The sequence below is a fragment of the Mus musculus genome, chromosome 3, assembly GCF_000001635.26.
Source record: "Mus musculus strain C57BL/6J chromosome 3, GRCm38.p6 C57BL/6J".
Lineage (NCBI taxonomy): Eukaryota > Metazoa > Chordata > Mammalia > Rodentia > Muridae > Mus > Mus musculus.
The window spans coordinates 125,856,788-126,000,966 of record NC_000069.6 but is presented as its reverse complement, the minus strand read 5'-3'; the positions used below and the strand labels follow the sequence as shown (position 1 = coordinate 126,000,966).

The following is a 144,179-nucleotide window of genomic DNA, read 5'->3' as shown; positions in this document are numbered from 1 at the left end:
AAGTTTAGGTGTATAATCTCCATTGATAATATAAAACAAGCCAACAGTAATTAAGTCTTGCCTTCTTGAGTACAGTGTGCTCTACAAAAGCAGAAGCACGCTACTTAGAAGTAATATTAATAGCAACAGATTTAGGCCCTTTTCATGAAAATGAGAAAGTATCATTGGTTATTATGAAGGACTTAGTCATTCAGGTGTAGGTAATATTAGACTTTCAGTGTTTTCCATTCTGGTTAACTTAACATGAGTTCAAAATACCATAAGTTGAAAATGAATTTTAAACCCACCCAATCATCGAAGCTTACCAACTAGTACACCATGGAGCACTGGTTATTAATGCCTGTAAACGCTGGCTGACTGATTAGCATCTTCTGGAAAGAACATCATATTGTACTTTGTTAGCCCATGGAAGGCTGAAGTTCAGAATCAGAAGCAGTGTTTCTATTGAATGAAAATGCCTCCTGCAGCATCATATAATTAGAAACAAAGTTAAAAGATGATTACATTTTTCTGCCTGACTACTATTTTTTCCTGACAAACCATAAATTTATGGTAGTAAGTCACAATTGAAGAACATTGCTACTTAGTTTTAGAAAAGTATGAGTGCCATTAGTGTGAAACATTGAGATGTCATATGACTCCTCTCTACTTAGATCCATCACTTTTGGGCACAGCACTTCTAAATTCCAGGGATCTCCGAAGTGAAAAATGTCTTTTGTTTGTATGACTGTTGGCTTCTCTGTGCAGGTATGTCTCAGATGGGTGCCTGCCTCTTGTCCTCATACATACGATCTCAGTGTCTTCAATGTCACCTGCCTCCCAGCTCCTTAACATTATCTAAAGATAACAGACAATGGCTAAAGATTCGCTTAATCATCAATGAATAGTAGTATAATTGTTTTTGCTCCTATAATATGTTTTGTCAATTATTTCAAGTGTGTAACTTTTAAAAAATCGCTTTACATTTCAATTTCCACTTTTATAACTTCCTTAAATAAAGTATTCCACTGTTCCCATTTTCATTAATTTATTTACTTCTTCACTGTACACACCAAGTGTAGCTCCCATCCCTCCTCTTGTTCCATTTCCCCCCTCTCTTTCTCCAAAGAAATGGAGTCTCCCCTCCCCCTTGGTACCAACCTTCCCTGGCCCATCAAGTAGAGTAAGCACCATTCCCTCCCACTGAGGCAGACAAGGCAGTCCAGCTAGGAGAAAGAGATTCAAAGGCAGCCTCCATTCCAATTATTAGGGAAAACACATGAAAAAAAAAAAAAAAGGAAAAAAATGCTTCCAAGTACCTGCAGACTGGGAATGAGAGACATGAATGGCTCTCTTTTGTCTTAATGACTTTTTTAAATTATATGTAATTATTTTTTTAATTTATACATTAATTATATATTTTTTCAATTATATGTATAATGTTTGCATCTGAGTCTTTGTGTACACATCTTCAGTGACCACAGGCTCCCGAAGACAGTGTTAGATACTCTTGAATTGGAGTAGTAGAGGGTTGTGAGCAAAGCTGCCCAATATAGGTGTTGGAAACCTAAAGTAAGTCCTCTGCAGGGCCAGTATGTGCTTTTTTACCAATGAGCTATCTCTCCAGCCATGTGCGTGCAGCTTCCTAAATTTTATTGTGCATATGAGGGCGTTGCCATGCTCTCAGTGCCTGGCAGAACTTACTGTTCTGCTTTCTTCCTAGGTGATATGTACATCATTTTGTTCATATGATACTTTGCCCCATGCAGCATCAAACTGTATTATTTGCCCTGTAACAGTTTCTATAAGTATCTTCTCAAAAGGCATTTTTCTATTTTTGACCACTCAGAACTGTTTGCCAAGCACTAGCAGCTAATTCTGATGGTTTATCTGTGGGTTGTTTTGTTTTGATTTGCTTGTTGTTATTGTTGTTGTTGTTGTTTTGTTCTGATTCTTTGGCAGGGGTGGGACTTACTGTAGTGGAGAGAGGACCTATTATTGTTGTGAATTTCACTTCATTTTGGGCTCTTTCTATTGAAAGTGAGTGACCATCGGTTACTCTAGCTATTCTGGAGGTATGCCTTGATTCGGGTGCAGTCTACATTCCAGTGCACCAGTCAGGTGGGAAAAAAAGGAGGAAGTGAAACTAATATGTGGGATTAGAGAAAATGTGTTGTTTTCATACTTCATTCAGGTAGCTTACAACATCAACCCAGCAGAAGGAAGCCTTGGGGCAACATGAAGCCCAGCCTTCCACAGAGAGTGTGATGAAGATGGGGAGGGACATGGGAGACTGTTCCTTTATTGCAGACTGTGCAGAGCATCCCTTAGGCTTTCTGAAGAGACTGTGGATTGGCTCATTCTAAGAAAATGATGACCATTTATCTGAATTTGGTATTGAGTGTTGGTACACATCAGGGCCAGCAGCAATGAACTGTATAAGGGTTAGAGTTGTGAGGGGAAGGAACGTGGGAAGTGTTACTCAAGAGTTTGGGGAAGGTGTGATTTTTAAAAAGACAAGGTTAGGGTCTGCCTGGGTTCAAATACTTTAGTCAGGCTTAAAAATGAATGCTGAGGCTTCAACTGTGTTAAATTCTTGACAAAGGGCATCTCAGTTACCTACACAGTGTGGGTAATGATTATAGGTAAAACTTCTTTTTAAAATGTACTGGGTTTTGTGTAGACATAAGGTTTCCACTCCTTTGTACAAGTGCCAAGTGCTATAATCTTGAGATTAAATAATTAGTGTATGTGTTTGTGTGTGTGAAATAGGCACACTGACTTGAAAAGTGTCTTTGCTATTTTATAATCCCCAACCATTGTGAGCAGTAGTTTCTCTAATGTCACATCATTCCCCGTGTTTAATGTGACTTGGGTTTTTGCTATTTAGTACCTGTGTGCTCGAGGTTGTTTGAATTTATGTGTTCTTTTGCCAAAAGTACACTACTATGAGTATTCAGACTGTAGTAATTCTTGAAGTTGTAGTGTCAGTGTTTTGCCTCCAAACTTGTTCTACTTCAGACGTATATTGGCTATTTTGGTTCTCCTGCCTCTGCTGATGAACCTTAGAATCGATTTGTTAATACCTACCAAGTAACAGTGAGAATGTTGCTTAGATTGTGTGTGACCCATAGATGAAGTTGAAAAGAAGGCAGAGTAAGACAATAGTCAATCTTCTGATCCATGCAGTGGGTAGGGTTTGCCTGGTGCAGTGGTTGGGCAGGTATTTCCAAAGTGAAGTAATGACAAACCAAAGCAGAGAGGCAGAGGAAACAACCAGCATTTTCAGAACCTAGAATGAACTCAGTATAGGTATTGTTCTAGATTGCCTTCTGTTGCCATATTAAACGCCATCACCCAAAGTGACAGGCAGAAAACAGGTTCTTTTACCTTGCAACCAGTCCATCATCTGGAAGCCAGGGAAGCAGCTTAAGGCTGAAACCCGGAAGTGGAATCTGAAGCAGTAGCCACAGAGGAATGCTGCTTACTGGCTTCCTTCCCCTTCCTGTTCCCTACTTTTCTTAACCAGCCCAGGTCCACCTGCTTGGGATGGTATTGCCAACATTGGGCTGAGCCCTATGACATTAAATAGCGTTTAGGAAAATGTATCACAAATATGTTCCCAACCCAATCTGATAGAGGTAATTTCTAACTTGAGGCATCCTCTTTGCAGATAGCTCTAGTTTGTGTCAAAGTGACAAAAGCCAGCCACTACAAGGCTCTCTGATGTATATTCACAATTTCTTCACTTTCCTAGAGTTACTAAGGTTAAGACAATGTAGAAGTCCATTAGCTCTTGCCACACGAGGTCCTTTTATAGCAGACTAAACTCCCTCTCTCCTATCAAGCAGATTATATTTCTTTATCTTCATCTGGAATGCATAGAATAAATAAGGATATCTAAAACTTTTGCTTTTTAATAAAATTAATACACATCTTTTTTTTTGGCAGACAGTAGTGTGGTAAAGATGTGATTCCTGATAATACTAAGTCTTGAAAACATATTAATAAAGTAACCTGCACATTTAAAGACAAATACTGCATAATCCCACTCATGTGAGCTCTAAGAAAAATTGAACTTATAAACAACAACAACAACAAAAAGATATCTAAGGGAGAGGGAGAAGGAGGACCAGACGGATGTTGTTCAAAAGAGGCAAAAATTTAATTATATAAGAGGAATAAGTTCAAGAGATTTGTTGTTCAACATGGTGACTATTGAAAATAAGTTCTTAAGAGGTTTAAATATTTTTATTACAAAACAGGATGTAAGGCGACTAGTGTCCTCAAGCTTTGCTGACCCACTTTCTGCATGTGTAACTCACTGGCAGAGGAAAAGACTTTCTGAATAGGACTGTGGTTGCACAGACATTAAGACTGACAGTAAATGGGTCCTCATGAAACAAAAACATTCTGTACTGCAAAGACACCATTATTCCGGGGAAGAAGCCGCCTACAAATGAGAAAAATCTTTATCAGCTATAAAGATGACAGACAGTATCTAAAACAGGTAAAGAACACACACACACACAAAGTGTGTGTGTGTGTGTGTGTGTGTGTGTGTGAGAGAGAGAGAGAGAGAGAGAGAGAGGAGAGAGAGAGAGAGAGAGAAAGAGAGAGAGAACTATACAATTATAAAACTGGGGCAGGGAACTAGTTTTCAAAAGATGAAAAACACAAGGCTGAGAGGCATTTTTTTTTTAAAGTCTAGCATCATTAGCCCTTGGAAAGAAAAGCAACTTTCTGAGTATATTTAGTGTTGCTCACGTGTATATCTTATTAGCCTTTAAAATGAAACATAACACTCAGTATTAGATAACCAATTAGGAGGTCTCTCCTGAGGAAAGAGGACTCAGAATCCTTTAGTTGCCTGGAATTCGTTATCTTTCAGTGGGGCTCAGTAAGATTTCCCTCATTGCACGTTAGCATGTATCTGGATGTATTGTTTAGATAACTGTGTTGTTGTGGTCTCATAGGTGAGGGTTCTTTGTCATTTCTAGAAGTCACCGTCTCACAGCAGCTTTTCTGGTCCTCTGGCTCTCACAATCCTTAAATGCAAGAGTTGTGTTACAGATGCATCCATTGGGATGGGGCATTCTAGGAATAATTTTCTTTGCATTTGACCAGATGTGGCTCTCTCTCTCTCTCTCTCTCTCTCTCTCTCTCTCTCTCTCTCTCTCTCTCTCTCTCTGTATTGCAATCCTTCTGTTACAATAGAAGCTTGTTCAACAGAACTACCCTTATCTGTGGGCATAAGGATAGGTATTTAGAATTCAGTTAGGAATTATACTGATTTAGTAAAGTATTAATAGTAGGTTCTTATCTAAGAACCATAACTGATAAATGACTAGATTTCTACTACTAGGCAAGTTTCCCATCTGTTGAGCAGACTTTATGTCTAATTAGAGAGCTCTTAGTTACCACCAAGATATGAGTGCCACTACTGGGCTCCATGAACTCTTGCAGCATTCGCTGTTGTCATGGTTCACAGGCTTTGCATATGGTTATAACTACTGGTTGCTTTCCTGCCTTGGCAGCTTAAATAGCATATTATGGGACTATGAAAGTTTGTCCCGAGGAAGCGGGCTTCCAGATCACATCCAGTTTGTATCCCTTGAGACCTATGTCCCAAAAGCATGCCGTCTTCAGTAACAAAGCCTTACCTTCAACCTCTGGGAAGCAATCAAGAGCAATGGCTCTAGCTTAAATTATTTTGGGAATCTCTTAGACTCTCCTGACCAAAAACTCAAGAGGAACATTTTTTTCATTAGAGTAGTTTATGTGTCCTGGGGTGAGCATTCTCAACCCAAGTGGCTTAGCTTGTTAAATGTGTATGTGTGATATGTATGACCTATATGTACATGCACATATGTATGCATATGCATACATGCAAACACATATATAATTCAAATGAAGTTTACTACATATTGATTTTATATAATGAATATATACTTTAAATACACATATAGAAAATTATATTTATTGTATATAATATTGAATAAGTGAGAAATAACATTTTTTACAGATTTTTCAAATATCTTTTGTGATTGTTTTCTTCCAGTTTCCTTTTGCTTCTGTATTGACTCCCTTGTCCCACCCAATTATTCTTTCATGTAACTTGTATCCTGATATTCTCCTCTAATGCTTCCCTCTCCATCAGATCCATGGTAGCTTTTGACTCTCCTGGTCTCTGTGGTTTCTCCAGGTCATATACACGCACATGAAAATTTAGAGCTAGGGAAACACGGGTGAGATGAAATAAGCCATTTGTCTTTCTGTGTCATTTTACCTTACTCAATATGATCTTTTCTAGTTCTATCTATTTACATGAAAATTTCACACTTTAGTTTTTTTTTTTAACAGCTGAATAGTATTCTGATGTGTATACATACATTATTTATTCACCAGTAGAAACTTGTTTAGGTGACTTTCATTTTCTAGATATTGTGAATTTAAATAGAAAAATAATAAACATATTTGAAAGACTAAGATGTTGGGTCCTTTGAACATATGCTACTGAGTGGGTGAAATGGTGAATTTCTTTTCAGCTGTTTGAGGATTCTCGAGACTGATTTCTAGATTGTCTATACCAATGCCACCAACAGTAACCAATGGTTACAATCCTCACACCCTCCTTAGCATTTACAGTGGGTTGCTTTTCTTTCTTTATTTCTTTTTTATTTTTTTTAAGACAGGGTTTCTCTATATAACCCTGGCTGTCCTGATAGGTGGTTGTTTTGTTGATCTTAGTTGAAATGAAATCTCAAAGTTGTTCAGTTTGCATTTCACTTATGTCGAGGGATGTTTAACATTTTTTGAGTTATCTATTTTCTTTTTTAAAATATTTTTTATTATTACATATTTTCCTCAATTACATTTCCAATGCTATCCCAAAAGTCCCCCATACCCTCCCCCCCCCACTTCCCTACCCACCCATTCCCATTTTTTGGCCCTGGCGTTCCCCTGTACTGGGGCATATAAAGTTTGTGTGTCCAATGGGCCTCTCTTTCCAGTGATGGCTGACTAGGCCATCCATTTCTTCTTTTGAGAACTCTATGATCTAATTCATAGCTCATTTTTTTTGAATGGGTCATTTGTGGCTTTTTATTTTTGTTCTAGAGTCTCTGACTTTTTTATTCTTCATATATTCTGGACATTAATCTACTCTCAGATGTGTAGTGCGTCAAGATTCTCTTTGATTATCTGGGCTTCCTCTTCACTCAGTTGATTGTTTCTTTAGCTGTGCAGAAGCTTTTCCGTTTTCTGAAGTCCCTGTTCTTAACTGGTGGCCTTAATTCCTGGACACATGGAGTCCTAGTCCATAAGTCCTTTCCTACACCTATATCTTGTAAGGCATTGTGTATGTTGTTTTTTTGAGCAGCTTCAGGATTGACATGTTTGTTCCATTTGGAGTTAGTATTTTTTCAGGATGATACATACATGTTTAATGCCACTCCTTTACAATTGGATCTCCAGTTTTTCCACTGTCATTTATTAAAGATGCTACTGTATCATCAGTATATGGTTTTGGCATCTTTGTCATATATCAGATAGCTACAGTTATGTGTACTCATCTGTCGATCTTTAATTTTGTTCCATTAATCAATAGGTCTATTTTTGTGTCAGTATCATATTGTTTCTGTTACATTGTCTCTTGTAACATGTCTCAAACTCTGCAATGGTAAACTCCAGGGTTGTTTTGGTTATCTAGGTTCTTTTGTGTTTCCAAATTAATTTTAGTATATTTTTTGTTTCTATTTCTGTGAAGAATGGGATAAAGTATTTTGATTCTGTTGAACTGGTTCTGTTAATAGCTTATGGTAAAATGCTCATCTTTACAACACTAACTCTACCAATCCATAATCATGGGATAGATTTTCACTTTTTAGAGTTTGTTTAATTTTTTTTTCTGGGTGTAGTTTTTACCATAAAGGTTTTTCTTCCTTTTTAGTAGGTTGATTCCTAGATAATTGTGTGAGGGTTTTTTGTCTGTTTGTTTGTTTGTTTGTTTGTTGTTTTTGTTTTGGGGTTTTTTTTTTCTTTAGGCGGTCATGAATGAGACTGTGTCCATGACCTCTTTCTCTGTTTGGATCTTATTGGTGTATATAAAAATGTTGTATCAATATTTTATAAATCAATGTGGTATCCTGTTACTTTGCTGAAATTCTTGATCATTTTTAGAGATTTTCTGGCATAATTTTAAGGACATCATTGTATTAAATATCATTTTCAAATAAGGATAGGTTTGACTGCTTTGCCTATTTGTATACTTTTAATTTTCTCCTTTTGCCTGTTGATGCAGCTAGTATATCCCATCCTACATAAGGCAATCTATATTCAATGCAATCTCCATAAAAATTCAAACACAATTTTTCAAAGACATGGAAAAAGCAATTCTCAAATTCATCTGGAAAGGCAAAAAAAAAAAAAAAAAAAAAAAAAAAAAAAAAAAAAAAACAACAAAAAACAAACAAAACCCAAAACAAAAAAACCAACCAACCAACCAAACAAACAAACAAAAAAACAGAATAGGGAAATCAATTCTTAACAATAAAAGAACAGCTGAGGGAAATACCATCCCTGACCTCAATCCATACTACAGAGCAATAGTGATTAAAAACTGCAAGGTATTGGTACACAGACAGACACATTGATCAATGAAATAGAATTTAAGACCCAGAAATAAAACCACACACCTATGTTCACTAGATCTTTGACAAAGAAGCCAAAAATATACAATGGAAAAAAGGAAAGCATCTCAATAAAGGGTGCTGGTTTAACTGGCTGTCTGTATGTAGAAAAAATGAAAATAGACCCATATTTGTCACCTTGCACAAAGCTCAAGTCCAAGTGGATCAAGGACCTCAATATAAAACCAGATACACTGAATCTAATAAAATAGAAAGAGGAAAAGAACCTTGAATTCTTTGGCATATGGGGAAATTTCTCAAACAGAACTCTAATGGCTCATGCGCTAAGATCGGGAATTGATAAATAGGACCTCATGAAACTGGAAAGCTTCAGTAAGGCAAAGGACATAGCCAATAACACAAATTGGCAACCTGCAGATTTGGAAAAAATCTACATTAACCCCACGTTCAATAGAGGGCTAATATCCAAAATATGTAAAGAACTCAAGAAGCTAACCACCAAAAAAAAAAAAAAAAAAAAAAAAAAACAACCCAATCAAAAAATGGGGTATAGAACTAAACTGAGACTTCACAACAGAGGAATCTCGAATGGCCGAGAAGCACCTAAAGAAATGTGCACAGTCTTTAGTGATCAGAGAAACGCAAGTCAAAACGACTGTGAGATTCCACCATATGCCAATCAGAATGGCTAAGATCAAAACCTCAGGTGACAGCACATGTTGGTGAGGATGTGAAAGAAGAGGGACAGTCCTCCATTGATGTTGGGATGGCAAATTGGTATAACCACTCTGGAACTCAATCTGCAGGTCCCTTAAAACATCAGTTTTCTGTGAAAATGTTACCATTGTTGCACGCTTGCAAATTTACTAATACAATATCTTGTTATTATTTTTCATTTTTATCCCAAAGTCACAAAGCAAGGACTTCTAGTGTGTCTGACTAACACCTGTGAAAAAACTAACAAACCATCAACAGCCTTTTGACAGTGGTATACAAAAACCATTGAGATGTGACATTCAGAGAGGTCTAGTGGACTAGTGAATTCACCATGTAATATGCTGGTCATTTAAGACATTTTTTTCCATTGATAGAAAAATCCCAGTTACTTACAGAAAGAAGTGAACTGGTATGAACATGAGCCCAGGTCATCTTCTTCCTATTGGAGTGAATGAGGTACAGATGGTAAGGTATAGGTTTGGTATATTTTTTTTTTTGGACTCACTTGGAAGAAACTTTAGAAGGTACCAGCCTATGCTTCCTTTTTCTCTAAAATTTAACATATGCAACTTCATAACTGGCTTATTTTTCAATCTTTATTGTGTGCACAGGCACACAAGCAAGTTGGTATGGGTATTGTGGAGGCTAGAAGCGGGCATCAGATCCTGTGGAGCTGGAATTAAAGGCAGGTTTGAGCTGTCAGCTATGGGTTTTGAAATCTGAACTCTGAACTTTTATAAGAACAGCAAATGCTCTTAACTGCTGAGTCATCTTTTCAAGCCTTGGAAATGGATTTAGCTTCAGTCTTATACTTATTCATTAGTCATGTGATGCACGTTAAATACTGATTCAAAATATATAAGATGATTTTGTAACCATTATTTCTGTATATAAATTGCTAAATACATGGCAAAAATAAAAGTATTTAGACCATACATAACATTCAATAAATACTAGCAAACAAGAGCTAGTAACCATAATAGCAGCAAAAGAAAAATAGCATGTGTACTTCTGAATCTATTTATATTAGGGAATTCATTAATACTCTCATCAATACTTGTTTTACTCATTTGTACTTACAGATCTTTAAGGAAATTATTAATTTACTTGTACTGGCTTCTACACAATATTATTCAGACAATGAATTCAAGATAGAAATGTTGGTGAAAGTGAATTTGCTGAGCATATTACAAATATTTAGGGAAGAATTTAAATGCAGCTCAACCAACTAAATTCCAGTGATAACTAAATAACAATGCGAAGCAAACTCAGAGCCATATAGAAGTATTTATGTGGAAATACACTCTAACGAAGTGAAAACAAAAGCAAAATATTAACAGAAAATATGGGCAAGGATTATAGTTTTCAAATGTAGGGATTATAAAAAGCTTTAACACATCTCATTTAAGCATCTATCTCAAAATCTAAATTGCTCTGTGTAAAACATAGACACAATTATAAGTCACGTCATATATCAGATGAGTCAACTACAATTACAAAGTCAAAAACTGTTGTTGAATACAAAAGAAGCTTTCATGCACTAGTTAAGATTTCTAATTGTCTTATATTTTATATAAAGAAATGTAAAAATAAAATGCTATGTGCTAAGCTAACTGAATTTTTATTTGTAATCAGGTTTTTAAAAAATAAATAAAACATGTATTATGCAAACATTAGAAAAACTAATATTTATGTCTATACCTTGATCTAGATTTAACTCTATATCATCTATCTTTATGTATGCATTTATGTAGCTCACATGTATATACATATATACATACACATACATACACACACACACACATATATATATATACATATATATATATATATATATTCTACATGTTAAGAAGTAAAACAGTAAGAACACAATAAACAAATGACTAACATAAATGTAAAAATATAATTGGTAAATAAAAGCATAACTTTTCCTCTTTCTAACAAATAATTTGGGAATGCGGTATTGTCTTTGCTTATTAAAAAATAACATAAGCTTCTATTATAAACATGGTATCCTGGGGTATTACAAAATAATTAAGCTTTGTTGGATTTAAGCCCTGGGCCTTTCAGTTATATGTTGTTCTTATATAAACTATTAGCCTGCCTCACCCTATTTTTGCAAACATAGCCATGAAACTTTTCTTTCTGGGATTATGATAAGAAGTTCACAACCTAAGTTTTGTCTTTTCTTATTAGTAACTGCCAGAATTTGGTGCATAGCCAACACTCATACATTGTTTTTCTTAAATGAATAGTAAACAGATGCTGTATATGTTGAATCTTAGTCCAGTCAAAAGGCATTGTATCAGAACCTATGCTTTCTGTAAACTAGCCAGTCTACAACTCCATGGGAAAATCAATGGACTACTGCCTATGGACTTAAAGAAATGGAATAATGCCTATGTCCTTAATGAAGTCATGATCTCAGAGTGCCCTATTATTAGCCCTCATCAGCCAGCTGAGCCTCCTGGTATCTCTAGATTCCCTATGGAGGCTCCACTTAGTATCCCTAACGTATGTGCAGGAGTCATGCTTAATACATTTCTCCTGCTTCACGGTGTATTTCTTCCTTGTGACTTACCTTTGCCACATTTATCTCTGCCAAGACTTTCCTGGGTAATGGATGGCTATCTTGGTTTATTGCCACTTTCAAAGCCAAATTTAAAACAGAGAAAGCATAATTAAAGTTACAGCATTTGCTGTGGTGAACATTCCTGAACAAGAAACTTTGCTCAAGCATATGTTCATATATGTAGGGTAAATTCCTAAGGTGGGAGGTTTAATGAATACAAACTGTTCCTACCCAGCCCAAGGACCAACCCCTGGAACCCACAGGCAGAAAGGAAAATCAGCCCCTTCAGGTTAGCCTCTGATTTTCACATATGCACCATGTACATACAAAAACATAAATAAACAACAAATAAATGTAGTAAAATTATCTTAACTATAAAAATTACAATATTAATATTTTGTTACAGCAGCCTGAATGGAACAAGACTAGTTATAAATGTATCCACAACCATGATAAATATAAGATCAGTAAGCAAAAATATACTTCACCAGTAGCTATCCACTTAATTTTTATAAATATTGAAAAATAAAACATTGTTGAAAATGTTTTACCCTAATTTCTCAACTTTTAATTTGTTATTAAAAATAATGTTTCAAATCCAGCAACACCTCCTTTAAAATTTTGACTTAAATTTTATACTAAATAGGTTGCTCTTTATATAAAAGCATGTTCAATATAGAACTATGTAGCACAGAAAAAAAAATCTAGGCAACATACATATACATCAGCTGAGAACTTACTAAGTGCTGTTATATGCAACTACTCGAACTTTTCATCGAAAATTTGAAAAATATTTATGAATGGGATACATACACACACACACACACAATATTTAGGTTTATTCTTATTTGTCCACTTTGCTAGCATTTTGGGCAACTTATTACAAACCATTTTTATTTAAAAAAATAAAAAAATGTAAAATACAGACATGGACATAGCCATAATCCAATAAAAACAAAATCTGAAATGTATAATTGATTACCTCTTCATTGCCATACATACCACCTTCTCCCAAGGGTTAGCAGCTCAAGAAGTTGATAGGAATCATTGGAGTAAAATATTACTTCTTGTTATGTTTAAATACATAACAGTTGATACAGCTTTGTGTGCATGTATGGGCATATTCAAATGAATCAAACTTTTGGAATGACTTGATTATGACAACTTCCAAACTTTCTTCAATAAAAGTTACAATGGTTCCATGAAAGATGAGTAGCACACAAAGAAGAAATGGCCATGCAAACTTAGATTAAATTTGATAAAGTAATTAAAGTAACATCAAATAATCAGAAGGTCTTCTTAATTGTTAAGAAATCAAAGTAAAAACAAAACCTGCTTAATTTTTGTTACTGTATTCTTTGACAATTTCATACACATATTATATAATACAATAACTACTGGTGAAAGATTTAGTCTTAATCTCTATAGCAAATTTGTGTTACTCCAGGTTAACCCTCACATTTAAATTTACATAGTATGATAAACTTGTATGACATGAGGTCATCTTTTCTCTTGTGGTGACTTGAATAATTTTAACTGAGATGCAATGTTCCAAGAGAGGAAAAGTCTGACTGTGGAAGATAGTAGCAGACAGATAAAATAAAACATAATAATAATAAAGGGAGGTTTATCACTTCGGATGTCAGACAACACACATCAAAGTGGTAAAAGCTGTTCATGAATGACACTAACAAACACCATGAACCCAACTCTTAGAAAATTTGTTATGTGTCGTAGTTGGTAAACTGTTGCTCATTACATGTCACATGGTTAACCCACACTTCCATGCCAACTGTATCTATGAATAACAGTAGCAACTGAAGATATTAAGATACATGTTTGCTCACAGTGGGTGTAAGAAAAGGTTCCTTTTCATTCTTCTCACTGGGCTGAAAGTATTTGGATCAAGATTCTGAATATTCCCAATGCCTGTGTCTGATGGAAACACTAAAATTTGCAGTGGGATTAGTATGAGAAGTCCTGCTCCTGCTCCTGGCACTTTCTGTAAGGCACTTTTGTAACATAGCTGAGATATCAGGAGAGAGAAGAGAATGGGCATTGTTTAGTGAACACACTTGTTATAGTATCTTCAACATGAAAGGCTTATGTGGTAATGTCAGTGCACACATGAGGGAAATAAAGAGTTCTATCCAAAGGTCACTTCCTAGTTTCATAGTTTAGTGTCAGAAGTTGTTGCCAGAGAGTACATGCTTTAAATAGCTTAAATCTCTGCTCATAAATCAGGACTTATAGGTGAAAACCTCAGCAGTTCAGTGAGGACACTGTGAGCTGCTTTATTATCTAAGCTACCTTTACCCTTTTTCTCTATGTGGTTCCTGAACACTTTCACTGAGCAAAATTCTCCATCTGATCTGAATACTCTCAAACTTAAGTGATTGATGTAGGGGTTGGCCTGGTAATGTTGTATATTAAAATGCTATATACTGGCCCCAGAGATCTAGTTGAGCCAGATGAGAATATCCTCAGGAATGAGATACTTCTGCTGTGTAAACATTACACCCCAAGTTTTCCATGATTGGTAAATAAAAATGCTTACATCCTGGGATAGGGAGAAGAGAGGGGGCAGAGGGAAGGTTCCTGGGCTTGGGGTTAGAAGAACTAGTCTGGAGATGGCCTGCTTGCATGCCATCATGAGAATTCAGTCCTGTGTTTACTAATAGCCTACAAGGAGGTGAGAAAGAACGCCCTGTGGCCAAGTCACCCACTTTGGTTTTAATTTTTTATTTCTGTGTAGAAAGGGTAGGACTCCTTTCAAAGGACAGTTTCAGACACATACCCATTATAAATTCTGACATTTCAAATTTATTTTTATACATATGAATTCTTATGTTTGAGTAAAAAAGAACAGATTCAATAATGGATTATTGCTGAATTTATAACCAGTTTTTCTTAAATATGATAGCACTCATATGAATAAGATCTAAGGAAAGTTTGATGGCTACTGTTCATTTTCAACTTACAGGGTCCTAAATCACCTAGGGAGCAAACCTCTTGGCTTCTCAGTGGTGGAGCTTCTAGACTGAGATGGTTGAAATTCTGGACCTGCCCAATATGCAGATAACACCCTTGAATTGACCAGGGTCCCAGACTTCATACATGGAACAAAACAAGCGTCAGCACTATTCATCTCCACTTGCTTCCTGACTGTAGACTCAAAGTGAAGAGCTATCTCCAAAAGCTTCTGCCGCCATGCCTTCTCCTCTATGGTGGACTGCAAATGACTGTGAGTTCATTTCCAAAGTAAATCCCTTCTAAATTGCTTTTGTCTGAAAAATTTTTGGCACAGCAATGAGAAATGTAACTCATACTGAAAATGGATTCTGAGAAATGGGACTGTTTGTGATAAGCCTGACCATGTGATTCATAGGTTTTCAGAACTGTTTTGCTGCAAGAACATGGAAGACTTTGAAACTTGGGGCCAGAGGAGCTCTAAAATGCTTTAAGAAGAGCTTAAGGTCTCATTCCGATGGAAATTCGGGAGACCAGAGTGCTAAGAGAAATGAAGATAAGGTCTACATCATGAACTTGCAAAAGCAGATAGGACTCAAGTAGGAGCTGGGTTTGAAGCCATTCATGGTCCAATCTGGCAAAGAATATGGCTGTATTCCTCATACTGTCTAGAAAACTTGAGTGATGCTGATCATAAGCCACTTTAAAAGTAATTGACTGACTGACTGGAAGTTTTAAGACAGGGTAGCATCTGGGCTGTGTCATATTTACTGTTGCTTTATGGCTTTATCAGGAACTCTAGGGAGAAAGAAAAAGTAGAACAAAAAGATTTTCAAAATGCAAAGGAAGGAAGTTGAACTGCGGACAAGTCACGAGATGATAAAGAAGCTCTTTGTCCATGAAGTTAGCTCTTTTGTTTTTTTGTTTTTTTTTAAATTTTTTTTTTTTTAGGTATTTTCCTCATTTACACTTTCAATGTTATCCCAAAGGTCACCCATACCCACCCCCCTATCCCCTACCCACCCACTCCCCCTTTTTGGCCCTGGCGTTCCCCTGTACTGGGGAATCTAAAGTTGGCAAGTCCAATGGGCCTCTCTTTGCAGTGATGGCCGACTAGGCCATCTTTTGATGCATATGCAGCTAGAGACAAGAGCTCTTTTAAAGAGAAATCCCAATACCTACACTGGGACAATAGGAAAGGCTTTCTGAGAGCCACATCCATCCATCCTACCTTGTAAAAAAATACTAATTCATTAGAAAGGAAATAGGTAAACTAAGACATGGATCCTTGCTCTTATAAAAAGATCCAGGGAAGTCTGCATAGGAACATAGAAGCCCAATACAACCTGTGTCTAATGGGTGCATCTATATCTCAACCACGCAGCAGTAATGTTCATATGATACAGGTTTTATACACATGATTCATGAAAGAATGGGGAGATTTAGTCAATGAGGCTTCTGCTACAATATCAGAAAGCCACTGTGCCCATCAAATATGTAGTAAAGTCAGATTCAACACAAAGGTTTGAAGGGACCACTGGATTAATCTGCAAAGGTAAAAGAAAAGTTTAAATGGATGCCCTACTCAGGATGTTGGAAATACCAGAACCATGAGACATCTCACAATCAAAGCTGGAGTTATAGAGTGGAATTGCAGTGTGTACTATAGTTGGCAGTGCTGGAGGCGTAGACTTAATTAATTCTAGATCTTTGAGGCCACATGATTCCATCATGAACCCCAGATGACTAACATAAAGCTATAACATTTAATGTTTCACCTGCTGAGTCTTGCATTGCTTCATTCCTTCTATGATTTGCTGCCACTCCTCCCTTAGAACTTGAAATGTTTACTCTGTACCATTGTATGTTGAAGTTACACAATTTTGTTTTAATATTATAGGACCTTATACTACAGAGATTGTCTGAGTTTCAAAAGAGAGTATGTACTAAGTTGAGTAGTGCTAGAACTGTTAAAGACTATTGAAACTTTGAAGTTGGGCTGAACACATTCTGAATTATGATCCATCCACTATGAATTATGACTTAATGACACTATTACTATGGCTTATGACTCAAAAGTGATATTTTTGTGAATTTCAAAAGTGGTAGACTTGTGACAGTTAATATTGTTAACTTGATTTGATTGGGACTCAACTAACAGACAGGTGCCTGGGTAGGTTCATAGGGGCAGTTTGGGGAATAATTAACTAAAGAAAGATAAACCTTTCCTGAGACAGGTTAGCACTTACCTCTGGTAACCCAGATATAAAGAAACCCAAGAAGAAAAGCAGACCTTCATATGCGCTTTCCCTTCTTTTTTGTGAGTGTATCTGTCTCCCCTGCTACTGCTGCCTTTTTTTTTTCTTCCAACATTGTTATCTAGTGTCTCTGGATTCCAATGTGGATTAAAGACCAGCAGCTATCCTGAAATGCTCCAGTCACTCAGCATTATATTTAGAATGATGAAGCATCCAGTCTTGTTGACTTAGTAGCTTCTCCAACCTTCAAAAGATCATCAATTGTTGGAATACCCAGCCCCTATCAATTATAAGCCATTCTGGTAAATATTTGGTAAGCAAAATAAATACTTTTGTTACTTCTTTCTTCAATCATTTTATTTGTTTACATTTCAAATAATATCTCCCTTCCTGGTTACCCCTCCATAAGCTCCCATCCCATCCTCCCTCTCCCTGCTCCCCTTTGCCTTTATGAGAATGTTTTACTATTCTTAAAAAACACTCCATTACTGTAGTCTAGGCCTACACAATTCTTTGATGTGTCTCTTTTTCAGTGACCAGTTTTGCATGCAGTTTTTCTGATGTCCAGTGTATATCACCTGAGTGGGGCTTGTGGGCTCTGTGGCGACTTTCCCAGCATATCCCCATTGTTTTATTAAGCAGTACTAATGTTTCCAGTAAAGGGATATCGGACAAAAAAAAAAAAAGCACTCCATCAACACAGACAATTTTTATCTTGTACAAAAAAAATCACAAAATTTCTATTATTTTTTTAAAAATTTAACACACCCTACATGGGTAAACCATCTCAGTTCTTAATTAGCCACCATTATTCCCATCATGAGGCTGGATTCAGTCAGCTATGGTAACAACTTCAAAGCAAACATTTCAGAAGCACCAACCATTTCAAAATATCTGTTTCTCCCAACTTAGCTTATTTTATAAAAATTCTCTTATGTAATTTAACATAGAAACTTAAATGATTATGTCTGTGAAAAAAGTCTTATTAAATCTATAACCGAAAAGTAAACTGGAGCAATTTTCCCTCCACAAAAAGTTGGGATGTGGCAAAAGATGAAATAATCAGGAAAATATGCTTGAGTGGAAAATAGTGATGAAAACTTTCCTCTTGGTTCACATTTGGTTGGTGCCTGCGGACAGGAATGGCTGGAGACCAATAGGATGTCAAAGCCAGTCAAAGAGAACAAAGGAACATAAATGTGGGTAAGTAGGGTGATGAGGGAGAATGTAACCTATGTGATAAGCCATGGAGAAGTCAGGCCCCAATGGAAGATTTGCCCCTACTGACTAGCATTCCTAGTGCTAGAAGTCATCAGACACAACACCATAGAAGAAAAGTAACCTTTATTCTCACCCGTCTGTAAACGCTGAATCTGCCTGCAAGAAATATTAGTGCAATAGTGACACAGATATTAGGAGAATCACAAATAGCTTTTTAAACATTGGATTTATGGCCCAATCCATGAGATGGAACCCCCACTTGGCATTAATAGTAAGGCTAAGAAACTGAGACTAGATTGATCCTATTACTATTCTGATGAATGAACACAGCAAGAAAATAATTCCTAATGATGTACTTCTATATCTATAGATTAATGCATCGCTTAACCTTCATTGAAGATGCTTCTTATTTCACTACAGAGAAATTAACACAAAGACCCACCACTGGGCAACATGCAGATAGTGAAAAGTCTTAGAGCACTCAGTCAAAAATGGAATGTCTATGTCGAATACCCTTCCTCAAAGCTCAGGTATCTATGTGGAAGAGGAGGAAAGATGATGAGAGCTAGAGGTGATGGGCAACTCCAAGGAAACTGCACCTTTCTGATAATAAGACAGGGCTGATGCACATTGAAACTCACAGAGACTCTGTCAACACACACAAGTCCTGAATGAATTCAAGCCAGGCAAAACCTCAGCATGGAGAAGGAGAAGTAGATGCAAAGTCCTACTTCTAACTGAGAAGCTATTTACAATTGATATCTGCTTCATGGTGAGCCCAGGAACCCCTCAGTGAATGTGTGTAGTGACATGGGTACGTCCACACCAAGCTCCCCATCACCTTAGACCCAGAGGCAGATATCACATCTCTACCCAAGAGTAAAGCTCAGAAGATACACCCATGGAATCTCACACTGTCTAATCATAAACTGAGCAAGAAAGACATGCCAAAGTGGACATGGACAAGCCCATGAAGGTTCAACCTTACACAAAGAACTACATGCAGCTAAGGGGATGTCAAGTGGGAGGAGCAGCCTCCCCAAAAAACACACCAACTGGATATCCAATACCAAATAGCTTTGAGAATACGCATATTACATATATGTAACATTATACAGATGGAAACAATATATACATCTATGTATGTGTATATATATGCATGCAATAACAATTAGTGAAAAGATATTTTGAATTTGAAAAAGAGAAAAGACAGTGTAGATGAGGGTTTCGAGGAAAGAAAGGGGATGAAGAAATGTAACCATAATATAACCGAAAAAGTAAAAATAATTAAAAAATTTTAAAACAACCAGAAAATAGACAAACAAATCAGCTTTCTTTGGGGAATCTGTTTCTGTCATGGCCACTTATCTCTCTTTTTTTAAGTGTGTAAAGGTCAAAGGATAAGTTCCAGAAATTGTGTTTTTCCTTCCACTGTGACATCTGAAGATTAAACCATGGGTCAACAGATTTCACAGCTCTTGCTTGTATCTACTGAATGAACTCTCCTGTCCCTTGCTGCTCTCGTTGTAATATGCTAAAAAAATCTGTTTCATTTTTTTAAAAAGTTGCCTTACTACATTTGTTTATTTATTTACTTATTTACTTACGTGCTTACTTATGATTTATTTACTGTGTGTATAGAGGTAGGAGGACACCTTCTAAAGTCAGTTCTCTATTGCGACAATGTAGTTCCCAGATACTGAACTCAGATAATCAAGCTTGGAAGCAACTCTTGCATTCACTGAGCCATTTCACTGGCCCAAAATGTATTTTCCTTTAAAAATAGTTAATATTCTATTCTTTTAGAGAAAATTCCCTTAAAAATAGTTAATATTCTATTTTTAGAATAAAATAATTTAATTAAGTTCTTGAATTTCTTTTTTATGCTAAATCCTTAAGAAAAGGGAAACGCATTCACACTTAGAATCTATTACAAGCAGCATATTCAAAGTGATTGATAGACACATCTTACAATAATAACAACCCTCCTTTGCTTGACTTTACTGTTTGTAAGCTCATGTGGTTTTCTTAGAACTAAACAATCCTTTCACTGAATCATGTCTTGCTGTGATTGTCCTCTCAGTCAACCAACCACTAGCTGAGATTTTTTTGTAAAAGAATCATTCCAGCTGGTTTTGTTAACTTTTTATATCCCCTCATGGAGGGCAGAGGAGAGTCATAAGAGCTGAACTGGAGTGTGCAGGCTCTCCCTATCGCTATGAGTACACAATTCTGCCTTAATTGTATATGGTCTAGAAGACTAGTATTATATAGGCCAGTTCTATGTTTCTACATGAGAACCCTCACCCCACTGGGTAAAGGGTTTCCAAGTTTAGCCTATAAACAAAGTTACTCAACAGTATGTAACCCCTCACCTATGCTCTATACTCTCAGTTCCCGTGAGTAATCATTAAACAGAATTATATCTCAGTTTGTCATGGGCACCTTAGAAGGATGGTTGCTTATATCTCCCAGTGGAAAGGAATTTTAGCAATGCATGGTCATCGCCTAGCTAATTTAATACATTTTTCATAACATGTAGAACTTTTTTGAAGTATATAATAAACTAAGATATTTTAAATGATAATTTATTAAATCTTTAAAAATCTCACACAATATCTTAATCACATTCACCCTTTGCTCCCCAACTCCTTACATATCTGTTCTCTGCTCTTCTCTCCCCATTCACCCAACTTTGACTTTTTACATACTCTCTACCCCAATCCAGATGGTTTATGTTGACTAACTAGTCTTGAGTATGGGGCCTGCCCTGGAGGGTACTCAATCTACCAGATGGTCAGATCATTAAAGAACATTGATTCTTCCTCTCTCTCTGCAGCTATCAAGTATGGATAGTATTCAGCTGGTGCTGGTGTTCCATCTTATCTTTGACCCGCAATGCTGGGCCTTTTCCTGTCTTGAACTTGGACGTACACATGTTGTCACAATTGCTTTCAGTATCTCTGTGTAGCAGACCTGTCCTGTTGTGTTTGGAAAAATGTCATTTCCTCAGTGTTACTAAACATGTTCTGGATTTTAGAATTTTTCTGTTTCCTCTTTCACAAACATCCCCTGAACCTTGGGAGAAGGTGTGTGATGTGGCTGTACCATGTGTGGCTGAACGCTAAAAATCTCTTCTCTTCAAGGGTCTCTGTTAATTTATATCTGCTGGAGAACCTTCACTGATGAAGGTTGGAACCCAAAGTATTCCTTTAAAATGTTTTTTCTTTCAAATAGTATAAACTATTTTTCATTCATTATTTAAGTTGGGTTCCAGACTCTTTGGAGAGTTCACATTCCAGGGCCAGCAAAAACAAGTTGTGCCTGGTCTAACAATTTCTGAAAATTCAGAATATTTGTGATTAGAAATGTGTATTGTACGAACAAGGATTTCATACAGAAAGATTTCAAGCTCAGCAGGTAAAACCTATGTTTTGGATGTATGTCCAGATACTCCACAAACCTTGAGAAATATTCTAAGCAAAATTTCATGGAGAGAAGAGAATGATCTGGGCATTTTTCAACCCCTCCTTTTCCTGTATACTTTTTATCACGTTGGTCTCATACCGAATTACCTGATAGAGGATACCATGAACTATTATCTTGAAAAAGGATTTCCAAACAAAAGATAGCTCATTTTAAAAGTTGCATCATTTGTTATTATGGGCTTTAAAGGCTTTAAACGTCACAAATGAAGATTGATCGTTTAGTTCAAAATAACAATAGTTACAAGCATGATTTTAGAGAGGCAGGGCTAGCTGGATTTACAAGTTAGGAAGGAAACAGTTGAGTGGGTATTTCTTTCCTTATCCCTTAATTCTAACCACATAGACTAATATTTCATTTAGAATTCCATTGGGCTCCTCTTCTGGGAGAGCCACCTGACGCCTTTAAGGTGTGTCTGATCTGTCATCACCAGTACTTATTTTAAACAAGCCCCAAGGAGAGTTGAACCCCACTAGCTCCCAAGATATCATCCCAACACTCTGGACAGAAAGAAGTGCCTGGTCCTGAAGAGTACTTTCAGTAAGTCTTTGGGAATTCTCGCTCAGGGTCATATTAAAATGTGAAATTGAAAAGTCAGGAAAAGGGGACTCATATATGTACTTATAATTCAAGCAAGTACCTGGATCCATTTAGGGACCAGAATGGGCAGAGAAGAATGAGTTATTTGTGAAAAACTGTTTTCTTTTAACATTACAGGGAAGCTATTCACCAATTAAAATCAGAAATAACAGTAAAAAAAAAAAGATTTTAAAAAGTGATAACCATCACTCAGATCTCTTGCAATTGCATATATTATATCACTAAAAGGGGTGTATATCAACCAGATATATTATTTATTAAGATAGCTCATTTTTTTTCAATGGCCACTGACTTTTTGGAGTCCTGAGATGCAGAAAAGCCCATACATGCAATAAGTTGTGTAGGCAGCTCTGCTAGAGGAAACAGGGACAAATACCCCAAGCATCTGTCGAATCTGTTCTCCAGAGGTCTGAGAAGCTGCCTGGAGCATGTGAATGGGCATCTGTAGCCTGGAGACCCTGGGATAGAGACCCATAGCCTGCCTTTTTTTCTTTTCTTTTTTCTTTTTTTTTAAATACCAGCGTCACAGTGCATACTGATTGAAAATGTTTAAGAACCACCCTGCTTTTGGTGGGGATGGGAAAGTAAGTAGGTCTATCCATTTCTCAGATTGTTGCATTTTTAGCACAGTTATTCTTGAGACTTACAAATGGTAAAAAAGAGGAAAGTGGGCCAGTCAAAGGACACTCAGGGAGCTATCCTGAAACTATTATTGTTCATATTAAATTTTAGTTAGTTCAGAACTACTGGTAACTCCAGCTCCTGAGGATCTGATGTCCTATTCTGACTTCTGTGGGTACAGACACACATGAGTACATACACAGACATTTACATATAAGTAGAAGTAAATTGAATTTTAAAAGATTATATTTGGGTGAGTTAGGAAGATGTGTACAAAGCTAGTCATCAGGTCTAGACTAGAGCACTCTGAATGGCTTCTGAAGTAGTATTCACTAACATCAGAGGATACAGGGATCTTTCTGTAGGAAATAACGGAACAAAGGAAAGGTGACTGATGGAGAAAAAGCTGCATTTTTTAAAAGTGCCATATAGACATCTGGCAATTGGATGGATTAATAGAATTGCTATTATTGCTTCTATTTCTTTTTTCACTTTTTTTTGTCAAAATTTCAGAACGAATTATAACCTAATGTCTGCAAGTGAAAATGGTTAACTTCAAATTGTGTGCATGTTAAAATATATAATCTGGATCTTAGCCTTAAGATCAGGATACTTAAGAACCTTTCTCTTCAGGGACATGGCTCAGGGGAGAGCACTTGTGTACCATGCATGGCATTTTGCTTTTCATTTCCAGTACTCCAAACAAATGAGCAAACAAAGTAACTTCCCAGCTCTTATACCCTGTTAATTTATGCATATGATTTATATTGAAGTTTCCTGTGATATGCTGGCATAACTATAGAATATGAATGACTGTCTTTTTGTGCACTTATTTTTCAGAGACCAATAGTGTATTTTTAACCTAATGTCTTATTCTATACATGGCTAACTTCTAGTTATTATGCTATAGATTAAATATATCACATTCTGAACCAAAAATATGTTTAAAACCTTGGCATATGTGACAGAAAAATTGAATATTCTTTCCCTTAATCATCATTCTCACTGTTTTAAGCTCAGTGCTCTGTTAGGAGTTGATGCCATTTAAAGAATTAAAGACAAAATTTTCTAATGAAGTAATTTAGGGAGAACACCAGAAATACTGCAAATACCCCAATTTTAAACAAAGTAGGAAGAACTACAGATATATGGATAAATGTTACAAGAAAAGTCAGAAAATGGGTTTTGAATAGGTGAGTGTTTAACTGGGAATTGAAAATGATTATGGATCTGTCAAAACAATAAGAGGGGGAGAATTCTAGGCAAAGAAACAGGGTGCATAAAAGTAAAATCAGGCAGAGGTGGTACATGTGACTGTGAAAGTTGAGAATTGTCTAAATATTTCCATCATAGTCATTAAATATTCTAATAGTCGTAGGAACAATTTTAGGAAGACAGAAACTTGTAATAGATTTTTTTCATAATTTGTACAAAATTACTGTGAGAGTGAGTGGGGATTCTGTTGAAAGTCTCAGTCGTTTTTTGTTTTTGTTTTTTTGTTTGTTTGTTTGTTTTTTAAGTGAGTGATGTAGTGAATTGATATTTTAAATGTGATTTCTTTATGGGATATTTTTCCTTGAATAAGTTTCTAATGACTAGAGACTTTTCTTGAAATGTAGATGTTCCATCTTTTATCAAAACAAAACCAAATATAGCTTGTTACCAAGCTCAGAAAGTATTGACCAGCTGTGTGAAGCCACCTAAGTGTCAATCCAGCCAGGGGCCTAGTTAGGCAGTTCTGCAAATCATCCTCTGTCAGGACGCAGAGAAATACAGATCGTCCTTATCAGCTTTTCACAGTAAGTTACCAGTTCCACGGGGATGGGGATGAATTTGGCTCACTACTTCATTAGATCACCATGGCCCTGCAGCCCAGAAACAGATGGAGAAAAATACTCCCGTGCAGAACTGGTTTTAATAGCAATGAAGAGGACTAGTGAATATTTCCTCAGGGAGCACTATTGTTACAGATTTGAAACAAAATTTTTCCAAGAGCTTCATTAAAAAAACAGTGAGTAAAAACATCCAGTGGGGGAGGAAAAAAGACAATCTCTGGATGGTCTTTCCTTCCATCTCAGCACCGAACTTCCTGCTCCGTCTCTGTAACTCCTTCCATGGGTATTTTGTTCCCCATTCTAAGAATTTGAACCTATTTTGAGTTTTTCTGTTGTTTGTTTGCCTAATTTTGTTTTTATAGCCTAAAATAAAAATATGACACAGTTTTAGCTAAAAAAAAAAAAAAACCCAAAACAAACAAACCATGTTTTCTTAAAAAAAAAAAAAAAAAAAAAAAGACAGCATTTTCTACAAATGGTGCTGGTTCAACTACTGATCAGCATGTAGAAGACTGCAAATTGATCCATCCTTATCTCCTTGTACAAAGCTCAGGTCCAAGTGGATCAAGGAGCTCTACATAAAACTAGGTATACTGAAACTAATAGAAGAGAAGTGGGGAAGAGCCTTGAACACATGGGAACAGGGGAAAATTTCCTAAGCAGAACACCAATGACTTATGCTCTGAGATCAAACATCAACAAATGGGACCTCATAAAATTGCAAAGCTTCTGTAAGGCAAAGGACACTGTCAATAGGACAAAATGGCAACCAACATATTGGGAACAGATCATTACTAATTCTACATCGAATAGAGGGCTAATATCCAATATATACAAAGAACTCAAGAAATTAGACTCCAGAGAATCAAATAACCCTATTAAAAATGGGGTACAGAGCTAAACAAAGAATTCTCAACTGAGGAAAATCAAATGGCCAAGAAGCACCTAAAGAAATGTTCAATATTCTTAGTCATCAGGGAAATGCAAATGAAAACAACCTTGAGATTCCACCTCAAACCAGTAAGAACAATTAAGATAAAAAACACAGGTGACAGCAGATGCTATTGAAGATGTGGAACACTCCTCCTTTGTTGGTGGGATTGCAAGCTGGTACAACCATTCTGAATATTAGTCTGGTGGTTATTCAGAAAATTGGACATAGTATTAACCAAGGATCCAGCCTCTCCTGGGCATATACCCAGAAGATGCTCTAACATGTAATAAGGACACTTGCTCCACTATGTTTATAGCAGCTTTATTTATAATAGCCAGAAGCTGGCAAGAACCCAGATGTCCATCAACAAAAGAATGGATACAGAAAACGTGGTACATTTACATAATGGAGTACTATTCAGCTATTAAAAATAATGAATTCATTAATTTTTTAGACAAATGGATGAAACTAGAAAATATCATCCTGAGTGAGGTAACTCAGTCAAAAAAGAACACACATGGTATGCACTCATGAATATTAGTCCAAAAGCTCAGAATATCCAAGATACAATTCACAGACCACATAAAGCTCAAGAAGAAGGAAGACCACAGTGTGGATCATTCAGTCTCTCTTAGAAGGGGAAACAAAATACTCACAGAAGCAAATATGGAGACAAAGTGTGGAGCAGAGACCGAAGGCAGGCCATCCAGGGACTGCTCCACCTGGGGATCCATCCCATATATAGTCACCAACCCAGCACTATTGGGGATGCCAAGACGTGCATGCTGACAGGAGCCTGATATAGCAGTCTCCTGAGAGGCTCTGCCAGAGCCTGACAAATATAGAAACAGATGGACTGACCATTGTACCAACCAACCATTGGACTGAGCATGGGCTCCCCAAAGGAGGAGTTAGAGAAAGGACTGAAGGAGCTGAAGGGGTTTGCAACCTCATAGGAAGAACAACAATATCAACCAACTAGAACTCCCAGAGCTCCAGAACTTCCAGAGCTCCCAGGGACTAAACCACCAACCAAACAGTACATATGGAAGGACCCATGGCTCTAGCCACATATGTAGCAGAGGATAGCCTTGTTGGGCATCTATGAGAGAAGGGCGTTGGTCCTGTGAAGGCTCCATCAATTCCCCAGTATAGAGAAATATCACATCTCTTTCTACTAAAGCATTCATGGAGAGCACTCACTAGAAATATTTTCCTGGTTTTAGAAAAAAGAGATAATATCTTTGGGTTTTCTCTTCTGCTCTGGCAACAGTTGCATGAGAAGTAGAACTATTATCTCATCAAGAATGTAAGTACTACCAAAAGACAATGCATTTAAAGCAACTTAAGGAGTACTTTAGGAATTTCTTGACAAATAGCTAAATTTAATTTTTAACAGAGGGGCCAGCAGAAGTGGGAGAGAGCTAAAAGAGACAAATAGACAGTAAACTCTATCCAATGGCAGCATTTATTTCTTAAGTCCTGATGGAGCATGACCAAGAATAGAGAACATGATAAACCATAAAAAGATTTTAACAAACTTAGTAAGATTATCTCAAGTGTATTTTTCAATTACAGTGATATACATTCAATAATAGAAGAAAAAAATCACAAAATTTCCACCATATGACACTTTACCAACAACCAATGCATCAAAGAAGAGGCATTACAATCCAAAGACAAGGATGACTTGTACCTAAGAAACACGAGACTTACTGAAAATTTCTGGCAATAGATGTTCTACAGAAACATAAAAGATAGTATCTTAAATAAACAACTAGAACAGGGTAAAGATGCTAATTTCAAAATTAGAAGAAGAAAAAATGAAATAACTAAGACAAGAGCAGATTTAAATGAAAGAGAGTCTAGAATTAATTTAAAATGTATATTTAAACCTATGTATAATTTTGTTTTTGAGAAGGTAAAAAGTTGACAAACCTTTAGCTAGGCCAAGGACAAAAGGTGAAGACACAAAGTCAGAGACAAAAGTTCTGGTAAAAAGTGATAATAAAATAATTGCAAGTGGGACCACTGGCTTCTCTTCAAGAAATCTTTTGTTATATTCTGAGGACCCATATGGAAGCTAAGAACTATTTGTAGATCCAGTTCTAACCAATTCTGGATTCTGATTTCCTTGGACAATGCATCCATATTGTGCATAGGTATATATGCAGAAAAAACAGCATATATACAAACTAACAAGGACAATAAATTATTATTTTGGATAATGATACATTTTCAAATTAGATAATCTAGAAGAAAAAGATAATTCATGAACGCCTAAAAGTCAACTGATATCCATAAGAAATAGAACATCTAACAAACTTACCATGAAGAAGATAAAATTAGCACTCATCAGGAGAGAAAACTTAACAAACAAAGACAATGATTTCAGTGGCAAATTCTAGATAACTGATATTTAAACAATAGTTGCTAATCCTCTCTGAACATTGAAAAGAAGTAATCATTTCCAAATTCATTTTGCAATCCCAGCAGCATTTGATGCCATATCAAAGAGGCCACTACCAACAACTAATCAGAGGTCAAATGCCTAATAAAATACAGATGTAAATATCCCCAACATAATATCAGGAAACCAAATATAGCATTACATAAAGGATTATAGATCTTAATCATGTAAGATTTGTTTCTAACATATGAAAATTGTTTAACACAAAGAAAGGTGGGTAATTATATAAACCAGAATGCACAAGGGAAGGAGTGAGTAACTATATAAACAAGAAGGAACAAGGAAGAGGGGAGACAACTCCTGAAAGTTGTCCTCTGACTCACTTATGTGTTCTGTGATAAGAGGACCACACATTTATCACATGTATGTTACACACACACACACACACATGCACACACATAATCATATTAATATTAATGATAAGTAATCCAATTTAAAAATGGGCAATGGCTCTGAATATATACTTTCAAAGGAAATGTACAAATGACCAACAACTTTATAAGGAGTTTTCCACACCAGTCAATACAAGGAAAACACCAAAATACCAGTAAGATATCACCTTAAACCTTTAAAGGATGGCCGTTATAAAAACGTAGAATATCATAAGATCTTCTTTTTGGAGTTTAGAGAATAATGAACCCTTGTATACTATTTATAGGAGTGTAAATTTTTATCACAAGCATAGAAAAAAATCCTATATTTTACTATTTTTTGGGATGGCTTAAAATCCTAAAACCTAGGCATTTATTGAGAGGAAATAAAATCTCTACCTTGGATTACCCTGGCTACTTGGGTACCTGAGGAAGAAGAATTGCTGCAAGCTGGAGGCCAACATGAGCTCATGACATCAAGACCCACTGAGATACAGAGTGAGATCTTGTCACAAACAAAACAAAATTCTCCATCTTGAGGGGACATCTTCAATGCCAGGATCACTGTAGCATTAGTCACAATGATTAAGGCATGAATATAGCCCATGTGTCTGTTGACAGACAGATGAACCAAAAGAAAACATCAAATTGCCATCAGATGGAGAAGTAACTTTAAAAAAAGAAATCCCGCTCTTTCATACAATAGTAACAAAGTCTAAGGCCACTATTTTAAGTGATTGCTGTCTAATCCAGATATAGAATGAGACAAACAATACAATCTCACTTATTTTCAAAGTTGAACTTAAAGGGATGGAAAGGAAAGGAGAAGCTACCAGGGATAGAGGGTAGGTGAAATAATAAACTATTGCCCACAAACTTGAAATTATGAGAGTGATGAGTTCTGAAGACCTATTTTATAGCATAGTGACTTTAACTGATCATCTGTACTTGAGATTTGCTAAGATGACACATTAGTCCCTTTACTTATACTGTGGCAAGATGCCTAACAAAAGCAACTTAAGGAAGTATGGGTTTATTTCAGTCTATAATTTAAAAGGACATAGTTTACTACAGTGGGAAGTTTGGGGAGTAGGGGCATGAAGATGCTGGTCACATCGCACCTGCAATCAGGAAGCAGGGATAAATACATGCCGATGCTCACAGTGTGTTCTCTCCTTTTCATTTTGTCTACATCGCTAGCACATGGGGTGCTGCTGCCCATATTCAGGGTGGAACTTCCCATGTCAGTTAAATCCTTTTGGGAATGCCCTCACAGACAGGGGACACTACTTAATTATCAAGATTAAACATCATAGAGAATAACTTCAAATCTTCTCATGTCACCCACAAAGGGCAACCACATTTCAATCAGAATATACATTATACCTCACTAAACCTGAATTCATGTAACAAATAATCACGTAAGATAGGAGAAATTACAATATGCTATAGGAATTAAAACAAAGAATATTTGATTTAGACTCTGAGTGCCTAAGGTATTTTTTTTTTCCAGAACAGGTGACCTTTGGAGTCTCAAGGAAGAAGGGATAGTTAGAATTAGCTAGGCAGAAAAAGTTGGATCTTAGTCTGGAAACAAGAAACTGGAATCTTGGTAAATAAACCCATTGCTCATGAATTAAAGCTGAAATGGGTCCAATGGTTCCAGTATCCCATCATACAATGCAGCTTGGGTTCAAGATGAGGATGATGAGAGAAAGAAGATGAAAGACTCATCAGTTGCTCATCAATCCCTGAATTGGACATGCACTACTGGGATAAAGACATCACTAGAGCTATGGACTCTTCTCATCAGCTCATCAGTTCCTCCTCCCAGTACGTTATTTCCTTACATCCTTCTCTAAAGACTTCGGCCTCCATGGTACTACATACATATAACACCTTTGGCAATGTTTCCCTTCAGCACTCTTGGTGAATCAGAGACAAGTTATAGAGTTTTTACTTTGATTTAAATTTCTGTAGTACATGGAGGCTTCATATACTCACGGTCCTTTCTCGCCAGGGTGGATGCTGTTCACTAAATTCATGTTCATTATGTATCCAACCTTATGTTGGTTCTCCCCAACTGTTAAATATTAATGAAAGAAGATGACGTGGCAAAAGAACAAGATGACAGTTGTAAGGCTGGACCACAACTGGTTGGGCCTGCATTGAAAACATCAGCTAAAGGGCATGGATACTTTTCATCAAAATATAACACTAAGATGTTTCTAGGTGGGTAGGAGATGTTTAAAAGCAGCAGAGCATTTTCAGTATAAATTATTTAAAAATATACAAGAAATTAGCTTTCACATAGCCTTACCCTCCCACTGAGGATATAAAACAAGTTTCACTCATAATTTGTATTTTCATCAGTGTTGTGATTATATTAAACTGAAGTTTTGTTTTATTAGTCAAAATATTTGAACAGGTAAAGAATAGCACATGGTGATTATATATATATATGTGTGTGTGTGTGTGTGTGTGTATTCTTGATTTTTAGCTTTTCTGAAGGCCCATTGTTCATTTCCCTGATTCCTTAACTAAACGCCTCTGTTTGCATTCCGCTTCACACAAAGGCATGTTTTAGGGACGTACCTCTCACAAAGAAGTATTGATGGGCCAGGAATCAGACTTTGGACAAATGAACATTTCATGATAACACAGCCTAATTGTTAAAGGCCTTCTTACTGAAAAGAATGAAAATTTCATTAGTCATCACTGTAGCTCAGCTCAAAGTCCCCCCTCTACTTCCTTACAATGCACAGAAAGAACCAGAAAGAATGGCAGCTTTAAGTTCGGCACAGAACTTTTAGAAGCTGTGACTCTCCCTTCTGGTCTATGTGCACCTGAATGTGTTTCAGCAACAATGGCACCATGACTGTGATCATGATCTTAATGTAATTTTAAGGATTGTAGCGCTTTAACAGTTTTAGATGTCTGTGCAGCTCCAGTTCCAAGCAGCCTGGAGACCCAGGCGACGAAGGTTCCTGACCTGGGTTTTCTTCTTTGAAAAGTTAAGAGATTTATAGTCTCATCTTAGCGGAAACATATTTGAGGGAATAAAATTTTCATTGGTAACAATCGTTGCCATAGACATTTTGATTTTAATATCTTTTCTGCATGTAACAGAGATATTCATTAATCATTCCATTAAATGAAAAGAGTGAAGGGGAGAATCTTACAGGCTCTACCTGTAGACAAACACCTATGAGACAATCAAGAACTGCTGAGAGAGGAATAGAAATGAGCTTCATAGTTGATTTTTCAATGATAAGTGGTCAGCCCTGAAATTAAATATATATACAAGCAGCCCTGGATGGACTCAGCAAGTTATATTCATGCATTTATTCGCACACACACACACACACACACACACACACACACACACACACACGTAACAACAACAAAGAACAAGGAGCCATGAATTTGAGAGGGGATGAGGCTGGGAATAAATGAGAGGAGTTGAAGGGAGGAGAGCATAGTAAGGAAACAATGTAGTTATATTTTGATTTTATAAAGAAACTGTGTGTAAAACAAACAATAGAGAACAGATACAGTGAGTGACTAATCACCTAATGTTAATTAGGTGAAACTGTTAAATCTATTATGCAACTGAATAGCATAAACTATTTTGTCAGATTAGTAAACTGGTGAAGGAAGAACAGATGAGGCTGGGGAACGCATGACAACCCGCAGCGTTACATTTAGGCAGGCACGCTAATTGATCCAAAATTTATGTGAAAGAGACAGCACACAAGTCCAGGTCTGAGTTGGCTCTTAAACTCGTTTAACAGGATACTCTTTTAAACTTCTTTCTTTTTCCCCACAAGAAGCTTTAGTTGTTTTCCCTGATTCTAGGTAAACCTCCTGATCAAAATCATCTAGTTCACCATATTAATCTGAAAAAAATAATGTCACTCTTTAAACAGCATACTGTCAGTTCTAAATAGTGTTTGTTCCTCAAGTCCCTTTCAAGCTTAGCCTCCTCAAATGCCTTGGCCCACAGTCTGCTCCTCAAACACAAGCATGGCACTGTCTTTGACTCTTTGCAATTCTGAACCCCTCTGCTTAGGATGCTCTGCTCCAGAATTCTATTTGTTTACTCTCTTTTGGATGATTACATTTAAATGGCCTACAAAGCAGTTGACAAAGCTGTAGTCCACAAGCAAATCTGGACCCGTTGCCTGGTACTGTATAGTTCCCATGAAAAAATAGTGTTTATGATTTTAATTGAAAAAAGAAAAATCCAAGGGAGAATCACAACCACCAAGGTTCTTGAGGGAGCAGAACATACAAACAGCAACACATTCTGGGACACATGAAACTCAAACTTCAGTATTCATAAATACAAATCTATTTGGAAAACAGAAACCTCTCTCATAAGGATAGAACCACTATGATCCAATCACCAAGTTTCTACCTCTCTGTGCCATCATTGGAAGATTTCAGTAAAGGACATCCAAGTTTTGGCACAGAGGATGCTTACATCCCAACTATATCACCATTTGTTGGAAAAGCAGAATGTTGGGGACTGGGAAGAACTAATATAAATAAACTCAAAAGGGATCAGATGTGGCTAGCTCAAGCAGCAGTGCTACATAGAAAAATAGGGAGAAGAAGAGAAGGCTATGAAATCATAGAAAAATTCTAAAGTATAAATTAAATTTCTAGCTCCTTAGATAAAGCTTCAAATGATATTTCCATGTCAAAATTAAAGATTCCAATGTCCCAAATATTTGCAGCTATCTGGTCTACTTAATTATGTAATTCATTTATTTATTCATTTTATCCATATTTATGATCAATGTAATGAGTCAATCCCTCAAGAAATCCATCCCTTGTTATCATGTGCTTTATAGAGTCTACTACTAGCAGGGAAAGATCACATCTTTCTGGGTAAACACAAAGGAACTTCTGTGGTGGGATAGGCAGTAGAGCAAGTGGATATGGATAAGATTTAAATACATACAGTGACATGATACTGGGGGAATTCGATAGACACTCCAAGCATCAGCATGTGTAAAGGCTGGAGAAAATTCCTTCAGACAATAATGTGCTCTTTGTAACTCTCATCTTTGGGTTTAAGAGATCATTCCTGACATTTCGTTCTGCCTTCTCACCTTGTTGTCTTTCATTGCCTTGCAAGAAGTTCTATTAGAATCATACAAGATACATCATAGACCTTGTGCATGCAGTGAGAAGGAGTGGAGATGGTTTCCATGAGGCTTACCGTGGGAGCTATGAATGGAGTAGACCGTGCCTGGGGACTAGAATTCAATAGAGGAGGAATAGCAGCACTGGGATGGGGGCATCTCCAGAACTCCAAGGTTTCTAGGAGATTCCAGGGATACAGGCTTTGCAGTGGCTTGATACCCAGATAGCCTTAGCAAAGCAAGAAGTAATGCAAGAGCAATGGAAACAGGCCGGTTTGTATTAATTTGTTTAAGCAGCTGTCAGCTGGTAAAACAATTTGCATCAGATGGCCTACTCATAACACACCTGGATTCAAAAATAAAATCACCTGAGTTATGAACTTCATCTATTCCTTTTACATAATTGACTTCACCTGCTGACTCTTTTATGAACAATGATTCTTAAATTTTTCTCTAATGTTTTTTGAGACACAGTCTCACTACATAGGCCTCACTGGCCTGAAGCTTACTGTATGCGATCTGCTTGCCTTTGCCTCAAGAATACTAGGATTAAGAGGGTTTATCACCACATCAGGAGTGGTCCATTAATCTTATCACAAGTCTCCATAAAGCCTCCTATTCAGAAGTATTTTCCAAAGTGAGCTGCTTTTATGATTATGAGAGTTTTTTTTTTTTAGAGTTATTGTACTCTTTCAGATTCATGAATTCCCACAAATCAAGGAAATTGTAAGTACATAAAGTTCTTGTCCTTCATCTGTGAGTGGGGCTGAGATGTCAATAACTAGATGCCAATATCAGATGCCTTTGGTCTCGTACTACCAATCACCTTACTAGTCTGAGATGCACGAGTTTTCTAGCTAGGCATAATTAACCAAATGACTAACACGTACAGGACTGAGATATGGGCTCTTTTGGAAAGAAAGAAATTTTAAGATTTAAGCCTCTGGTTCTGTCTCTGGCATTTTTATTTTATTTTCTTCATTGGTCAAGGGCTGCTGAGTGAGGATCTGCTCTATTCCATCAGCTGTGCTGGAAGTCAGGGAGAAAGCAGAGGCTTGTATCTCTGAACCATTGAAAAGTAACCAAGAGCTGGGGCACAAGTCCCTTCCGCTCGACTCGAGACACGAGCCCCGGGCTACCTTGCCAGCAGAGTCTTGCCCAACACCCGCAAGGGCCCACACGGGACTCCCCACGGGACCCTAAGACCTCTGGTGAGTGGACCACAGTGCCTGCCCCAATCCAATCGCGCGGAACTTGAGACTGCGGTACATAGGGAAGCAGGCTACCCGGGCCTGATCTGGGGCACAAGTCCCTTCCGCTCGACTCGAGACTCGAGCCCCGGGCTACCTTGCCAGCAGAGTCTTGCCCAACACCCGCAAGGGCCCACACGGGACTCCCCACGGGACCCTAAGACCTCTGGTGAGTGGACCACAGTGCCTGCCCCAATCCAATCGCGCGGAACTTGAGACTGCGGTACATAGGGAAGCAGGCTACCCGGGCCTGATCTGGGGCACAAGTCCCTTCCGCTCGACTCGAGACTCGAGCCCCGGGCTACCTTGCCAGCAGAGTCTTGCCCAACACCCGCAAGGGTCCACACAGGACTCCCCACGGGACCCTAAGACCTCTGGTGAGTGGATCACAGTGCCTGCCCCAATCCAATCGCGCGGAACTTGAGACTGCGGTACATAGGGAAGCAGGCTACCCGGGCCTGATCTGGGGCACAAATCCCTTCCGCTCGACTCGAGACTCGAGCCCCGGGCTACCTTGACAGCAGAGTCTTGCCCAACACCCGCAAGGGCCCACACGGGACTCCCCACGGGACCCTAAGACCTCTGGTGATTGGAACACAGCGCCTACCCCAATCCAATTGCGTGGAACTTGAGACTGCGGTACATAGGGAAGCAGGCTACCCGGGCTTGATCTGGGGCACAAACCCCTTCCACTCCACTCGAACCCCGGCTACCTTGCCAGCTGAGTCGCCTGACACCCGCAAGGGCCCACACAGGATTCCACACGTGATCCTAAGACCTCTAGTGAGTGGAACACAACTTCTGCCAGGAGTCTGGTTCGAACACCAGATATCTGGGTACCTGCCTTGCAAGAAGAGAGCTTGCCTGCAGAGAATACTCTGCCCACTGAAACTAAGGAGAGTGCTACCCTCCAGGTCTGCTCATAGAGGCTAACAGAGTCACCTGAAGAACAAGCTCTTAACAGTGACAACTAAAACAGCTAGCTTCAGAGATTACCAGATGGCAAAAGGCAAACGTAAGAATCCTACTAACAGAAATCAAGACCACTCACCATCATCAGAACGCAGCACTCCCACCCCACCTAGTCCTGGGCACCCCAACACAACCGAAAATCTAGACCCAGATTTAAAAACATTTCTCATGATGATGATAGAGGACATCAAGAAGGACTTTCATAAGTCACTTAAAGATTTACAGGAGAGCACTGCTAAAGAGTTACAGGCTCTTAAAGAAAAGCAGGAAAACACAGCCAAACAGGTGATGGAAATGAACAAAACCATACTAGAACTAAAAGGGGAAGTAGACACAATAAAGAAAACCCAAAGCGAGGCAACGCTGGAGATAGAAACCCTAGGAAAGAGATCTGGAACCATAGATGCGAGCATCAGCAACAGAATACAAGAAATGGAAGAGAGAATCTCAGGTGCAGAAGATTCCATAGAGAACATCGACACAACAGTCAAAGAAAATACAAAATGCAAAAGGATCCTAACTCAAAACATCCAGGTAATCCAGGACACAATGAGAAGACCAAACCTACGGATAATAGGAATTGATGAGAATGAAGATTTTCAACTTAAAGGGCCAGCTAATATCTTCAACAAAATATAGAAGAAAACTTCCCAAACATAAAAAAAGAGATGCCCATGATCATACAAGAAGCATACAGAACTCCAAATAGACTGGACCAGAAAAGAAATTCCTCCCGACACATAATAATCAGAACAACAAATGCACTAAATAAAGATAGAATATTAAAAGCAGTAAGGGAGAAAGGTCAAGTAACATATAAAGGAAGGCCTATCAGAATTACACCAGACTTTTCACCAGAGACTATGAAAGCCAGAAGAGCCTGGACAGATGTTATACAGACACTAAGAGAACACAAATGCCAGCCCAGGCTACTATACCCGGCCAAACTCTCAATTACCATAGATGGAGAAACCAAAGTATTCCACGACAAAACCAAGTTCACACAATATCTTTCCACGAATCCAGCCCTTCAAAGGATAATAACAGAAAAGAAGCAATACAAGGACGGAAATCACGCCCTAGAACAACCAAGAAAGTAATCATTCAACAAACCAAAAAGAAGACAGCCACAAGAACAGAATGCCAACTCTAACAACAAAAATAAAAGGGAGCAACAATTACTTTTCCTTAATATCTCTTAATATCAATGGACTCAATTCCCCAATAAAAAGACATAGACTAACAGACTGGCTACACAAACAGGACCCAACATTCTGCTGCTTACAGGAAACCCATCTCAGGGAAAAAGACAGACACTACCTCAGAGGGAAAGGCTGGAAAACAATTTTCCAAGCAAATGGACTGAAGAAACAAGCTGGAGTAGCCATTTTAATATCGGATAAAATCGACTTCCAACCCAAAGTTATCAAAAAAGACAAGGAGGGACACTTCATACTCATCAAAGGTAAATCCTCCAAGAGGAACTCTCAATTCTGAATATCTACGCTCCAAATGCAAGGGCAGCCACATTCATTAGAGACACTTTAGTAAAGCTCAAAGCATACATTGCACCTCACACAATAATAGTGGGAGACTTCAACACACCACTTTCTTCAAAGGACAGATCGTGGAAACAGAAACTAAACAGGGACACAGTGAAACTAACAGAAGTTATGAAACAAATAGACCTGACAGATATCTACAGAACATTTTATCCTAAAACAAAAGGATATACCTTCTTCTCAGCACCTCACGGGACCTTCTCCAAAATTGACCATATAATTGGTCACAAAACAGGCCTCAATAGATACAAAAATATTGAAATTGTCCCATGTATCCTATCAGACCACCATGGCCTAAGACTGATCTTCAATAACAACATAAATAATGGAAAGCCAACATTCACGTGGAAACTGAATAACACTCTTCTCAATGATACCTTGGTCAAGGAAGGAATAAAGAAAGAAATTAAAGACTTCTTAGAGTTTAATGAAAATGAAGCCACAACGTACCCAAACCTATGGGACACAATGAAAGCATTTCTAAGAGGGAAACTCATAGCGCTGAGTGCCTCCAAGAAGAAACGGGAGACAGCACATACTAGCAGCTTGACAACACATCTAAAAGCCCTAGAAAAAAAGGAAGCAAATTCACCCAAGAGGAGTAGACGGCAGGAAATAATCAAACTCAGGGGTGAAATCAACCAAGTGGAAACAAGAAGAACTATTCAAAGAATTAACCAAACGAGGAGTTGGTTCTTTGAGAAAATCAACAAGATAGATAAACCCTTAGCTAGACTCACCAAAGGGCACAGGGACAAAATCCTAATTAACAAAATCAGAAATGAAAAGGGAGACATAACAACAGATCCTGAAGAAATCCAAAACACCATCAGATCCTTCTACAAAAGGCTATACTCAACAAAACTGGAAAACCTGGACGAAATGGACAAATTTCTGGACAGATACCAGGTACCAAAGTTGAATCAGGATCAAGTTGACCATCTAAACAGTCCCATATCACCTAAAGAAATAGAAGCAGTTATTAATAGTCTCCCAACCAAAAAAAGCCCAGGACCAGATGGGTTTAGTGCAGAGTTCTATCAGACCTTCAAAGAAGATCTAATTCCAATTCTGCACAAACTATTTCACAAAATAGAAGTAGAAGGTACTCTACCCAACTCATTTTATGAAGCCACTATTACTCTGATACCTAAACCACAGAAAGATCCAACAAAGATAGAGAACTTCAGACCAATTTCTCTTATGAATATCGATGCAAAAATCCTCAATAAAATTCTCGCTAACCGAATCCAAGAACACATTAAAGCAATCATCCATCCTGACCAAGTAGGTTTTATTCCAGGGATGCAGGGATGGTTTAATATACGAAAATCCATCAATGTAATCCATTATATAAACAAACTCAAAGACAAAAACCACATGATCATCTCGTTAGATGCAGAAAAAGCATTTGACAAGATCCAACACCCATTCATGATAAAAGTTTTGGAAAGATCAGGAATTCAAGGCCCATACCTAAACATGATAAAAGCAATCTACAGCAAACCAGTAGCCAACATCAAAGTAAATGGAGAGAAGCTGGAAGCAATCCCACTAAAATCAGGGACTAGACAAGGCTGCCCACTTTCTCCCTACCTTTTCAACATAGTACTTGAAGTATTAGCCAGAGCAATTCGACAACAAAAGGAGATCAAGGGGATACAAATTGGAAAAGAGGAAGTCAAAATATCACTTTTTGCAGATGATATGATAGTATATATAAGTGACCCTAAAAATTCTACCAGAGAACTCCTAAACCTGATAAACAGCTTCGGTGAAGTAGCTGGATATAAAATAAACTCAAACAAGTCAATGGCCTTTCTCTATACAAAGAATAAACAGGCTGAGAAAGAAATTAGGGAAACAACACCCTTCTCAATAGTCACAAATAATATAAAATATCTTGGCGTGACTCTAACTAAGGAGGTGAAAGATCTGTATGATAAAAACTTCAAATCTCTGAAGAAAGAAATTAAAGAAAATCTCAGAAGATGGAAAGATCTCCCATGCTCATGGATTGGTAGGATCAACATTGTAAAAATGGCTATCTTGCCAAAAGCAATCTACAGATTCAATGCAATCCCCATCAAAATTCCAACTCAATTCTTCAACGAATTGGAAGGAGCAATTTGCAAATTTGTCTGGAATAACAAAAAACCTAGGATAGCAAAAAGTCTTCTCAAGGATAAAAGAACTTCTGGCGGAATCACCATGCCAGACCTAAAGCTTTACTACAGAGCAATTGTGATAAAAACTGCATGGTACTGGTATAGAGACAGACAAGTAGACCAATGGAATAGAATTGAAGATCCAGAAATGAACCCACACACCTATGGTCACTTGATCTTCGACAAGGGAGCTAAAACCATCCAGTGGAAGAAAGACAGCATTTTCAACAATTGGTGCTGGCACAACTGGTTGTTATCGTGTAGAAGAATGCGAATCGATCCATACTTATCTCCTTGTACTAAGGTCAAATCTAAGTGGATCAAGGAACTTCACATAAAACCAGAGACACTGAAACTTATAGAGGAGAAAGTGGGGAAAAGCCTTGAAGATATGGGCACAGGGGAAAAATTCCTGAACAGAACAGCAATGGCTTGTGCTGTACGATCGAGAATCGACAAATGGGACCTAATGAAACTCCAAAGTTTCTGCAAGGCAAAAGACACCGTCAATAAGACAAAAAGACCACCAACAGATTGGGAAAGGATCTTTACCTATCCTAAATCAGATAGGGGACTAATATCCAACATATATAAAGAACTCAAGAAGGTGGACTTCAGAAAATCAAATAACCCCATTAAAAAATGGGGCTCAGAACTGAACAAAGAATTCTCACCTGAGGAATACCGAATGGCAGAGAAGCACTTGAAAAAATGTTCAACATCCTTAATCATCAGGGAAATGCAAATCAAAACAACCCTGAGATTCCACCTCACACCAGTCAGAATGGCTAAGATCAAAAATTCAGGTGACAGCAGATGCTGGCGAGGATGTGGAGAAAGAGGAACACTCCTCCATTGTTGGTGGGAGTGCAGGCTTGTACAACCACTCTGGAAATCAGTCTGGCGGTTCCTCAGAAAACTGGACATAGTACTACCGGAGGATCCAGCAATACCTCTCCTGGGCATATATCCAGAAGATGCCCCAACAGGTAAGAAGGACACATGCTCCACTATGTTCATAGCAGCCTTATTTATAATAGCCAGAAGCTGGAAAGAACCTAGATGCCCCTCAACAGAGGAATGGATACAGAAAATGTGGTACATCTACACAATGGAGTACTACTCAGCTATTAAAAAGAATGAATTTATGAAATTCCTAGCCAAATGGATGGACCTGGAGGGCATCATCCTGAGTGAGGTAACACATTCACAAAGAAACTCACACAATATGTATTCACTGATAAGTGGATATTAGCCCCAAACCTAGGATACCCAAGATATAAGATATAATTTGCTAAACACATGAAACTCAAGGAGAATGAAGACTGAAGTGTGGACACTATGCCCCTCCTTAGATTTGGGAACAAAACACCCATGGAAGGAGTTACAGAGACGGAGTTTGGAGCTGAGATGAAAGGATGGACCATGTAGAGACTGCCATAGCCAGGGATCCACCCCATAATCAGCATCCAAACGCTGACACCATTGCATACACTAGCAAGATTTTATTGAAAGGACGCAGATGTAGCTGTCTCTTGTGAGACTATGCCGGGGCCCAGCAAACACAGAAGTGGATGCTCACAGTCAGCTAATGGATGGATCATAGGGCTCCCAATGGAGGAGCTAGAGAAAGTAGCCAAGGAGCTAAAGGGATCTGCAACCCTATAGGTGGAACAACATTATGAGCTAACCAGTACCCCGGAGCTCTTGACTCTAGCTGCATATATATCAAAAGATGGCCTAGTCGGCCATCACTGGAAAGAGAGGCCCATTGGACTTGCAAACTTTATATGCCCCAGTACAGGGGAATACCAGGGCCAAAAAGGGGGAGTGGGTGGGCAGGGGAGTGGGGGTGGGTGGATATGGGGGACTTTTGGTATAGCATTGGAAATGTAAATGAGTTAAATACCTAATAAAAAATGGAAAAAAAAAAAAAAAAAGAAAACAAAGTCAGGTAAAAAAAAAAAAAAGAAAAAAAAAAAGAAAAGTAACCAAGAACTACAATGACAAGGACACTGTATGGGCTGAGAAATACCAAGCTCAGACCTTGGGTATCAGAGATAGCTTCTTAGAAGAAATACTACATACCCCAAGCCACACATGTGCTGGTAGTATGAGCTGATAGACAAAGATGAGACCCATAGGCATGAAAATATAGACTTTTTTTTAGGAATGCCATACTCCAATAATATGAGTGGTGCTCCTGATAATCATTCCAAAAATAATCTTTCAGAATAACTTCTACCCTTGCTATCTAGTGCTTAAGATAACACGAGGCTATGTGTATGATTTTACATGTGAACATGGGGTGTTTAACGTTTTCACCTTACCTACTTCCTGCTTTGTTCATACCCTTTGGTACAAAATGGGAATCAACGTAAGGGAAGAATGAATGGCAGGAAGGTGAGGCAGAACATAGAAAAAAGAGAGACACCATTAGCCAGGAGACAACAAGACAAAGTGTTCTTGGACATAAGAAGGTGTTTCTATCATCATCAGAAAAGCTTCAGTTGACAGAGCGATTACAGTTTCGTTTTGGAAAGAGCATACAGAACACATTGTGAAGAATAGGTCTGGAAAGCTTAGAGTTAAGCTGTGAGCTTATTGCTTGGTGTGTATCTGAGGCAGATATAAAAAGAAATGGGTAAGACCTATTAATCAGTTCCATAAGGAGGTAGAGAAAGATGAAGCTCCTCAGAATGATCAGCAGGTCTCTGCACGGGGCAGCCAGATCTATCATATAGAAAAATAATCTCTTCGTTTCTGGAAAGGCAAGAAGAAAGGGCAGGTTTGATTATAAGAATGGTGAATTTATAATGACTATAGACTATGACTTGGGTATATCTTTGAGAAAATTCTTAATAGGATATAAAAGACTGTGAGCCATCAGAACATACCCCCTGAAAGTACAACTACAAAGCCAGCTTACACCAAGTCTCAAAGGTGCCTCTTGTAAGCCAGTGCTAATCAGTTTATAAACTGAGAATAGAATCATTGAGGGATACATTATAGCTCTGAAAAAAAAAAAACACATTATCTTCAGAGATTGTAAAAGACAAAGGGATGCGGAAAGAACCTAATGAGAAGATCTATAGGTCTCTATATCCTGAGTTCATTTGCAGCTCATTGCTGATAAGGTTAGGAAGAACTTTGTGTTGCTAGTTTTCTTTGTGTATTTTAGAGTAAAAACCACACAGAGTAGACAACGTGATCAATTGACTCAATTCCTTGTGCCATATAGTTTTACATAAAGAATTGCCTTCCACTTCCAATTTAAGTTGGCTTACTGTGGTGGGTAAAGCTTCATAAGAGACCCTTATTTCCTTATGAAGGATATTAACATTTCCAAATTATCATCCTGTGAACTAAAGAGAGAGAGATCATGTTCCTTGGATGTATTTTGTTTGGGTAGTTTAATATTCAAACAATGTTTTAAAAAGAAGTTTAATTAACAAGTGTTTCTTTTAGTTACAATGTAACCTTTGGCATGAGTTGTCTTTCACTGTACCTAATTCTGGCATTTCTGTTAATGTGCAGAACCTTTCTGGAAGGATTTGATAAGTTGCTTTTACTATCCATTGCCACGATTAACACACATACTAGGTAGAGAAGAAGACAAATGGGGGAATAAAGGAACAGTTTTTAAACATTTTAAACATTAGCAGGATGAATATTTTTATCAATCTTTGAAAAATGATTTGATAATAAAAAATCAATTCCACATTTTGCCAGGTAACAGAGGGAACTGCATGATCAAATGAAAAATGTGAATAAGTAAAACAGTTTTAAGAATGTAAGGTAGTAGTGCACTAAGAACATTTTCCAGGAAGAGTGGAAAGCCTCCATATGCTGTGGAAAGGGTCTTGACATATCTGAGACAGCAGAGACTCAAGGAAGTGATGCCACAGAAAAGTATCTCAAGTTTCAGAGTATCTTGGGCACAGTATCACTGCACAGTTGGAGTAAGTTTGATTAAAAAAAAAAAGCAAATTATGTCATTTAGATGGCAGTAATATTTTACCTCCATTTTGAACCTGAGATGCCATTGAAATCTCCATTCATTACACGTTTGAACAATGCTTGCTAATTCTGTGAATCTCCTAGTAAGCGCAACCCCCACTCTTTGTAGCAGCTCTCACACTCAGTCTTTCTTTGTCTAAGATTATTCCTTCAGCTTAGATCCAAACCAGCAAAATAGCCAACTCCAGACAATTACAGCTGACTAAGCAGTATATTGCCCTGTATCTTTTTACTTAGTTATTGTTCCATTTTTCCTTACTGCATCTTCCTCCTAAAGTAAGAGGTATCATCTCAGGACCCCCAAGACCAAGTTCTCAGCACAAAGGAGATTTATTTGTCCCAGAAGGACAGAGGGCAGGTGTGATGGTTTGTATATTCTCGGACCAGGGAGTGGCACCATCTGGAGGTGTGGCCTGGTTGGAATAGGTGTGCCACTGTGGGTGTGGGCTTAAAACTCTCATCCTAGTTGCCTGGAAGTCAATCTTCCACTAGTAGCCTTTGGATGAAGACATGGAACTCTCAGCTCCTCCTGCACCATGCCTGCCTGGATGCTGCCATGCTCCCACCTTGATGGTAATGGACGGAACTCTGAACCTGTAAGCCAGCCCAATTAAATATTGTTTTTTATAAGATTTGCCATGGTTATGGTGTCTGTTCACAGCAGTAACACCCTAACTAATACAGCAGGGAATAAGAGACAAAGCTAGGAGATAGAGCATGAGGGAGAAAGGGGAGGAAACAAGGGAGGGGGAAGGAACATTTGTCACAGGGTACTGCCTCTAGATAAAGAGAGACAGACATGGGCCCACAGAAAAGTGGCGGTTTATAAGAGTACAAAGGGCTGTTCCAGGATAAAGTGTTTCTTTTTAATTGAGCATGTTAATTGGGTGAGACAAAGGGGGCTTTCAATAACTAGACTTCAATTCTTTGATAGCTGAACCTTGGATTAGCCTCAGAAGGAAGAACTGGCCAAATAAGGGGATAGACCTTGGAACTCAGCTTCAGGAATATAAATTAATGGCTTTTGGCAAGACAATGGAGTAGGAGAGAAGAGTAAGGCATATCAGAGCTATGTTTGCCATGCTCAGGCTGGCTTGGTTCCTTTTACCTCCAGTGTCTTATGTAACCTTTACTGGATGAAACAGTCCCCTGAAGAAATGTGGACTGAAACTGGGTAGTGGGCTTGGATTGCCATTCAAATAGTATGGAATGGATAAATCAACTTTAACTCCTTAGGATTTATCTTGGATAACAAAGGATATGTATCATTTGGAAGTTTTCTGCCTTAGATGACAGAGTACCAGTCTAAGGGTCATATGCCAACTTTATGAGGTTTAAACATTACTACGGCTAGACCAGAAGCAAGACAAGCAGAAATAATACAATTTATGTCAAATGAATGGAAAATTTTTTTATAGTCAGAGCATAGGTCATGTGTTCATCTTTGAGACTTGATCCTTGTACTGGCTACCTTTATGTCAATTTGACTCAAGGTAGAATCATCAGAGAGCAGGGAGACTTAGTTGAAAAAAATGCCTCCATAAAGCATTTTACACATGGCTCCAACTGCATAGGTAGCAGAGTATTACCTTATCCAGCATCAATGGGAGGGGAAGCCTTTGGTCCTGTGAAGATTTGATGTTCCAGTGCAGGGTTATGCTAGGGCAGGTGGGGAAACACCCTCATAGAAACAGGAGGGAGAGGGGATGGGATAGGAGTTTTCAGAGGGGAACGAGGGAAGGGGGAATAACATTTGAAATGTAAATAAATGAAATAATCAATAAAAAAGAAGGAGAAAAACAAACACAAAAACCCACATCAGTTGTTCCGATTTGATTAGCAAGTGAGTTGATGGCAGATTGTGGTAGGATGCATTAAAAATAAGGCTTGAGGAATAGAGCCACAGTGTAGCTCTGGTGACAGTGTTGCTGGTCATCATCAGTAAGGTGTTGTTTGTCATCCTGTGTCCTCCTAGGCAGGTTGAAGATGTATAATCTTCCTGTGCTCTCCACCGTTCAGTAGCATGTTTATAATAACCCAGTGTTTGGAAGCTAGAATAAGCACTTTTTCCTGTTGAGAACAAGTTGTTCCACTTTGGAATTTAAAAGGTTTGCCAGGGATAAATAGTAACTTAGACCAGGAAAAGAAATTAAATCCCACACTCTGGATATTATCTTTCAGGTAAATAGTAATTCATTACACTAGTAAGGGTGGTAGTAAAGTGGATTAAAATAGTAACTGAACATTTCCATGTTTACTCATTTCAACATATAATGTTATAAATTCTCTCGTCTCTGCACATATACCTACAGATGATACATTTAAAATATAGAATTGATTGGAGTAGGGGATACCCAGGCATCTTGGGGAAATAAAAGATAACTCTAGGTGTGGCTATTGTGACAGCATTTTTGGAAAAGATTAGCAGTGAGATTGGTGAATTGTATGAAGAATCTATCCCTATCTTGTATGATTGGCATCATATGAATGAGAGGTGTCTGGGCTCTATTTTGAACTGAGATATTTGCCTTTATCTTTACATCGTGTCTCTTGGTTTTCTAGATTATGGGCTCTGGAGAGAACTAATACATTGATCTCTTACCTTCATGACTTTGTGTTTCCTATTCAAGTATGCCATTGGGTTTCTTGGTTCTAAAGTTTGTAGAAAGTGGATTGTGGGGCTTTTCAAATAAACTTTCTCTCTCTCTCTCTCTCTCTCTCTCTCTCTCTCTCTCTCTCTCTCTCTGTGTGTGTGTGTGTGTGTGTGTGTGTGTGTGTGTGTGTAAAAGAGTGATATAGTTGTTAATATAGATACAATTTCAGCAAGTAAATATCATAAACATTAATTCACAATCACAAGTCGTCCCTTGTACTATGTTTTAAAATTATTCAAGCATGGTTATTTTCTTAAAAAAAAACTTGAAGTTGATATTTACATGTCAAATTAAACAATCTTCAAAATTTGTCCTAAGAAGCACCTAGAGCTTTCACTAAAAATGTATTGATCTTTCTCATAGGTATCTCTGACTTTGGGAATCAATCTCTGGTACAGTGGCTCAAAGCTTTTGTTAAATTTTGAAATCCAAGAAGAGAGAGAGAGAGAGAGAGAGAGAGAGAGAGAGAGAGAGAGAGAGAGGGAGGGAGGGAGGGAGGGAGGGAGGGAGGGAGGAAGGAAGGAAGGAAGGAAGGAAGGAAGGAAGGAAGGAAGGAAGGAAGGAAGGAAGGAAGGAAAGAAGAAAGAAAAGAAGGAAGGGGAGCGAGGCAGTGAGTGTGCTCATTGCATGTTGGGTTAAGCTCCAGATACTTTGGTTTAGCATTCAGTGTAGTTTGGATATTTAGATTTTAAAATATCCTTTAGAGGATTCCTGGGCAGAGAAAATCAGGAAACATTGTTCAATGAAATCAAGGCAGAAATTAATTGCTTGGCAAGACTGTCAGTTCTGTTTTGCCACCAGGCATTCTTAAAAAACCTTAACGTCTCAAGGTATCTTTAGATTATTTACATATTTACGTATTTATTTATTTATTTATTTATTTATTTATTTATTTATTGTGTTACAACCCCTGCCTCCTTGTGATGTACGCAATGCATCTTCAACTCACTTACTGCTGCATCACATTATATTCCTTTAATGGTGCACCCACTGTGGCACTTGTGTCCTACACCTAGACAGAGTGGGTTGCCATTTTTGAGAGAAGAGATCAGGAATTTGCACTTTTAAAAATCTGGATAATTCCTATCTACACATGTGTTCTAAAAATATCTTAAAAAACTTCACAGAACCCACAGAAAGAGAAAATGATCAATTATAGAGGTTCAGAGGGTAAACAATCCTCTCCTGCCATTTTTCTCATTTTTTTAGTAAGCACCATTACACTCAACTTTTGTCCATGGATTCTGGAGGTTGAATTTAGGTTCTTGAGGCTAACACTTAACACACTATAAACCTTTTTAACCTACATTTATGTCTACATTCAGCCCACTTTATTTCTTAGGTAACAATGCATCTACATTAAGTCAGAAGTCACACACATTTTTCATGTGTAAGGTTTCTATAGAATATCATAGCTTTATGTTATAAAAATGCGATGTGATTGAGAGAAAAATGGGGAAGGAGAGACAGGTGGATTACTGGAGTTCACTAGCCTACTTGGTAAGTTCTGAATCAGTGTAAGACTTTATCTCAAAAACCAATGTGGTTGGATCTTGAGGAATAGCTTGGAGGTTGTTGCCTGTCATTTGAATGCACATGAGCATACACATACAAAAGAGATGAGCTGGTTAGGTTTATCAACTTGCTACAAACAGAAGTCACCTGGAAAAAAAGTAACCTTAGTTGGGGAATTGCTTATATCAGATTGACCTATGCACACGTTTGTGTGGAATATGCTTTATTTGTGATTGATGTGGGAGAGCACTGCCTACCCTAAGGCTGTGTCTTGTAAGCCAAATAAACCCGTCCTTTCCACAAGTTGTTTTTGGTCAGTGTTTAATTACAACAACAACAAAACCAAACTAGGGCATAAGACATTTAAACCGATACTAAGATAAATGGCACAATATTGAATATTTTATATAAAATATTCACTTACTTATTTAACGTATATCTACACCACTAGATTCTGAGGACCTAGCAGGACCTTCATATTGTTGTGGGTCTCAAAGAGCTAGTACATGGATATAAGCCATCTAGCACTTAAGCAATCATTTGCAAATCAAATGAAAACTGTATCAGTCATTAAAGAATCTTAGATTATGAAAAACTGAAACATTTATCTGATTTGCACAGTAAGAGCATAAAGATAAAAATCTTACTATTAGTGCTACAGTAATCTTGCAATACAAAAGGAGCTCACTTCTATATACATATTTTACATGTTAAAAGTTATATTTTTAATCACCTTGTCAAATACAACAACAAAAATATATCCTGTTATTTATGGGTATTACATATATATGCATGTATGTATGTATGTATGTATGTACCTACCTACACATCTACCTAATTATCTATTTCATCTATATAGTCTATCAATCTACACTATCTACTTATCTGTCTGTCTGTCTATCTGTCTACCTATCTAACTACCTACATTAGAATGGAAAAGAATATTCATCGATGTCTAACTGCTGGTGTATCAAAATGCAGATTCCAATTTGAGAGTTTATAAGCTTTAAGGTGTATTTCTATTTACTTACCTTTTGCTTCTCAGTGTTATTGTCACTGATATTGTTTAGTAAAGATAAGCAATCTTTTTACAGAGATTAGTAAAATGTTCTAAATTTAATTCAGCTGCCATCACATAGGATGTGTATCATTTGGCTGCTTATATCTGATTAGGTCAACTTGCCTTAGTTGTAAAACTGGAACACCATTAACACGATGGAGTTGCAAAAAAGAAAAAGCAACTTGCTAATATAAACATAGAAGTCAGAGCACAGGGAAATGTGTAGGCGGAGGTAACCAGTAGTCACTTATTTTTAAGACAGTACCTTGATTATTTTTTTTAAGCAATATTTCTGACTACATTGTAAATCCCCAATTCTCTACCAGGGAAATTTTAGGTTTATAGTAACATATATGGAATGGGAGATATATATTTTAAACAAGTAGGTAATGAAATTTCACTATTTTTATTTTACTAATGCATCATGTTATTATATTTCCTGTCCCTATCAATACAAATTATCATGTTCTTTAGTGGCCTAGTGGTTAGCATTTAGTGTTCTTATAGAGAACACACAACTTAGATGGAGATACAGACAACACAAAGTTCTAATGAGGTAGAATTGAAGTATATAAGGGCTATCACAGGGGAAGCTTGGAAGCCTTTGGTTTTTGTTTTGTTTTGTTTTGTTTCCGCAAAAGAGAACCCTAAGTTAAGACAATAATGGGTACTCATGTAAAAATTGCTGAGATGAGAGGCAAACATTGTCCTATGTGCATATGTTTACAAATATGTTTATGGTATATGGGTACACTTGTTTGTGAGCATGAATGTGCCCATGCACGTCTGTGAAGAGCCCAGCAGAAACTGTTCTAACACACACTTCCTTATTTATTTGACACAGATCTCTCATTCAACCTGAAGCCAGGTTGGCAGCCCCAAGCTCCACCTAGCCTCCTGTTTTGGTTTTTCCCAGCACTGGGGTTAGAAGCCTCTAAGTATCTACAGCAGGCCCCCTACATGGCTATTGAGGATTTTAATTTTAGGACCTCATGTTTGCTAATACTGTTGTCCACTGAGCCATGTCCTCAGCTTTCCTTAGACTTAAAAAAAAAAAAGAAACTTAAAACTGAAAGATTTGCAGGTTAAGTGATATCAGTGACCATGGACAACCCACATTGTTGGGTAGTAAGATTTAGTTGCATGCTTCCTTTCCAGTTTTGCAGGGAACTGAATGAGGTGCTGAGTTAAAACAAAGTGTATACTTGTTGCAGAGTGCCTTTCTGTGGCTTTTCATCATTATAGCACAGGGTATGTCTGTGTAATTTGCACTGTAGGAATAGATTGTCATGTGCTGTTTGAGCTCATTGAGTCGCTGGCACTGAAAGTAGGATTGCCCTCTGGCTCCTTCAGATCCAAGCATGTTTGTGTTGAGAGACCCTGAGACTTCTTGACTCAGGATGGGCTGTTCATCCTAACTGTGAGACAGAGAAGGAAAACAAGTGCAAAGCAATCCAACAATAAAAACACTGAACCCTTGAAAATGGCTAAACTGTTTACAGTAGTGCCCACCCTAGGATATAAAAATGTCTACCACAGGCAATAGAAGTAGGAAGTTTTCCCATGGCCAAACTCATCCATGGACCGAAAGCTCAACTGGGAACTACAGCGGACTGCCTCAACTTCCCCAGTTGGTTTCTGCTGAATGCTTGTGAGGTTATGATTTGGAAAATGTTACTTTTATGTTGTTATTTGTTCTTTCTTTGATGCCTCACCCAATGCTGTTCTGCTTGGTGCAGGACATTAGCAACTGGAAACTTCAGCTGACTGCTTCAATTGCTCATATATAACATACTATGGCATACTTTCAGAATTCTGCCCTATGTCTCATGTATGTGTATATATATATGTATATATATATATATATATATATATATATATATATATATACATATATACATATATACACACATATATATGTGTGTGTGTGTGTGTGTGTGTATGACACATGTATTATTTATAGCAGATTAGCACACAGCTGTACATTCCTAGATCAGTAGCATTGGGATAAGGCTTCAAACCAGGTCGTACTCCATTTTCTCTGTTTTGACTTTTAGCTACAACTGTACATCTTATGTGCCAAAGTTGAGAGAACTATTGCTACGAATATCTCTGCAGAGTAAAACTTCAGCATTAGATAGCTGTAGCATATTTTTCTGCTTCTTTCTCCATGGAAGTAACTTAATTTCATAAATAGTTTAAATTTTTGTGTTTTGCTTCCACATACAATATCACATACATTATATGCTATTTGATATCATTGGCAGGATACCTAGCATCTTTGCTCAAATCCAGTCCCACACTTATTTATCTCTTATTTTAAGCCATTAAATCATGCCCTGTATATATAATAGGAATGAATGACAATAGTCCTTCATTCTTTCATCACTCTTAAACTCCCATAAGCATAAACATAGTTTATAATACATTCTGTGAAAGGGGAAATATATCAATATACAAATGTAGATACACATATGTGTTCAAGCACCTGTTGAGCAGAAACCAACATAGATATAGCTCTATGGAATAGCTCTGTGGAATAGATAGCTCTAAACCACAGACATTATGAATCTCTTAAATTTAGTAGAGATTTATAAAACTGCAAAAAATAACTAATCATGATAGCCTCAAAATATACTTAATTTATTAAGTAATTAAATAAACACTTAGAAAGCTGAAGCCATTCATTTTTAAATTCACTTAATTAGACAGATGGCAGAACTATGTTCATCTCCTAGCCCCAATAAAACCAACAAATACTCAGCATGTGTCAAACATCCTTTCTATGAATGTAGTGCAATTTCCAGTTCCTTGGGAATGCACAATTTAGTATAGTTTCTAACTTTCCATAGTTTTCCACTGTATTATGTGTCCTTGTGACAAAGACACACCATTCTGAGATAGCCAGAGTGATGTATTATAGAAAGATGTGGTATGCTCTAATATAAACAGAAAAGCTAAAATAACTTTACCTGATGCAAATTAACAATACAATGTAAAGTAAAGAACAAACAATTAATAAATGAAAAGGAGACCCTTGAAAGATCTATTACAAAAAATATTGTGTTAGAATAGAAAAAAGCATCACATTAGCATAAGTAATGCATCCAAATACTGCATCCTTATACTTGCTTCCAAAATATCAAATTCTCCTTAACTATTTTACACTCACCTTTTAAATCTTATGTTTAGTTAAGGACAGGAATATCTTCACATATAAGAGGTATACTCAAATATAGCACCATCCCTGTCTTTGTTTATGAGTCTCCTTTCTAGCAGATGTAGCTACAATTAAATAGGACAGGGCTCTTAGATACAGTACACTTACTCACATCTTAGATACAATACACCTACCCTGTTTAGTAAGCATATTTGGTAAGACTTGCAAGAGGACACTTAAACTTTTAAATAGACATGGACTTCTAATCACTTACTTCAGTAATTATAACATCTACAGTTCAGAGAAATAATGTTCTTAACTCTTGAGGGCTCTGCCAAGCAAGGCTGTGATTAAGTATTCTATGACCTTTTCACTGTTACACTACTCCTGCATGTCAGCTCCAAGGACATAAATGTAATTATGGATATCTGTGATCTACATTGCTTATAAAAACTCGTGAAGCTTCCCACAGAAAAGTGAGTCTTGGAAAATTACAGTAGCAGGCAGGACACAACATAGGTTCATTATAAAATAGGCAGTATCTCCCTGGCTGAGTTTGCAAATACTCTTTCAGAAGGCGTACATTTCTTTTTTTATTAGATATATTCTTTAATTCATTTCAAATTTTATCCCCTTTCCTCAATTCTCCTCTGAAAACCCCTCTATCATATGTGTACCCCTGCTTACTAACCCACCACACCTCCTTCCCTTGTCCTGGTATTTCTCTAAACTGGGACATCAAGCCTTCACAAGACCAAGGGTCTCTTCTCTCATTAATGTCCCACAAGGCCATCCTCTGCTACACATGTATCTGAAGCATTGAGTCCCTCCTTGTGTACTCTTTGGTTGGTGGTTTAGTTCCCGGGAGCTCTTGGGGTACTGGTTTGGTTCATACTGTTGTTCCTTCTATGGGGCTCCCATCAGTTCCTTGGATTCTTTCTCTAGTTCCCCCATTGAAGACCTTGTGCTCAGTCCAAAGGATGGCTGTGAACATCCACTTCTATATTTACCAGGCACTGACAGAGCCTCTCAGGAGATAGCTGTATCATGCTCCTGTCAGCAAGCACTTCTTGGCAACCACAATAGTGTCTGGGCTTGGTAACTGTATATGGGATGGATCCCAAGGTGGGATGGTCAATGGATGGCCTTTCCTTCAGTTTCTGCTCCAGACTTTGTCTCGGTATATCCTCCCATGGATATTTTGATCTCCCGTCTAAGAAGGACCAAAGTATCCACACTGTGGTCTTCCTTCTTCTTGAGCTTCATGTGAATTGTATCTTGGGTATTCTAAATTTCTAGGCCAATATCCAGTTATCAGTGAGTGCATACCATATGTGTTCTTTTGTGATTGGGTTACATCACTCAGGATGATATTTTCTAGTTCCATCCACTTGCCTAAGAACTTCGTGAATTCATCATTTTTAATAGCAGAGTAGTACTTCATTGTATAAATGTACCATTTTTTTTAATCCATTCCTCTGTTGAAGGACATCTGGGTTCTTTCCGGCTTCTGGCTATTATAAATAGGGCTGCTATGAACATAGTGGAGCAGGGGTCCTTATTACACGCTGGAGCATCTTTTGGGTAAATGCCCAGGAATGGTATAGCTGGGTCCTCAGGTAGTACTATATCCAATTTTCAGAGGAACTGCCAAACTGATTTCCAGAGTAGTTGTACCAGCTTGCAAGCCAACTAGCAATGGAGGAGTGTTTCTCTTTCTCCTTTCTCCACATCCTCACCAGCATCTGCTGTCACCTGAGTTTTTTATCTCAGCCATTTTGATTGGTTAGGGGTGGAATCTTCAGTTGTTTTGGTTTGCAGTTCCCCAATGACCAAGGATGTATAACATTTCCTTAGGTTCTTCTTGTCCACTTGATATTCCTCAGTTGAGAATTCTTTGTTTAGCTCTGGACACTGTTTTTAATAGGGTTATTTGATTATCTGTAGTCTAACTTCTTGAGTTCTTGTATATATTGAATATTAGCCCTCTATTACATGTAGGATTAGTAATGATCTTTTCCAATCTATTGGTTGCTGTTTTGTTCTATTGACAGTGTCCTTTGCCTTACAGAAACTTTGCAGTTTTGTGAGCTACTCATTTGTCAATTATTGATCTTAGAGCATAAGCATATTTTCTGTTCAGGATATCTTCCCCTGTGCCCATGTGCTGGAGGTTCTTCCCCACTTTCTCTTCTATTACTTTCAGTTTATCTGGTTTTACGTGGAGGTTCTTGATCCATTTGGACTTGAGCTTTTACAAGGAGATAAGAATGGATCTATTCGCATTCTTCTATATGCTAACTGCCAGTTGAACCAGCACCATTTGTTGAAAATGCTGTTTTCCCCACCACCACCACTCCCCCACTGGATGGTTTTAGCTCCTTTATCAAAGATCAAGTGACTATAGGTGTGTGAGTTTATTTCTGGGTCTTCAGTTCTATTCTATTGATCTATCTGCCTGTCACTGTATCAATACCATGCAGTTTGTTTGTTTGTTTGTTTGTTTTAATCACGATTGCTCTGTAGTACAGCTTGAGGTCAGACATGGTGATTCCCCATAATGTCTTTTATTGTTGAGAATAGTTTTCACTATCCTAGTTTTGTTTTGTTGTTGTTGTTATTTCAGATGAATTTGGAAATTGCTCTAACTCTATGAAGAATTGATTTGGAATTTTGATGGGGATTTCACTGAATCTGTAGATTACTTTCAGCAAGATGGCCATTTTTACTATATTAATCTTACCAATCCATGCACATGGGAGATTTTTCCATCTTCTGAGATCTTAGATTTCTTTCTTCAGAGACTTGAAGTTTGTTTATTTGAGATTGATCATATCATGCAATTACCCAGAGGCCTTTATTAACTACATGTTATGTCTCAAACATCCATAATAAATGTCATTAATACTAGGTATCTCACTTCAAATTTCTATTAAAAAATACAAGTTTTCTGTTTTGTAAAAAGCTTATATATAACAGTAAAAATAGGTTCTGTTTGAATATATATATGATTTCCTATTTTAAAGACTGATTTTTATTATTTTTACTTATGTGTCTCTCTGTGTAATATATGCTACATGTATAGAGGCACCTGTGCCTGAAAGAATAGGGTGCTGTAGCCCCTGGAGTTGTGGTTTCAGGTAGTTGTGAAGCACCTGGCATATATGTTGGAAACAGAACTTGGGTCCTCTGGTGGAGAAACAAGCAGGCAGATTTGCTGAGCCATCTCTATAGGCTTAGAAGTTCCCATTTAGGAAACTTTCTAAAACATACTACTAAACAAGATATGCATATAAGATATGTCTAGTAGTCATTGCATTTTGACCAAATTATGGCCTTATTCAACATAACTATTTATCCAGTTTTTTGGTTTTGTTTTGTGTTCTCTCAAAATGGCACCAGTTGCTAACAACCAAATTTGCAGACAGAAAGCAGACTTCATAGAACATAGACATCTTTTTAGAATCACATCACAGGTTGTGATGGCCAAGGTTCTCCAAGATTAGATTTGATTTTTATTTAAAGTTAAATATTAAAGTAATTAAGTATTTTGGGGCACCTTTACCAATTAATGTAACTAAGCCCAACAATCCTGTCTTTATCACAATTATTATAGACACTGTCTTTGTATTATTTCATGGACTCCTTTCCAAGTTACTCATTTCCAACATTTCAACAGAATTTTGACTCTGTTTACTGTGATATGTCAAGTCTAGGGAAGAATTTCAACAGCTAAAAGCTCACAACGAAAATAGCTTCCCTCTACTTCACTGACTGATCTCTGGAGCTCATTTGGCCACTGAGAAATAAGAAATCTACTGAGAATGTTCTAATAAAAGTATTCCTGTATTAGAAAGAATAAAGCATAAAATATTGGTTTATATCTGCTTCTTGTATTCTCCTGGTTACCATGTATGCAGCAAAGGTAAACGTACCGAAACCACAAAAGCAAAACACATAAAACCCATAATAGTGATGGCTCTGTAAGTCCATGCACAAGGCTACAAACCTCCAGGTGTCTTCTCATAAGAGGTAAAATTCCTACTACTTCTGCTATTTTTTAATGGAAATACAATATCTGTAGATGAAAAAATCCTTTCTGGTATAATAGACAGGTAGCATGCTCCATCCCTCAGGAGATCATAAAATGTATTTTGACAATCTTCAATGATACTGACTTCATAGTTATCAGAATTAGATTTACTACATTTGACTAAACATGCATCTCCTAGTGTCAGATATTGTTAATATTGTGTTATGACTTATCTAACACAGTTTTACTATTTGTTGTGTATTTTCTCTAGTTTGCTTTAAACATTTTACACTGCTATAAAAAGTCAAATATCCATAATATTGCATGCATTCTTTACTATTTTGGAAATTTTAAAATCTTCTTTCCTGCTAAGAGATTATACTATTAATTCAAAATCCTCTTAATAGACTCATATGTCCTCCTGTATATGTTTGCAAGGAAAAGAGGTGCTATTATTGGTATTTACAAGAAATTCACATTCAAATGACAATTAATTTAGGAGAAATATCTAGTTGCAGAGTTATAACTACATGAAGGAGGGCAGAGTGCCATTGGAAAGCCATCAAAACACAATGTATTTCAAGACAGGATTTTAAAAATGGAAACAGAAATATATTTTAAAGTTTAATTTTATTTCTATCACCCAGCACACTGCCAAGCTTAGACACTTATCCATGCTGCTGAGAACACTGAGTGTGGGTTACACTCAATGCAGGCTATAGCTTGGGGAAATTTAACTAAATGCTAATGATCTTCTATTTTGTTCATTGTCTTTCTGTCCAACTGATAGAAAAAAAATGATGGTGAATGAATTTTACCCACACTGCAAGGCATGCAAACACATATATTTGTGGGGATTTTAGTGGAAGAAGTGGGTCTACTTGCTCTTTCTTCAGCTTTGATTGTCAGTACTATGCATTACCCGTTCTCATCATCATATCCCTTTTATTCCTTAAAACTTTTCACGGACACCATGGCACATGCAAATGTCTAAAGTTGAAAAGACCTGCTTAATCCTCCTGACTCTAGCTGAACTGGAAGTCATGTGAGATCTGTGCTGTGTCAGGAAGATATTACTCTCTAGGAAATAAAGTGGCCACATGCGTTTTAGTTTTTCATCCCTTTCCTCCACGTTTTAGCAGACTGTGAACCAGCTAGTGTTGTAGGCACTGAAGGAACAACAGGAAACACGACCAAATGTTCCTTGTGAATATACTTTCATCCTTTCTTTAAAGGGAGTTTATAAGAGAGTAAATGCAGAAAGTATTTTTTTACCGAATTAATTTGTGAAAACTAGAAGCCCTTGATGTTACACAAGGGCAGTGTATACATTTCCAAGACTCAATAGCATGTCACGGACTTATGATGGCAGATGTTTAATTAACATTACATGTTATAAAACTCTTGAAATGGAATTGTAGGGAGATATTGTGAATGGTTCCAAATGTTTTAGAAGGCACACTCAGTACCTGGAGAATTTTCACAACTTACATGTTTATAATTTCAACACAGAAGATAACAGTAATCTTTTGGTATTGTACTGTATCATACTACTTCTTTCATTCTTTCTCTCTTTCTCTCTCTCTCTCTCTCTCTCTTTCTCTCTCTCTCTCTCTCTCTTTCTTTCTTTCTTTCTTTCCTTCTTTTTAAATTGAGCTTGTGGGTAAAAGGTATGGGAAGTACATCAAGGTAATAGTTTTCTAGGAATGGAATTAAAAATGAGTTATAGAAGAAACAGCAGTCCACTTTCACTTATAAATCTCCTGAGGAAGAATGACATCTATGGTCATAATAACTTCCCCCAAAGACTTCAGGTTAAGTATATCCAAAGTTATATATGTATCTAGACATCATATATGTATCTAGACATCATACTTCCTGCTTTTTCTTTCATGTGTTTTGTAAGTAGGGCTCTCTGTGTTATTTCTACTTGAAAACTTGAAAAGTGATTTTTTTTTTCAGAGAATTCAAAGGAATCAGTGGGACACTATGTGTAATAATGGATGGGCTTAATTAAGGAGAAAAACTAGAGCAGTTGCTCTAGTCAAAAGTGTCCTCTATGGTTGACCTAGATGTCTCAGTAGTTTAAGAGCACTGGTTGCTCTTCCAAAGTCCTGGTTTCAATTCCCAGCACCCACATGGTTGGTCATAACGCCCTGTCACTCTGATCCAAATCTGTGCTTTAATCTTTAAAAATCCTCAGGACCTTTTCAGCCATGCATACAAGCAAACCACCAATGCACATGAAATAAACATAAATCAAAAAAAAAAAAAAAAAAGGTCAGAAGAGTGAGTTCCAGGACAGCTAGGGTTGCACAAAGAAACCCTCTCTTAAAACCCCATCACCAAAATATTTTTGAAATAAAAAAATGCTGGAGAGGTGGCTCAGCAGTTAAAAATCTTATTCATGAATTACAACAGCTTAACTGTCAAGTGTTTGTGAAGTCTTCCTGGACACTCTTACCCAATTCTAACCTCCTCTGTATCCCTTCCATGGTTTTGTCATACCTACAGCATTACTTTGTAATTTAATGTTTCAGCTGAGTTCCTTTTGCAGCAGGAAATTGGTCTATGTTCACATTTGAGCAGGACTGCAGGTTCTGCACCTATGGACACTCGCTTGTTCATTAGGACCAAAAAGGTGAAAAGTACACTGGAAAAAAGGAATAGGTTTCAATTTTGAGATAGAAAAGTTTTAATTTTTTAGTACTAAGTACTTTAAGGTAGTCGATTTAAAGTAGATTATTCTACTATTCCCACAAAGTACTCTTCACTTCTTGACAAACTCTCTGTTTTTCTTGCCTTGAGACAGAAAGAAACTCTTTCAAAACTGCTTATAACAAGTCTAGCTCATATTAATCTCTCCTCCCTTCCCTTCTCCTTATGATGCACCTCATATTTAATTATACTTAAATAATTTATACCTATGCAATCACTTATTTTCTTAAGTGCTTGTAAGCTCCTTCTCTCTCTAAATAAGGTCAGGATCCATGAAACCCCTTGCCAAAGTTTAAGGATATAAATTGTGTACAGTTCCTATCAAACTTTATGCAAGTTGGTCTACTAGATAAATAAAACAAATCTAAAATTTGGCTTTAAGATATGCTTGGATGTGTGCTATAAGAAGACTTAGCTCAAGAGTGACTCAGAGTTATTTTAAAGAACCTACAAGAACATATTCTGCTCTAGTGTTCTGCTTCCAGGACTTGAAAAAAAATCATTAAATTTGATCTACAGGCTGGTGTTGTAGCTCAGTGGTAGAACACTTCCCTATCATGTGTGAGGTCTAAGATGCAATCCCCAGTACTATTGAGACAAAAGAATGCTTTATAAAGGTGATTAATTCTCCAACTTTTGGAATTACAGATAGACAGCACCAGATTAATATTTATTAAATGCCAAGGGCTAGGAGCTCTGTCCTGTCTTATTCATATTTTATTTTGGTACTTCTCGCAATAACTTTATGAGATAGATGTTGCCACACTCATTTTAAGATTTATTTTTATTATTTTTAATTATGTACATTATATTTTGGGGGGCATGTGCACATGAGGACAGGTCCCCGTGGAGCTCAGAGACATCAGATCTCCATAAAGCTGGAGTTCCATGTGCCAACCAACATGGTTGCTGGCAATCAAACTTAGGTCCTCTGCAAGAGCAGGACACGTTCTTAACCTCTGAGCCCTCTCTTCAGCCCAATGTCAGAGTCATTTAATGGGTAAAGAAAACAGGGCACACAGTAGTTTGCAAACACTGCTAATGAATAGTGAAACTCAGTTCAGTTCTCGGTAGTTGTGGCAAAAAGTTAATAGTTAATGATTACCAGCTAAGTTATTATTTCTTAGAATCATTGATATTTCCCATAGAAATAATGTGAGTCCAAGTCTCTAGAATTATAACAAGCCCTTAAAATTAATAATAGAATGAGTTGATGGATGTAGTATGTGTTAGGGTAAAACCCCTGCTTATTCTCTACACAGGCTGGGAAATCCCATCTCCCCTCCTTCCCTCAACCCTGCCCCACATAGAACCTGCCTCCCCTTTCTCCTACTGACTTGGAGAGAACACCAGGCTAACTTCCATCATTTCACTTCTAGTTTCTGGCAACCCACCCAAGAGGGCCCACCCAGAAGCTCAGGTTTTTACCATTATGAACGCTCCTGGCTGGCATGACATCAGTCCTCTCCTAATCGCTATAAACCTGCTTTGCTTTAGCCTAGATGATGTGACTTCACCTGTGAGATGGGTGAACCCACCTGAGAGCTACTTTCCAGCAAACCCACCTTTATCTACTTTTGATCTGTTCTAATCTGGCCTATATCTGAGTCACTGAAGGAGAGAAAAATGCCTATCAGTATGCAACAATAACAAGGCAATTTTAATTTACCCTGGCTGAAACTTCCTTCACAAATATGTTATCCAGTGCAACATTTTGTAACCTGAACTGTACGGACACTTGCTGTTAATTTGAGTGGGAACTTGAAGGATGGATTAAACATGGAAACAATGCTCCCTTCTCTGAAAAGAAATATCAAACATCATTCATTTAATCTAACCATCCTGTTGATCATATTAAGTGCCAGTTGCTAGAGTATTTTAAAACAGAGAGTGAGCTTTATTTTTATAATTTCTTTGCTTTAATAGCCAAAAGCATAATTCAATTCTAATTTATGAAAGGTCATACTAAACTTAAGTTGTGGAATGCCCTTGCAGTGCTGAGTTGTGATAAATAAGGCAACTAATAGCCAGATCGTAGATACAAAAAAAAAAAAAGATAACTACACAAAATATTATTGAATGCGTTTTTCATTATCTGCAAGTTTTACAAAAAAATTACAGCATGATCAGCTCATATACTTTTATTATCTGTTATGTTCGATACTTGTTTGCACTTTTCTAGTGCAATTTAAATAAATAAATAAACTATATTAATCTCCTTATTTCAACTTACAAAAGAAGAAAAGTGCATTATCTCCTTTGAAATAGGTATGACCTTTGGGCACTACATTTGTTAAATAGACTTAAAAAGAACAACAATATAGAGTATATTTTTCCTTTATCATTACAGAAATTTCCGGGTTTTTTTTTTGTTTGTTTTTTGTTTTGTTTTGTTTTGTTTTTTTGAGGTCCAAGTCCCAAATGTGACTCTCAAGTTGAAGCAAGGAAATAACATTGATGGCAGCCTGTTTTCATCTCTGAACATTTAAACACAAAATTTGCATGGAGACCTTTCAGATTCTGGACTTTAGGCTTGACCTGAATGATGTATATGTGTGTGTGTGTATGTATGTATGTATGTATGTATGTATGTATGTATGTATGTATGTTTGGTGTGTGTGTGGGGGTGGGGTGGGGTGGGTATAGAATAGACTGCCCAACGGGTTCCGAATAAAAGCAAAGGAACTTTTCCTATTTTCTGAAACTGTAACTTTGCCATTGACACTTAAAGGGATGGATTGGCTTCCGGTGTCTGGGGTACCGGAGGCCTCAAGCTCTTTGGGCAAAGTTGGTTTCTTGACCTGGACACCATCTTGAGTACTTCCAGTCAGAATAAGGAAGCTAGGACCCAAGCAGACAGAACTTTAACGGCCCTTTCAAAAGAAGCTCCGGTTGGCTTTTTCCTGGCGCCCCTGGCCGGCGTTTTCCGGGCTCTCCACGTGTGCGCAGGCGTGTGCCCCAGTCCTACCGCTCTCCTCACGGAGCGGCTCTCTCGGGCCAACCGACAGGAAGTGGAAGGGGCGAGCGGCGCTCTACAGGCTCCGCTCCTTTCCAGTGCCTGAGGGGGGGAAAAAAAAAAAGCAGCGGACGAAGCAGAGGAGGAGGAGGCTGGGCGCAGGCGCGTCTGGAGCGGAGACTTTGATGGCAGGTGCAGCCTCGCAGCATCTCTGGCCGCCGTCGAGGCGCGTGCGCATCGGTGTCCTGGGCCGAGGCAGCGCGCGGCAGGGAGGTTTGAGAGACGGCTTGAGGGGCGGGCGGGGTGGGGGGTGGGGTTGGGGGGGAAGCCGGGGGCGCGCGCGGGCCTGGGCGCGCTCCCGCTCAGTAGTGGCGCGCTGAGGGGGAGAGGGGGCGGGGCGCGCGGGGCCCGGCGGAGGAGCAGGCGCGCTGCGGCCCCGAGGGGGGGCACCGCGGAGCATCGCCTGCCCTAGAGCGCCCGTCTTAAGCCCGGCAGGCGCGCCGCAGCTTCCCTCACGCCCAGCCTCCGAGGGCGACGACGCGCGCTCCACAGACCCCGTCCGGCGGCAGAGGCGCTCTCCAACTCCCGCGCGGCAGCCGAAGGACGCGGTAAGCGGCGGGCGCCCGCAGCCGGGGTGGGGGGACGGGGAATGGAGCTGCTCCGGGATGCACAGTTGTTCTCTGTCCGAGGTGAGGGAGCGCCGGCGCCCTCTGAGGCGCCCGGCGTTGGGGTCTGTGGAGAGTTCGGTCTTGTCACCCTGCGGCGGGAGCGAATCAAGGGGGCGCCCGTCGGTCCCGACGCGGGACCTTGCACTTGACTGAGGCAGGGATGGGCGGCTGCGGCGGCCGCCTGGAACTCTCCGGCTCGCCGCCTTCTGTCTGAAAGTGCCTGAGGGCTGCGCAGGGAAGGGACTGTCCCCGGCTGCGCGAGCACCCGGGACCTGCACCCGGGACCTTTCGGTGACCGCAGTCGTGGACAGAAGACAGCACTGTCGCTCGTGGCCCGGGCAAGGCGGACCGGAGTGCGGGGCCGGGTGAGGAGGGGAGAGGCTGGCGGGTTGGCGGGCCGGGGGCCGCGCGGGGCGGTCGCCTGCTGCTAAGGAGCGGCGCGGCCCGGGATGGGCGCTGCGGGCTTGCAGGCGGTGAGCGCGGCGCTGAGCGCTCCAGGGTGCAGTGCGTCCGGGCAAAAAGGACGCTCGGAGGTGTCTCCGGTCAGCACCTGACCTGTGCGCTCCGGGGCATTGGCTTTGAGGGTTTCAAAAGTTGGATACCGAGGACATGCCACTCTGCAGCACTTAGGGACAGGATCACCGCTTCCCCCAGTACCCAGATGCGGTACCCAGGCGCGCAACATCTTTTAGAGCTCTGAAGGGCATGTGGAGGGACCGCAGTGCTCTGCGTCTCCCAAACTCAAGAAAAGATGGAAACTCTTCTGTTGCGGGAGGAATTAGCACAAGGGAAGGCAGGGGTGACTTTTGAAACCCTGACCCTTTGTTGAGCCTCCACCGTTGTGACACAGTGTCAAGACAGGGCACAGACTTATATTTCATAAGGCTGTCTGCCCTATTAAAAGATTCCAAGAAAAACAGTTAAGTTTGGGGGGTGGGGTGGGCGCAGGGCGGGAATGGATCATCTTAGGCTGTCAAATTGTACAACTTTGTTTAAATTTATGACAGGAATGTGCTGCAATTTGGCTAGATGCCAAATATGCCCTTGTTTCAATCTATAATGCCACATTCCCCCCCTCCCCCAAACAAATACCCACTTGAATGCAGGCTTACTAACCCATGAGCCTAGATTAAAAAGGACATTCGTTAGAGACAGTCTAGAAAGTCTTGCATAATCAGGATTCTAATAGCATTAAGGGTCACGCATTGTCCCTAGCCGTTTTGTTTTGTTTTGTTTGTTTTTTTTTTTTTTTGAAAAAAAAATCACACTTAAGCTTGTGGTAAGAACAGAACTCTTGTTAATCAAATTAGTTTAATTTTCCCTGAAGAAGAAACAGTTTCTTCTTTGCTTGAGGCCTTCCAGTGACCATGTCTGCTCAGCAACTCTTAATTCTCCTAGATGGTGACTAGGTCAGCATTGCCTGATTTACCTGCCACTGGCAAGGTTAAGTGCAAGTCTAGTGTTGTCTGATCTGTCGCTATAGGAACCCTTTTAAACTATAGTGAAACAGTGTCTGGACATTTAGAACCACAGCCCGGCTTTGTTAGGCTCATTTGAACAACTGCACTAACAAAACCTGGCCTTTTTCTACTGGAGAGAATGGAACTCTTGGAGTCCATGCTTTATAGTTTTGTGTTTATACTGAGACTTAGAACACCTGTTATAGTAAACAAATTCAGTAAATATATTTAAGAGAAGATTTTGTAAGATCTAACTTTGATAAGAGTTGCTTTGTAGTTCAGATTTCTATTATTTAAATTGGGGCATTTCAAGGTACCTGTGAGCAGATGTGAGTTTAGTTATCACTTAACTATTGCTGTAAAACTTACCATCAATTCTCAGACACCTTTTCAAAATAATTTATAGACCTGAATATCAAATAATGCAAGTTTATTGATTAATTAATTTTCAATTTCCAGAGCACACCTGAAAATTGCCAAGACACATAACCATGGGTACTATTGTTTCCTTATTTTTGACAGTATATGAGTTAGTGCTTATTTTTTTACAAAATTTTTCTGAGTTACTCTACAATATTAATAACCAGAACTTCATAAAAGCTAGGGGCTAAAATAAGCATTTTGCAAACCTTGCTCTATCTTCAGAAGTTATTGGATATGCCATGTATGTATGTATGTATGTATGTATGTATGTATGTATGTATGTATGTGGTAGCAGAGTGTCCAAAATTTTTACGTGTGAATCTGTAGCAGAGCCAACAGTACCATTTTTTGAGGTATACAGACAGAACTATTTTGTTTGCAGTTCATCCTGGTCTTTGCCTAGTGGCCTGAAGTACTAAAATGGAGACAGAAGTACCATTCTTCTTGATATGCTTTGTCTGGGTTCCCTTTCTGTTATCAGCTATCACTTACTGCTGCTGTCAGACTGGGAGTGGGTCCTGATGCTGTATTATCCCTTGCCTTTTTTTTTTTTTTTTTTTTTTTTTTTTTTTTTTGTCCCCTTGAAATGGTGTATCTATTGCCAAGTACAAAGCCCACAGATTCCATGACAGATAATTTTTGTTCTTGTGCTCTTTGCTGTACCATGGTCTGAATGATTGATGTCCTCAGAAGAGTGACCCCTGTATGAAAGGTTTTAATGTTTGTATACAGAAAACTTTGTGCAAGAGATCCTTAGAAGAATATCTTCACTCTAGATAATTTGGCTGTTTTTATTTTGTTAATTGAATCAGCACTTTGATTTCTTTTTCTTTTTTTTCTTTATTTAAAACATTTTAAATGGCTTGGGTAATCTTTCTTTTATGTACTTCTTTCTGCCATTAAGTCTCATTAACTTGGTGTAGTGTTAATAGTTCCCTATCCTGGAAGCTAAGTAAAAGTGTAATTTGATAGTCCTGCTAACCATCCTGGAGGTTTGTTAAATTATTTAAATGTTACTTTGCATACCTGCCTAAGGAGGAGCTACTTAATCAAATAAGTTTGAAAAGAAAAGTCTATTAGTCTTAAAAACAGTGGCAGTCATAGGTTCTTATTGTGAAGCATTTCATGAACATATATTCTTTCCTCCAGCAAGTATTTATTAACAGCATTACAATCTGTGCACTGAGATTATGCAGATTATGCAAACTGAAGTAGTTACTGGTCTAAGAGGGAAATCTATTGGTACATGACCAAGGGCTTTAGGGACATTTGTTTTTAGTTGTAGTGAAATACAGTGTCTTGACATTTGAACAACAGTTTAATACACTATAACATGTTTTGCACATCTAAGACAAAGTAGGAAACTAATATTAATACAATAGAAGAATACTGTCATTTAAGTGCTGTGGTAGAAGTGTGATCAGAGTGCCTGAGTCGGGATTTGGAAATGGCTAGTTATCAATTCAGGAAAACTTGAAAGGATTCCTGGAAGGGGGCATGAAGTCCAGACAGAGTTGCGCAAATAAGAGCCTTTAAAAGGATTTCTGGAAGGGGACTGAAGTCCAGAGTAGCACAAATAAGATCTTGCATGTTTGTTTGACACCCTGAGGGGTGTGGGTCTCTCTCTCTATGCAGAATTGCTTTTAAAAAAGGTATGATATAGTGAAAGGTCAACTTTATAGCAGTCTAGAGTGATGGATCTCAGACATCTGAGACAGGAACAGCTGTCAGGTATTGGGATGACCTTGATAAGAGGACCTAACTTTGGAAGTGTTAATTGAATGAAGAAGAGAGAGTACTAGTACCGAAGTAATAACATGATAGAGTCTAGAAGAGTGGGTGGTGGATGTGATGGTGGAATATGGAGGAAGGCTGGGTGGGATAAGAAGCAGATTTGAGAAGCAGTGGTGTCAACTTTAGCTTGGGCCACATAGAGTCTGAAGTGCTAAGTTCACTATAGATGTGCATTCAATGAATTATTTAACAAAGTTTTGAGAAGGCAGTTCCTAGGTTAGAAAGTAAGTAGGTAGATTAATGGATGAATGATGTATTATAATTGTAAATATTGAAAGTTGGTGGACTTACCAGGAAAGGTATCAAAATTTGGGAGGAAAATAGATAATTAGGGAGAACATAAAACTTGGCAAACTGGTTTGAGAAATGGGGAGTAACAAAAATGATGTGGCAAAAAAGAGGGTGGGTCAGAATGAGGGGAAATGAGCGAACTCCCAAGAAGTGAGCCTTCAGGAGACAAAGGAGAAGTATTAGACAGTCCTGTTCTGCCTTCACTCGGGTTCTTCTGTGTTCAGGGTTTTCAGTTCAGTTCTTATCTTTAATCTGCAAAATAGGGATCAAAGCACTTGCATTATAAGTCTTCTGTGAGAATCAAAGACTGGGCTTAAGCACAGTGCCTAGAATATTACCTACTTGTTTTAATGAAGACAGACTTTGGATTTCTCTTTAGAAGACCCATAGTGACTTTTACTTTACAAAATGCTAGCTGACAAGGATTTTTCAAAAACATTTATAAGGTGATCAATTTATACTACTTTACTTGAGAAGCCAATGGATTAACAGACACTGAAAAAAATTGAAGTGAGCAGAGAAGTGAGCTCATCTATGTCCAAGAAGAGGGGTAGTTGTTGATCCCAGAGTTCTAGGGGGATGCTAAGTTTCCAGAACAGACTCTATTCCAGCTGAACTGTGTTTAAACACCACCTGTCTCCCAAACCATGGTTCTTGGTATTTGAATTATGCCTTGGATGATCTCACAATATATTGGTTGTTCATTTTAATACAGTCTATAAGCAGAAACAAAAGTAAAGATAGATGTCAAAACTTAACAAACTATAATGTTGTCTCAGATGATTCAGAAGATATTTCCCAGTTATCAGTGGCCTTAAACTCAACAGTGTGAAAAAGTAATGATTAGCCTTTATGACCATGGAAGGATGATAGTTGAGGTTTTTTCTTTCCCCTTTTCCCCTGAAATTTATTATAGTAATGTAAAATATCCTTGTTTTCTATCATAGTCTTTTTTTCTCTACTTGGATGAAGTAGTTATATCTCATATCCATGATAAACACATAAAGTTAAATTTGATTGTACATTCATAAATATCTTGCTTTGTAGCTAGTGAGTAGTTTGGGACAAAAATGTTTACATGAATTGGTTTGGCAACCAGCCAATACTTGAACACCATACAAGTTGTTTATATTGGAAGGCATAATAGCTATTATTTGTAATATATAATTATATTTAGCTCAAATTAGTAAACCTTAGTTCATCCTATGTTTAATTCACTTTTTTTTGTGTCGTACTTTCTGTAGTACGTGGCTTTAGAACATGTAAAACTTTAATGAAATTTAATGTAAGGTGAAATGCAATTAGTGATGCTGATGGCTTGGCTATTTCTCTTTGAAAGTCTCTAGCCACATTTTCTGCTATCAGTAGTGCCTCTTGTTGGCAGAGTTGACTTCCTTTTTCCCCCACTCTCCTCACCATACAGTACCCAGTCCTATTAGTTGCAAATAGTAGAGAACTGTGTGGTTTCAGTTTAAGATTTTTTTTCTATTTCATATTGTTCACAAACCTAATTTTTCTCACTTGAAACTTATGTTCTTTTTTTAGTACACCTTTAGAGAGACAGCAAATCCAAGTTGAAGTTTGCTTAGAGAGGAGTGTTACATTTAGATAGGCATTAAGCCAAGTTGAAACTTGCTTAGAGAGGAGTGTTACATTTAGATAGGCATTAAGCATTTTATAATAGCCAGAACAAAAACTGCTAGTTTTGAATTGATGAGCTGTATGGTATCTATGATAGCATAAGTCAGTTGCTGGTTTTAGGTTGGGCCGTTGCCTAAGTTTTAAAATATTTTAGTAGATGGAAAGACTGTATAGTAGGGGCATTTTGGAGATCTTCTTTATGGCCTTAGATTATTTATATGAATTTTTGATGCATAAAATATTTTCAAGCTTCTGTCATGTTTTAACTATTATATTAAGTATAACATGTTTTAATAAGAGGAAACTATGAGACTAATATTTCTCCAAGTGAAAAAAATTGAAGTGTGTACCCAAGTATTAACAAGTAAAATTATGTGTACAAATTTGATACACTTTCTATAAGATTTTTCTTTATGTTGAGTAAATTGAATCATATGGATTTTAAGCTTTTCAAAAGTCCTGAAGGATATAGGGCAAATACATTTAAGATCTAGGAAGATAGTTCAGTAGGGTAAGCTTTCTTTCCACACACCTCAGCTTGAGTTCAACTTGAGTTCAGCTTGAGTTCAGCTCTTTAAAATGCACCTATACTCAGACATGGGAGTGTATCTGCAAGGCCAGCATCCCTATGGTGAGATGGGAAGGAGAGAGAAGAGAATCCTGGATAGCCTGGATATGCACAGGCTAGTAAGCCTGATATACACAGTTACAAAATAACAAAACCTAAACCAAGAGACCTTATCTAAAACAAGGTGGAAAGAGAGGGTTGAAATCCAAGGTTGTCTTCTGACTTCCACATGTGCTAGGAACACAGGCACACACATACACTACATCACACACACACACACACACACACACACACACACACACACACACACACACATAAAACACAGATTTTTAAAATAACATAGTTGATATTTTTCTATACTAGTTACACACCTTTTGAAGCATATAAATACTGTTTTCAGTAAAAGAAAATGCAGCTGATAATTTAAAAGCACCTCATATCCTAAATCAATAAACTAAAGGACGTTGGTCTTCAAAGCAACAACAGAGAACATCCATGGGAGGAACCCTCTTTGAGAAACCTATTTAAAACCCAAAGCTTGTTATTCTGCTTAAGCACACACACAACAACAAAAACACCAGGGCACACCTCTATAATTGAATGTAATTCAACCATCAGATTTCTTTTTGTATAGCACAACTGATATCAGACTTGTAGTCCTCTAGCCTCAGCTTCCAGATTACTATGTGTCCCCGCACTTAGCTACATTATGAAGTTTAAACACCATTTCAAATAATCTTACTATCATTCTACACCATTACCATAACAATATTGATAATGTAGAAGAATAGCAAGGGGATTTTTCTTCTTATATCTGGCAATGACATAAGTGAGAATGTGCTGAGGTCTTAGTATTCTGAAAGACCTGCTCAACACTACAGGTTTTGTGAAACTTTCCCTAAGAAAAATGGCCTGTGTGCTTTCCCTAGCTTTATCTATTGTCCACTTGGTCTTTCTACTGAGTAGGGCTTAAGAGCAAACTAGTCAAACAGGTTTGCCTGTTTATTTGACAGGGATGGGGGAAGCAGGGAAAGGATATGCTTTTAGGGATAAGGGCAAGGCTGAAGCTGTTTTAAGGAAATGAATGCTAATCGCTAACTCTGTTTTCTCCTGACTTTGAAAATATGTTAAGAACATGTCTTAATAGAGACATGATTATGGTGAGGAAATCTAGAAGGAGAAATAAGGAGCAGTGAGTAAGATCTAAGTTAGGGTGACAGAGAAAATGAAAAGTGTATTGGAACAAGAAGACATTCAAAGAGAAGTAGCTAGACTCTGTGTTATGCTTTCTGTGAGCTGGCTGTGTCGCACAAAGAAACCAGAGTATTGATCTGGGGATGAATGCAATTAAAGTTAAGACTTGCCTGTGGTATTGGCATCCTATGTAGGGACCTGCTATGCCAGGTTTGAGCTGTATTAGGGATATTTGTGAATGGGACGCAGCTCTGACTCTACCCTTATCTTTTGGGAAATAATAAAATACTATGTTCATGCGGATTTTTGTGTTGTTTTTGCAACAAGGCTTCTTGTAACTCAGGGTGTTTGAACCTCACTAACTAAGAGGATGACCTTGAACTGCCTGCTGATCTCCAGTCTCCACATCCTGGAGAGGCAGGATTTAAGGAGAATATAGAACTATTCCAAACTAGCTTATTTGTCTTTCTGCAGCTTATAAAACTGTTACATGTATCATTGTATTGCTGACCTGTCTCAGGTACCACGCCAGGAGGTAGTAGAATTTTACTATAAGCATGATATGAGGGCTTGCTGAGAGCTATGTGCTGGAGCTATACCAAACACTTCATTTTTGGAAATCATGTGGAAATTACATGATCAGGTCTCCTCTGGCCCCCACCATTGTGTCTGTTCCTTTCTCTCTTGCTGAAGACTCCTGCCCCTACTCTATGACAGTGTTTTTCATCTGTTTCTCTGGGAATTCCTCTGTATTTTCTGGGCATTTTTCAGAACTTAGAAAAGAAATTCTCAAACCTTAACTCTTTTTTCTTCAATCCTTCAGCAAGGGTTATTCATGCTCAGAGACTGACTTTCTCTATCTAATACATGATCTGGAGTTCCAACTATGTCATCTTTTCATCTACTCTGAAAAACTTAAGTGTTCAAATACAAATTGCAAACTATGACTGGCAGCCCATCTGCATCAGCTGTGGCAGATTTTAGAGTTACCTCTGAGTATACTTTTGTCTCACTTATTTAGTCTGGCTCATTATTCTATTCTGTCCATTTAATAAAGACCTCTCTTCACATTGCTTGAAACTCATTCAACTTGTGCTGTCTTCATGTAGTCTCCTCACTTCTCAACTGTGACACATCACTGTTGCTCTCCCACATTTGCCTTGGTTCCCATGTCATCACCATCTGCTTACTTGCTGTGTATCCTTTACTTTCTTTCAGGGCTATTTGACTGTGCCCCTTATTTTCATCTGAAAACACCAACCAAGTCTTTAACCAATGCTCATGCCTGCACATTGTCTAGCTATATTCTAAATACCCTTATGAGACTTACAGCCTCTGTTCCTTCAGGCATTTGCTTTGAGACATTTAAGTCCTAAAGTGCCCTAGCTTTCTTTGCAAAGGAAAGGAATGAAGTGAGGAGAACTGGGGACTAGAGAGAAGGAGAGAGAGAGAAAGAGAGAGAGAGAGAGAGAGAGAGAGAGAGAGAGAGAGAGAGAGAGAGAGAGACAGAGAGAGACAGAGAGAGACAGAGAGAGACAGAGACACAGAGAGAGAGAGAGAGGGGGAGGGAGGGAGGGAAGGAGAGAGACTGAGACTTTACCTTTGTGCCAGACACACATTTTACCACTGAACTACATCCTCAGTTTTTCCTGTATAATTTCAGATATTCATCTAACAAGCTTTTGACCTTCCAGTCAATTTAAGATTATAGTATCATTGCATCTTTAAATTTATTTTTTTAAACTTTACTCTGCATATATTGATGACAATTTAACATTTACTTCTGTCTGCCTTCTTCCTCTAAGGAGAACACAGATCCATATACTACCTTGGATAAAAAATTCTCACTAAAGATACAATACAATATTCAAACATAATTGAATGTTATTTTTAGCTCCACACAAGGTACTGAAGGAAGAGAGTTGCCCTAGGTTTCTGTATATATATTGATACTTTTGCTGTTTTCTCCCAGGCTAGATTATTCAGACATAAATGTTTCTTTCTTTGGAATTGGGAACTTTCTGTGAAGAACTCTTAAGTATTTTGAAGACCTCTGTTCTATATAGTCACTCATAGTGGGAAGGTCTTATAAAGTCATGTCACAGAAGTCTTTATAAATATCACATTCATGTATGGGTATTTTCCTTTGAATTTATGTGGTGCTTCTTGTAGATCAGTGTGTATTTCCAAGTAATTCTAAATGAGGCTAATAACAAGAAATAATTAGCAGTAATTAAAGGAGTTAGGTTTTGTTTCATATTTATGTTTGATAGTAAGTGTCATAAAATATAAGTTGGGGGTTCGGGGTTACATGTACTGGAAAGAAGACTTGGCAATCTTCTAATTCCCTCACCTAGAATTTTTATAATTGCTGCAGATGTTGAAAAGATTACCCAGCTGGGGTGTTTTTGCTCTTTTACCCTCTTTCTTTGTTCTAAGTATCTCCCTTGGTAATTACCAAAATTCTTGTTTAAAATTACTCCCCTTCCATTTCTTTCTGGGCAAAGCAGTAGGAGAAGGGATGGGATTAAAGATATTGTTTAAGATTAAGACAAATTTTGAATATATTTTAGCTCAGCATAAAAAGGAATAAAAATAGAGAAAGAAAAGCATGAAATATGGAGACTATTAAAACTTTTACACAAGTTACCTGTCTTTGAATCAGGAAGGCCCCATAGGACCTCAAAACAATCTACGTTATTGGTACTGTTCTTAGTTGCCCATTATAGATAGATAGCAGGGCTCTATTGTCAAAGATACTACATAGCTTGTTTATAGGACATAGAGGTATCAAGCTGAAAGTAACTAGGGAACTCTTTTCCTCCGGACTAGCTTCCATAATTCTAGAAGTTAATATTCAGGCTAATAAAAAAGAGAAGACATCAGTGATTGCATACTGATTCCTGTGGCAACCTGAAAGCAAGATGTGTGCACTGATATAGTAGTGAGAAGCCTGTAACTGGACTAACCAAGAGGTCTCTTGATTGAAATTGAGGTCAGTTCCACAGGATGAAATTCATACTTGTTACTGTAAACATTCTCAAAACCTATGGCTAGGGAGGTTATAGGCTCCAGCAGGAACCTACTATTGTTGTTTTGATAAATGCTCATTTTTGCCATACAAATTTCTAAATACTTTATGTGCATAAATTTGTGCTGTAAATTTGTGCTACTCTCAACCTTGGTCAGAGATGTTTCTTATTGCACCGGGTAATGGTTAATGCAGAGATTAACAGCTATCCAAAGTGTTGAGAATAATGATTGTAAGTTCTCAATATATGAATTCCTTATCCACAGGACTCATGGAACAGGGTGGACGAGGGAACAGAGGTAGAGAATGGGAAAGAATGCTATGAAATGCCCTTTAGTCATGATGTGGCTGTAGCTCATATAAACTTACCTGTTTGCCTGTATGGGACCTGCTCAAGATAGGCCAGACAGAATTCCAGAACGCATGGAGGAGGGCCTACCAAGGCCCCAGCTGTGGCTGAGGAGCTCTTGGAGGTTGATGGCTATTAGGTGGGGAGTAACTTTTTGTTGGGGAAAACCTACCTTTGGTAGGTTTCGAGTGCCCTAGTGGATAGCACATATAGCCAATACTAATTGAACTAAATGGTTTTAAACAATAACAAAAGCAAAAAGTGTTATGTGTCATTTTGATCATTCTTAAAGGCCTGAGGGGCATGTATTACTTAAAACAGTTATCCTTTAAATAAGCCCATTTTAGAATGTTGTTCCAATGTTTTAAACTGTGCTCAATACATACAAACAAGTGCTTCTGGGTATCATTGCTTTGATCTTTTCTCTTTAATTTGTGTATTATCCTTTTGAAGATAAAGTTCTTTTTTTTTCTTAGGGAGTCCTTATGCTAGATTCTACTAATGGGTTGCAGGGCCAAGAACAGGGCCAGAGACATGTTGTTGGATCCTTTATAGTAGTTATGCAGCTTTTATGGACCATGAACACTTTATACTTTCTAAATACATATCTACATACATCATACATACATACATACATACATAGTGGATATACACATATAATAAATATATCTACATACATGTATTCTATATATGTAAGTACACTTTAGAGACATTGTTCCTATTTCTATATAGACCAGAATTTGGATTCACTTATATTTAGTACTTAAATTGGGACTTCAGTTGATTTTTAGATGAAAATACTTTTTAATGTATTTCAGATCATTTTACAGAAAATATTTTAAATGCTGTGTGTTTAAGTGTGCTTACATTAGTTTTGCAAAACCAATGTGATAGCAGTGTTATACTAAAGACTGCTCAGCACATTTCATTGTGGATATATTTGTATAACCTTAGATGCATAAATGACACAAAACTGTACATGCTTTCTCAGTTTTGTTAAAGAGCATGAGAGAAGTGCCCTTCCCAAGTCTTTGGTCCCTGGCTATTCATACAAGTTTGCCATTTTTCAATCCATTTAAGAAGTGTATAATGAACTTATCACACTGCCTGTGTTGGGATTTTATGAAAACAGGCAAGTTTGTTATTCGATTACTAGTGAAGACTTTCATGGAGTAAAATACAGAAATACCTAGAATTTAGATTTTAGGTCAATTAAAAACCTATTTAGTAATAGGAAATAAAGGATATTTTTGAGAAGTAGAAGAAAGGTTCCCATGCATACATTTCTGTAACATTAAGAATTTCCAAGTAATTGCTAATTGGAAAGAATTTACATGTGTAAAGTTGCAATGTAGAAGACCAAAGTTTGACCTAGATTTCCTTAAGATTTACCTGCTGTATTCCACTAAAAGTAGATAGATAGATAGATAGATAGATAGATAGATAGATAGATAGATAAAACAAAGAAGTACTAATATATAGAATGCCAGGCTAGACTGTGTTAATATGTGAAAACTTGTCTCAAAACAAAATCATAATGGACTATTAGATTGAAAAAGAGCAAAGTTGCGTTAATCCCTAGGGGCAAAGACTTGAATAGGTTCCTCAGAAGACCCAATGAATTTCTCTGATTCTCATTTATTTACAGGGAATAATTTTGTGAGTTTTATGCACTTGATTATATCAACAAATCTTAATTAAAGAACTATAAAATGTTACACCACAGCATATAAAATATAAGGCATTCGTTATAAAATTATAAATACTTGTTAGAAGTTTAAACCTTAGTCTCAGTTAAGTTAGGAACTTTGCTGTTTACTTAAGGATGTAGTCAGACTCAAAACAAAGAATTTCTGTGTTTGCTTGATGTTGATCTCATGCAGAGGCATCAAGATAATTAACACAAAGCTGGTCTGGTCTTGGAAGAATTGTATAAAAGAAACCTAAGTCTTTAGGATGTGTGTGTGTGTGAGTGTGAATGTGAGTGTGTGTGTGTGTGTGTGTGTGTGTGTGGGTCTGGGGGGGTAGAGTTAGTTATACCTAGGACATGATAAGCATTCAAAATGATTTAATCACATTCTGTTTAAATAAAAAGGAACATTGTTTCTAGCTGTGTTTTTATCATTACCACTGATTCTCAGAAAATGGCTCTTGAGTTAGTTCTTTCAGCATCTCCTGTGAATTTGCCAAAACACAATCTGTGGGTCATCCCAGATCTATGAAGTCATACCATGTGAGGGCAGACCTGGCATCTGTTTCCTTAAGCCTTCCTATTGCTTTTGATGCTGCCTACTTTTAAGGCTCAATAATCTGATACCAAATGCCTCGTTGGTTCATATTCCCAAGTGGAGAAAATTGGTGTTCATTTTGAGCTTGGCTCAGGTTTTTTTTTTTTTTTTAAATTTTATTTTTATTAGGTATTTTCCTCGTTTACATTTTCAATGATATATAGTCATCAACAGTTCCTGTTTATTTGTTTATAATTTAAGCTTATAATACTTTCACTTAAAATTGGTTAGATAGTCTTAGTTAGTTAATACATGACTACTCATTATTTCAACTCAAACCTTAGATTTGTTGTCATTTTGTAGACTTTGCACTTGTAGTTACCCAGTAGAGGTAGTTGTTCTTAATTTCATCACAGGATAACAGGAACAGAACAAAATGTTAAATCCTGAACCTCAGATGGGCACGGTGGTCCCTGTCTTTAATCTTAGGACTTGGGAGGCAGAGCAGGAGTATTTCTGTGAGTTAAAAGCCAGCCTAGTCTACAAAGCAATTCCAGGACAGCCAGGGATCCCTGTCAAAGAAAAACAATCCAAACCAAATAAAACAACAACAAACCCTAGGAGGACCTGGTCTGCAGAAATTCTGTGAACTTGATTGTTGCAACAATCAAGTGTTTGGCCATCTTTAGCATTTAGACATCTTCAGTGTCCACTTATAGTTGAACTGTAGCCATGCTTAAATATTGGCTATTTATCCAGCCAGTTAAAACATTACATATTAAGTCTATTAGGTACTTACATTATTTTAAGCAAATTGTCCTCTGTCTATTTGTGTTTGAAAAGTAATCTGCTTCCTTGTAGGTTTGCATTGCTGACTGCTTAGACGTGATCTTGTCTGTTTTAGGACTGTTAACATGTTGGATAGATCCTGGCCAATGTTGACAGTGTACTTACTTTATATAAGTTACCAACAGTACCATGTTCCTAGGGAGCTTATTTCAGAACTACATAGATTGGGACTCCTACTCCTGATCTGTCAAAACATAATTTGTCTTTTAACATGTCTGATGAAGTATGTGTTCATACTCTAGAGTCTATATAACCTAAATTTGGAAGACAACTTTAATTAATTTCTTATTTGTAAATTTAATACTCCATTGACTTCATCTTGTTTTATGAACCAAATGATAGCATATCAATTTTGTTAAACTCACACTTTTTCCTTCTTTTCCTTCTTTTTTATCCCCCACCCTCTGATGCATGTTGTTATTTTACGAGATCTTTCTGAATTTATTCATAAATCCAGGTTTGGGAAAGCTTTATAATAGTAAAGTATGTTCAAGATCTTCCATTTTGATAGTGTCACTTGGTAGGTTAGATAATTAGGCTCAAAGGAATAAAAAGATTGCTAATGACAGAATTTATGGGTACATGCTACTTTTATTTTTTTTCATAATAAATGATTAGAATACTATTTCCATACTTCAAATATGAGCTAACTAAAAAGCTATCTTGGGTTCTAGAATATAGTTCCATGCCAAAATCTTAAATAGTCATTTACAACTATTTTAATTAAATTTCTAAATGGGTATTGATGTCATCTGCAAACCACTGCAGTGTTGCTTTTCCAACTTGCTCTTTGTCTTTGTAAAAACAAATGTGCTCCTCAGAGTGTCCTGTTGTCTTGTCTCTGATATGGGTGCTAATGAGCTCCATGTTAAGTTGTGCTAAAGCTGCTATAAGTACTTAGTGTGTTGTCTAATATCTACCAAAAGCTCCACAATTGGCAGCTGTTTTTTAAAACAAAAATATTAAAGAGTAAAAGAAAAGAAAAAAAATCCATTTTAAATTATGCATTAACAACATAAGTTAATATAGGGCTTGTGAAATGAATTAGATGAGAGTGGGAAAACCCAGTCCTAAAAGAATGACAATGACAGGCTGGCCAAGTGTTAACTGTTATAGCAGTACTAAAGGCATTATTCATGTACCCTTGGAGACTGTAGGTAATCTAAGCTGGATGGAGCTTGTAAATGTTTTGAGATTGCTTATTCTTTGTTCCTTAAGATCCAGGATATACATTGTATTTTTCTGAACTCCTCAAGAGCTAATTTTTAACTCAGACCTTGCTAGTTTACACCTTCAGTAGTGTCACTTGTATAACTCTGCACTGAAGTGTTAGGTGCTAGATTCTTACCAGTCAGTCTGATAGAGAACACCATAGAAATCTTCAGTTGCTTATTTAAAATACAGATTTTTTTTCTACCTAAGCCACAGCCTATTTGCTAAAGAGACCTTGGAATCTGTATGTTTAGTTAGCACTTGAGCCCTTTGGGCCCTAAAATTTGAGGATAATTTGACCTAGGTGATTAAAATTTGACTTTTAAGTAGCTAAATTTACCAGGATCCGGGCATAAATGGATATGAGATCTCAAGTGCAGTGTTTGTTGATATTCATATTGTCCTATCTTCTCGTCCTCTCCATAGCCTTGCTTTTATTTTTCCTCCCACTTGGTGGTTGAGAAAAAAATAATCCTCCATGTGGACAGGAGCCAGCTATTACTGATAAAGGAAAAGGGTTGAGTTTCTCATTACAGCTTTGCCACCTGTACTGTAGAAGTTAGGAGAGAGATAACTGTGGGTAGCTATAGTGAGGAGTGGTGAGGATGTCTAGCTTGGGGTGTTATAAAAGCAATAGTAGTAATGCATTCCGTACAACAATTTTAAAAGGTACCGATGATGTTTAATATTTTTTGATATTTCATTTTATATAAAACAAGATCTGCCGGTTTATAGTACTTCCAAATAGCTATATCATTCTGACTTTCTATAATAGAATGTGTTAGCATAAAGGATAATAAAGTTTATGAAAATTATATTTTCATCAGGACCTTCAAATTAATTGTTAATCACAGATAATTTTTGTTCTTTTCAAAGTAACTGTGTTGCTGGGCAGTGGTGGCACAAGCCTTTAATCCCAGCACTTGGGAGGCAGAGGCAGGCAGCTTTCTGAGTTCAAGGCCAGCCTGGTCTACAGAGTGAGTTCCAGGACAGGCAGGAACACAGAGAAACCTTGTCTCAAAAAAAAAAAAAAAAAAAAAAAAAAAAAGAAAAAATGACTGTGTTAGAAATTTTCACTAGAAACTTCTGTCAGGAAAACTCAAAATCATTTATTCTTTACATTTGTGAAATGAATTACATTCTTCCTTTTTTTTCCAGTTTTTTGTCTCATATTTGTAGGTAAACTGTACATACTTGCAAATTATATGAAAACAAGCATACAAATGTGTTGTTGTTGTTTTGTTTTTTGAGTAAATCAAAACAAGACACACACACACACACAAGCTTAGAAAAGTGGTACATTTTGAAAATCTAGTTATTTATTTATTACCTGCTGATGGTCAAACTGAGTTTTGTCAGTATATGACTTTCACCCAGATTGCAGTTATTTCAGAGTTCCCAGCATACATTTTTTTAAATTTTAATTTAATTTAATTTTTAGGTGTATAGGTGCTGTGCTTTCATGTTTGTCTAAAAACCCCATTACATGCATAGTGCTCTAGAAAGAGGTAGAAGAGAGTATTAGACCTCCCTGGAACTGGAGTTACAGACAGTTGTGAGCTGCCACATGGGTGCTGGGAATCAGACAGGTCCTTTGGAAGTACAAGCAGTGCTGCTCCTAACCACTGAGCAATCTTTCTAGACCTCCCTCCGCACCTCTTTTCTTCAAGGTGGGAGCGAGCGAACTGATAGTGCAGACCATACCTTTCTAAATAGTGGGTTCTCTTCCCACCCCAAGCTGAGAAGCTGCCTTGCTGTGACAGGATTTTCACTGTCAGCGGCTTGTTTTTGCAAACAGCTACCCTTTATTTACTTTACTTTAGAACACTAGGTATTACTGTCATGTGAAAGTAGTAACCATAGAAATACAGTTGGTTTTTAACCATTATGTGTGTGTGTGTGTGTGTGTGTGAGAGAGAGAGAGAGAGAGAGAGAGAGAGAGGGAGGGAGGGAGGGAGGGAGGGAGGGAGGGAGGGAGAGAGAGAGAGAGAGAGAGAGAGAGAGAGAGAGAGAGAGAGAGAGAGAGAGAGATGCATTTATGCATGTGTGTGAGCTTTCATCCTTTCTTTATGTACCCGGATAAAGTGGATTAATTTACTAGGTGTTATCCTTTGTCAGGTTTTTACCTTTTCAGCCTTATTTCACAAAACAGGTGCGACTGTCTTAGTGTAAGTGAAGTAATGCTTTCAGTATCAAGAGCACAAGAAAGGAACTACAAGGTTAGAGCTATGAGGTGAGCCAGAGCCACTTGCTGATTTGCCAAGACCTTGATGATTCATTACCCTGGTGTTATAAACAGAGAGTGGCTTGTGAGGGTAGTTTAGCTCCTCATAGACAGTAATCTGGCATAACCAGAGAGGAATGGCATCTCTGACCTTAAGCATCTTTGTAGTTACACTTTTCCAGGTTTCCTCTTTGGAGTGTATTGTCTGGAGTGTTAATAATTACTACGATCTCATTCCATATAGGAGGCATGTAAGAGTGATAACAAGGTAAAATTGGAAATAGCACACAGCATTTATCCTCCTATAATAAGAGCTTTTAGGGTAGAAACCTGGACACTAAAAGCCCCAACATGCTGGGCTCAGCCACTGGTCCCCATATACTTGTTACAGAGACAGAAATTGAAAGCAGAGATATGTTCAATGTGGTTATTTTGAGAAGAGGAACTAGTAAGCAGGTACAGTGTCACTCTTTTTTGAAGAAACTCACAGGAACATTAGAGTTAGAGAACAAGGTTTCTGACTGACATTGTCTCTGCTCAGGTCTTGATAGATGGTCTCAGAAAGCAACTCTTATTGCCAGAGAGGCTGAAGTTATTCAGGTAATGACTACTTCCATTTCAGGTTGAGGCTGTCAGTCCTAGACCATTGTTCCCACCTTATTTGAGAGGGCTCTTTATTTTATACAGGAATAAAGTGACCAGAAGATACCATTTTAAATCAAAATAAGGGAGACAGAGAAAACAATGGCAAGAATATTAGCTTTTCATCCTGTTTCACTACCTGAGGCTCCAAAGAAGAGTCAGTGATTTTTAGCAAAAGAGGTTTCTAGATCCCTGCTTTACTCTATCTCCTGTAAGGAAACAATATATATATATATATATATATATATATATATATATAACTGAAACTTGATGCTGAGAAATACTCACTTTTATCTTTTTGTCCATGAACAAAGTTGAAGGAGAGAATGCTATTCCTTGAAAAGAACAGAAGCCACAGTCCTCCTCTTATGCCTCAGTGCAGCATCTAGCTCGTCACAGAACTTTTCAGTGAATTGACTGCTATTGTGATTGAGTGTAGTGGTGATTCTCCTGGTTGTCTATTGCAGTGCTATGATTATTCTAGTTACCTAAGGAAGAAAAGTAGAACCTCCAAACTCAAAGAAAGGCTCTTAATTGTCAGCACCAGTGTGACTATTGGCTCCAGACACAACTCTACACTGCTTCCTTGGAGTAGCCTTTGGAGTTGTCTTCAGAAATAGTCTGGTGAAGCTCGGGCTACTTGACCATGCTATAGAAAATCATTTTAGGACCAGTTACTATGAAGCGTAGTTGGAGTTTATTAGAAAGAGATTTTAATATGATTTAGGCACAAGGTTTAATAGGTGCTAGATAGAGAAATTACCCAAGAAGCTAAAGGGAACTGCAACCCTATAGGTGGAACAACAATATGAACTAACCAGTACCCCGGAGCTCTTGTCTCTAGCTGCATATGTATCAAAAGATGGCCTAGTCGGCTATCACTGGAAAGAGAGGCCCATTGGACTTGCAAACTTTATATGCCCCAGTACAGGGGAACGCCAGGGCCAAAAAGGGGGAGTGGGTGGGTAGGGGATTGGGGGTGGGTGGGTATGGGGGACTTTTGGGATAGCATTGAAAATGTAAATGAGGAAAATACATAATAAAAAAATAAATAAAAAAATAGGTGCTAGAGAAAGGGTAAAAAACAAAACAAAACAAAACAAAACAAAACAAAACAAAACAAAACCCAAGTGTGGGTATGGGCTTTATGGGAGGTATGTTTAAATGTCTTTATAATAACCATATATATGATTTGAGTGGCATCTGAAGTTACTGATACTGCTTTACAGCTCCATTCAAACCTGCTCTGGTATAATTGTTTATTTGTTGTTTTGCTTACTGTCAAACAAATTACTATTCTTTGCAATATAAAATGCCAAGGGCTGTCATGTGTCACACATTGGACTTGGTGGGTCATAGTTAATCTATATTCATGGTAATTCTAAAATCCCCAGACAGTGGTCTGGAATCATTTATTCTAATGTATGAGTCAACCAATACTTACTCAAGTTATTTGAGGAACATAACATTTGTAAATGCCTATAGATAAGGGATTTAGTACCACATCATGCTTTGTCAATAAAACTCCTACCTATAAAGTCTTATTAAAAATGAATCTTAAATTACTATTATTTATTCCTTTCTCTTATATCTGAGCTGGGTCATGATAGATGAAGGGAATGGGAGAGGGGGATTTCCCTCACTAAGGCACTGATGGGGGGAAAGCCACAAGTAGAGAGAGTGGAGGCCACATTTTCCCCACTCTTCAGGACTAAGCCTCAGATTTTTCCAGCCCTGAGGTCCCCTATCACCTGAAGTCCTAAGATGAGGCCCAGGGCACATTACCTTCCTCCTAATATATTACATAATCACTTTAAAAATAGATATGGGGTCTTGTCCTGCTATCCTTTCTTGTTTGTCCCCCTCTCCACTGTTGGGGGTACCTGGGCAGCTGTGCAGATGGTCATGGGAAGTGCGTGGGGTGAGGAGAGCAATGGACCCCTGAACCTGCCTCTTTTATGGAGGAGGAGAGTCCAGGCCAAAAGGGGGAAATAGTGCAAGGCAGAGCCCAAGCTGCATTGGGGGTTTAGCTAGGGGTAAAGATTCTTCCCCACTTCAGGAGTAGCTAGGTACATAAGGGGGGTGGGGTGGACTCAGTCCAAGGCAAGTTCCCAGGCAGCTCCTTTCTCTCAGGGGCAAGTGAGTTGCCTAGCCTTGTTATCATGGTGGCTGAATATGACACTAGATCACCAAAGTGATCCCTGGGTTCACTCACTCTACAGGCATGACCACAAGATGGTGCTGGCTTGCCCCACTTCCCACAAGGCTCCCTCAGCCCATCACCCTTGCACTCCCCATCCCTTGGACAACAATGTAGCAGAGACAGTTCTGACTTGCACGTGGGCTTGAAGATGGGGAGAGGAAGAGGGTAAGAGGCCCAGCCCTCACTGCCTTCTTACCCTAAGGAGGGAGCACAGGAACAAGAAATCCCCACCCCTGGAAAGAGGTAGAACTCTTCTGCTATCCCCAAGGGTAGGCAATACAATCAGCTCATCCTGCCCTTTTCTTCTCCAAGCCCCTGTGACTCAGCATTGGAACTGGGTGGAGAGGAACTAGGATGGCTCCATCCTTACAGGTCTAGTCCTGCCACCCCAGTCCTTTAACTCAGAGGCAGCCAAAATCCAGAGGTCATAAGTGTATGACAAGGCTTTGGTTCTAAACCCTAGTCTCCTAGAAACCTAGATAGTCAAAGAGTGACCCCACAAATCAGAGATAGATTATTTTTTTTCAATTCCTTAGTAGCAACTGAGGATAGGGAGCCCACCTTTGCGCTCTTTCCCTCTCCCTCCCTTCCTCCCTCCTTCCTTCCCTCTGTCTCCCCCCCACCCCGTGTGTGTCTGTGTGTCTGTGTGTGTGTGTGTGTGTGTGTGTGTCTAGTGAGTTTCATTTAATACTACTTGCATGATCACCCCAGTCTATAAAGCCTGTGCCTTCAAACTTCAGGATTTCAAACCTAGGATTAGAATGAAGGCTCTGGGAGGGTCAGTATCACTGACCCAAACTCCAATGTTGTATGTGCTTCCTTCTTGCTTGGCATGGTGTCTCAGGCCTTGAGTTGCTCCAGCCTGGCCATTCATCCCTTTTACAAGGATTCTATGGCACCTTTAGCCTGTGGTATAGTAGGGTATAGTAGATATCCCATCTTCCTTCACTTCCTCCTCCTCCTCCTCCTCCTCCTCCTCCTCCTCCTCCTCCTCCTCCTCCTCCTCCTCCTCCTCCTCCTCCTCTTCAGGGTGCCCTTTCATAGTGACTGGGGGTCCTGTGGAGGCTGATTTCTCCCAATATCAAACTAGAGAGAGGCAGAAAGTGCCCAGGTGGCCATTGTGAGAGGTCAAGCCAGCAAGGGATGGAGTCGTGGTCAAGGGTGGTGGGTAGTTCTGTGGTTCATCATCCTTTTGGCACCCCCAGGCAAATCTGGCCCTTAAAATGCTGCTGCAGGTTTTCCTTGTTGCTACAGGTCTTCCTTCTCTGGCAAAAGCCTTGTGGCACAGGGGACACTCAGAATTTATAACATGTAGATGCAAAACCTCTAAATGTTTTTAAGATTAGAAGAATGTAACATTAGAGAGACACATTGGTATGAAGCAAAAGCATAATACATTAAAAACCTAAAAAGCATGTTTTCTTCCAAGTTTGACTGCTTATTTTACCCTGTATAAACCTTGTAATTGGAGAAAAATTCACTGTGGAAACAATGTTTCTTATAGATTTGTTTCTAAATCTATGTAGTATGCCAAGCAACATTTAATGTTTATAACATTTATAGAATGTACCATTTTTATTTTGGGGGAGAGTAAGAGTGGAAACAGCTAAAAATACAGTATGTTTATTTATTGGAAGAAGCCAGCTTATTAAGCATATGATTATTTTTGATTAATGCAGAGTTTAAATATGGGGAAAGTATATTTGTTACAATTATATTTAGATGGTGGAAATTTGGCTAAAGAATATGGCTAGTATACAGTCATGAGCAAAAGTACACAGGTGAACCATTATTTGTCAAGTATGTCTAAATATAGTTTGTGTTGTTCCTTGAAATCAAAGTGTTCAGTTTCTGTGCCAAACTCTTCAGAATCTTTTTCTCTTTGGGGTCTAACCTAGAGCTTAGATTAATTATATTGAATAGACTTTGTGTACAGCTACTACCTTTCCTACACATAATGTGTTTATTTCTCACTAATGTGGGGTAAGACTTGGTACTTAACCTGTTAACCAGAAAGGGTAGGAGAAATGTCTGTCTTGAAGTGTACATCCATATGCCTTGAGGTTGATACTCTGGTTGAAGGCAGCACATATATAGTATGGTCTGGGACTTACTCATTCACCAAATTCTTTTTTCATTATGCTATTGGAGTTTCTTTTGAGAGTCATTCATTTAGATGATGCCCTGAATTAACACAATGCATAACAAATAAAATGTTGCATGAATATAGACCATCAGAATATTTAGTGTACTTAGTGATAAAAAAACATAATAAAGGTAACTTTACCTGTGAGGTAAAATTCTACAGAATTATTGAACTGCTACTTAATTTTTTTGAAGTGTGTCCTCACTTGGAAACCTTTAATCACAATTTGGAATATTACCACTAAATTAAAATGATTTAAGTAACAATTGTATACTGATATACCTGAAAATTAAAATTGCCAATTTTCCTGGAATTAACATGACATTTATTAAGAATAAGAATTTATTAGTACTGTTTCATAGGTAGTATTCAAAGAAGTGATATTAAGTGTCTTTAGGCTTTTTGGAAGTTATTGTCTGGGTAAAAAGTTTTCTTTTACTGATAAAGTTATATATTTTCATATTGGTGTTAATATGCATTATATATCAGTTTCTTCCAATTCTATCCATAATAATATTGTTGTTTTATTTAAGTGACGCGTCTTTGGAATACATATTAGGCTTATTTTTTTTTAAAGAATTGGATCATTAGATATTTTAGAAAATAAACTATTTGCGATTGTTTTGAATGGCCACCCTCTATAATGTTCTAAGTCATTTTCTGGTTGTCTTTTCAGCTATGAAGTCTTACACTCCATATTTCATGCTCCTGTGGAGTGCTGTTGGAATAGCAAGGGCTGCTAAAATCATCATTGTGCCGCCAATTATGTTTGAAAGCCATTTGTACATTTTCAAGACACTAGCATCGGCCTTGCACGAGAGAGGCCATCACACCGTGCTCCTCCTCTCAGAAGGCAGAGACATTGCCCCATCTAATCACTACAGCCTCCAGCGGTACCCAGGCATCTTCAACAGTACCACCTCAGATGCTTTCCTGCAGTCTAAAATGAGGAATATTTTTTCTGGGAGATTGACAGCAGTTGAACTGGTTGACATACTGGATCACTATACTAAGAATTGTGACATGATGGTTGGCAACCAAGCCCTAATCCAGGGTTTAAAAAAAGAAAAGTTTGACCTGCTACTGGTTGACCCCAATGATATGTGTGGATTTGTGATCGCCCATCTTTTAGGCGTTAAGTATGCTGTATTTTCTACTGGCCTTTGGTATCCTGCTGAAGTAGGAGCACCTGCTCCTTTAGCTTATGTCCCAGAGTTTAACTCACTCCTCACAGACCGCATGAACTTCCTGGAAAGGATGAAAAATACTGGTGTTTACCTCATATCCAGAATAGGGGTTAGCTTTCTGGTTCTCCCGAAATATGAGAGGATAATGCAGAAGTACAACCTGCTGCCTGCAAAGTCCATGTATGATTTGGTTCATGGGTCCAGCCTATGGATGTTATGTACTGACGTAGCACTGGAGTTTCCAAGACCAACGCTGCCTAATGTTGTGTATGTTGGAGGAATCCTGACAAAGCCGGCCAGCCCACTGCCAGAAGTAAGGTTTGCTGAACTCCTTGGTAATTTTTTTTTTTAATTACAAGGGTTAATTTTCATTCTGATAGAAAATGTATTGGTTAGTATCACATTAAGAGCCCATAGCGGGACAGCTCTCTTTTTCTTCCTGGAATTCATGAGTGTATCTGTAGTATCAAGAGGCTCTCAGTTCTGTGGAGTCAACAAATTGAATGGGAACTAGATTTTTAAGTAACTACAGTCTATGAGTTGATTATACTTAGCTGTGTGTAGTTTTAACAAGCATAACTTATTTTGCTTTTAATTAAACACTCTGTTCTTCACAAATAATATGCTGAGTTCTGTGTTTAGTAAACTAGGTAGAAATTTGAACAATAAAGGTACTTTTCTGGGCATGCAGAATTACTGATTCTTGTACAGCTTTAAAGAGAGCAATAAAACATATTTATTTTTACCTTTTATCTGGAAGGCATTTAGTAAAAGTTTGTGTTGTAGTTTTTAAGGTAAGCAAGCCAGAACAAGCTAAAATATATTTTCTCTGAAAAACACCTATTGGGAACTTATGACTAGAACATTTCCATCCTATAGTTGAGATGAGCATTAATTTCAAAGTATGAAAACAATGAGTTTAAATTAATAACAAATGTAACATGCCCTAATGCAGTTTAATTTGGAAGACAGAATTAATGGTACTTTAAAAGCATCCATCTGCTCAAACCTACAGTCTTTTTGCTAGAACCGTCAACAAAGTCATTGTTCTTTAGAAATCTCTTTTCCATCCTACTTTGTTTTAATCAGCTACTTAAACTACCATAGGTCACTTACATATGAATTAAATTTTTTTCTAACTTCAGGTAGCTCAGTGCTTACTACCACTTATAATAGTATTAGAGCTTGTATAATTTTCTTGCTCTCATCTCTGAAAATAGATACCTTCACAAATGGTTAGTTTCTACTGTGGACGGTAATTTCAAGAGTCTATCAGGCCCTCAATGAAGAGAAAACTCAGGTTGCCTCCTGTAGGTATTACATAAAAATGATCCCTAGATAATATTTTCTTGTAGTGACTGGAATGTAAATGTGAGACTTTCTGAGAGAACCATTTGAGTGATACTTAAGAGAGAGTGTGGTATAGTCTCTATGACATGGAAGCACAGAAATAGCTGCCTTCGTGTATAGTAGAGTGCTAGCAGCTTGAGCTGCTGAGGCCACTGGAGTGTCAAGGACACAGCTGGACTCTTTAACCACTGTAGAGGGTGAGAATTAGCCTTAGCTTATCTCAGCCATTCCTGAATTTGTTTGACCCCCATTTCAGTCCTTAAACATTTCAACTGCCAGAGTCACCTTGTGACATCTCGCTCTTCTTCCTAAAGATAGTTAAAGTCAGGTCTTAGAAGCAACTTCTTGAGGATTTAGTGAGCAAATCTGTCTTTACCTTAAGATGGTCATTTATAATGTCCCACACATCTCTTTGCTTTTCCCACAGCTTCATCATTTCCCAATGAAAACAGTCCATCACTTTTGGTCTGAGCACTTTCTCTATTTGTCTCCTCGTTCTCTTGATTAGAGAAAGATCTGCTGATTGGTATTCTCCCTCTTTCAATTTCTGTGCGTATTTCTAGAGTTGCATCAACCTGAACAACCAACTATAGGTATACAAGACTATTTTATGCTGCCTTTTTGTGTGCATTCTCTTTATTAAAACATGTAGAATATATGCATTTTTTTCAATAATCTGAGCTTATTGTTACTACGTTGGTTCCCTCTGTTCATTGATATCTTGCTAGCTTGAATATTATGTTTCTCTTTAAATTTAAAAAAATTACTAATTTTATGTGTATGGACATTTTGGCTGCATATATGTCTGTGTACTATATGCATTAATTACAGATGAACTGGTGTTGGGAATCGAACTATGGTCCTTTGGAATAGTGGTCAATGCTTTTATCCACTACCTCTAGACCATCTTGTTTCTTTTAAAAGCCAATTTTACTGGATTTTCTTGAAGCTGACCTAATATGTGTTAGTCAAAATTGTTTTCGACTTAACTTGTTAACACTGCCTGACCTACTTTATGAGCTTATCACTTCGTTTTTCTTCATTGGGTTTTCTGCAGTGATTATAGTGAAATTGTCCTCCTATTTAGCAGCAGTTTCTTGTGTGTATTGGTTTGGCTACACATACAGTTGAACATACATGATGTATGTTGTATACTGTTACATGATTAGTAGCATGGGAGGTTTAGATTCAGTGTACCATCTATAGTATGAATATTTTGATCAAAGTATATCTTACTTTTTTTGGTTCCCCTTACTCTATTGAAATTTTATATTCTTATAGAATATGTCTTCCTACTGAGTAATTTCTGTAGTTAATATCCGAGATAAGTTATACAATAGTGTTATAAAAGTTAATGAGTTTTTCAAGTGTCTATAGTGTTGCAGACATGTTTATGACTCTAAACCAAGAGGGTCCAGCAAACAGCTGGCGAGAAATGTTATTCAATAATAACTATCCAGCTGTTGATTGCCTTCATATTTTTAGATTGAGAACTTATTTCATTTTCTAGATGTCTGAAAATGATTTGACAATAAGATTTGACTTTTGTAGCATGGGAGGAAGAAATAGAAAAAATTCTAAAAGATGTTATTCAAAACTTTTATGATGTTTGAGTATGTAGAAATTATTGTGTATGGATCAGTTCCATTCAGTAATTTTTTCTGTCTTCAAAATACAGAGAATAGATAGAATAATTCATTCACGTGTCAGATAGAGTTAAAGAATTTGAGAGACTCATTGAAGGCCAGAGTCTGGCATTCCACTTGTAGTGTGAATTGCTGTGTTATTGATTAGTTTGTCAAAATGACTATATCCTTTGTAACACACATTATTCATTTATACATGTAATTGTAGACATGACTGTATATAGATAGCTGCTTCTTTAGTCAAATTTGATATCAGTGGTTTTGAGTGCTTAGTATGAGAACCAGTTGAAACTATTTGTGCTCTTATGTTTTAGAGATTCTATGTTGATACAAACATAGACAAAATTTACATAATAAAATGTTGTGTTGATATAGTGTGAAGAAATTGTTTACCTGGATATCCAAGTTATTCAAGATATTAGAAATGTGGCCAGAGAAACTACCTCTGTTACACTATCAATGCTTGGCTGTCCACAGGAGGGACATAAATATCTTAGATTACAGGGAAGACATCTAGGTTAGGTCACATCCTCACCCAGGATTATCTGCTGTTATTATTAGTCAGTAGAAAACATGGATGCCAGTTTTCTAAAAGATAGTTTGCTTTTGCCTAGAAAGAGGTCTTTGAATGGAGCTCTACTTAAAGGGGCCCTCTAATATTAAATATAAATGAAATAATGACATATGGAGTGAATGAAGCTTGTAGTATTTTTATTGGATGATATAGACATGTTTATTTTGGAAGTCTATTTACTACTAACTTGAAATGTTTCCTATGACAACTTTATATGTTTTATCATTAGAAGAAGTTGTCTAGCTCTTCCAGGCTGTTGATATCTGTCAGTTTTCAGCTTCTACAATACTGAATTCTAACAGCATCTAACTATTCGACCTTCACTGTTAGTTTGACAAATTTTGTGTTTCTTTAATATGAGAGTGGATACCTCAAATGGTGTCATTTGTGTACCCTGAGTGTGTGAACAGTACCAGGCTCTAAATGGATGTTTTATATTAGGTGAAGCCAGTAGACGTAGCTGCCAAAAGAAAAGATTATTCAGCTGATGGCTCAGTGTTAAAGAGTAAAACCCACTGTCTGCTCCAAATTTATAAGTACATATTATTCTGCAAAGCAACTAAAACTTTCAGATTAATTTATTTAGTGAACAAAAATAGGTGTACTAATGATTTTGATTGATAACACCTAACTGGTGAACTAAAATGTTTCTCTGTTCATTTGGGATACACTCATAAAGAGGGTTGGTAGTGAAAGCGACCTTTAGTTCCTGCTTGGAAGGATGACTTTAGCTGGTATGCTGCTCCTTAGCATTATTTTATCTCCAGTTAAAGAATACTACTGTCCTCTTCAATTTACCAATTTGGTAGCTTTTTTTTTAAGTTATAGAAATATAATCATGGAGAGGGTTACAGGAAAGAAATAAGAGTGTTATTGTTGTCTGGTCATTTATCAGAACTGCCTTGTGGAGAAAGAGAGTAACAGATTTAATAGATTAGCCTCCTGAGTCGTTTAATAGATTAGCCTCCTGAGTCGTTTGCAAGGTTATCTAGTTATGAGCAGAATGAAAGAAATCAGTGGCTTTTCATAAACCATATTCAGCCTCCTCCGACTCAGAATCTTTATGATAATGAATTAAACTTAGGCTGTGATGTTGCTGCTGGTGTCTCTTTGGTAAATGGCTTGATCAAATTGCAGGGAGCTGTTAAAATTGAGGCTGTTTTAATAATATGTTATATCATCATCTGACCCTGCGTTACTGTTTTAAAGATTGAGATGTGAGATTATAGCCATTATATTCCACATTGATTGCAATGCCAGGTTTAGTAACCAGTCTTGTCTAGTTTCTACTACACTTATAGTCGATGCAATAAAAAGAAAGCCCAAATTTACAATCACTCCCTCATAGAAATAACACATATTTGATTATTTTAGAATGCAAAATTGTTTTTTTGCTACTTCAATACCCAGAAAGTTGAATTCACCTATCCACCAAAGACAGGAAGGAAGGAATTGATAGAATTGAAACTAGGAAGAATAGCTTTAGATCCTTTTTCATAGCTCAGGTCTGCTTTCTAAATTGTAGACTAATGCATATCCTGCACTTTCAGCTCATGTTTTAACAAACAGAATAGAGCAGTTTTGGGCTTGTGAAAAATCAGTACCTCCAAGGCCTACCAACCTACTTTTTGGCTGTGTATGAGGAATATTTTATACTAAGTTCCCAGATACTATTTGACAATATTGTACCAAACAGAAAATTGCAAAACATGAAATTTTCAGTAGGTGATGGTCCATTGTTTTAATGCTGTTGTTGCCATGTCTTCAACTTTATTAGTGCAAAAACAGCAGTTATCACATTATGTGTGTTAGTAGATGATGACCACCCATGGCCATACTTAATCTTAGGGGAGCCATGGAATTACAGGGTAAAGTGTAAATTTCTCTGGCTTTATTTTCATTCAGTCTATCTAGTAACCTATATCAATTTTCTTACTAAAGTAGAAGGAAAAAAAAACCCAGTAAATGAGATTCATTGTCCTTAGGCTATCCAGAAGTGACTTCATAACGAGCAGAAATGACAATTTTCTAGAATAACTTTAAGTATGGGAGAGTACTGGCATGGTGCTTCAGGCAGGGTACTAGATTCTTTAGCTTCTCAGGCATGATCTTTGTTTTTTAAGGTTCCTCTCTGCTGGCTCCACACATGCCCATTTCCCCCCTTTTGTGCCTCTCAGACCTGAGAAAGCTGAGGTAAACTTTATGCACATTAATGATGTAGATAGGAATCCTACCAGATTCTCTATTATATTTAAACTGATTATTTTAGTCCAGAAACCTTAGAAACAGTAAGTATATTCCTTTTACTAAGATTAAGGTTCCAGACTCATTAGCCACCTCACATTTACATTATGAATTCTTGCATTCATGCAAGAATGTGTATTTGTACTCTTTATATTCTCATTAACTCTTTTTTTTTTCATTTTTAATTTAATCTTCTATTCTTATTTGTTTATTTATATTTTTTTTTCATTTTTTTTTATTAGGTATTTAGCTCATTTACATTTCCAATGCTATACCAAAAGTCCCCCTTACCCACCCACCCCCACTCCCCTACCCACCCACTCCCCCCCTTTGGCCCTGGCGTTCCCCTGTACCGGGGCACACAAAGTCTGCGTGTCCAATGGGCCTCTCTTTCCAGTGATGGCCGACTAGGCCATCTTTTGATACATATGCAGCTAGAGTCAAGAGCTCAGGGGTACTGGTTAGTTCATAATGTTGTTCCACCTATAGGGTTGAAGATCCCTTTAGCTCCTTGGGTACTTTCTCTAGCTCCTCCATTGGGAGCCCTGTGATCCATCCATTAGCTGACTGTGAGCATCCACTTCTGTGTTTGCTAGGCCCCGGCATAGTCTCACAAGAGACAGCTACATCTGGGTCCTTTCAGTAAAATCTTGCTAGTGTATGCAATGGTGTCAGCATTTGGAAGCTGATTATGGGGTGGATCCCTGGATATGGCAGTCTCTACATGGTCCATCCTTTCATCTCAGCTCCATACTTTGTTTCTGTAACTCCTTCCATGGGTGTTTTGTTCCCACTTCTAAGGAGGGGCATAGTGTCCACACTTCAGTCTTCATTTTTCTTGAGTTTCATGTGTTTAGGAAATTGTATCTTATATCGTGGGTATCCTAGGTTTTGGGCTAGTATCCACTTATCAGTGAGTACATATTGTGTGAGTTCCTTTGTGATTGTGTTACCTCACTCAGGATGATGCTCTCCAGGTCCATCCATTTGGCTAGGAATTTCATAAATTCATTCTTTTTAATAGCTGAGTAGTACTCCATTGTGTAGATGTACCACATTTTCTGTATCCATTCCTCTGTTGAGGGGCATCTGGGTTCTTTCCAGTTTCTGGCTATTATAAATAAGGCTGCTATGAACATAGTGGAGCATGTGTCCTTCTTACCAGTTGGGGCTTCTTCTGGATATATGCCCAGGAGAGGTATTGCTGGATCCTCCGGTAGTACTATGTCCAATTTTCTGAGGAACCGCCAGACTGATTTCCAGAGTGGTTGTACAAGCCTGCAATCCCACCAACAATGGAGGAGTGTTCCTCTTTCTCCACATCCTCGCCAGCATCTGCTGTCACCTGAATTTTTGATCTTAGCCATTCTCACTGGTGTGAGGTGGAATCTCAGGGTTGTTTTGATTTGCATTTCCCTGATGATTAAGGATGTTGAACATTTTTTCAGGTGCTTCTCTGCCATTCGGTATTCCTCAGGTGTGAATTCTTTGTTCAGTTCTGAGCCCCATTTTTTAAGGGGGTTATTTGATTTTCTGAGGTCCACCTTCTTGAGTTCTTTATATATGTTGGATATTAGTCCCCTATCTGATTTAGGATAGGTAAAGATCCTTTCCCAGTCTGTTGGTGGTCTTTTTGTCTTATAGACAGTGTCTTTTGCCTTGCAGAAACTTTGGAGTTTCATTAGGTCCCATTTGTCAATTCTCGATCTTACAGCACAAGCCATTGCTGTTCTGTTCAGGAATTTTTCCCCTGTGCCCATATCTTCAAGGCTTTTCCCCACTTTCTCCTCTATAAGTTTCAGTGTCTCTGGTTTTATGTGAAGTTCCTTGATCCACTTAGATTTGACCTTAGTACAAGGAGATAAGTATGGATCGATTCGCATTCTTCTACATGATAACAACCAGTTGTGCCAGCACCAATTGTTGAAAATGCTTTCTTTCTTCCACTGGATGGTTTTGGCTCCCTTGTCGAAGATCAAGTGACCATAGGTGTGTGGGTTCATTTCTGGGTCTTCAATTCTATTCCATTGGTCCACTTGTCTGTCTCTATACCAGTACCATGCAGTTTTTATCACAATTGCTCTGTAGTAAAGCTTTAGGTCAGGCATGGTGATTCCACCAGAGGTTCTTTTATCCTTGAGAAGAGTTTTTGCTATCCTCGGTTTTTTGTTATTCCAGATGAATTTGCAAATTGCTCCTTCTAATTCGTTGAAGAATTGAGTTGGAATTTTAATGGGGATTGCATTGAATCTGTAGATTGCTTTTGGCAAGATAGCCATTTTTACAATGTTGGTCCTGCCAATCCATGAGCATGGGAGATCTTTCCATCTTCTGAGATCTTCTTTAATTTCTTTCTTCAGGGACTTGAAGTTTTTATCATACAGATCTTTCACTTCCTTCGTTAGAGTCACGCCGAGATATTTTATATTATTTGTGGCTATTGAGAAGGGTGTTGTTTCCCTAATTTCTTTCTCAGCCTGTTTATTCTTTGTGTAGAGAAAGGCCATTGACTTGTTTGAGTTAATTTTATATCCAGCTACTTCACTGAAGCTGTTTATCAGGTTTAGGAGTTCTCTGTTGGAATTTTTAGGGTCACTTATATATACTATCATATCATCTGCAAAAAGTGATATTTTGACTTCCTCTTTTCCAATTTGTATCCCCTTGATCTCCTTTTGTTGTCGAATTGCTCTGGCTAATACTTCAAGTACTATGTTGAAAAGGTAGGGAGAAAGTGGGCAGCCTTGTCTAGTCCCTGATTTTAGTGGGATTGCTTCCAGCTTCTCTCCATTTACTTTGATGTTGGCTACTGGTTTGCTGTAGATTGCTTTTATCATGTTTAGGTATTGGCCTTGAATTCCTGATCTTTCCAGAACTTTTATCATGAATGGGTGTTGGATCTTGTCAAATGCTTTTTCTGCATCTAACGAGATGATCATGTGGTTTTTGTCTTTGAGTTTGTTTATATAATGGATTACATTGATGGATTTTCGTATATTAAACCATCCCAGCATCCCTGGAATAAAACCTACTTGGTCAGGATGGATGATTGCTTTAATGTGTTCTTGGATTCGGTTAGCGAGAATTTTATTAAGAATTTTTGCATCGATGTTCATAAGAGAAATTGGTCTGAAGTTCTCTATCTTTGTTGGATCTTTCTGTGGTTTAGGTATCAGAGTAATAGTGGCTTCATAAAATGAGTTGGGTAGAATACCTTCTACTTCTATCTTGTGAAAAAGTTTGTGCAGAACTGGAGTTAGATCTTCTTTGAAGGTCTGATAGAACTCTGCACTAAACCCGTCTGGTCCTGGGCTTTTTTTGGCTGGGAGACTATTAATAACTGCTTCTATTTCTTTAGGGGATATGGGACTGTTTAGAAGGTCAACTTGATCCTGATTCAACTTTGGTACCTGGTATCTGTCCAGAAATTTGTCCATTTCGTCCAGGTTTTCCAGTTTTGTTGAGTATAGCCTTTTGTAGAAGGATCTGATTGTGTTTTGGATTTCTTCAGGATCTGTTGTTATGTCTCCCTTTTCATTTCTGATTTTGTTAATTAGGATTTTGTCCCTGTGCCCTTTAGTGAGTCTAGCTAAGGGTTTATCTATCTTGTTGATTTTCTCAAAGAACCAACTCCTCGTTTGGTTAATTCTTTGAATAGTTCTTCTTGTTTCCACTTGGTTGATTTCACCCCTGAGTTTGATTATTTCCTGCCGTCTACTCCTCTTGGGTGAATTTGCTTCCTTTTTTTCTAGAGCTTTTAGATGTGTTGTCAAGCTGCTAGTATGTGCTCTCTCCCGTTTTTTCTTGAAGGCACTCATAGCTATGAGTTTCCCTCTTAGAAATGCTTTCATTGTGTCCCAAAGGTTTGGGTACGTTGTGGCTTCATTTTCATTAAACTCTAAAAAGTCTTTAATTTCTTTCTTTATTCCTTCCTTGACCAAGGTATCATTGAGAAGAGTGTTGTTCAGTTTCCATGTGAATGTTGGCTTTCTGTTATTTATTTTGTTATTGAAGATCAGCCTTAGTGCATGGTGATCTGATAGGATACATGGGACAATTTCAATATTTTTGAATCTGTTGAGGCCTGATTTGTGACCTATTATGTGGTCAATTTTGGAGAAGGTACCATGAGGTGCTGAGAAGAAGGTATATCCTTTTGTTTTAGGATAAAATGTTCTGTAGATATCTGTCAGATCCATTTGTTTCATCACTTCTGTTAGTTTCAGTGTGTCCCTGTTTAGTTTCTGTTTCCATGATCTGTCCATTGGTGAAAGTGGTGTGTTGAAGTCTCCCACTATTATTGTGTGAGGCGCAATGTGTGCTTTGAGCTTTACTAAAGTTTCTTTAGTGAATGTGGCTGCTCTTGTATTTGGAGCATAGATATTCAGAATTGAGAGTTCCTCTTGGAGGATTTTACCTTTGATGAGAATGAAGTGTCCCTCCTTGTCTTTTTTGATGACTTTGGGTTGGAAGTCAATCTTATCAGATATTAGGATGGCTACTCCTGCTTGTTTCTTCATACCATTTGCTTGGAAAATTGTTTTCCAGCCTTTCATTCTGAGGTAGTGTCTATCTTTTTCTCTGAGATGAGTTTCCTGTAAGCAGCAAAATGTTGGGTCTTGTTTGTGTAGCCAGTTTGTTAGTCTATGTCTTTTTATTGGCGAGTTGAGACCATTGATGTTAAGAGATATTAAGGAAAAGTAATTGTTGCTTCCTGTTATTTTAGTTGTTAAAGGTGGCATTCTGTTCTTGTGGCTGTCTTCTTTTAGGTTTGTTGAGGGATTACCTTCTTGTTTTTTCTAGGGCGTTGTTCCCGTTCTTGTATTGGTTTTTTTCTGTTATTATCCTTTGAAGGGCTGGATTCGTGGAGAGATAATGCGTGAATTTGGTTTTGTCGTGGAATACTTTGGTTTCTCCCTCTATGATAATTGAGAGTTTGGCTGGGTATAGTAGCCTGGGCTGCAGTTTGTGTTCTCTTAGTGTCTGTATAACATCTGTCCAGGCTCTTCTGGCTTTCATAGTCTCTGGTGAAAAATCTGGTGTAATTCTGATAGGCTTGCCTTTATATGTTACTTGACCTTTTTCCCTTACTGCTTTTAGTATTCTATCTTTATTTAGTGCATTTGATGTTCTGATTATTATGTGTCGGGAGGAATTTCTTTTCTGGTCCAGTCTATTTGGAGTTCTGTAGGCTTCTTGTATGTTCATATGCATCTCATTCTTTAGATTTGGGAAGTTTTCTTCAATAATTTTGTTGAAGATGTTTGCTGGACCTTTGAGTTGAAAATCTTCATTCTCATCCACTCCTATTATCCGTACGTTTGGTCTTCTTATTGTGTCCTGGATTTCCTGGATATTTTGAGTTAGGATCTTTTTGCATTTTCCATTTTCTTTGATTGTTGTGCCGATGTTCTCTATGGAATCTTCTGCACCTGAGATTCTCTCTTCCATCTCTTGTATTCTGTTGCTGATGCTCAAATCTATGGTTCCAGATTTCTTTCCTAGGGTTTCTATCTCTAGTGTTGCCTCGCTTTGAGTTTTCTTTATTGTGTCTACTTCCCTTTTTAGGTCTAGTATGGTTTTGTTCATTTCCATCACCTGTTTGTATGTTTTTTCCTCTTTTTCTGTAAGGACTTCTACCTGTTTGATTGTGTTTTCCTGTTTTTCTTTAAGGACTTGTAACTCTTTAGCAGTGTTCTCCTGTATTTCTTTAAGTGATTTATTAAAGTCCTTCTTGATGTCCTCTACCATCATCATGAGATATGCTTTTAAATCTAGGTCTAGGTTCTCAGGTGTGTTGGGGTTCCCTGGACTGGGCGAAGTGGGTGTGCTGGGTTCTGGTGATGGTGAGTGGTCTTGGTTCCTGTTAGTAAGATTCCTCCGTTTACCTTTCGCCATCTGGTAATCTCTGGAGTTAGTATTTATAGTTGACTCTGTTTAGAGATTGTTCTTCTGGTGATTCTGTTACCGTCTATCAGCAGACCTGGGAGACAGATTCTCTCCTCTGAGTTTCAGTGCTCAGAGCACTCTCTGCTGGCAAGCTCTCTTACAGGGAAGGTGCGCAGATATCTTGTATTTGGACCTCCTCCTGGCCGAAGAAGAAGGCCCAAAACAGGACCTTTCTCAGACAGTGTGTTGCTTTGGCAGTTCCCAGGTGGTACAGACTCTCACCTAAGCAGACTAAATTCCTAAGTTCCTTGGAGTCCCGGGACCAAGATGGCGACCGCTGCTGCTGTGGCTTAGGCCGCCTCCCCAGCCGGGCGGGCACCTGTCCTCCGGTCCGGAAGGTGGCCGGCTGTCCCCGGCCCACACAGGGTGCTGCCTCAGCCCCTCCTCTCATTAACTCTTAAGTGTTGACCATTCAGTTTGATGTTCATGTCAGTACACCAGTGCAGGCAACTTAGTAAATCTGGGATGTTCAAAAATTGTTCAGGTTCCCTGGTGATCCAAAGCTATTGGTGGAGAAAGACAAGCTATTTCTTGAGATCCAATGATTCTCAACCCATGGAATCTCTGTATTCTTTACTGATTTTGTATTAGACATTGTTTCTGCTAGATATGGATTTTCTTTGCTTTCCTATACCAAAATATGTATACATGCATCTGAATGTCAAGACCTAAACCCCTTATTTCACTGTTTGTTTACTGTTCTCTTTAAGCTTCTGACCTTAAATTCTACTTTACAGGGAAAAGTGTAAATTTCTATGGCTTTAGTTTATTCAGTCTATCTAGATCCCTATATCTGTTTTCTTACTGAAGTAGTTGGGGGGGGAGGTCTGTAGTTGACTTAGAAATTATTGTGTAGCCCAGGGTAGTCTCAGCGCTATGGTCCTGCATCAGTTTCTTGAATACTGGGTATGTAGGGAGGAACCAGCATGCCTGGCTTGCCAAGGAATAATTAGTAAAGCAGCATAGGTAGCTATTTGTGGGATCATTTTTATTGGGAGATTTAAGTATTCTGATTCAACCAGTGGTCAGTTAATTATTTGGTTAACAGAGAATACATTACGGAAAGTGCTATGAGAAGTGAGTGTTGAGATCAGAGTAAGACAAATAGGCATGTCTTCCCTTTCTGTGAGAGGGGCCATTGACTTAAATGTAGTGTCTCATGAGTTGGTTTTGATTGGGACTTAAGGAAAATTATTATGTTCAGTTACAAGAGGGAAACCACTTTTCCTTCATAGATAATATTTTTCCTTTATTTCCTTCTGATTTTTTTTTCATTTAACTCCTTGGAACTATAATATAGTAAAATAAACTTACTGATGTTGACCTAATTTTATAGTTCAATGAATATAACACCTTCTGAATAAATACCTGTAGAATGGAATAGCTTTGCATACAGTTTCCATGTTTTTTGTATGCTTTAATTTGTTTTATTTTTTATTTTAGTTCATTTGTGTGTGTGTGTGTGTGTGTTTTCCTTTGAGAAAGGGAAAAATAGCATGAAATTGGTTGGATAAGAAGGTTGGAAGAGTTGGGGAAGGGGAAAGAATACAATCAAAATATATTTTATAAAGATTTTAAAATAGAAAATAAAGTAACTTTAAAACTTTTTTAAAAAATATTTTTTATTACATATTTTCATCAATTACATTTCCAATGCTATCCCAAAAGTCCCCCATACCCTCTCCCCCCACTTCCCTACCCACCCATTCCCATTTTTTTGGCCCTGGCGTTCCCCTGTACTTGGGCATATACAGTTTGCGTGTCCAATGGGCCTCTCTTTCCAGTGATGGCCGACTAGGCCATCTTTTGATACATATGCAGCTAGAGTCAAGAACTCCGGGGTACTGGTTAGTTCATAATGTTGTTCCACCTATAGGGTTGCAGATCCCTTTAGCTCCTTGGGTACTTTCTCTAGCTCCTCCATTGGGAGCCCTGTGATCCATCCAATAGCTGACTGTGAGCATCCACTTCTGTGTTTGCTAGGCCCCGGCATAGTCTCACAAGAGACAGCTACATTTGGGTCCTTTCGATAAAATCTTGCTAGTGTATGCAATGGTGTCAGCGTTTGGAAGCTGATCATGGGGTGGATCCCTGGATATGGCAATCTCTAGATGGTCCATCCTTTTGTCTCAGCTCCAAACTTTTGTCTCTGTAACTCCTTCCTTGGGTGTTTTGTTCCCAATTCTAAGGAGGGGCATAGTGTCCACACTTCAGTCTTCATTCTTCTTGAGTTTTAATTACAAGTTGAAACCACTAAGTTAACCAAGAAGACATTACGTAGGCAAATAGGTATGCATCAAACTCAAGCAAACAATTTCATAGTAAGTGTACTACTGGGCTTCAAGATAGAGATTAATTGTAATTCAGTAACAGTAAGTGATTTCATTACCCTACATTTCCCCATAAACAGGTGATCTAGACAATAATAAATGAAGAGAGCAGAATTAAATGCCATAGTACATCAAATGACCTAACAGGTGCCTATTGAATATTAAACCTCAAACTAAAGAATATACATTTTACTAGAGCCCATAAAGGTTCCTCTAAAACAGACCATATTTAAAACTCAAAAGAAATCTCAACAAATGTAGAAAACTTGAAATAACTGAGTGTATTCTCTGTGGTGACCATGCAATTAAAGAAGATCAACAGCTAAAGAATCCCTAGTATACTGCTTCTCAGCCTGTGGGCTTCCTGCATATCAGATATCTACATCATGCTCCTTATCAGTGCCACAATTACGTTTATGAAGTAACAACAAAATATTTTATGATTGGGGGTCATCACAACATGAGGAACTGTATTAAAAGGTTGCAGCAGTAGGAAGGTTAAGAACTACTACCTAGTAGTTTCACAAACCCAGAGATGCAGAACAAAGTACCGAATTAGAGATGTGACAAAGGAGTAATCAAGGAAAAATTTTTATATTTGTATAACACAAAGGAGTGTTCATGAGTTTTTCTTGAAATGTCATCTTAAACAAAGTTTTCGAGGAGCTGGAGATATCTCAGCGGTTATGCATGAGTACTACTCCAAATGATTTCCAGCGCCCACTTAGTAAAACAGCCCATGACTTCAGTGTCTTCTGGTCTTCAAGGGTACACATATTCTGTATACTCACAAAGACACACAGATCTACAAATAAATAAAAATAAAGATCAATCTTCTTAAAAGAGAATTCTAACACACAGAAAAACACATGAAATTTAATTTTTAAAAATTAAATTGTATCTCATCTTTGTATGATAGAGGCCTTTTAAAATAAGATTTTGTAAAATATTCACATTTTTACTTTTAAGCTAAATTTCAGAATATAGGGAAATGCTTCAATATTTTTTACAATTTTATTTTATTTTGGTAAATTTCAGATGCATATTTTATTTTCTTGTAGTTATTTATACTCAGTTTTAAGTAAAAAGCTTGTCTATGAGATTTTTTTCATTTTTAGAATAGTAATTAATGTGATGTGTAATTTGGAACCACTTGCTGCTGTAAAGATGCTATTTTTAACAGCTGAGATGTGGTAACCATTACAAAGAAGAAAGGTAGAGATAAAAGAACTCACTTCTGTACTAGCACATATGTGGCCTTTTCCCTCTTTCAGCTGAATGCCCCAAACACCTGCTCTTATTTTTCAAAGCAATAATGATGTTTGAATATAAATAATATGGTTCATTACACTAGATCTGCTTAGGAATAAATTTAAACACTTTAAAAATTGTCATCTAATGGAATTCATACTGTGATTTAGCCTACTTGCTATTTCAACAGAATAAGTTCTTAAGCAGGAGTTATATTCTATTTGTCCCACATAAGTTTTTAACTGAGATGAAAAGTACTACATTAGCTTTATTCACATACTGTATATATAATCTGTACTTACATTGATAACCCCAGGTCTTTCAGCTGAATGGGGCCTTAAAGCTTGTACATCCAGTATTTGACTATATTGTTATTCCTTTAAGACAGCAGTATTAGGCACTACTGGTTACTACCAGTTGAGGCTTTACACAGCTGTGTATTTAGCATTTAATCATGCAGAGAATTGCTAATGAGAAAATCAGACTGGACAAAGCACACCCAGTGAATCGGATACAATACCATTTTTGTTTGAGAAACATAAATAAATAATCTTCACACATGAGGGGTTTCATTAATAAGTATTTGTGCCTAGTGCATAAAGTAGACAAATGTTAACAATTTATCTTAACTTGCTACTAATAATTTATCAATATAATTCTTTCATAGAAATCCATGTTCTATTTAAAACAAAACTAGCTTTAGCCATATTTCTGTCGCACCAAATCTCTATCCTTGAATGCAGTAAGTTATAGCAAAGGGACAGCAGTTCAGTTCATGTATTGCAATATGGTTAGGGCTGAGAAGAACCTAATGTATTACCTTTCTAGATGTAGTAAATATTTTATGCTGAAATTTGAGGTTGAATGACAGTGAGGTGTTGAGTCAGAACAATCAATAGCAGCATCGTAATTAGGCTGAAAGGTAAATGGTAGGAGATGGTGATTCAGGACAATTGGGTAGCATACTCAAGGTGTCCTCGGTGCCAGTATTTCTGACTGATTGCAGGTTAGATTATCCAATTATCCTGTAATAATTGGAATTTATTGGAGGAAGTAAATTCTCAGCTTCTGCAGTTCCCAGTTGAGTCATTGTAGGTAGTGACCTAACTTTCCATTGAAGACTTGAGAAGAAAATTGGCCCAACACAAGTAATCTTGAGAAGCTATGTATGCAGAAAAGGCCATTGTTAGGTCTTTTTCTGGAACGTGGCCTTTGGAGACAAGCTGTGCTTCATAAGTTGACACTGCCTGACCTGTGTTCTATAAGCAAGAGTGGATTCAGCATAGGATGCAGGAGTTTGATTATCAGGTTTGCTACCAAGAACTACATTAATTTTCAGGAGAAGTTTCTAGACCAAGTGGTCTTCATAATCAAAGAAAAATGCTGATTCTGTCAATATTAAAAGTATTAGTTGTAGATAAGTTGACTGACATGGTGTTTGTACTTAGTTTTGTAGCATTAGTATAAGAATGGAGGAGTGCCATAGTGTTCTAATAGCAATTAACATTATTATTTAAGTAAATATATAGTATAGCCTCAATGCAGATAGGCGGCATTTTAAAACAACATTTAGAGGAAAATAATCTAGAATTTAAGTATGTTTCTTCTACTAAGTCCAATAACAAACCTTTTTATAGAACTCTTATTTGTATTACAACTAAGAGCTAAAGAGTATGTCTAAACAATATCGGAAGACTGGAATAAGTGCTACAATATTCAGGAACTAGAATTGATATCCTTGACTCACAGTAACCGCTTTTAACCCTTTTCACAAAATTAGTTTGCCTTAATTGTAAATCTTCTATCTCAGCCTTTTTATTCTGAAACCCAGGAAAGATTAAAACAACAACCGTGAAAGGTGAAGGCAGAAATAAGGGACAACTTCTATTCAGTTTAACTGTCAGAGAAGGACAGAAACTCCTCTAGAAAACAAAGAAAAATATACATGACTCAAAAGGACAAAGGCACTTGGGCCATTTAGTATCATTTAGTATCATAGAGCCAGAGCAAAGCATTAACCACAGATTACATCCTTAACCTTGAACGCTGGGCAATCAAGGAAGGGAGCACAACAGACATTCTACAGGGGCTCCTTCAATAATAGGTTGTAGTAGTTACTTCTTTTTGCTAATGTGGCAAAATAACTGACAAAAACAACTTCTAGAGGGAAGGTTTTGTTTCTTTGTTTGTTTGTTCTTACTCATAATTTGGGAGTAGGGTGTGGTGGCAATGGCTTTATGGCAGCAGTTTGAGGCAGCGGACCACATTGATTCTGCTGTCTGGAGAGAGAGAGAGGTGAATGCTTGCACTGAGCTGAACGTCTCCACTTTTATACAGTCTGAAGCCTCAGCCCATGGAATGCACCACTCGCCATTTACAGTGGATGTTCCCAGCCCAACTGACAAAGTCTAGAAACCCCAACACAGACCTTACCAAGAGGCTTGTTTCCACTTTATGATTCTAATTCTCATCAGGTCGACAGTCAAGATTACTCTTCACACAGGCTTCACGGAAACTGAAGGATCCAGATTGTGCAATCCATAGAGGCTTCATGCTTAGGTGAAGGAATCCAGACTCACTCATCAAAATAGGTCCCGAGTATTCTTTTGCGAACTGAAACTAGCCTTTAGAATGTTTTAAAACCTTTTTATGTGTGTGGTCATTTTGCCTCCATGTATGTCTGTGCAGTATATTATGCAATGCTTGTGGAGACCAGACTAGGGCAAGGGATCCCTGGGACTGGAGGTACACTGGGTGTGGGAACCAAACATAGGCCCTTGGCAAGTGCTCTCAACTACTGAGCCATTCTCGGCTCCCTCAACAAATGATTCTAATGCCAACTTTATCCAGGAAATTCTTTTAATACCTAGGGAAGTAAATAAATATTTTATGAATTCTTCAAACATCCCCCTATTCCTAAGCAAAGCAGATAGTAAATGATGGTAACTGTTTCATTATTTGTTTATTATGGTGGTTCTTTCTTAGGAAAGAACATGTGCTAATAGATTAGTGTGGTTTAAGGTTTAAGACATTCTCTGGAATAAATTCTTGGTGAGGAATATTACAAATGCAAGTATAATTTTTAAGTATCATCTTTATATTTTTTATACATTACAAGAAATTAAATCAATTTAAAAAATAATAGACTAAAATATATAGCCTTGTACATTCTTTGTACAAGATTAATATATATTTTAAAGCTCTAACATTTTTCCCCCGAAATCACCTGTGTCATAGAGTATGCCTATGCATAAAATAATGCATAATTCTTGCTTTAAATAGGAAAAACAGCCTCCATGTATGCTTTTGATTATGGTAATTAAGCCATACAATAAAACTTAGGAAATCTGAAATAATTTGTTTATTTAATACACAGGCTCTATGAAACAAATTAGTTTTGTTCTAAAGAATCTTAAGCCTGATAAAGAGAACAAAATGAACTGCTAACATTAAGTTTGGAAGCTATGTGATATGTTAATCAAGAGCAACTAAGACTAAGCAGGGATAGTGATGAGATTTTTCTGTGATGGTCCCGGGATGTTCTCAAAAGTACTTGTGTCCTTGGCTTCTGGATCTGAATGGTAGACAAGCATACTAGGCTAGACAAAAAGATCCTGAGTAGAATAGTAAGGTCTTTGAATGGAATTGTGGTGTGTTTATAGAAAGATAAAGAGAGAAGGGGTATGTTCTATGGAGGTGTGGTAAAGTATGGGGAAAGGGGGTGTCTCAGGGTGCTCATGCCAAGGCATCCCTTCCCCCCTGAGGGACTAGCACATGAAGGTATAGTATAGAATAAAGTTTATTCATGGCATGGGGAGGGGAGTCAAGATGGTAGTAGAGGCAGAGAGAGAGGGGGAGAAGGAGGAGGAGGAACAAGAGGAGGAGAAGGGAGGGGGAGGAGGGGGAGGAGGAGAGGCCAGCTATGAGTATGTGGAGGGGTGGGGGGAGGGAATAGGGAAAGAGCTAGAGGACAGAGGGTGAGCAAGAAGGCAAGAGACCAAGAGAATAAGAGGAAGAGAGGGAGGAGGGGGCAAGCAGCCCCTTTTATAATGGGTTAGGCCTATCTGGCTGTTGCCAGGTAACAGTGGGGTGGAACAAGTTGTGACAAATGTAATCCAGCAGGCATTATAGATGTTGCTATATCCTAACTCATTCTTTTTTTCTTATTCCATCTTTTCTATTATAATTCATTGACGTCACCATGTACAACACTCTGCTATTCAAAAGCTCTTTCCCATGACAAAGAGCAAGGAGTTTTTCCAGATACTTTCATGGCTGACATTTTAGTTCATTCTAATCTTTTTCATGCTGAATAGTTTCTATTTTATTTGAAAGTGCATCTTTCTCAGTAGCTGCTGTTTGGATTTTAAAACTATCATTTGGAAATTTTTAGTTGGTTTCAGGGCTTCAACAATATTAATATTCCCCATCCTTTCTCTGGTCTATTGTTACCCTCATGTGTCTCTTACTGTAAATTTTCTATGGTCACTGAGGAGTACCAAGTTCTATATTGAAGGCGATCTTCCCGAGGCTTCTACATATAGAAGAAAATAACCAGTCCTTCATATATACATCCTTGTAGTTGTCCATCTCCTTTTTAAACAATGTTTGTTGAAGGCTTCCATATGAAAGACTGCTAGATACTGAGAATACAGAATAAGATGCATTAGTACATGAAGCTTCCAAAGAGTTCACATGTGATCTAAACAGTTTCTAACTCTCTAGGATTCCAATGTTGGCCTACTTTGTAAAGAGAAACAAGAGAAAATAAAAGATAGCCGTCTCTAGCTCTTTTCTACCGTCTCTACCAGATTCTACTCATTTCAACCATCCCCTCACTTTCCAGAGATGCATATTCATTGTCAGCCTCTAGTCCAGATGCCTTGGCTGAATGAGAAATCAACTACAGTCCTCAAAAAGGTCTGAGGAGGACCTTCTATCTCCAGGCCTGACCTTATGGGCATGCCAGTGTCCATGGCTCTCTTGCTTAGCACAGTACCACTCATCAAACCTGAAAAGGGTACCTTCTGGGATTTTATTAATTTTCAATGAATTTGTGTCATGGATTTTCCCCTGTTTTTTTTTTATTTATTTTTTTATTTTGTATTCCTGCTCTTTCAATATCTCTTACCCTCCCCCCATTCCAGCATCTGATTTATTTTTAATATCTCTATGAGCAGAGACTGCTTGGTGCTAGAGTAAGCATAGACTGACACAGACCAACATGAGCTTTAATAGTAATTTCACTGTTATTAGTTGTACATCCTTGCAAAGTTATTTTATTTTCTTGGTCTGTGACGCCTTTCTCACTGAAGTAAGAAAAACAATTATGTTGTAAGAATAGAGAAGATGAGTTCTGTTGAATGACTGGCACAGTGAGTACTCTTTCTGTGACAGACAAGCAGCTTCTTTCCAAAACAGGGCAGGACAGTCACATAGAGCTGACACAGGACAGTGTTCTGCTGGATTTATTAATGTACATCGTACTAGTGCACTTTCCAGGTCACTGTTAAAATATCATAGAATAATATTTCTTAGAAGAGAATTCCTCATGGTCCTAATTCTACAATATTTTTGGGGGGTGGAGGATATACATTTATAGTAACTGACCTAGTCACATCAAAACTTAAAAATTCAAGTGCTAAAAACATATAACTTGTGCTCCATCTAATGGATGAATGTGAGCACCCACTTCTGTATTTGCCAGGCACTGGCAGAGCCTCTCAGGAGACAGATTTATCAGGCTCCTGTCAGCAATATCTTGTTGGCATCTGCAATAGTGTCTGGATTTGGTGGTTGTTTATGGGATGGATCCCCAGGGGTGGCAGCCCCAACAAAGGAGCTAGAGAATGTACCCAAGGAGCTGAAGGGGTTTGCAGCCCTATAGGAGGAACAACAATATGAACTAACCAGTACCCCCAGAGCTCCCTGGGACTAAACCACCAACCAAAGAAAACATATGGTGGGACCCATGACTCAAGCTGCATGAGCAGAGGATGGCCTAGTTGTTCATCAATGGGAGGAGAGGTCCTAGGCCTTGTGAAGGTTCTATGCCCCAGTATAGGTGAATGCCAGGGCCAGGATGTGGGAGTGGGTGGGTTGGGGAGCAGGGGGAGGAGAGGGGATTTTCAGAGGGGAAACTAGGAAAGGGGATAGCATTTCAAATGTAAATAAAGAAAATATCTAATTAAAAAACATATAACTTTACTCCAGATTATATAATTGCCAAAATTTCTTTGAAAAGTTGAAAATATATCTTAGAACATATCTTCAAAACATAGGCTATGCATATCTTAAAACAAAGCCCTGATTGTTGTGACAGTTTATTCATTGATCTCACTATTACCGTAATTTCTTTCCAAGAGTTCTGATAAATGTTAGAATATTGTTCAAAGAACCTGACAGGCAAAAATGTTAATTTAATAGAGGGTGGTACTTGAGGTAAATTAATTTGTGATGAATTTTTTCCTTTGATAATCATGGTGCAACCCTCCATCCCCAGCCCCTACTCCCTTTTGGGCAGAATAGCTTTACAAATAATTGTGTTACTTCAAAACACAATGTGGTCTCTCTGCTCAGTCCAAATCCATACTTTAACTTATATTGTATAAATCATAGATTCCAATTTGCAGGAGTAATGAGAAAGTTATTTTATAATTTAAAATATTAGACTTGGAAAAATATACTATTTTAAACACGGAAAAATAGTCTCTAGTACCTTCACATCTCAATTGATGTCAGATACAAGTTTATTCTTACAACAATTTTAAACAATTAATTAAACTCTGTGTTTCTATGACTTATCTGCCCCCTTAAGAGCCTTGAAAGCAGTGTACTCCTTTTGAACTAAAATAAATACTTTCTTTATCATATACCAACAAAAGTCAAACAATAAACTGTAATCCCATTGCTTACAAACTAAATAGTTGTGACAGGATGGGCAAGTAAATTGAAGTTCTACTTAGTGAAAGGATCAGTGCTGAGTTTACTCAGCTGTCAGTGCTGGCTAGGTGATTCAACAACATACAGTTGTCCAGTCACGTGAAAGTAGAGGCAGCAAAATATTACAGCTCAAGGTGATATAACGAGAGAGTTAGTAGTATAACCTTATACTGAAGCGAAAACATCAGTAAACTTCTACTCTGTAAATTATAATCATATGTACATCTTGTTAACATGATGCTAATATGTGTTGGCCAGGCCATTACATACTGTGGTTATAACTTGCTCTATTTTGTTATGTAAACTGCAAAGCATTACCATAAGCTAGACATTCTCTTTAAAGGATGAGAATAGAACACCTTTTTGTTGTGCTTGTTACTTCAGTGTTATTTTATATGTTTGGTCACAATCTAAAGTTAGAAACTGCCAAGTCAGGACTCTGTTGCTAAGAGTGATATTTTTTTTTCTGATTTGTTTATATTAAATATTAAAAATGATGTTTTTATACAAAATGATGACAACGGCTTTGTCTACAATTAGGCTTTCTTATTCAAAAGGACAGAAATTAATGGTTAAAATATAATTTGGAATTTAATAGTTATTAAGTAGTAGCCAGTGATACAACCTGTGAATAACTTGACTTTTATTTGGGATAGGCAAGAGTATCATTGACAAATAGCACTAAACTCTGCAATGACAAGAAGTTGTCTGAAAGTTCTCTACCTTCCATTTGGTTCTAATAAAGAGGGAACGTATGAAGCTTGGAGAAAAATGTTCCACTACATGTAAAGGTAATAATATCGAAGGGTGGGCTGGCGAGAAGGCTCAGCGGTTAAGAGCACTGACTACTCTTCTGGAGGTCATGAGTTCAAATCCCAGCAACCACATGGTGGCTCACAACCACCCATAATGAGAAACAAAAAACAAGAAAACAAAACAAACAAAACAAAACAAAACCCTATGGGCCGGAGTAAGAGGGAAAAGGGAAGGGGGGGGATAAAAAAAAATAATAATATTATTGAAGGGCCTTAGGTAACATTATTTTAGAGTACTGTTCTCTATTTCCTTGTGTATTTCTGAACTCTTTTCACATACATACCATGTACATAGTAAAATCCTATTAGGTGAGTGAATGTATTTGTAATTTTTTGTCATTTTGTCAGATAGAGAAACATTGCAAGAGTTTATTAATTTCTTCCTGTGAGCTAGAGCTTTACAAGGTTTGAGAGACAGAAGAGAGAATAGTACATTTCCTCCAAAGAGCTCTTTAGGAGAGAATTAGTTGTAAACACACATGAATACAAAGATAATGTTCCTTGTCATATTTAATATGAATAATAAAAAGACATATTACAGGAGATTTACAGTGGATCTCTAAAAGAGAGTTAGCTCAGAGATGCTTCTGGTAGACGCACTTAAATTTTACTGTTTGGCAAAATTTATGGGAAAGGCCCTAAAGTGTCATTCATGTGGCTCTGTTCCTGATCAATTTTTTATTAATTATTTTCTTTATTTACATTTCAAATGTTATCCCCTTTCCTAGTTTCCCCTCCAAAAATCCCCTATCCCCTCCTGCCTCCCCCTGCTCCCTAACCTACCCACTCCCATTCCTGGTCCTGGCATTCCCCTATACTGGGGCATAGAGCCTTCACAGGACCAAGGGCCTCTCCTCCCATTGATGACCAACCAGGTCATCTTCTGCTACAAATATAGCTAGAACTACAAGTTCCACCAAATGTTTTCTTTGTTTGGTGGTATAGTTCCAAGGAGCTCTGAGGGTACTGGTTAGTTCATATTGATGTTCCTTCTATGGGGCTTTAGTCCCCTTCAGCTCCCTGGGTATTTCTCTGGCTCCTTCACTGGGGACTTGTGCTCTGTACAATGGATAACTGCTAGTAGCCACTTCTGTATTTGCCAGGCACTGGCAGAGCCTTGCAGGAGACAGCTAAATCAGGCTCCTGTCAGCAGGCTCTTATTGGCATCTGCCTAGTGTCTGGGTTTGGTGGTTGGTTATGGGGTGGATCTCCAAGTGGGGCAGTCTCTGGATGATCATTCCTTCATGATCTGCCCGAATCTTGTCTCTATAACTCGATCCATGGGTATTTTGTTCCTGATCATTCTTAACTTCTATGCTTTAAAGTTCCCTTGCTACTTTTGAAGAAGCAAACATGTAATGTGATCCTTAAAGACGGCTTTCCATTACCCAGTTTTAGTGGCACAGACCTTCAATCCTGGTGCTCAGGAGGCTGAGCCAGTAAAGCTGCGATTCTAAGGCTAGTATGGTCACCAAGGTAAGTGTAAGGCATCCTATAAAAAATTAAAACTAAAAGAAAATAGAGATTCCCATGAAGTTTATTAGTGACTTAAAACAAATGTGCCATTTAGTGTGAAAAAGTCCATTTATTTTTCTCTTTACTGGTAATAAAAGTTGATAAAAGACATTAACTATGTGAAATTTACTAGAAAAATGGTAACTTCTCATTTAATTGCACTGAATGCATGCATACATTATTTGTGTAGTACAAAACACCTCAGCTCCACTTGATTGTGCAATAAAAAGTGCAGAGCACAGCAAAACTGATTTAATGAGCAAAGTAGTTTCCCAGCAATAGTACTTATCACTTAGGGTTCCATGGCGGGGAGGGGGAGGGAGATTAACTTAAGTATAACAGTGGATTTTGTTTCGTTTAATTTTTATATTTCATTTTTATGTCTACGTATTTCGCCTGTGTGTAATTATGTGCACCAGATGCATGTCAGAAGAGGGAATCCTATATCCTGGAGCAGGAGACAGAATGTACAAGCTGCGAAACAAACTTGGGTACTGTGTAAGAGCAACAAGTGACTTTTGCTGCTGAAGCATCTCAGAGGACGTTCTTTGTAGACTAGTTAGTAGGTAGTTTGTAGACTAGCTAGTAGGTACCACTTAGTCTTGTTTGTCTTTTCTCATTCTGGGAAGAGTCTGTAGCATCAACTTAATAGTGCCTTTCTTTTGAGGCCTTTTCCTGACTAGTCTATGATTTCCTGTCTGAGTCCCTTTATTCTTCACTATGTAGGATGGAATTCCATTGCCACATATTTGAAGCTAGTTTGAACAGATCAAAGTGACACATTTATGCACAAGGAAGATTACAAATGCCTTGCTTGTAATGAGAAATTAGTATTTAAATAATTTACATACATTTTTCTAGAGTAGCAGTCTATATAAAATCGTTTTTTCTTCCTCATTTTTTCCCTCTTAGTTAAGCCAGATCCAGAGTGTATAATGAGATTTTTATTTAGATTTTGTGGAGCAGTTTAAGGGAAAGACATTAGTTTTTAAATCTTGCCATTATGGCACAAAAGTGGGATTTACTTACAGTTTAGTTCAGTATTTCATGGATCTTTAAAAAATACTTAGATGTAACAAAATTTTAAACTCAAGTAGCAGTATAGAAAGTAAAATACTATCTGTGGATTAAAGCAGGATGAAAACATAACAAAACAGTCAACTAAACAAAAGAACCAAACAACCAAAAAAAAAAAAAAAAAAAAAAAAACCCAAGAAACCACCACCACCACCAAAGAACAACCAGTAAGTAGAGGGATGGTGGAGGGGATAGGAGATTTTTAGAAGGGAAACTAGGAAAGAGGATAACATTTGATATATAAATAAAGAAAATATCTAATTTTTAAAAAAGAAGAAGAAGAAGAAGAAGAAGGCCCAGTCCATTGTGGGTAGTAATAATTCCCCTGCATAGGGGATCCTAGGTTTTATAAGAAAGCAGGCTGAGAAAGCCATGGGGAGCAGGTCATTAAGCAGCAGCATGGTCTCTGCATTATTTCTGTACTCAGGTTCCTGCCCTGCTTGAGTTCTTGCTTCCTTCTATGACAGAATGAATGAGATATGGACCTGTAAGCAAAATAAATCCTTTCCTCTGAGAGAGAGAGAGAGAGAGAGAGAGAGAGAGAGAGAGGGAATATAAATGTATCATAGGAAACAGTGGAACACTTGCAGCACTGGCTGAGAGTTCTTCCTATACAACATTGTTCTCTCTTCATCATTGCCAGTAGGGAACTTAATTCTGATGGGAAACTTTCAATGGTCTTTAGATTGTCTTATAGAGTATATGCTCACATCAGCATTTTATAATAAAGGCCATTGGTTGGGAATTTAAGAGCTATTCATCTTCCAATGGCCTCCTTTTGGTTGCTGTCTTGCATTGATCAGATGGAAGGGAGTAATGGAAGGGAGTAATTGGAGACCATGGCTGGAAGAATCTTGGATCTGACTGAGTAGCAACCAGGATATTTCTTTATACAGATTCTACAAAAGTGACAAGCTTCATTTCAAAAGAAGTACAGATCATATCATTTTGTTACTAGACAAGTGTTACAACTACAGAGATATTAGGTATTATTAATCTCAAATCATTTTAGACTGTGAGCATTTATGACATATGGCATTCTGTTCTTCAGGAAAGTTCATCATTAAACAGATAGAAAAGTATTTGAGTCCATCTAGATGAGTTTCCAAACCTTAAACAGTGCACAGTGATTGAAGTATAACTGTGAGAGCCTGGCTTAAACGTTTGAAAACTCTCCCAGGCTGCAGGCTGACTTGTTCAACTCATTTATTTTCTTTTTGGTTTTTAGTTAAAAGACCTCATTGAAGCTTACCAGTGTCCTAATGATTGGCAAATGCTTATGTTTTATGGTAATTTTATATCATATTATCAAATGTTGTTTTAGGCAAAGTAACCTTGTTATTAAGTTTTTTATTTTCGGGGGGGGGGGCAATGTCCTGTGGACTATACATAGGAAGAGGCCTGTAATCTGATCTGTTACCAAATCTCTTGTTTCTGAGTTTGCTTAGGGGCAGGTGTGCCAAAAAAAATTGGGGGTAATCATTTTTATATGCTTTTCATAGTGCCCATGGCAAGGGAGAACCCTGAGGAGAGCCAGATAAGGTTATTTTTTGAGAGCAGAAATAATTTTCTGAGGAAAAAGAAACATAAATGAATCATGATGTAAAATGTTCCCCACAAATGCATCATGTAGAGATCAGAAACCCAAAGTGAAAGACAGCGAGCACAGTAGCAAAAACACTGGACTCAGCTTTGCTGGGCTGTGTCAACAGCTGTTCTGACTTCATGGCTTTTGCTGTGTTTTACTAGTCATGGCTGTACTAGTACACGTTGTTTTCTTCCACTTTGAGAACTGTTCTATATACAGTTATTTAAATTCAATGAACAGTAATTTATTCAGTGAGTAATGGTTCAAAATCGTGAAGTATTCATTTAAAGCAGTGGTGTTTTGGACCAGTGGGTTTTTAAGCCACACTTGATTGGTATGTAGAGAGTTTCCCAAGATGACTTCACAGCAGAGATTATACCCCAGAGGACCTTAGGCATTAGGATCATTGATTCCCTCTGCCCAGGGGGCCAAAGCATTTGTGGTGATTAGCTGAGTGGTTACACTTACTGCCTTTGGAATTGACATGCCTATAATCTCACCTGCATGATGTCCTCTGGGACCATTGCAGTTTAACATCCAAACCCTTCTTTTGTTTGAGATGTGTTTTAAAAACTTACACTCTTTCCATTGTTGCTACCTCTTACAAATATATAAAGTCATTTTTACTTTAAAATATATGCTTTACCTTTTAATGAAAAGCATATCTAATGCTATGATTGCCCTTTCTTGTTCTATTACAGTTGCTGCCCTGGTGGTACTTTCTATTTCTGTTAGTAGAGTTTTAAATTTATTTTGAGGATTACTCAGTTTTCAGAAAGTATTTGTCAGATAAGGGGGTCCAGAATGAACTTACTTAATAAACTCAGGGATTTCTAAAAAAATTTAAATGCTTTATAAACTGTTTTTTAACTGATCATGCTCTTTTCTTTGATATAAGCAGTCCCTGTCTGAATAGTGCCATAGATATATGTAGCAAAGAAGAGAAATGAAGAATGCATGCATGATTAATCTTGGCAAAATCAGATAAGGACTGGTGCAGTAGGTAGCATAGGAGCTGACCTTGAGTGATTTGTTGAGTTTGAATAGATGAATGTACTGTCATGTGGAGAGAAGCTGTGAGCAGAGGACCCAAGTTAGCAGAGCCAGAATAAGCTAAGAGAGTGGACAGTCTTTAGAATAAGGCGTACAGATTGTGATCCTTGGGCAAACCATCAGAAGGTTAAGTGTTCTTATAAAATAAAAAGAAATACTGAGAACTTGAGCATCAGGTAAGGATTAAAGATTGAGTAAAACTTTCGAATATAGTGTTTCAGAGTGGGAAGCGAACTTTCATGAGAAGGGCCAGGAATAAGTTAAGGAAATAGGTGAGAAAGCCCATGGTTATCGTCTGCTTAAAGATAATTTCTCACATAGACTTCTCTACCTCCCCTACAGTATTCACAAAATGATTTGGTCATGGAATATAAGGAGAGGAGACTAATTCAGGTTTTAGTGCTATAGAATTGGCAGTGCAGTACATACTGATTGCATGATCTTTCCACCCATTTCCCCAGGGAATCTAGCATTACTAGTTGGGTTATAGTGATGTTAGATAGCTGAAGTTCATTCTTTATTTATATAGCCATGACTCAATCCAGATAGCATTCTTTTCTTTGCCTCATCATCCTATTATTTTTCCAATAGCACTCTATTGACATTTACTATTTTCTTTATATAAGGTTATACATGGAAGGATATACAGTTTTAGCAGGCTGTTACTGTTCAGCATATTTCTATCCAAGGCATACATGCTTCCCCTGAGATGACCAACTACTCATCCTGAGATCAATGTACCATTACTTCTGGGTCATTAACTTTATTGTATAAGATAGTTTACTTCCTGTAAAATTGGATAAAGCTATTATCTAAGTGAAGAGTAAGAGGGAGACGGGCATATATTACATTGTCATTCTTGCCAAAAAGTAGACCAAAGCTTTCTCCATCTTTCTTAAGTTTACACAGTGTTCATCTGATTAGACCAGAACAGGAGCTAATGGAAATATCCATGAAGTCATGGATATATGGCCTTTGTACAGCAGAAGATGGACTATTTCATAAAGCATTTGAGAGCAACTAACTTAACTGTTACCATCAACCTGGAAAAACTGCTTAAGTGATTACCTTGGTAATTATGTGTTAGACTAGTTTTAAACAAGTTCTCACTTTTCTGTTCTGCTCTATACTGGCTTATAATTTAGAAACACTAAATACCAATGTCACAATACTAGAAAAATAATTTCTAATACTTATGATGAAGTTCTTATGCTTCCAGTGTCTTTTTACTATTTTATTTAAGTCTAAATGTATTTCTAATGGATACTGGAAAGATTTAGCCTACAAACTGGAATTGATTGTCATTAAATTATTTCTCCAGCAATACAACTCTGAAATCAGTAGAAAGTAAGATGTAGCTCCCCGGTATTTAACACAAGTGAGCTTTTTAAAATTAAAAAAATTTATTTCCAAGGAATTCACTTGGTCATCACAGGAGGTAGTGCAGCAAAGGCAGTGTTAATTCCCTGTTAGTGAAGGCCAGGAATCTGGGTTGGACTTTGTACTTCCAGGCAGGAAACCATATCTTGCTCTTTTATATTCCTAGTGTATAGTCCCACACACATAAACTGTGGCCGATACAAGTTTGTTTAACAGTGATTGCATCATTGATGAAATAAATATGCCTGGAGAGCAAATAAAGGCACTGTATCCTTTGCCTTGAAACTGTAAGTAGTACACATGTCCATGGTTTTACAGCATAATTTTGCTGTTTACCTTGACAGGAGATTAGGGAATGTGTTTTAGGCTGCAGAGCTATACTCTGCACTCATTCATGAAGAAAGGTACCTACCACATATGCATCTTGATCTCTTCTCTCTTGTACACATGCTCATTTCAAATCTGTTTCCAAATCACTAGCCTTCTTACATCTCTGGATTCTTCCTTTACTCCTGTAACATAAGGAAGATTTACATATCAGTTTGAGAGACTTGCTTTTCTAGTTGGTTTCCTTTGTTTGCTTCATATCTGCTCTTTTGTTTACCCACTGTACTTTCCACAGCTTCTCAGCACATTGCTGTGCTCGTATCCTTGGGATGTCAGCAATGCCTGTCTGCAGTTTGTTGAAGGTCTGAAGAACCTTGAAAATGTAGCTTTCCTCAAAAGGTTTCAAATTGTGCTTACTTCTAATTGTAACTGTGCTGGTAAAAATTACAAGCCTACTGGGAAGGAAAACAGATACCTCAGTACCTCGGTGGGAATGAATGTCTCTTTCAGGGTTTTTTATTCTCTCGAATGTTCAGTGTTAGGAAGACTTAGTCATCACCTTGACATTGATCTCTCTAATGCATCTTTAGGTTAGTTGCTGCTTAAATTCCTGGATAAACCTGGAAAGCATTTGAATGTTTTAGAAAACTTGACAACTTTACACTTTATGAAAAACATTGTAATATTTTTCCTTTATTTATTTATTCCAGCTAGCTCTATGCTGAGGAATGTAAAATATGGTAACAAAATATAAAGAAAATATTTTGTTTCAGGAGGACTGTCTTTTCCTATCTTCCTTTTCCTTGAAATGCATGTCTTTTCGTCCCTTAATTTGCATATTACTTGTTAGACATCTCAGCTAGGTAAAAGAACAAGCTTGTTTTTAACTGACAAAGTACTTCTAAAATATTTGATCTCATTTGATCTCCATGTCCTGTGTTACCTGCACTTATGGAGGTGAAGAAGCCAGGCTTCTAGTGACTTGATTGACATCACATAGCAAGGAGTGGAAATGGACTTGGAGGAAAATATGTTCCCAAACGTTCATTTTGAGTTGTGTGTGTGTGTGTGTGTGTGTGTGTGTGTGTGTGTGTGTTGTATGTACTTACTGGTGCTGGTATATGTGATCAGGGATTGCTATCCAGTGCCTTTTGTTTTATGATACATGGTCTCTTAGACATACAGAGCTCAGAGATCACCATCTTGGCAAGGCCATGATTTGCCTGCTTTCATGCCCTAGGCCTGGGGTCACAGCCAGGTCCTGGCACATCTGACTTTTGCATGAGTGCTGAGACCCTGAACTCTGTTCCTCATGCAGCAAGCACTTTATCTCATGCTCTCTATCTAGCCCTAACTTTTATTCTTTTTTTTTAAATCTTTAATTTTTATTTAGTAAGTCTTGTTAAACTATTCTGGTAGTAGTCAAAATCATATGATGCCTGGAGCTCGTTTTAAAAGATTTTGTATCAAAATATTTCCTGTTATTCTAGTTGCTGAATTTTACAAAATAAATATTTCAATTATTTGCAGCCCACCTGATCTAAGCAGAACATTCTTTATATCAGACATGGTAAAAGAGAGTAGAAAAAAAGCCCTATTGATGTTGGTGTTGGTAACAACAAAAGTGCTCTCAGCTCCCTCCCCCTTTTCTTCTATTGCCATCTTTGTGTAGGACTCCCTCACAGTCCAGGCATTCTTTCCCTCAGAATGCATGGGCCTGACAAAGGATACAGTGTTAAAGTTTTCTTGCCTGTGCTGACCCTCTCTCCAGGCTCCCAGTTTTGGGTGGAGAAAGAGGTATAAGTTTGGATCACTGGGTGCCAGCAGGACATAGCTAGAGCTAGCTACTGCAACCCAGTCTGTTCTAGGCATCAGACATGAATAGCTTTTCTAAGTTTGGAAGATTCTTATACCATCAGAATGAAGCCTCAGTGAAGACTGAGGCAGAACTGCACCATCCGATCTTTAGTTAGTCTTTTATTGGTTCAGCAAGAGTTATTTGAGGGTTTACATGATCTAAAATTAATAGGAGTCTTCTGTTTGCTTTTGGATAGAGGGGGAAACATCAATTATTCAGTAATGGTCTCTGAAAAGTTGAAGAACTACCTAGATTCCTATACTCTCCATGACTTTTCAGCATCCATCAGTTTTACCTAAAAATACTGAAATTGTGGTACTTTTAGATCACCACTTTGCTATATTCTTTAACTCTCATTGTACCCAGTCTCCTGTCACAGAGCCCACGTACTGTACTCCTTCATGCTGAACAACACTAGATAAAGTAGGTGGACTAGTAAGAGGACAGCATATACAACTAACTACCTGATTTCTGTCTCTTATGACCAAGTCAAGCCATTTGGTATATAATTGATCCAGAGAAAGGAATCTGGCAGATAGAAACCAAATCACTCCATAGTTATGTGGTAGCTGTTAAACAAAGCAGACATTTTAACATATAGCAATGATTATTATAAACAAACAAATATTTTCCTGTAAAAATTTTAAGGAAACTTACTTAGCACTGTAAGAAGACAATATGATTATTTTATTTTGTGGCTTTCTTTCCAAAATGTACATATTCAGAGAGAGAGAGAGAAAGAGAGAGAAAGGAGAGAGGGGGAGAGGGGTTAGCACAGATCTGGCAATTAAATTGTGTAGACATGAAATTATTTATCCACATATAGTGGGGTAGCCTCTAACATCTGTGTTCCTATGTTCATGTAGAATGTTTGTTGCATTGTTTTGATCATTAGCTTCATTTCCAGATTGGAGAGTTGTTCCCCTGGGGGTTAGTTCCCAGAACCCTTAGATATGAGCACCAGTCTTAGACACAGGGATGTTTGAAGCCAAGCATCTCTGCTCTATGCCTGCCATGCCACCTGGTGGTATAGAGTGTTGTACTGACATCTGAATATAAAGGAATGGTTAGGATTTCTAAATTTACATTTTACATGAAATGGAATACATAGTCTATGCATATGTGCATAAATACTCACAGTGCACAAAAGTAACATTGTTTTGACTTTAAAAGTAATTAAAATGTATCAAATGTAAAATTAACCTAATTGCAAAATAAATGTAACGAGAAAAATTGAACCATGCAAACAATAAATTATATAAAATAGCAATAAATTTCAGAATTATCAGGAATGACAGATAAGTAGAACTGAGCAGAATTTAGAAAGCAAGATGGTGACAGTTTGAATCATTGAGGAGATGAAATATTCAATACATTGTACTGAGCAAGCAAACTAATGAGATGATTAAAAACAATGATGGGCAGGGTGTAGTGGTGCACGCCTTTAATCCCAGCATTTGGGAGGCAGAAGCAGGCAGATTTCTGAGTTTGAGGCCAGCCTGGTCTACACAGTGAGTTCCAGGACAGCCAGGGCTGCGCAGAGAAACCCTGTCTCAAAAAACAAAACAAAACAAAACAAACAGACAGACAGACAAAAAAAAAAAAAAAAAAAGATGGAAAGATGAAGGCAGGCATGATGGTGTACTTGGGAGGCTAAGACGTGGAGATTGCTGTGGATTCAGTGTAGACATAGCTACATGACTAGTTTCAGAGTTACAGGAACTTCATAGCAAGATCCTGCCTCAAAGCAAAAAGCAGGAGGAGGGGGGCCTCTGGGGGGGGTGAGAAATCGGGAAAGGGGATCACATTTGAAATGTAAATAAATAAAATATCAAAAAAAAAGGAGCAAAACCGACTATAGAACTCAGTCTTATTATTCTAGATCCATGGAAGATCTCTTAAGTTCTGGATGGATGGAAAATTAATACACTAAAGAGCTCATACTGCTGAATTACTGAGAGAAAAATACCACTTGAGTCTTACAGTGGGAAAAGACTGCTGGGATACCCAGAGGCCACTTAGATTGTACTCTTTCTGAAAAAAAAAAAAAAAAAAAAAAAAGAAGTTGAAAGAGAATTTCAAAACTGTAACACTTAGTAAGTGAACATTAAAATCATTTCTTTAAATGTTTAAGGTTAAATGGATTACATTGTTGGGTCTTAGCATTTCATAGAATGCTTGTAGATGATGTGAACATTGTGAGTTTATGTTCCTCTGAAATAAGGTGAAACACTTTCCTGGAATGTTTGTGCAATTTAACATTCCTTGGGGCCAGTTTTTTCAAGTCATTTATGTATATTTATGTTTATTTGGTTTTCATACTAACCCTTTATAGTATGTTCTAAATTCCTTCTAGTTTATTGCTTCATCCCTTGTATTTTCTGTGGGGTGTTTGATCTTTAGTGAGATCCACTTGTTTCTTTTGTGACCTCTGTTGTCTCTGACTCAGGAAGACCATTCCAGAGTCCGACTAATGGGTTCTTTTGTATCTATAGATAAATCATCTTTTTAATTCCGTTTAACCTTTTTTTTTTTATCCTTCTGTGATTCATGATCTGTGAGAGTATAGAAACTCATATGTTCCCTAGACCTGTAGTTTTATAACTCCCTTACTCTCCGATGAAAATCTCCAGATCACAGCTGACAACAGTGTGTCTCCATCAGCCACCTTCATTGCTCTGCCCCATTTGCTAACATTAAGAAACATAATTGTTCTAGATTCTGGGGACACATTATACCTAGAAAAGTAAACTACCTGTGCTTTCCCAAAGTTTCTTAGACTTTTTGTTTATTTTCATTTTTAAAATGAGTTTATTTGTGTGGTGCACTATTTGTCCATGTGTGTGCAGGTTTGTGTGCAATAAACATGCATGCAGTGGCAGACAGATCATGCCTCAACTTATCTTTTGACACAGGGTCTTTTGTTGACTTGAATACATAGGCAGCTAGCATATACCCAGAGTCATTCTTTTTTTTTTTTTTTAATTTGGCATTTTCTTCATTTACATTTCAAATGCTATCCCAAAAGTTCCCCATACCCTCCCCACACACACACCCCTGCCCACCCACTCCTACTTCTTGGCCCTGGCGTTCCCCTGTACTGAGGCATATAAAGTTTGCAAGACCAAGGGGCCTCTCTTCCCAATGATGGCCGACTAGGCCATCTTCTGCTACATATGCAGCTAGAGAAAAGAGCTCCGGGGGTACTGGTTAGTTCATATTGTTGTTCCACCTATAGGGTTGGAGATCCCTTTAGCTCCTTGGGTACTTTCTCTAGTTCCTCCATTGGGGGCCCTGTGTTTCATCATATAGATGACTGTGAGCATTCACTTCTGTGCTTGCTAGGCCCCGGCATAGCCTCACAAGATACAGCTATATCAGGGTCCTTTGAGCAAAATCTTGCTGCTGTATGCAATGGTGTCAGCATTTGGAGGCTGATTATGGGATGACTGTGAGCATCCACTTCTGTGTTTGCTAGGCCCTGGCATAGCCTCACAAGATACAGCTATATCAGGGTCCTATGAGCAAAATCTTGCTGCTGTATGCAATGGTGTCAGCATTTGGAGGCTGATTATGGGATGGGTCCCCAGGTATGGCAGTCTCTAGATGGTCCATCCTTTCGTCTCAGCTACAAACTTTGTCTCTGTAACTCTTTCCATAGGTGTTTTGTTCCCAATTCTAAGAAGGGGCAAAGTGTCCACACTTTGGTCTTCATTCTTCTTGAGTTTCATGTGTTTTGCAAATTGTATCTTGTATCTTGGGTATTCTAAGTTTCTGGGCTAATATCCACTTATCAGTGAGTACATATCATGTGAGTTCTTTTGTGAATGTGTTACCTCACTCAGGATGATGCCCTCCAAGTCCATTCATTTGCCTAGGAATTTCATAAATTCATTCTTTTTAAGAGCTGAGTAGTACTCCATTGTGTAAATGTACCACATTTTCTGTATCCATTCTTCTGTTGAGGGGCATCTGGGTTCTTTCCAGCTTCTGGCTATTATAAATAAGGCTGCTATGAACATAGTGGAGCATGTGTCCTTCATACCAGTTGGGACATCTTCTGGATATATGCCCAGGAGAGGTATTGCGGGATCCTCAGGTAGTACTATGTCCAATTTTCTGAGGAACTGCCAGACTGATTTCCAGAGTGGTTGTACAAGCTTGCAATTCCACCAACAATGGAGGAGTATTCCTCTTTTTCCACATCCTCGGCAGTATCTGCTGTTACCTGAGTTTTTTATCTTAGCCATTCTGAGAAGGACTGAAGCATCCACACTTTGGTCTTTGGTCCTCTTGAGCTTCATTTGCTCTGTGAATTGTATCTTGGGTATTCTGAGATCTTGGCCTAATATCCACTTAACAGTGAGTGCATAATATGTGTGTTCTTTTGTGATTGTGTCACCTCACTCAGGATGATATTTTCTGGTTCCATCTATTTGCCTAAGAGATTCATGAAGTCATTGTTTTTAATAGCTGAGTTGTGTGTGTGTGTTTCATTTCACTTCATGCCAAATAAAAACTGGAGCAGTATTTTTTAAAAACTTAATTAAACTAAAGTTTACTAAAACTCTGGGATGTTTCAAATCTTTGTGAAAGAAATTACATCATTTCTGTGAAGCTTCCTGCATCTGAATAAACTTTTTCCAAATAGTATTGATCCTAAAATTGAGTGGTAGGTTGTAACTTAAATGAAGGCAAGACAAGGAAAAGGTGCCATGTTTCCTGTGTTCTCTATGAAGCTTTGTACATGTCTCAGATATGTCTTCCTCAGAACTGTGCATAAAATTTAAATTGTGAGTAGATTTGCTTCTTGTTCTTACTTAGAATCTAGAGATATGATGCTTAAGTTTTCATCATGTGAAACAAGGCTTGGTAAATGTAAGAGAATGTTAATTTTAATCTAAAATTGAGGTAGGCTCTGTTTCTTTTATACAATTATAAATCAAGTTTCTGAGAAAATAATGCTAAGATAGGTTTTTACCCAACAATCAAAGTGTGCTTCCTTCACTGGCTACAGGGCTCTACCATTCACTCTCCCTCTTACAGGGTTTTGATTCTCTAATTCATTTGGGATATAAACTGCATTCCTGCCCTTCTTTCTCTAGGAATGAAATGTCATAAAGCACCTTTATACAAACATTATTAAATATGGAAAAATGTATGTCACATGTTCTCTTTTTTTGTTTGTTTTTTGTTTTGTTTTGTTTTTTCGAGACAGGGTTTCTCTGTGTAGCCCTGGCTGTCCTGGAGCTCACTCTGTAGACCAGGCTGGCCTCAAGCTTAGAAATCCTCCTGCCTCTGCCTCCCAAGTGCTGGGATTAAAGGCGTGCGTCACCACTGCTCAGCTGTGTGACATGATTCTTACCATGTAGTACTCCTTGGCTGTGGGTTAGTGTGTTCTAAAACGTGGTGTAAAACTGTAAAACTACAACAACAGAAGACGGCAACCCAATGATACTGAACAGAAAGGCAGGGTCTACATAGTGGCATTGACAGGAGGCTCTAGACCACAAATACTACTACAAAACTGAGCCCCACCCTCTTTTGATGACAGCCAATGGCATACCATTCAGCAGACAGCAGAGTTGTCCTTAAGGGAGTAGTGTGTCCTCAAATGTTGCTGGACCCTTTACTGTTCACACAGTAAAAGCCTCTATAACCTGGAGAAAGATTCATTCAAGAAGACTTGCATTAACCTAAAACTTGTGCTTACAGAACATAACTAACAGGAGTGCTACCCATGTAAGAAACTGCTTTCATTTTTATGCATATCAACCACCTCAGCCAAAGTTTGAAAAGATTCCCCGAGGAGTATAGCTGGAAGTGTTGGCACATAGACAGTTGAGTCTTTTGCTTATATTCTCACATTTCTTTTTTTTTTTTCATTTTTTATTAGGTATTTAGCTCATTTACATTTCCAATGCTATACCAAAAGTCCCCCATATCCACCCACCCCCACTCCCCTGCCCACCCACTCCCCCTTTTTGGCCCTGGCGTTCCCCTGTATTGGGGCATATAAAGTTTGCGGGTCCAATGGGCCTCTCTTTCCAGTGATGGCCGACTAGGCCATCTTTTGATACATATGCAGGTAGAGTCAAGAGCTCCAGGGTACTGGTTAGTTCATAATGTTGTTCCACCTATAGGGTTGCAGATCCCTTTAGCTCCTTGGGTTCTTTCTCTAGCTCCTCCATTGGGAGCCCTGTGATCCATCCATTAGCTGACTGTGAGCATCCACTTCTGTGTTTGCTAGGCCCTGGCATAGTCTCACAAGAGACAGCTACATCTGGGTCCTTTCGATAAAATCTTGCTAGTGTATGCAATGGTGTCAGCGTTTGGATGCTGATTATGGGGTGGATCCCTGGATATGGCAGTCTCTACATGGTCCATCCTTTCATCTCAGCTCCAAACTTTGTCTCTGTAACTCCTTCCATGGGTGTTTTGTTCCCAATTCTAAGGAGGGGCATAGTGTCCACACTTCAGTCTTCATTTTTCTTGAGTTTCATGTGTTTAGGAAATTGTATCTTATATCTTGGGAATCCTAGGTTTTGGGCTAATATCCACTTAGCAGTGAGTACATATTGTGTGAGTTCCTTTGTGAATGTGTTACCTCACTCAGGATGATGCCCTCCAGGTCCATCCATTTGGCTAGGAATTTCATAAATTCATTCTTTTTAATAGCTGAGTAGTACTCCATTGTGTAGATGTACCACATTTTCTGTATCCATTCCTCTGTTGAGGGGCATCTGGGTTCTTTCCAGCTTCTGGCTATTATAAATAAGGCTGCTATGAAGATAGTGGAGCATGTGTCCTTCTTACCAGTTGGGGCATCTTCTGGATATATGCCCAGGAGAGGTATTGCGGGATCCTCTGGTAGTACTATGGTCAATTTTCTGAGGAACCGCCAGACTGATTCTAACCAGGGATAGATTAATGTTTAAAATGTTCTGACCTTTGGGGTCTGAGCCTCTCAGCTATTGGTTGTTTTTTATTTTATTTTATTTTTTTGAGTTGATATTTAGTGAAGAAGGAGAGGCAGAGACAGAGCAGAGACTATGACTGTTTTTCTTACATGTATGTATGCACAGTGTATACATACTTGTTATGGGTATAGATCAAAAGTGATTGCCATAGTCCTAGAAACTATAGTTACAGACAGTTGTATGTGTGTATTGGAAACTGAACTCAAGTCCATTGCAAGAGTGGTAAGTGTCCATAATCCGTAATAGCTGAAAAACTTCTCTATCTCCTGACATAAACCTTTTAAACCAGTTTGTAGTTTTATAGAGGAAAAGTCCATGTGCTGTTCTTACTTTGTTGTTGTTTGTATAAGGAAATTATATGAAGACTTTTCAAAGTACATTTTTGATGGCACTGACTTGTATTGGTCTTCATAAAATTGTTTTCCATATTTTTGTTGCAGGATCTGCAGAGGTGGGTAAGTGGTGCTCAGGAACATGGCTTTGTCCTGGTGTCTTTTGGAGCTGGTGTCAAGTATCTGTCAGAAGACATTGCCAACAAACTGGCAGGAGCTCTGGGGAGATTGCCTCAAAAAGTGATTTGGAGGTAAGGTCATGATAATTCAGATTAGCTTTTGCTGTTGAAACCCAATATCTCCCTATTTAGTCTTCAGACCCTTGTAGAGCCTAGCACCTTGATTCACTGGCTAGATGATCTTGAAGTTCTATTGTGTTTGTACTGCATTGAAATCTAAAACTTATTCATAAAGGTCTGTAGTTGATAAGATACCTGTATAGAATATATTCAGAATATATTGTGGAATGAGATGGTCTATATTAGAGTCAGTTTTATGTTTCCTCCAGCTAAAACCGCCACTTTTTCCTTGTTTTTAAAATTTAGTTGTAATTTTATGCCTGTCTATATATTTTTTTCAAATCAGTTTGGAATAAGGTACTTAATGATGCATGAGTAAACGACTTAAATACTTCATTAATCCAAGTACTTTGTACTCTACATTTAATGTCTCACCTCTATTAATATTTCCAGACTCTTAATCTGAGAGACTGAGCTTCTAAAACTCTCAGTACCTCACCAGCTAATTAATATTGGTTAAGATAAACTCAGGTACATTCCAGCTTCCAGCGACGACCCTGCAGCGTGGAATCAAGCCTGCACACTTCATTGAGCATGCATTTATTTGCAGTCCTGGAGCTCAGTTATATTAGTGAATACAACTCCACAAAAAGGAAAAAGGATCTCCAAGATATTATATATACTGTGAATTGTCTAGGCTTTATCACAGTGTGTAAGTCTGGGCTAGGAAGTGGGCATTGACTGAACAGAACTCCCCCCTTCTTACTTTAGTTCCATTGGGATTTCTCTGTCAGGCTTGTTAATTCAGATCGTCCTTGCACCTTATTGAGGACTCTTGTCACCTTCATAGTTGTGAGGCACATTTGAGGTTCACCACATAGGAAACAGCCTAAATATGTGCTTTGCTCTGCCAATCTCTGTGAACCCAAGGTAATGAAGCATACTTTTCTGCTGCCTTTCAGTGTTGGCACTGGCTTGCAAGGATGGAGGTTAGTGACAGCTCAGCGGTTGTTTTTCTTCTTTCTGCGTACTTGTGTAGAATTAAATTTAGCAAATATTCATTTGGGTCCCCACATCTACAATAATAGATAGACTTTATGAGAAAATTATCGTATCTGTTTATATGTGGAATATTTTTATTGATACTAAACCAAAACTTTACTCAGAAGAATATGAGTAATTTATCTTATAACATAACACTCGTTAAGTCTACAAAATGAATGTGTGTTATAAATCTTCATTTCTGAAAGACCCATTGTCTGGTATCTGTTTTAGATTTTCTGGAACCAAACCAAAGAACCTAGGAAACAACACTAAGCTCATAGAATGGCTGCCTCAAAATGACCTGCTTGGTAAGTCAGTAGCTGAACTTACTTGACTGATACGTGAACGTGATGTCAGTGTAGGAGTGGCTTGGAAAGTGTGTGTGGTATCATTCTTACTAGTACTTCAATTCTCAAAATTCAGAGTACTGATCCAGAATTTTGTTTGTTGGAAAATTATTTGTAAAATTCAGCTCCAGAAATCTGTAATGAAATATTTTAAATAATCACCCAATTTTAATGTCAATAAAACATACATTAAATTGTGTAAGCTAGTAGCAATGTATAAAGCTATATCTGATTAGGTTAGTTTATAACACCAGTTAAAATAAAAACAAACAATAACTGATGCTATATTCATTTACAGGTGTATCTAAATCTTAGATAATTTGGGAGTTATTCAGTTATCTGAAAAAAAAAGCAGAAAGTAAGGGAAATATTTAAATTTAATTTGATCATTTGCCTTAATTATTCCTAAATTACTAGGTAGTTTTGATAAAGAAACATTTGTTTTAAATTTTATTTGTTATGATTTTGGTCTTAAACAAAATTAAAATAATATTGATTACATGCTTATCTTTTAAATTATGCCTAAATATAAGTTATTTTACTTTGTTTAATGACAGTAAAAACGAAAAATTTTATTCATTACATTTATTCATTAAATGCCATGTCGACCCTTTCTGTGTAATAAAGAAATGAAAAGAAAGTTGTTGACCTGAGCAGTATTGACCCCACTTATGCATAATTAATAATAAATATTAAATAAAATGACATATTTTAAAAATGATCTTAAAATACTAGTAACAACCTTAAAATACTTTAAACTTATTTTAAAATATACTTTCTAGATGCTACAATAGTCTTAAGAGCAAGACACTTACTCATTATTATTATTATTATTATTATTAATTATTTTATTTAAAAGCAGTTTAGTACTTGTACTCAACTATATAGCTTCAGAGTCTTGCCTCTAGCTCCTAGTGCTGGAATCATAGTTGTATGCCACCAAATGGTTAAATAATTGGGATGTGTGTTCTGTCACTGAGGACTGAGTACGGGACCTCACATGATTGGCAAGCATTCTCCCATTACCATCTCCACTCACAAATCCAGCTATTTCAAATTTTCACTGTAAAATGGTGAAAAACTTTTATACATAATTCTTCTCTACCTAACTCATTCAAAAATCTAATCAATGAAACAGCAAAAATGAACACAATCTTTTCCCTTTACTTTCGTTCTTCTCCTTCTCTTTTCTGTCTTTGTTATGGTGGCTTTAGAATCCATATAAGGTAGGAATTAGCAAGAAAACAAAATCCATAGCAAAGTAAAGCATTCGCTAGCTCAGTGCAGCGGTATGATGCTTTTACCTAGGAAGATCTGACCTTTACAGGTGGACCAAGAGCAAAACGCAGCTGTTTAATGTCCTGTGAGAAAGACCCCCTCAAGGCTCCTCGGGTTCCTCTTATCTCGGTGTTCTGACTTTTCCAAGGATAGTCCTTTCACAGTGCTCTGAGTGACACCTCTGCAGGTGCTGTGATGAATCCTGTAGACTCATTCAGGACTAGAAGTAGGCTAACCTCTGTCTTCTCCCTTCAGCCTTAGTCCACCTTTTATTCATATACCAGATCAACTTGTTTTGTTTTGTTTTGTTTTGTTTTTCAATGCTGGACTTGGTAGTACAGGTTTTGTTCAAATAAGAATCCTGCTACCAAGACTACTTTTAAATCTAATCCTTAGTTAGTGTGAGGTAAGGGCTAGGCACTCTCTATATAGCACTAGGAGAGCAAAGGCACTGAGAGCCTATTAGTATGAGAATTTGTACAGAGTTTTGTACCTGATAAGTGTATGTATTAATAGGTTTGAATTACTGCATCTTTATAGAATTTATTTACTGGCCAACAGCACATTTCCTAAGCATACTTTTTTTTTCTTTCACTTCATATGCAAATTTTCATCTCTGTAATGAAATACAGCCCCATTGACTAGAAGGAATACCTCATTAAAATTTTGACCAGCTAACCTTTCCATTCCTATGACAGCTAAATATTACCATACTACATCTCTTATAGTTGTTGTCCTGACTTTCTGTTTATGTTTAGCAATTAAAGTGTGTTTTGCTAGTCATGTGAAATTTGTGCTTTAGAGAATGCCTTATATTTCATGATTAATGTTATATGTTTAAATTACCTAAAATGACTTTCAGCTGATATATGTAACAATCATTTTAATTGGTATAAAGAATGGATCAATGAAATGACCTCTTTAAAAATTCACATACTGAAATGTAATTTACTATTGTGTTGGTCTTGTAAGAAGTTCTGGATAAATATGGAGTAATAATATAAGTTTTTTCCTTTTTATCTTTTAGGCCATTCAAATATCAGAGCCTTCCTAAGCCATGGTGGTTTGAACAGTATATTTGAAACTATGTATCATGGTGTCCCTGTAGTGGGAATCCCACTGTTTGGAGACCATTATGATACTATGACTAGAGTACAGGCAAAAGGCATGGGGATCTTGTTAGAATGGAATACAGTTACTGAAGGAGAGCTGTATGATGCCCTGGTGAAAGTTATCAATAATCCCAGGTAAGGTTTCTACTCATATAAGGCAGATAGATGATAGTATGTATACATACATTTATCACATTTGCTCACATACATGCTTACATTTAATTACACAGTATATTGACAATAAGTTTTCTGTAATTCCGCTATGGAGAGATATAGCTCTTATATCCTTGTTATTTCTTGTTTTCCTAAAATTTGAAGTTAAATGTAACAGACATTAACCATCCATGATTGTGACCCTGAGGTTTTTGCCACCAAGATTTGTCAGGCAGAGAAACAAAGGTGGGAACAAAGGTGTCAGATTTTGCATCTGTTATTTACCTTTGATACCCATTGCACTAGTTACACCTGTCATAGCTGTGACAAAGTCCTTGACAAGGTGTGGCATGGAAGAAGAAGAATTTTGGCCCTTGGTTTGAAAGTATGACCTGGTGCCAGTGACAAAGGCCTGATGGCAGGAGTGCCTACAGCTATGGGTATGGGAGCTTCCTCACATCTTGATAGGAAAGCAGACTGGAAATAGTGCCACCATTCTGACTTTCTGCTTTTTCCTCAGCCCAAGTCCCCAACTGTTCTCACACCATACACAGAAATGTGTTTCTCAAGGAATTCTAAATCCACCCAAGTTGACAGTGCTGATCAGCCATCACTGGCCGCTGCCTTGTATCCGAGGTTTGGCTATTACTGTAGAAATGAGGCAGTTGAAGCTCAAAGAACATCAGTAAATTGCCTACAGTCACACAGCTATTCAAACACGAACAGAAGACAGACCAATCTGATTCTTCCTCAGCACTCTCCATCCTGCCTGGCTTTCCCAGCACAAGCTGTGGCTGAGATGGATTTGCTCATGTGAATGATGAATTAGAATCTTTATTTTGCCTTTTAAATTCTTGATGTGTCCTGAGTTAACCCACTTCACAAGTGAGTCTCAGTGGGCAGCTGGCCTGGGTACTTTTAAACAAAGCAGCGATTTTCTTCATTTAAAGGCATGATGTTTAGTTTATCATGTTCTTCAAATGCCATTAAATGACTGAAGAGAGTAATCTAATTTCTCTTTATACCTAGGTGATGTGGCTGAACACTGTGCTGACAGCCATTGCTATATTATAAGACATGCTGATGGAAAAATGGTTTCTTATAAAAACAGTGAAGCTTACTTATAAAATTTTGGAATCATCCAAGACTCATTATTCTGCCTTTTGTAGGCTTGGAGATGGCCCTCATCTATCAGTCAGTGTCTTAGACACAAGTGTGGCATGTGGAACACTGTGTTCTGTGCCCTTCTATAATATTTATTTCTCATGCGTATTGAGACATGACTGTTCTTAGGAAAATATTTTTCCATAGGCCTTCAAAATCTAAAGGAAGGATTCGGGGTGGTAAAGTTGGAGAGCTACTAACTTTGGGTCATTATATAAGAACATTTACGAAAAGTAGTTCAGCAAGGTAATTTGTGCATTTGTTCTGATTGTGGAACTAGAGATTGAGCCCAGGGGCTTGCACATGCCAGGCAAGCACTCTTCCGTGAGCTCCGTTGCCAGCTCAGGTTAGCAGTGTTCTCTGAGGTGTGAGCCAGCATGAATTAGAGAAGGATCAGGTTATACTCTTTGCATTGCACTGAAATCCTAACTGCAGTCTTGAAGTACACTTGGATATGTTCATTGTGCCATTCCCTAGATGACATTGTATAAACTCAAGTAATCTTGCTAAACAAAGTATTTTTGTTGTTGGTTGGTTGGTTGCTTGGTTGGTTGATTGGTTGGTTTTGGCTTTTTAAACCTAAAACCTACATGTATTACAGTCCTACTTCCTTTACTAGAGCCTTGGTTTTGCTTAATGAAAGCCTACTACCTTCTTATAAGTAAACCAATCAATGAAGATGAACTGATCCTTATAATACCACTACTCTAAGTCATCGTCAGCTTTTACTGTGCAAGTTTCTTTTTCATAAATTCATAAAATATAATGTAGTTTAATTATAATCAAGAAGGAAAGCGTGTAAAATATTTTGCTTCATTTTTTTCTGTTTTAAGGAAAATCATTTATCCATATATCTTTTTTAAATAAAATAGAATAAGAAGAAATCTTTCACTTCCTTTTGGCAACAGACAGAAAGTGTGTTATATTATAATGCAAAATGTGGGTTCGCTGATAAAGTTTGGGTAAAACTTTTAAGTCATGTTCATCAGGACTTGTTATAGAGAAGATAGTTATAGCATAGTTAAGTCATGTTCATCAGGACTTGTTATAGAGGAGATAGTTATAGCAGAGTAAATGTGTCTTTAGAAGCTGTATCTTGTCATAGCATGGATATAGAAAAAGCCTACAAGTGATTATCTTGGCTTGCTACTGACCTCAGTCCTAGCTCCCTTCCATTCATTTCCCTCACTTGTTACCATGTCTCTTACAGGCTAAATAGTTAAAGCTACAGCTACATCATAACAGGAGCACCACATCAATTCATGTAGCACTGTACACTGATGATTGCACTGTAGAGGCACAATCATCAGATAGCTCGTCCTGTTCTCTGGATTCTCCTTTCTTCATATCCCACACTGTTATCGCTATGGCCAGTGCTCTGCACCTCGGGATACTCCCTGTTCACTAGATCTACCCTAGGTTGTGAGCATTGTAATTGCTTCTGAATTCCATTTACTTACTTTCACATTGAATCCAGGATCTTCTTTTTCTTTCTTTTTTTTTTTTTGGGGGGGGGGGGTCGAGACAGGGTTTCTCTGTGTAGCCCTGGCTGTCCTGGAACTCACTTTGTAGACCAAGCTGGCCTCGAACTCAGAAATCCGCCTGCCTCTGCCTCCTGAGTGCTGGGATTAAAGGCGTGCGCCACCACACCCAGCTGAATCCAGCATCTTAACCAACTCATACCAACTTTTTCACTGTAACTTTGCCCTGCTCAGTCTGATTAGCCTTACTCTCATTTTGGCTACTCCTATGGTGTTTGTCATGCACCTCTTACCATCAATATCTTCTTCTCTGGTAAACTAGCCATTTCTATGATAATGGCTATTTGGTTCTATGACTTAAACTCATAATTTGTTGTTCAGTATAGCCTTGAGCCATTTGATGGGACGCCCTTGTACTACACACTGCCTGGGAATGAGTTTACCCTTGGAATGCACCTCCTCCCTGCTTTCCGATTCTTTGCTCTCCTCCTTTAGCATGCCAGGGCTTCACATGTGCCTGCGTTTGTCTTCCTTGGAAGGACCCCACGGAAGAGTCATATCTTCAGTGATATTTTCATTTTCTTGAAGTTGAACTTATTTCTTTTGTCTAAGCAGTAGACTATAGACATCCATCAGATTGTCTCACAAATGTTCAGTTAAGTTATGCATTAAAAAAAAATTCTCCAACATAGCATTTTAAATTAATTATTTGGAGATTTCATACACTTTAAATTAAAATTAAATGTTTACACTTAATATATCATTTTAGCTGTCTTTCTTTTTAATCAGCCATGCAAAGAAGGGTTTATAATCATGCACATACTTGCCAACATTCATCTCTAGTACATACATCACACCATCCTGCGCCTCAACCCCTTTTCTTCTGTATAAAATAACACCCCACACCATCCCTTATTACGGCTTTAAGTTAAAGAACTAAATGACACGGCTCTCTTAAGAACTGGTGGGAAAATTTCCCTGCTTTTCTCTATCCTTTTTGTAGAATTTTAAAATGCCCCTTTTCTGAAGAGACACTTTGTTTAACATCGTTTAGAAGCATCTGGTGGGGAGAGTATATAATGTGGTGTGGAAAGAGTTTGGGTCAGAAAATATAAATCTGCCTCCCATCTGGGGAAAGATTTCATGTTGCTAGGTTTGCTTGTTCTCACCAGGTTGAACTATATGGAGATGTTGTAAGTATTTAAAGCATTTAACCCAGTGCTTGGAGCACCCTTACATGCTTAAAGAGGAATATCAGTCATTTATCATATTTCTAAATTGAGATATCTATCAGTACAGAACCTGTGTATGCATGATCATATCATGTTTGTCTCCACTGCAGTTATCGGCAGAGGGCTCAGAAGTTATCGGAAATTCACAAGGATCAACCCGGCCACCCTGTCAATCGGACTACCTATTGGATAGACTACATTCTTCGCCATGACGGAGCCCGTCACCTCCGTTCTGCTGTCCATCAGATCTCTTTCTGCCAGTATTTCCTACTGGATATTGCCTTTGTGCTTCTGCTTGGTGCTGTCTTGCTCTACTTCATATTGTCCTATGTGACAAAATTTATCTATAGAAAAATCAAAAGTCTATGGTCTAAAAATGAGCATAGCACAGTTAATGGACATTACCAAAATGGAATCCGCAATGGCAAATACAAAGGCAATGGTCGTGTTAAACACGAAAAGAAGGTGAGATGATCCGACAGCCCAGGTGAAGGGGCCAAGTCTGTAGTGCTATTCTTTAGTCTAACAGCTACTAAAAGTAAATGTCAGCAAACAGTCCTAACATGCCCTCATCAGATCTTATTAATGAGATTCCATGGATAAAATGTCTGTAAAGAGCACAACCCTAAATGCAAAAATGTATTTTATTCTAATACTGATGCAGAGAGTTGGCAGTGAACCATTTAGAAGCCTTAATTATTTAAATCAATTAAGTGACGTGTCAGACCTTAGTTTTAAATGTTATGTATGTGTTACAGGTGAGGGATGGTGTTTTTCTCTTGATAAGATGTGTGTATGTTTCCTACGTCATTGAGTTTTAGCTTCTATTTGTATTTAGTTTGTAACAGTATTTCAAAAACTGTTTCCTAAACTCGGTGTAAAGTGGCAAGTGAAAAGATGGGTGGCACAATTTTTGTATTTTTGTTTATTATAGACATTTTTATTTTATTTTTATTTTTTGTAAATGCTTTTTTCTTACCAACTATAGACACTTGTGAAGGAAAACATGCAATGAAGTAAATGAGTGAAAAGGTTTTCACATTTTGCTAATATTTTTCTCCTACCAATGATTTTTCTCTGGAAGAATTTTCTAATTAGGACAGAGCAACAAAGCTCTTACTTTTGTTCAAAGTACTGAAGATTATTGCTTAAATAGCACTTGGAAGCAGAGCCATGTGTAAATGCTTATTTGACTTAGATATTCCAGAATTTGAGTTTTGAGTATTCAGGTATCACTTCTAAAGTTTTAACTTTAGAATAATCACCTTTCATTCCTTTTATTATCTGGGCCACAATATAGTATATAGTATATAGGTGCCAACGTATCCTTCTTCCAAACAGAACATTTGCAGTTCTCCTTGCTGCCTGCTTTAGCTGCAGGAGTTTGAGGTTTGTCAGCAAATAAGACTTTACCTGCTACACAGAAATGACAGAAATTGTACCACCCATTTGTGCAAATGAGTTTCCATTCCCTCCTCACTACATCAGCCCAACTCAGTAGCCTTTTTTGTCATTGTGCTTGACATGGGACAATGACAGTATCTGTTTGGAACATGGAGACAAGTCACAACTTTCATAAATTCAGGACCTCCATGTTGAACCACTTACTAAATGGCACTGTAAGCTTATTCTATGTCACTCTGTTTACTGAGCATTTGCACTGCACATGCTCTGTGTGTGCATTATTTATTTGTGGTTGGAAATCCCATATTTGACACTTGAGAGTAGAGAAATGAAATATTTACTTAATGTCACTCACTAACATGGCAGAGTTGTGAAAAATCTAGAATGCTGTAAATCCTTGTCATACACTGTGACATACAACTTTGTGACACTCCCACCAGGAGCCAGTCTCATATACTTAGATTTAATATCAATAGTTTTTTAATGCACAATGCATACAGCGTACTGCTTTCTGAATACTTGAAATGGTATCTATACAAACCTGTTAGTTACACCTTTTCACAATCTTATCACAACATTGCCATTCAAAGAGGAAAATGATCAGGCAATGAATGGTGGGTGGTAACAGAGCATAGAGTGTATGAATGAGTTGATTTTACTTTTGGCATTTGGTAAAGTTGACAATAGACACTAACTGGATGATTAAGCATAAGTTAATTTCCACTGTGGTTTAAAAAAAAAAGAAACTTAAAACAATAAACAAAGTTGAAAATAGAGAAATGTTGTTGGAATAAAATTTTTATTCAGATTTTATTTCACAGTATTATATAAAGGTATATTTACATTATAAACATGTTTCTAAGGCCTCCCAACTTTTGTATGTATATATGAATGTGAAAACAATGTATTAAATGTGAGAACATATTTAATAAAAATTAAATGCAGGGATTTATCCTTTAAAGTACATCAACACGGATCTTTAAGTTCTATCCCAGAATTAAGAATGTTAAGTACAACTCCTCTCATTGTTTGTTTGTTTTGTTTTGTTTTGTTTTGTTTTGTTTAGCATTTTGTTGTTCTTCTCTATCATCCCCTGCCCTGGACTCCCAGGAAGCTTACTAGCCTGTTATAGTAAATAGGATGATTTAACATTTTCTATACTTGGGCTAAATTCTCTAAGGAAGTAAGGTTTTCAAGAAGGCATTTATTCATTTACTTTTCAGAAAGAGTCTCTGCAGCAGCAAGTGCTTCCATGGCTACTTTATCACATGAAAACTGGGATGTTTTTCCTTCTAAATTGGTAATATGTAATATCTCATTAATAGCATAAGACAAGAATTTTGATAAGATTTGGTAAATCTTTGGAAAGCGCTTGTATTCGTTGCAAGTAGTACTATATTATTGAACTTGAAGAAAAGTAGATATTTTCCTCAAATCTCAGACTTTTACTAAAGCCTAAATTACCACTGTTCATACTGGGGCCTTGGGTTGATCCCCAGACTATCTCATCCCCCATGACTCACCAAAGAAGAAACGAAGGAAGTTGCAAAGTATCGTCAAGTACTAATTTAGTGATCTGTTTTATCGAAAGTATAGCCAATTAATTTCTTTGCTGTAGTAATTAAATAAGTTCATAGATGTCACATTTAACAATGTTTATTACTATCAATAATAATATGAAGGGGAACACTCAAAATCTTACAAGTTGTAATGGGGAAATTATAGGAAATCTGTTGTTAAAAATCTCCTCAATATAAGCCTTAAAGCATTTCTTGTTCTGCTTGCAAGACTAGTTTACCCAGCTTTTAAAGAAGTATACTTACTATCTATAGATATGCTCTTTGTATTTTTGGCAGACTTAGATATTTTTTCCTGACACATTATAGTAAGAAGTTCTTGGAGTTCACACAGGTAAACCATCTACATGGTTATCTAGCTGAAAACTCTCCAAACTAGTAGGTTTCCAGCTACTGGGGGTGTTTGTGGGATGGACTTACGGATGTTAGCAGTAGGAGGTAGCACAAATCTGTAGGTATGGAAACAAAAAGTCACATGATAGTGTTATCATATCATTGGGGTCATTCAGATGGATTTTAAAGAAAGAATTCACATTATAGTCTGCAAATTTTTTGAAAATATACTCTATAAGACAAGAGTTCTTAATTAGAGTATAATCCAAGTTTTGACTGATGAATCACAGCCACATGCAAAATTATACTATGAGACCTAGAAAGGGGAAAACTTTTGATATGTAAATAAGGAAAATATCTAATTTTTTAAAAATGTAAGTTAATGGAAATAAGTCCAATACCAACATTAGCCTTATGGATTTACAATACGTCTGATAGGACAGAGAAATTTCATGTATGGAAATTGTTTAATTTATGAACTAATATGGAATTTTCCACTGACTTGTAGAGAGTTAACGGGATTATACTTACTTAGCTTCTACCGTCACTTGTACTTTTCCATATCCTACTTTATATAAGTGATAATTTCCTATTGCAATGAGCAGAACTGACATAGGCTTCGTTGAACCAGTGTTAATTACCCAGTTTCAAATGATAGCTTTTGTGGAACCATTCCTTGGTTTTAATATTGGGATTATATTTTCTTTTAAGGCAAAGGCAAAATTTAAAACTCCATGCAATGAAGAAGAGTTTTGTTCTTGGCATCCTTTATGAAACTTGTAACACTTTAGTTTCAGGAACTACTACAGTGTTACGTAGCATAGAGTTTAGAGTTGGTACAGTAGAATGTCTAACCTACTGTAAACATGCTTTCTATATTATCTTGAAAATTATCCTTCAGTTTTTCTCAGAATTTTGTCTCAAAGTACACATAATTCTATGCTTTTATAGAAAATGGGGATACTGGGGCTTAAAACCATTGGTAAATTGCAAGTAGAATTCAACTCAGCAGTGCTTTGTGCTGAGGTAGCTCTGAATGGCAGTCCCCAATGGCATGTTGGAAACCATCAGTTCTACTTCTAATCTTGATTCTGTCTTCTAATTTGATCAAAAGATTGAACTTACAAATACTGGGGCAATGAGAACAGTTTGAATATTTAAAAAAAGGCTTATGAGACTCAAGAAGTAAACAAAACATGCAAGGCTTAGACAGCTCATGAAAATTACAAGGTTCACAAGATGCTCCTCAAGGAATATAAGCAACAACAGTTGATGGGGTCAAGAGATTCACTCACCAAGCTATACAGGGAATGGAGATTTGTGACTGTCAGCCATACTAGGTGACCTTTGGATGATGCTTTCCTGTTACCATGCTGCTGTTAGTAACCCCCACAAAGTCACTGGTTGACTAAATCATACATCAGTCCCTACCTGAGGTGAATTGACATTTTATTACATCTCTCCAGGAAAAGTTACCCAATATATATTCAAAAAGAATTAAAATACTTATATAAATTTATTGTTGGTTCGTGCTGGGGTCCAGCCCTGGTGCAGTTCAAAATCCAAAGAAGGGTGTGTGGAGTCAGGAAACGAAGACTTGGACCAAGAAGTGCAATTCACACATGCTGGCACTGAGACAACTCAGGCTGCCTTTATTTATACATCTATCTTTTTCACAGATGAAAAGATTTTACATCAGTTTTCTTATTTTCTCATGTATAGTCTCTCTTAAGAATTTCTTATATTTAACAATATTATAGACTATGTTTTTCCTTTCTTCTCCTCAATTCCTGTAGTTTTCTGCTAAAACATGAGCTAACTCAAGAAAGAGGAAACAGTTAATAGCTAACCCAGCACATTGGTGCATAACCAATTGACAGTTTTAGCAGTTATTGCAGTTACAGTATAGAGAGGTGATAAACTGCATATCCAGAAAATTAAACTGTAAACCATATGTAGATTCTAAATATTTGTAGTGTTTTCTGTAACTGAATTTAAATGATAATGAGACCTAGTCCACCTGCAGTTTTGCAGAAAATTAAGAGAAGTGAATCATTTATTTGGATGCCTCAGCCAATGTCATACATGTAAGGGGATGGAAATGTCAGTTTGTGCTTGTTTAGAGGCAGTTCTGAGGTTTTCATAGGTGTTGGGTGATCTAGCTCAGATCCTGTACTGTTGGTCGACAGTGCCCAGTCTTCCCATCCTGTTTGCTCTCATTTTTCTGCTTCTGGATTTTCTGTTTTCTTCCTTAGCTCTTGTGTAAGTTAAAAGTTTTGTAACTCACTGGCAATCCTAAGTGTAGGATGTACAGATTTTGTGTGTGTATGTGTGTGTGTGTGTGTGTGCACATGCACACACATCTAGAAACGATGTTTTGAAGACAATATACTTAAGACAACTAGAAGTTAAAACATTCAAAAGTTCAGAGCAAATGTCCATGTATTAACAATAATGTGCAAGATAAACATCCAATCTAAACATTCTAAGGCCCATCATATGAGGGAGGGAGTAGTGCTCATATGGTCACTGGGAGGAAGACGACCAATGTGTGAACACGTCTTTCCTTTGGGTTTCCATGGTAATCTCTGTGGCACTGTGCCAGTTGTGTGGGGACATAGCTGCATGATTTCTAAGCACTCAAGCAATATGCACAGCCCTATTTTGCCTTCCACTTGATCAGTTATGATTCTGACGTTGCTATCTTGTTTTTCCTTCCTTCTCCATGAAGACACCCACAAATGTTAATTGTGTTTTTATAAAAGACTCTTGTACTATGAAATGTGTTCAGTTCTGAGTATGTGACTGTCATCTAGCTTCATTCACATCCCTAGTGTTACTGAGGATGCTAGAAGTGCAGCCAGCTATCTGGAGAGCCCCAGGAAATCCTAGATAAGAGGCAGCCATTCAAAACTTACCCAAACTTTGTATTTCATGAGGATAAAATTGTGTGTAAAGATGAATAGAAATATCTAGGTAGGAAATTCAAGAAGTGCCTAGAAAAGAAGCAGTGTTAAGAAGATTTCAGATCCAATCCCTCAGGGCACACCTCACATTTCTTTCTCTCTTTCTCTCTTTCTTTTTTCTCTCTTTCTACTTCCTTCCTTCCTTCCTTCCTTCCTTCCTTCCTTCCTTCCTTCCTTCCTTCCTTTCTTTCTTTCTTTCTTTCTTTCTTTCTTTCTTTCTTTCTTTCTTTCTTTCTTTCTTTCTTTCTTTCTTTCTGTGCTAGAGTGGAAATGGGAAATTGGGCAACTCAAGTAGATGTTTAAAGGTGAATATGAAATCCAGGAGGCTACAGGGCTTTATCAAATCAAGGCATCTATATATAGGCATATGGGTCCTATTACAAAAGTGTGTGTTGTTGAGATGATGTTCACAACATTTGGTGATGTACTCTGTGAGATAAGCATTAACATACTCGGAGAGAGGCATGTAGAAGCTGCTCATGTATATGTGGATGTTATAATGGACTAAAGAATGAGTTTTGGCTGCAAGTGACTTCTGAGGGAAACACCAATTTAACAAATTTATTAATTTTTAAAATAAATAAAGCATTTGCTTATTTTATGCCAAGTGTATTCTATTACTCTGCCAGCTTTCCGATTCAAGCCCAGTATATCCATTTTTCCTCATGTCATTAGCTCTAAAAGATCATTCCAGGAATGATCATTTACCACTGGACAAACCTATTGGTATGCTCTTCCATGGAGAAGACCACCAATCCTGCTTCCAGTTCTCCTTCCTAGCCTTTTTTCTGATTCATTTTGGCATGCCCATCTGTGTAATCTTTGTTTGGCTCATGTTCAAGTAGTCATGGTGAGATATTATCATGTAACCTTTGAAATTACTAGGAGACACTACCTCATAACAAGTCCCCTGATCCTCTGGGTCTTAAAATCTTTCTGTCCTGTCTTCTGCAGCACTCTCTGAGCCTTAGGTGCAAGTGTGTTTTCTAGATGTTTCCATTGGGATTGGCCTCCACAACTCTGCATTTTTATTAGTTGTAATTTCCTATAGTGGTTGCAAAGGAGAGATGCAGCCAGCAGTCCTACTCAGCTATGATGTCTGTGAACCACATTAGCTACCAGCATGGCATAATAACCCTGTGGGTGCAGCAGTGGCATGCATACCTTTGTCAGTAAACAAAAGCTCTCTAATTGGACTTAGGAATGCTCAACAAGAGGGAAAAGATGCCTGGGACTGAAAACCTAGCTAACTAATCAATACTACTGAAAGCATGGTTTATGAAGGAGAATCTATAACCACTAATTTACTAAGCCAGCATAATCTCACAACAATCTATTTGCATTTGTTCTTAAACCCACATGCATTTGTAGTCTTTATCCACAATTCTGACTTTTGTTCCTGCTCTAGCATCCCTGTCAGCCAATCTAATTGTTTGTATGAGTTCACAGTACAAGTACTTCTAGGTGTGACCAGTATGGAACATCTATTGTTCTTGTTCTGGTGTCAGCACATAGAAAAACACTTAAAGATCTATGGCAATGGAGAGCTTTGCATATTTCATCAACCTGAATGTTTACAACTTCTAGAACAGCATTTGCCTTCATTAAGTGGACCTTTATATTTCTCAGACATGCCAAGGTCACCTACCACACTCTGGTTTTTGCTATCCATTCCGCTTGACATGAACTGATGTCCTCTTTTTATCCTTGTCTGCCTGATCAGTCACATCAGTAGCTGACTTTGAGGTGGTGTTCTTGTGGTGATTTAATATCAAGCCAGCGTGTTTTCCTGTTTCCTTGTTAATATGAACATTTTAATAAAACACTATCTGTTCCCATTGCAAATTTGACATACTCATCAGTTCTTCTAAAACAGAAAAGTTGCCACTGGCTTGTTTTTCATGTTCTTTCAATCTAAGCCTTTGACTTGCCACAATTCATTTTCTACCATTCATGCTTTTAAATTCCTTATGATTTTACATTCCAAGGACTATTTAGGAAAAGGAGAATCCACTGATGTGAAAGGAGAAATGAGAGAAAGTAATGGGGTGGGGGTGGGGGAATGAAGTAGTATTGCAACATGCTGTATGCAAGTACAACACACACACAAAAATAATGCCTACTCATTTTGCTATCAATTTTAAACATACTAGCATGGCTCATGCATTTAAGTTGGATGTCATTTTTACTATTTATTTTAGGTCACAGATAATCAAATCTTATTTCTTAATTTATAAAACCACCAAATAATATTCCTTTGTCAGTATTGTTATCCATTTGGTCTCACTGCTCTAAGTACAGCCTTTATTAAAACACAAACAAACATTGTTTTCTGTTTCTAAAGTGCCAGGCACTGTATGTGATACTAGGGATACAAGAATGAGGAGGCCATAGTCCCTGCCTTCACGAGGACAATCCCAGTTTCAATAAGCAATGGAATATTTGTTGTAATATGGGTATGGACAGTGAGCTTTTGAAACAGAAAGAAAGTGAAGGGAGTTTCCACATGGGAATTGTTTCAGGTGAATCATGGAGAAACCATGGAAATTCACAAAGCTGAAAGGGTGGAGGGGATCTTAGAATAGCATGCCCTGCAGTCAAAGTCACTGAATTATGGAAGAGTGTTACACATTGGAACCTGCAGGTTGTTTGCTCTGACTGGAGAGTGCCTGATGATGAGGAAGTGACCATTCCACCAGGACAAAAGCCAGTTTTCTCATGGACTTCAACATGCCTTTTGGCTTTGTTTCTTCACCATTCAGCCTTACACAAGCTACTCAGTAACTTTCCCTAGGAGACTCAGTTTTGGTGTCTATGTCCATTCCTGGTCATATGTCATATAATGTTTAAAGACTGTTGGTATCGACTTTCTTGAATTATAGGCTAAGTTTGCATAAATGTCGTTTACTCAATCTACACTGGATTAACAAAAGATAACACATTTACTTGTTCTGGGTTTATGAAAACTGCAAAAATAATATTGTCTATAGCACCTTAGCTAGTGCAAAAAAAAAAAAAAAGATAAGAGGTGTTTTTTGGTTTGTTTGCTTGTTTCATTTGAGTATATGGAAGAGTAGATTTTGGTAATGTAAGCATTTCAACAAAAGCAATTTTTTAATGTCTCACATAGCCCTGGCTGGCCTCAAACACATTAAGTAACTTAAAAGGACCTTGAATTCTCATCCCCTGCCTCTGCCTCCTTAGACCTATGATTACAGGTATGTACCAATACTACGAAAATTTTATAGAGTTGGAAACCGAAAAGGGTCTCTTGCATGATAGGCAAATAATCTACCAACTGAGTTATATTCCCAGACAGAAAACCAAATTTATGAAACTTTTCCCCCATTTAACATATCCATAATAAAATACCTAGGAATATTGATAGCCACCAGGTTCAAGAATAACAGTGACATTAGGAGATCATGCTGGCTCCTGTTTGGTACCTACAGACTCAGCACTTTGAAAACTGATAGCTGAAGGTCAAGCCAAAGCCAGTCTGGACTGAATAAAGAGAGCCTGACTCAAAAATCAAAACAAGGCCACTGAGATGATTTAGTTTGTAAAGGCACTCTTGTACAAACCTCTTGATAACTTGAGTTCAACCCTTAGAAACCCCATACAGGTAAAAATAGAGAACTAACTCCAAACTTTGTCTCTGAAACTCCTTTCATGGGTATTTTGTTCCCTATTCTAAGGAGGAATGATGTATCCACCCATTGGTCTTCCCTCTTCTTGATTTTCTTGTGTTTTGCAAATTGTATCTTGGGTGTTCTATGTTTCTGGGCTAATATCCACTTATCAGTGAGTGCATATCTAATGACTTCTTTTGTGATTGGGTTGCCACACTAAGGATGATATCCTCCAGGTACCTCCATTTGTCCAAGAATTTCATAAATCCATTGTTTTTAATTGCTGAGTAGTACTCCATTGTGTAAATGTACCACATTTTCTGTATCCACACCCAGGAATCCATCCCATAATCAGCCACCAAACCCAACCCTATTGCACAATGCCAGAAAGATTTTGCTGAAGGGACGCTGTTATAGCTGTCATGTATGAGGCTATGCCAGTGCCTGGCAAATACAGAAGTGGATGCTCACAGTCATCTATTGGATGGAACACAGGGCCCCCAATGGAGGAGCTAGAGAAAACACCCAAGGAGCTGAAGGGTTCTGCAACCCTATAGGTGGAACAACAATATGAACTAACCAGTACCCCCAGAGCTCATATCTCTAGCTGCATATGTAGCAGAAGATGGCCTAGTCAGCCATCACTAGGAAGAGAGGCCTCTTGGTATTGCAAACTTTATATACCCCAATACAGGGGAATGCCAGGGCCAAGATGCGGGAGTGGGTGGGTAGGGGAGCAGGGCACAGGGAGTGTATAGGGGACTTTCCGGATAGCATTTGAAATGTATATAAAGAAAATATCTAATAAGAAAGAAAGAAAGAAAGAAAGAAAGAAAGAAAGAAAGAAAGAAAGAAAGAAAGAAAGAAAGAAAGAAAGAAAGGGAGAGAGAGAGAGAGAAAGAAAGAAAGAAAGAAAGAAAGAAAGAAAGAAAGAAAGAAAGAAAGAAAGGGAAAAGGAAGGAAGGAAGGAAGGAAGGAAGGAAGGAAGGA

The 144,179-nt window shown here is 37.8% G+C and overlaps 1 protein-coding gene and 1 long non-coding RNA gene across 5 annotated transcripts; one reads left to right on the top strand and one right to left on the bottom strand.

The window, feature by feature from the left end:
- Window positions 1-62,284: 62,284 nt before the first annotated feature.
- On the top strand, window positions 62,285-135,695 carry Ugt8a (UDP galactosyltransferase 8A). Of its 4 annotated transcripts, none has more exons than XM_006501310.4 (6): window positions 62,285-62,939; window positions 85,506-86,329; window positions 125,336-125,478; window positions 126,742-126,818; window positions 129,163-129,382; window positions 133,388-135,457. In XM_006501310.4, exons 2-6 carry the CDS (start codon window positions 85,508-85,510, stop codon window positions 133,749-133,751), a joined length of 1,626 nt encoding a protein of 541 aa, XP_006501373.1. In that variant the 5' UTR covers window positions 62,285-62,939; window positions 85,506-85,507; the 3' UTR covers window positions 133,752-135,457. The 4 variants fall into 4 exon arrangements, 3 of the variants coding, with proteins under 3 accessions (XP_006501373.1, NP_035804.2, XP_006501372.3); NR_149311.1 differs by having other exon boundaries at window positions 62,315-62,514; window positions 85,506-86,351; window positions 133,388-135,695; NM_011674.5 differs by having other exon boundaries at window positions 62,315-62,514; window positions 133,388-135,695.
- On the bottom strand, window positions 100,368-101,781 carry Gm40145. Its single transcript, XR_867625.3, has 2 exons — window positions 101,663-101,781; window positions 100,368-100,914 (listed from the first exon to the last, which is right to left on the bottom strand). It is a non-coding gene; the product is annotated as a predicted gene, 40145 (long non-coding RNA).
- Window positions 135,696-144,179: the final 8,484 nt, after the last annotated feature.

What these genes read in the sequence shown, in the direction of transcription:
- Ugt8a (XM_006501309.4), top strand. Translation starts at nt 62,556, where the DNA reads ATGGAGCTGCTCCGGGATGCACAGTTGTTCTCTGTCCGAG. An exon ending in CCTCAAAAAGTGATTTGGAG is followed by an intron (nt 125,479 to 126,741) that starts GTAAGGTCATGA and finishes TATCTGTTTTAG; the next exon opens with ATTTTCTGGAACCAAACCAA. An exon ending in AAAGTTATCAATAATCCCAG is followed by an intron (nt 129,383 to 133,387) that starts GTAAGGTTTCTA and finishes TCTCCACTGCAG; the next exon opens with TTATCGGCAGAGGGCTCAGA.